The 127,370-nt window shown below is 43.0% G+C and overlaps 2 protein-coding genes across 2 annotated transcripts; one reads left to right on the top strand and one right to left on the bottom strand.

Moving 5' to 3' along the window:
* Positions 1-9,352: 9,352 nt before the first annotated feature.
* On the top strand, positions 9,353-103,148 carry LOC134578611 (DNA topoisomerase I, mitochondrial-like). The gene is made up of 19 exons (XM_063437589.1): positions 9,353-9,367; positions 30,437-30,665; positions 30,799-30,851; positions 31,693-31,800; positions 32,419-32,488; positions 37,974-38,101; positions 40,033-40,148; positions 42,430-42,551; positions 72,677-72,799; positions 76,710-76,897; positions 90,383-90,527; positions 93,601-93,744; positions 93,938-94,123; positions 94,851-94,919; positions 96,512-96,626; positions 97,443-97,570; positions 100,452-100,546; positions 101,953-102,102; positions 102,925-103,148. Exons 2-19 carry the CDS (start codon positions 30,447-30,449, stop codon positions 103,025-103,027), a joined length of 2,262 nt encoding a protein of 753 aa, XP_063293659.1. The 5' UTR covers positions 9,353-9,367; positions 30,437-30,446; the 3' UTR covers positions 103,028-103,148.
* A 6,054-nt stretch (positions 103,149-109,202) lies between these two features.
* Positions 109,203-119,971, bottom strand: HSBP1 (heat shock factor binding protein 1). Its single transcript, XM_063437590.1, has 4 exons — positions 119,836-119,971; positions 111,649-111,715; positions 110,133-110,227; positions 109,203-109,446 (listed from the first exon to the last, which is right to left on the bottom strand). The coding sequence occupies exons 1-4, from the start codon at positions 119,878-119,880 to the stop codon at positions 109,429-109,431; spliced, it is 225 nt and encodes a 74-aa protein (XP_063293660.1). The 5' UTR covers positions 119,881-119,971; the 3' UTR covers positions 109,203-109,428.
* Between the last annotated feature and the right edge of the window lie 7,399 nt (positions 119,972-127,370).

A 127,370-nucleotide genomic window follows, 5' to 3' on the forward strand; every position in this document is an offset into this window, starting at 1 on the left:
GTAGCTGGAATCTAAAGCAGGTACTGCTGGTATTATATATGGTAATTGTATCCCATATTTAATTGGTCTCCTGGTCTGTTAGACATTATTTGTTTTGAGATGGGGAAATGCATTATTTTCTTTTGTAATTGTATATAATCCATTCTTATCAGGTACTTATTGCTTTGCAACACAAGCGTTTCACTTATATTTCACTTATATTTCTTTAATTATACATATATTTTGTTATTTTTAAATATACATATATTTTATTATTTTTTTCACATATCCGATGGAGCGCTAAACAGGCAGAGTCCCTGGGCAAGTATAACATGACATATCGTGGATGTCCAGAACATGCTTTTTTTGAGGTGTAATCATTCAAATTTGTAAGAAGCTTGCCTTTTCCGTGAATATTTGAAGAACCCAATGAATGGTTATATGATCTCTGATAATTTATTTGTGCTTGTAATAAATGATAAAACGATGCGTAAGGATGTGTTAGCACTTCATTTTTACTTAGGAGATGTTAAGAATGATGAATGGGGTCATTAATGTTAAAAGATACAGTACGTCTTCCCATCTGCTTCAGGTTTTAAGGGCAAAATAATACAAATTTGACTGTAGGAAAATTTGTATTGGATTTCCACTCTTTCGAACACAGAGAAAGTCCATGGGGACACCAGTACTTTTTGTGAGTAATTCTTATCTTTTGTGTAAAATATTTAAGAGAATTGTGGGGAAAATGTAGCATTGTAATGTCACCGAAAAAAACCCATTTCACCCTAAATACTATGTTTTCTTCAAAAAGTGTGTCCGTGATTTTTGCGCATTTTGTGTGAACCGTGGGGCTGACTGCTTGGAAATGTCTGCGATTGCAAATAATATAACCTCTTTACATTTTATAGGCTATGTCCCTTTAAATGTATTTTGGCAATAAAATGATCATGCATTTATTACTAGTTAAATTGTTATCTTGTACCTATACCGATGTAGACATCAGTCTCATCATCCTGAAACCAGATGTTTTTTAGGAAAAAAAAACAAGTCTCTGCAATGCCCCCTGGCACAACCTATCTGGTTTTTATGCTCATTACCTGTTTGTGCAACATATAAAAGGGGGGATTGGAAAGATATTGACAACTTTATGACCTACATCAACAACAATAGATGGGGTCTTTCTTTCACGCATAAGAAACACAGGTCCACTATTGATTTTCTAGACCTAACTCTTACAGGCCTTGGGAACAGAATCATCACCAAAAGTTTCCAAAAGAGTGTGGATGTAAACGGTTATTTACACGCCAATAGCTGTCATCACCCCACATGGATTCATAACATCCCTCTGGGACAATTCATCAGAATCAAACGGAACTGTTCGTTTCTGTCTGATTATGAAAGAGAATCCTTTGTTTTATGTCAACGTTTCGTTGAAAAGTCCTATCCATCGCACAAAATACTGAATGCTTATTTGAAAGGGCTTAATTACGGTGATACCCCCACCCTTGGGAATCATGTTATGGATCTTCCCAGCTCTAGACAATCCCTCGTAAGTACATATCACGAGCAAAAATCACACACAGATGAGCATTATATGATTCTCCAACTTCTGGACAATGTTCAAGTCCCGAAATGTAAGGCAGCTAAGTTTAACATCAGCACCAAGGAAGTGGGTATGGGTACTACACCTATCTTTACAACTTCCTTTAGTAAAGCATATGATGACATCATCGAGATCTTTCATAAGTACTGGCCCATTTTGAGGAAAGATCCTTGGCTATCTTTTTGCATTTCGGATTCACCAAGAGTTACGTTCAGGAAGGCACCTAGCTTGAAGAACATCTTAGCACCTTCCAAATTGCCATGCCACAAAGAGAGGAAAACGACACTGACACAAAAAAAGGGCTTCACAAGTAAACGTTGTGGCCACACTAAATGTTTGACATGTGGCTACATCTGGCATTCTACTCCAAGTTTCAGCCCCTTTAACAGCTCTGAATATTTTTTTGTTCAATCGGATATCAGCTGTAACACCTCCTTTGTGGTATACTTGTTAATTTGTCCCTGTGATCGGCAGTATGTGGGCCAAACAATGAGACCCTTGAAATGCAGGTTCCGTGAACACAGAACGGCTATAATTCGTAACAACTGCAAATCTTCAGTAGCTCGACACTTTTCTACTTTTCACGATAAAAATCCTTCGGGCATTAGGTTATTGGGCCTAACACATATTCCCCCATCCCAAGATTTGGCTAAAAGGAAAAGGGAACTTATCAAATGCGAATCCATGTGGATTTTTAGGTTGAATACCATGACACCCAACGGCCTGAATGAGGAGTTAGATTTGTTTTAAGGGCTCTATTATTAGTTTTTCTTTGTTTATTCACATTTATATACCTTTATGTTGGTTCTGTGATTTTGGGCTTTGATTAGATGGTTTTGTGCAAATATCATGGGGTATGTACCATAAGCACTTGCGATTACAGATCGCGCTCTAAACCCCTATACATAACGAATGTTTGCCCCTATATATAACTAATATGGGTTCCATATTATAGTCATTTATTGCTGTAATGTTTGGCCCCCCCCCCCCCTTTTTTTGAAAAGGTAGTAACATCTTTTAGGGGCTTATACCTTCCTTCTGTGTCTTCTATGAAGAGTCAGATTTATATTAAGGTTTTTACCATCTGGTTCGTTTATTTATTTGTTTACACTTGCATATTTCCATGTCGGTTCTTTGGTATGGTATAGATATTTTTGTATAAACATCATGAGTTATATCACATACTATAAGTACTGGTGTTTCTAGATCGCTTTTGAAGCTTATTGTCATTTATATGCATGATCAGTATCTGTCCCTTTAAGTGATATGGGTTCTGTACTATAGGTGTCTATTGGTACATTTTTGCCTTTTATGTTGAAAAAATTTATGTATGTATATGGATGTTTTAGGGGTTTACCCCTTTTTCTTTTTTTGCTCTATGGGTAGCTTTATTTATTATTTTCGTCGTTATCTTCATTTATTCTGATTCAATTTTATTTGTTCACCTATCTATACTTAATGGCTAATTGATGGGTGTATTTAAGGCTCGAACTGTGGCTGTTTCTGCATCTTGAGAAAGTCCCGTGGGCGGGACGAAACGCGTCGATGAGCCACAGCTGCTAGCTTGATACCTCGATCAGCTGTTACAGGAAGAGGTCGGGTGCAGGAATCCCCGTGAGTATCTACTTGAGGCGTGTTCTGCTGCCGGCCGGTCTCCACACACCGCGGTCTTTTTTGAAGGCACCGACCGTGGTGCAACGCGTCCCCTGTTGGAGTGCCTTCTCTATTCACCGCGGTCTTTTTAGAAGACACCGACCGCGGTCCAGCACTACACTCCTCACACGTCGGACTTCGTCCTGCTCCCGAGCATTCCTCTGGTTTATACCTCGGTGGGGGCCCCCACCGAGGTTAGGTACTTTTATTGAGTTTTCTCATTTATATTTTTGCTTCATTTTTATATAATTGTGTGTTTTTTTTTTATATATCTAGATAGCTTTATTATGTCATTTGTCTAATATTATATTAACTTTATCAATTATAGATCTATTGAGCTATCTTTTTATTTATCATTGAATAATAAATACATTTATATTTGTATAAATTTTGATTATCCTTATAGTTTATTTAGGAGCGCACATGCATTCTATATCGTGAGCTTACACTCATATTTAGTCGCTTGTATATGTATGTTGCTGCCCATTTTTATTTTTTGATATTAACTACACCGTGTTCTTTGATCTGTTACTTTCAACATATAAAACAGGTTATAAGGAACCAATAAACAAGACGATTTCCCTGAGAGTTATATTCTGTAGTTCTTCCATATAACCGTCATCTCACGGAGCCGTTCTTGTTTCTTAGTCTTCGATTTCTTGTAAAATTCTTTATTTTTCCAAAAGTCTCTGAAACCGAGCCGCAGTTCCTTATAAAAATGGTCCGTTGGGCCCCCTTACCCATGTACTAGAACAAAGCTTTCCGTCTGGATGCTCCAGGATCCATTGTGAGTGTATAACGCTTTATATTGAGTCTATGGTTTCACCAGCATATCCTGTCCATCTCGTCAGCATAAAAGTCTTAGCAATATATAACCCATTTACAGTTTGTGTTTATAGCAGAGGAGAATTCTTTATAAAAATGTTGTTCTTGTTAATGTAAACTTTTTGTAAAAAAAGAATATTTATCTTATGACCCTACTTTTTAAAGGATCACAGCCAATACACAGTCAGACCATGGATTCACGTGCAGTATTGAGGCCCGCCTACACGTTTTCTTCCAAATCCCTGAGATTAAATTCATTAAACACAGAATTGTAGAGAAAGATGGATTCAACTATTTCTGTCTACATATTTTTAGGAAAGGCTTTCAATTTCCTGCCGTTTAGGTTTTCAGTGAATAAATGTCATGGTGTTCAGTATAAAAACAACTGCATTTAATGTAACAGCTGTGCTCGGTCAACATACATGTTTTACAATATGAAAAGAAAATGAAGTGTGAAATCGTAACCAGAAAAGGCCTCTTTATTTATACAATCATTTTACATGTAACACGTTTAGCAAACACTGAGAAAACATACAGCAACATTTTGATTAAAAAACATGACAGAGCGCACACAATGATTAACATTGTTTTACCGTTTCAATATATAATGAACAGATTCTTTTTCAATATACGGTAGTCATAAAATAACCCTGTATCATATATGGATATAAAAATACCTTAGTGTAATTTGTAAACATAAGAAGTATAATGTTAGAGTAAAATGGGGCACTCACAATTTACAGAGCCATTTTAAAGACTGACTCTGAACTATAGCTGCATTTCACATGCCATCGGGTAGCTGGACATTTTTGAAGAATTCTTGCTGTGACTAGAATGTATCCAGACGAAGTAGGAATCAAGTGGTGATAATGGTATTATTAATAGTTTATTCCATATATATATAGGTTAAAAAATAATTAAAGAACAAGCACAGCTCATTTCAACCCTATAGGTTTTCCTCAGGTAAAATCTAAAACAATACTGACAACATAATGGATTTATACCCCACAAGCTAATCACATTCAGTACAGGTGTGCTAATTACTTAAACACACCTTCTGTCCATACATGGTCCGAACTGGATTCAAATGGCCACCACTAAGATGGTGATACATTCAGTTTCGGCCATAACGCACTTCCAGATGCCTAAACCAAGATGGGCGTGCATCTGTATAAATGATGCGATTTCATTTCGTAGGTCACAATTACTGTCTGTCATGTGTATTAGGATGTTCCGCTCACTCCTGTGACGCGTTTCTGTCCATATGGAAACCAGTATACGCTGTAGTAATGCGCGTCTCCCATGACGCGAAGCCGGTCATTGTAAGTTACCAAAATGGCGGAGCGCACATTTCCTGTGATTTGCTTCTGCCAGCTCGACGGCCAATCAGCAGCTTGATCGCTCGTTTCTTGTAACAGATGGAGATTCACAGTTCTGCTTGCATTGAAGTCCAATTTGGATTACTCACATAATCAATATATGTCCAAAATCCACCATAATGAGTAAGGGAATAAAAGGAAAGTATAAAAGATAACATTAAAAAGCCCTTGTTGAATAGTACGACGAAAAGATAAAAGAGGGAACAGTAATATCACAAGTAGGAGTGTAATATTGTATAAAACTTTAAAACCTACAAATATTTTAAAAGGACTCTACATAAGGCACATACATGTCATAAGAATCGGGAAAAATTATAAAATGGAGTTCATCTATAAATCTATATTGAGACGTCTAGGTACTAAAGTTTGTATCTCAAATGTCCACTTTATTTCCTGCCTATTACGTTTTTCAGCCATATTTCCACCCTTCCGATGCGTATTAACCTTTTCTATAGCATGAAACCCCAAACTTTTAGGTCAGCAATACTTCCACCACTCTGGAGGTTGTATTTACAAACAGGCTGATTTACTAAAAGGAATTTCAAATTTAAAGAACTAAAGTCACCCGGGCTATGTTACCTTCGTGAAGTGGTCTGTGTGGTAATAATGGTATTACCACACAGGCGTCCTCTTCTTTTATTGCATTTAGAGAAAATAGTGGAGCGCTAGCGTAGTATAATACATAGACAATTCATATATACATATGCACTAGAAAACACTTAGCTTAATTCGTTATTGAGGAACTTCAATTCTGTGCGTGTTCCTTTAAATAGAGAAATAAACTACAATAGTGTAAACACATTAAAACCAATTACAAGATATATGAAAAAGCCAATTGCTCACTCACAATTTCCAGAGCTGTGTAACCTAACTCTGGTATGTATCACTTATTGGATATCTAAGTTTGTATTGGTTATCTAAGTTTGTCCTCTACGTTTAACCTTCTAATGTAAAACATTGCGGCTTTTAAAGAAACTGTAATGTTTGCACTTTAGGGTTAAGTTCTAAGCGCCTTAGTGTTTAACCCCTTAAGGACACATGACATGTGTGACATGTAATGATCCCCTTTTATTCCAGAAGTTTGGTCCTTAAGGGGTTAAAGGTCAAAAAGACAGAACCGGAAAATTATTTAAAGGGACACTATAGTCACCCAGACCACTTCAGCTCAATGAAGTGGTCTGGGTGCCAGGTCCCTCAGGTTTTAACCCTTAAGATGCAAACATAGCAGTTTCAAAGAAACCCGCTTTGTTTTCCTGACACTATAGTGATCCTTTAAACCAGCTATGCTTTGAGTTTGGCTACTAAGGCCTTAAACGTAAAATTCAGATTTAATTCACTTTGAATTCTCATTCTCATTTTAGTAAATAACCCTCAAAGAGTCTATTCAGGAAAGTGATGTAAACACAGAAAAGGGGTGGAGTCACCAATGCAATATGCCTGCTGGTTTCCATGGTGACTGACCCAATTGTACTACTTTACAGCCTTTTTCAGCACTCAATACTTTTTCTACATAACCCTTAGATGTGTCCTGGCCCCTCCCTTTCCTGTGAAGCTGCACTCCATGCTGTCCCCATAGGTTTCTAAATCTCAAACTATGAAACCAGGACAGGCGGGAGGCTAGTGCGCATGCACAGCAAAACACCACTCTGCGCCAATCAAATGGTCGATCCACCTGATCGAATAACCGAGTATAACTTGGCTATTAAGGTATAAGTGCCCCCAGTGGCCGTCAGGCAGACAGCCACTAGAGGCATATTAACCCTGCAATGTACAAATTGCTATTCCTACAAGACATGAATGTCTTATATTGCAGAGTTAAACAGATGAAGGGACATGGAGATTAAGTGGTCTGGGTGCATGTAGCACCCTTTTAATAACATCTGTGAACTGGACTTCTTGGGGACTTGGGGGGAAAAAAAAGGATAAAAAAGGAGGCTCAAACCTGGGTGAGGGGAAAGGCTGATAAATTAGGATTAAAAGACAGAAAATATTAGGGGTCGATTTCACATTTTGAGTAGAATTGGAGATCTGGATTGGCTGTAAAAATAAAAACAGAGACAAGGAACATGGGGGGACACTGGATGTATGCAGAGCTACCTGTTAATCTTTTCAGACCATTAGAGTACCAGATGCTTGCGTTATGCCAATAACAATATAATTTACAATCTGAACAAGGGATTAGCTGCATTTGTTGAACGTTAGCCCAAAGTCCCCACATCCAGAAGGTCGATTGTAAATCTAGTTGGAAAGATAGACTGGCAATCATGGCTTTAATTGTCATTGTAGCAGTAGAAAGGTTTTAAATAGCAATTTGTCAGCTCAGAAGAATATATTCGTTTTATTAATCTGTCTAATTTACTGGAGATTAGAATCGCACACAATTTAAATGATAATGCGTGTTGCAATCATCCCTAACAAGTATGAAATGGTAATGTATTTTACGATGCTCTAAACATAGGGGTCTGCCATTATCTGCTGTAGAATACACTACGAGACGTAGAATTTAACTTATAAACAAAACCATGCAAATGGGACGGAGCTGGACAGCTATTTCATGTCAAATAGACGCTCCTTCCCCCACTCACCATTTTCACATATAAACATTTTTCCAGAACATTAACCTTCTTAGTGATTTGTCTGCTGTTTTATCTAATTAGCGCAAGAGAATGTTTTGGGAAATTCTAGAAATCCTCTGGCTTAAAGGGACACTTCACCGCTCAAATACAACAACAATAAAAATCACTGTTTAGTAGATATATATATTTCATTATGCATTTTTTAGTCATTAGAACAGCTTACAAAAGTTGCACATTTCTTGTCTGAAGCCTTTGCAAGCAATCCCATTCTAACCCCGCCCAGACTTTCTGTGGCTGTCCAATCACAGAATCCCAGTACAGGTCAGTAAGAATTTTTTGCAAGGCAGGTGCAGGGTAGTTGCTCTGTCTTGAGTTTATCTCCACTGAGCTGAACAACCAGGAAGTAACAGGACCGGTTGTCTGATTGACAGCCAGGTGGGTGTAACAAGGTTAACTTATAAAAGTGTCAATTTCTATTGAAATCTGCATGTTTTGTAAAATGAAAAAAAGAGGATACACTCTTCACACATAAAGCACCTCTGGAAGCTAAACTGCTTTAGGGATATGGAATGTCCCTTTAAAGGCAAGCTACACCCAATGTTTAAAGGGATAGGGTATCAATTTTCATAGCTGCCTTTGGGAAAAGCAAATATGGGACTGATCAGCAATGCCTGCAGTCTTGATCTCAGAAAAACAGGAACAGAGTGTTTTTGTTAATAAGGAAATATGAAACAATCAGCCAACTATGAGCGATTTGAGTTTAAAAAATGAATGCAACAGATTGTGCTATTGAACGGTTGGCTGATATTTTTTCCTGAACTGCACATTGTTCATGTATTTATCAGCAAAGGAGATGCAGTCGCTCTCCAGCGCCATTACATTTACTAATCTGAGAAATGAGTGGACAAGTTCACGTGGGATTTGTTCTATTAGCTCACTATTAGTTCAATATTTCCTCACTATTAGCTCACTATTTTCTCACACCTGAGCCAGGTCTGAGCGTACCTGGCTCAGGTGAAACAAGGAATTTCTTTAAAAAAGGAGATATTTTTTCTCCTCGGATTAACCGAGGAGAAAAAATATCTCCTTTTTTAAAGAAATTCCTTGTAAAAATAAAGCAGCAGTCTAGGCACCATAACCACTATACACACTCTAGTTATGGTGTCTTGTCTGCCTCTTTAAGAACAAGTTATATAAGTTCAAATGTGTAATTTGTTTTTCTGCCACACGAGGCAGTGTGTTGTCCATTCAAGGTAGTTAAGCCTTTTTTGCTTTCCATTACAGGGAGAAGTGATAAATTGGGGCTCGTTGTTCAAGTCAGCCCAGTCGTACAAGCTGTGTTTGCGAGCTAGGTTAGTGTATTTTCTATTACGTCTTTCTCTCTCCGCACACCCACCATAAAATACTGACGTGGTTATTTATTAAAATGTTAATTATCATAAATTCAACTCCAAACTTTAATAATTCTCTAAGCCGGTTAATTATGTCTTCGGTTTTAATAATTTGGCCTAAACTATAAAATTCACTTTGAATTCCCAGCAGTATAACCAGTCCATTGAATAACCAGTCCATTCACTAAGATGAGAATTTATGAAAATTGCATATTTTAGGTCATTGCAGGTTAAATGGGAAAATAGGTGAATTAGATTTTTTAAACTTTTTTTTAATTTAGCTATTTTGGCCCATAGCCCGCAGCTGCAAGTTTACTGAGTAAATAATCACTTCTTTTTTATTTTTAGTTTTTTATTCACTAGACCTCAATTTGCAGCGCATTAAAAATGAATCTTAAAAAGTTGCAATATTAGGTGATTTGAAGAAAAATTCCAAACTGGCATTTTGTAACCTAAATTTCCAATTCACTTTTGAATTCACCACATTTCTGTATTTAGTGAATAAATCCCATGTATTCAGTTTTGTTTGTTTTGTTTTTTTTATAATTTTATCTTTTTTTTTTTTTTTTTTTTTTTATCTGAGAGCCCAGTATTCTGCCATAACTGTAAACAACACCTGCAATTAGATGAAAAAGCACAGATGCTTGCAATTAACTTTAAATAGGCCTCTGAGCAGTAGAATGCTTCGATGTGAATGTGTGTCTGAAACACGTATTGATAGGAGCGCGGCTTTGGTAAATTAACGTGAGTGCAAGGTATTGGCTGGAAGAGACACTCTAGTCTAGAATGCTTTATTCAAGCACAAGCTGCTGTGGACACTAATGCAGCAATTCTGTGTAGTATTTCTGAATTAACCATTTAGGCTCCCTGCATTTGTTTTTATTTCGCACAGTCGAACGCCGTGCAGCTAACGGTAGGATGTCACCATTTTACTTTAGGTCTTTTGCAGGTTTAAAGCCTTGTACTAGATATATTTTATTTTATTCTGTTACTGTCTTATAAAATTATTTTGATTAAATTATTTTATACTTTTTAATTTTTTTCTTGTACGCCCATAAGTGCAGGTTTGTACGTTTATTTAAACGATGGTTTCATGTAAATACTTGCCCTCCTATAGAGCATGTTCAGGATTAATCACTAAAGTGTGAAATGTTTGTTTTGTATATGTTGGTTTCACAGCATAAATTCCAATTCAAACGTATTTGTGTTTAAGCGGGTGAGTGCTGCGCAGAAGCGTAGCTATCAGAACACAGGTAAGTATGCAAATTGGTGCCTGCGCAGAGGCATAGTTATCAGTACATGGGTAAATAGGCAAGTTGTTGCCTGCGCAGAGGCGTAGTTATCAGTACATGAGTGTGTATGCAAGTTGTTGCCTGCGCTGAGGCGTAGTTATCAGTACATGAGTGTGTATGCAAGTTGTTGCCTGCGCTGGGGCGTAGTTATCTGTACTTGAGTGAGTGTGAAATGTTTGGCATTTATAGTTAATTGAACATTTTTGTCCTAAATAGACAAAGTAAAAACGTAGCTATATTGGCATATTTTTGGAATTTAGATGAAAAATGTGAAATTCACTTTAAATTCAATTTAACTTTTGGTCAATTCACAGTTTAGGGGTTTGTATAGCGTAAACTCTGAACTGCAGAGCATTGAAATCCGAATTGTAAAATTCAGGCTAAAACTGTCCAGTTGAGATTACGCCTGGGTGGGAGAACAGATATTTTAGTGTTAAATTTGACATTCAAATTTAAAATCCGTACAATTTTGAGTTGGGGGAATAACCGTGAAATGGGCAGATTTGTTTAATTTAAAGCCACAACAGAGAATTTGAAAATTGTTGTACTCAAGGAAGAAGCCCCCAACTTGCTAAAAATAATTGAAAATGGACAAGTACACTGGGAATATTTGTGCAAAACAACTGGAAAGATGATTCCCATTCTCTGTTTTGCCCTTCATTTTACAACCTTCTACAGTTTACGGTTTAATTAATTTCCTTGCAAGTTTCGTCGCCTTTCTCAAACTCTGCGTGTTTCCTTAGTTACACTAAATGTACGGAAGTTCTCTTTGTGTGAGTAGGTGGGTGTATCCTAGATTCCAATGTTCAGACGGAAATCTCTGAAGGCTTGGAGTTAAACATCTGGCCATGTACAGCTTGACTTGATGTCACTATTCACGCTTTGATGATCTTCTGTAAGTCTTCAAGGGGAATGTTGGCGACACAGTGGCTCTTGCAGTACTGAGTAATATTGCTGTAGAAATTAAATGACCTTAAAAGTTCTCAAATGTTTTATTTCATTTCTAACGTCAAGTAAGTTGAAAGACGTCTTCCAGGGATCAGTGTGCATAGCTAATCGCGCTAGTCATCGGGATTGCCCAAGCTTGTATGGCACGTTGCCACTCAAGGGGTTAAACCTAGGGGAAAATGGGGTTCATTCACTAAACAGCAAATGCAGGTGAGGTGAAAATAAAATTGCTAAATTTAGGTTAGAATCAGTGACAATAGCAAAATCGGAGACATTTTTTCAGTTTGATTTATTTTTTATTAAATTTTACATTTCTGTGTTCTATTCTCTGCAATTTGCTTTTTAGTGAATAAACTCTGACTTCTCACAAAGACATTTGTCGGGACCAAAGAACATCTATATCATGATGGTGTTTGTATCGTCTTGGTGAACAGACCCCCTATCACCTCCAATAAGTAAACAGGAATGTATCGTCTCTTCCCACATTGTCTGCGTGAAAACACAAGTTGTGATGGTGGTTATCCACTAAATAGTTAATTACCTTAATTGGCTAAATTTAGGCTCAGACTGCTGACTGGGAAACAATCTGCATAATTTTAGGTGGTTTTGAGCAAAGTTTATTAGACTTGTGAATAGCGAACATTTTTCAGGATGTCAAACACCCATATGTTTGTTCAGCTTGGCTGAATTTCAGAAATGAATCAAACAAAAAAAATAAGCAAAAATGGGCCAGTCGGTGTATTGTCAAATGTGTGTGTGTGTGTGTGTGTGTGTGTGTGTGTGTATATATATATATATATATATTTTTTTTTTTTTCATCCAGTACACTGATAGGAGCATTTTCCGACCACTTGGTTCACAGATCAAGTGAGGAAAAAGTAATCAATAGAGAAAAAACAGGTTTACTAAAAAAATAAAAATCAATATATTTTTTTTTTTTTTAAACCAACCAATCATCTTTTTTCTGTTGGTGCGGACGGCGGAATTTAAAATCACTAAGCAATGATGAACATGCTTGCCAAGATTCGGGTACATTTGGGCTCGGAGTTTGGGAATTCACCTGATCGGTGAACAGCCGAAATTCGGCCAAATTGCAGTTTGACCCAAAACGGATCACCAAGTCCAATGTTTATAATGATCTGTACCAATGGGAACGAATTCCCCGGTATAACGAGAGCGATGTGTTTAGACATTCTTTAAAAACAGAATATCATTTAAATTATTAATTGGCCCAGTATTGGAGAACGGCTTCTGTCATTCTTCCAATCTTCCTCTAAAGGTGCAATTATATTAATTGTATCGCTATCATCACAATCTTTTCAATTTATTAGTTATCTTCGTTTCAGATCTGCAGTAATTTATATTGTTAAATGAGTTCATATCTGTGCAAAGACTTTTTATGTAAATGGACCTTTATGCAAATTCAAATTATAGGTTTTAATTGGATACGGCTAATAATTTGTCCCCAGCTGAATGACCCTCCAATAATTACTGGAAATCAAGGTCCTCCATTCTAAATCATGTCCTGGAGTTAGGTTTCTGCCAAATCCTATCAGGGACCATTGTCACCAAATTCTCAGTGGTTGAATAGGATGTAATTTGCATATTTTTGGCTGCTTGGTGCTGCCTGAGGGTGATTTACACAAATCCAAGTGCTTGTGGTTCTGTTATCTGTAATCGCAGAGTATTCAGGGAAACTTGACACAATGACAAGTGTATGGAGTCACATTGACATGCGGGAGCGTGTAAGACGATTACTGGAATCTGTCAATGTTATGGGCAAGATCTATAATGTCACAGGAAGCTGATTATATAGTCTGTGTGACTCTGTGCAAGACTCTTAATTAAATAAATCAAAGTGTGCCTTATGCAGTAAAGACATGGTTGCTCTATATCAGGCTTCCTCAAACTCCGGCCGTCCAGATGTTGCTGAACTACAACTCCCATGATTCTCAGCCTATTTCATTTATAGAATCATGGGAGTTGAAGTTCAGCAACATCTGGAGGGCCGGAGTTTGGGGAAGCCTGCTCTATATTGTACACCATTTTATTTTTTAATTTTTTTTTAACTGTGCAAGAGACCGCAAAGTGATTTCCGATCTTTTCTGACTACAACGCAATAAACATCTCCTGATCAATAACACCTATGTGTACTTAAAATGGTATTTTGCAGTATGTTAAAAAGTTTGTTCTGCCAGCATTGCAGTATACAGTGTATATATCCTATAGACTCCTATGTCCAAGGACCTGGAGGTCTGACATGCATTAGGGTTTGGTGTAACCTTTTCCCCTGTTTGTTACTTTTTGTTTTGTGCCGATCAAATCTCCTGTGGATTTTGAGCACTTACAGTGGTGTTATTTCTATTTATTTTTTTGTTTGTTTTATCCTATACACTACCTGTGTGCTACAGGAGAGGCAAACATGCTCACTCATTGCAGTGTATTCTGGGAATAAACCGCAATGCATTGTGGGAGCACATAGGAAAATCTTAATATGAAGCTACAATGTTATTGTCTACATGGAATGTAGAGATGTGTCCAGTTTAAAAGGATTATCGAATGCAAGCAGCTAGCGAATGGATTGAAGTTATTTCATTAGAAATGATTTATCTTTGGTCCTACAATACCCACCTAGCTGTTGCTTGGCATTTAATGCAAACTCTGCCAATAAGACCACTAATAATATATGTTAGCATGGCTTGATGGCTACCTAAACAGGAACTCGCCTGTTAATGTGTGTGCAGATTATCGCAATGTATGGATGAAACGGGATTTAAACAGGCCCCATCCTTTTAATAGAATATAACTGTAACGGATCGACCGGCACCCCGACTGGGTACCTCCGTTGAAGGATGCTCCTAACGCTTCCTGAGGACTCCAAGCACTGCAGCAGACACCACAACCACCGAACCGGAGAAGCATACGAATGCTCTCAAGCATATGAATGCTTTAAACAGCTGAACAGGAAAAGCATACAATCCGCCTACACTCCTGGCAATCAGCATACAATCCAATTCCCCCAATAACAAGACGACAGTTCGTTTTGAGGTCAAGCAGAACTGACTGTACTGGCACATACAGCCTCTTTTATTCCCAATCCACTAACTTAGTACTGCCCACAGGGTTTTGAAATACAACCAATCAATCCGTACAATACACATAGACACTCCCACACAAAATCCTCCCCTCTGCCTGTGATATGATTAGTGAACACAATGGGTAATATAATTATCACTGGCAGAGAAATACAGTTTATGCAACATATTAATAACTTCCAAAATAGACATGCCACAAACATATTCATGCCACATATTCGAACTCGGCACACTTTAATTATAAACATAGTCAAAATTCAGCCAATTCCATCCAGGGGTTCAAAAGTAAGTCGGAAGTCCTTTATGACCGACCGCAAGCACATTTTCATGACCAAAACAGTTCCAAAGATTTGGGCTGTGCGGTTGGTCTATTTCAGGCTGAAAAAATGACTAAGTCCCATTCGAACGAGCGTTCGAATCTTCGAACGGGACTTAGTCTCTACGGCTGCAAAATCATTGTGGGAGAAGGTAAGGCTCAGCGGTGTTCGCGGAACTGTGTAGCCGATTTCAGTTCCATGAATTTGGCTCCACACACCGCTGGCCGCATTGATTGGAAAAAGATGGCCGCCGCCACGTGTTGGTTTGCAGGAACTGCGGCCACCCAGCGTTCAGCAATTTACCTACAGCAGGCTCCCAGCCTGGGAGGTAAATTGCCTGCACACTTCCAGTTCTGGGTGGTCCGCCTGTGCAGTGAATGGCTCGGTAAGCCCCAATTACCGAACCATAAGGGGAAAAGCCATTTAAAAGTTATTTCCAAAGTCTGGGGACACTGTCTTAAAGGAGCAGTATCCCAAACAAGTCTGGGCACACAGTCTTAAAGGGGCCTTGTCCCAAATAGGTCTGGGGACACAGATTTAAAGGGGCATTGTCCCAAATTTTCTCCATGCCCCAAAATGGTTCTCAAAGGGCTAGCAGCACCATACAAATCCAATATGCCCAAATATTGTACTTAAATGGCCATATCTTCCCGGGACCATAATCACTTGGCAAGAGGCTGGCAAGCAGTCCTCTCCAGGCACAAGTGGCGGGGCTGGTTCCGCCACAATAACCATCTATAAATTGGGCCAGTCTCTACCATGTGTTGATCATTTGAAATCCATTCAGCCGGTTTAAAAATAAATATCATTTCGAGCCGACCTCGGGTATACTGGGCACTGAGCCTTACCAGCGTTCAAAGGGAGACATTTTCACGCTGTTTTGCAAAGCACACAATCTGATTGCTTGCTGAAATCCCATGATCTCTGAAGCCTGGTTTTCAGTTTAGTAACTCTCGCTGATGACTTCTTTAAAGAGTGAATTGTTAGGAATTTTAGGTGAATTTAAATCTTAGGACAGATGAAAAAAAAAAAAACCTTCCTCTAGCGTACTTGGAGAATTTTTCTCATTTGACTATTTTAACCTAATATGTGAAATTCACGATTCATTTTATAGCAAATACTGAAATGTAGAAATTGTGATGTAATTGCACGACTGCCATCTCCAAACTGAAACCCCCGAAAAATCTTCAATTGGCTATATTTAAGTTAACCTAATATTGCCGGGTTATATCGAAAAATATTTTTCCCTTCGTATAGTGGCAGTACTTACAAGTGGGATGTTCCTTAGGATTCTGGACAAGAAGCTCCCCCTTCTTTAGAATTTAAATGCTGTGCTCCGCCTGCTGCCTCCATATAAGCTGTAACTCAGAGACACTCACCAGTTCTTCTTGTCCCGGCAACGGGACCGACAGATTCCCCCACAGTGCAGGTGGAGATTTGGTGCGTTCAGCACAGGTTGCTGACCGGGAGGTGAGTGCCCGATAGTTTCCCGGGCGGGAACTGAGCGGCAACAGTACTTCCGGGTTCGCGTTACGGAACGTGACTGGGTACTGTCTTTTGTGTTTTTTTCTGACGGAGTTCCCAGGCGGTCCTCCTTCATTGCTCATTACGCATGCGCACAGCGGTGGAACGCACGCCCGGGAGGCTTTGCGTTCCACCAAACACAGAATCGCGCTACTAAGCATGCGCAAAACGGTGTTTGGCGCCAAATTTAAGATTTGGATACATGGCTGTGCAGGACCTTCCTGACCCCAAGGGTGGGTGTACAGTTCTGGTTCTCCGTGTCACCTGCCCTCCTACACGGATCTTAGGTGATTTAAGGTGAGATTTAACTATTGAACTCTCCTTTTTTTCACCTTTCTTTATGCATGCTTCTCGAAAGTCCTATGTCTCCAGATAAGACAGATATAGACAAGATGTCAACTTCTGTTCCGAAAACCACAAGTAAATCTAAGCACTTATGTTGTCTGGAATGTGCGTTACCTCTACCTGACGGATGTCGCAAAAATACATGCAATCAGTGCGCAACGGATAGGCTAGAAAAAGCCGAGCAGACTGATATGGCATCCTTCCTGGGCTGGTTTCAGGAAAATTTGTCCCAGACATTTGAAGCTATTCGGGAGAAACTGCCCACACAGCGTAGGAGGAATAGATCTCCTTCTGTGTCTGACGTCTCTTCACCTTCGGATATTTCCAGCCTGGCTTCAAGTGTGGAGGAGGGGTTTCCACCAGAAGAGCTGAAATTTTTTTTAAAGAAGTGACGACGGCGGTACAAGAAACTGAACCTACCAAGGGTAAGGTTAAAGGTTTCCCAATGTCTCCTTAAATCTTCGATCTCCATCATAGAGAATGAAAGAATCCTGAAGACATACGTTCATTTCAAAACATTTTGAACTGCTGTTCAAGCTACAGTCTGGAGAAAAATGGGAAGATCTTCCTAAGTGGATGTTCAGATTGCCCAGCTATCAAAGAAAACCACTATACCCATTGGCGAAGTCTCAGGACTTAAAGACCCAATGGACGAACGGGCCGAAACTTCGTGTAGTAGAATATTCCAGGCCGCAGGATATCAGTGCTGAGCTGAATTTGCAGGTTCTGCGGTTCTCAGAGCTCAGAGCGTTTGGCTACAAGCCCTGGAGGATTCCCTTATGGGAAATCTGATACAGATCCTTCCCATCTCTTGTTCCTGCTGAAAGATGAGTTTTCTTCGTTTATCAGCGAGGATTATGGGTTTGTTGTCAGTAGCCAGAAGAGCTCTTTGGCTACCAACATGGACAGCTGACTCTGCGTCTAAGGCATCCTTATGTGAATTACCCTTTGAAAGGAACAAATTGGCACTCCTTTGGAAGACATTATTAGACAGATGTCTGATACGAAGAAAGCCCTGCCTCTGGAATCAAGAACCCAGGGATATTAAAGTTTTCAGTACAAGGGTCAGAGGTCCTTTCGTTACCAGGGCGGTTTTGCAGGTTTCAAAAGCATGATGGCCTCTGGCCATACCAGCCTGAAAATCCCTGATCTTGTCAGATCTCAGAAGCCATCCAGTCTCGGGCCTGGTTAGTACTTGTATGGGAGACCAACTAGGTACCTCAAATAAACAGCCAGTGGTCTAGTCAGGAATCCAACAGGCATGACAAAAGAGGACGTTTTTGACGCCATAAGAGTGGGAGGACGCCTTCGGTTCTTCGCCCAAGACTGGGAAAGAGTGCTTCATATAGGTGGATTACAAGGACCATTTCAGAAGGTTACAGAATAAAGTTGCATCGAAACCACGTCCATCCTTCCTACTGTCAAGCTATACATCAGGAGTAAAACAAATGCTCTTCTTCTTTAAGAAAGGTGGTAGAGTGGTACCCAAACGTTGGGAATTTCAGGGAGTTTACTCACGCCTTTTTTTCTGGTTCAAAAACCAGATGTATCTTTCCGGCTGATCCTAGACCTGAAACTAGTAAACACCTGCTTACCATGACAGAAGTTCCGTATGGAACGTATTTTTGTCTTTTGACACACATTTTACAAAGGGAGATTACATGGCAGAGTTGGTTTTTAAATATGCTTATTGTTGTGGATCAGAATGTTGATCTTTGTTATATTCAGAGGAAACCCAAATTGTTGTTACAAGTGCACTCGGAGAAGCAAGAATTAGACACCAGACACCTGTTGGTATTCAAAATAAGCCTCTGACGTTTTTTATTCATCAGCTGGGTTTTATACATTTAAAAAGTAAGTGCTTACGTGCAAATACTCTTAGAACAAAAATAGCAAGGGAATACAGATAAGACATAGGAATAGGACATAGGATAAGACATAGGAATGAGCGCCATGTATACATAACAAATACGTTTCTGGGTAAGAGAGAACAACAAGATTAGAGTAGAGACATCTTGGGTGGGGGCTCTCTGCTCCCGGGACTTAGACATATATGGTCTTAAGTGTTGTTCAAGCATCAAGCAATCAATCCTGATTCCAAGTTAGCCAATTTTAATACAGGATATCATTATATGACACCTATAAGCTTGAGCCTTGGAATCGAGATAAATTCTATCACAATCCCCTCTTTTGATCCAAGGGTCACCCAAATGTCCAAGGTATATCCAGGCCTGCTAGCCAAAGCCTGTGGGACTTTCATTTATTGCTTCACCACGGTTCCCTTGGACTGAGCGACCACCAGAATCAGCGGAGGAGAATTCCTTCATTTGTTAGGCGAGGTAACATCATAAAACCTTTCCGAGGTCGGAGCTGGAATGTAAGTTAAGGTACGACCAACAGTAGGTTTGCTTTTACATAGAGAGGTTAGTAGACATGAAAAAAATCTAAAGGTTAAAAAAATAGCCATAATGACAAATATAGCTAATAGCAAAAAGTACAAAATTTTCTTAATTAGTAAAGTCAACCATGTTCCTAGCCCAAATGTCCAATCCCAATCCTCAAAGAAGCCGTTATCTTGTTTGATATCCTGTACTAAGTCATGTAAATCTTTTATATGTTTATGGATCATAGTGCCATGGTCAGATAGGTTAAAACAGCACATACCTTCAATAGCTTCACATCCTAAGTCATGTTTCATTAGTAAGTAGTCAATGGCTGCTCTATTCTCAAGAATTGCCTTCTTATTTGCCTGGTTGTCCATAAGTAGCTCTTCTAGGGCCTGTGAAGTGGCATTTAAACCTTTTTGCAAGGGAACAGGCTACAGCATTAACTACTCGGGTATTATACAGTGCTAAGCCTGGGACTCCTACCAAGGTGTACGCTAGGGCAGAGTATTCGGCTTTGGATAAGAGAGTGATTTCAGAGTTACAATCAGAAGTAAGGGTGTTTTTAACATCTCTCCTGTCTCTCAGCAGTTTGTGTAGCTGGGTGGTTTTAGTGATCAGGTCAGATTTGGAAAACATGGTCATGGTTAGTCGAGAAATTGCACAGGGACCTCCTGTAATGTTACCTGGGACATAAGGCCTGTCACATTAATTGTCTTCAGGGATAGGGGGGGCATCCTACCAGTGGTTTGAAGGCATAAGAATATAGTTGTAGAGATTTATGGGGTCTATGGGTATGTAGGTACTTCCTCAACAGTGAGATTGGTGTGGGGACAGCTATAAGACAAGATTCTATGGCGTTTTCAGTACTAAGGAGAGGGTTGAGGCAAAAGGAGGTTAAATTGAAAGCCTTTGCTATCTGCAACCATATATTTTCCTGCCATGCATTATTTTTTTCTGGTCTCAAGTCAGAGTAGCATATCTGAACAGAGCATAATATGGTAAAGGATATGAACAGCTTCATGTTGGTGGATCAGTCGGAGTGACTTGTTTACAGTGACTGGCGTGTATCCACGTGGCTTTTCCTTCTAGTTTTACCGAGGTAGCCGTAGTCAAGAGCACTTGGAATGGACCGGCAAAGCGTGGTTCAAGTCCTTTCCTCACATGCCTCTTTATCACCACCCAATCACCAGGCTGCAGTTTGTGAGTTGCAGAGTCAGAGTCTGGATCTGGAATAGAATCAAAGACTTGTTTATGCACCTTGTCTAATCTTTGGTGTAGGGCCTGAACATAGGCAGTCATACTACCATGCTGCATCTGGAGGGTTTGGGGAAAATAGAGGCCTGTCTTTGGGGCACATCCAAACAGGATCTCAAAAGGGGATAGGCCATGTCTGGAATTGGGGGTGAATCTCATAGAAAAGAGTGCTAGGGGAAGGCATTCAGTCCAGGGCTTCCCTGTGTCTTGCATGGCTTTTGCAATCTTGTTCTTTAAGGTGCCATTTGCCCTTTCTACTTTCCCACTACTCTGGGGGTGATAAGGGGTGTGGAAGGCCTGACTGATCCCTAAGGCTTTCATAATTTCTTGCATTATTTCCCCAGTGAAATGGCTACCTCTGTCACTTTCAATCACTTCAGGTACTCCATATCTACATACCAGTTCCTTCAGAAGCTTACTCGCTGTTATCTTTGTTGTGGCTTTCGACACTGGGTAGGCCTCTGGCCAACCTGAAAAGAGATCAATGCACACCAACACATATTCATACACTCCTACCTTAGGTAGTTGAATATAGTCTATCTGCAGTCTTTGAAACGGGTAAAGTGGCCTTGGTGTGTGCTTACTCGGTGTTTTGACAGCCTGTCCTGGATTGTTTCTAGCACAAATCATGCAAGCTTGGGTGTGTTTAGCTGCTACAACAGTAAATCCGGGTGCTACCCAATGGGTGTTTACTAAGCTGTTCATGTGCATCTTGGATAGATGTGTAGGTCCATGGGCAATCTGGGCCATCATGGGGTACAATACTCGTGGCAAACACAGTCTTTTACCTTTTCTCCACATTTTGTCATCATCAGGTTCTGCATCTTGTTTCCTCCAGAGGTCATGTTCTTCCTTGCTTGCCTGTCTTTGTAAGCTCAACAGTATATTGTAGTCAACGGCGTCATCTGTAAGAACAACTTGTAGGAAGGTTTTACCTTTAGAGGGATGAACTTGAATTGCTGCTTGCTTGGCAGCTTCGTCTGCTCTGTGGTTTCCTCTTGAAATTTCATCTGTGATCTTCACGTGAGCTGCCACCTTGATGATGCCTACTTGAGTGGGTAACAGGATAGCGTCCATAAGTGCACTCACGGCTTCAGAATTCTTGATTGGAGTTCCTGCTGAGGTGAGAAAATCACGAGCCCGCCAAATAGGGCCAAAATCATGGGCTATACCAAAAGCATAGCGAGAGTCTGTAAAAATATTAGCAGTCTTACCAGAAGCCATTTTACACGCTCCAGCGAGTGCCTTCAGCTCTGCCTCCTGTGCAGAGCAGTGAGGAGCGAGTGGTTCAGCTTTTATTATCTCATGTGCAGAGACTACAGCATATCCAGTGGAAATTACCCTTCTCATCAGCATATCTGGAACCATCTACAAAAAACTCAAAATCTGCATTAGATAATGGAGAATCAGTTACATGCAAAAAACCTGCTGTTTCTTGTGCCATTAGTGCTGCACAATCATGGGGTACCTGGGCATCAGCTAACTCATCTGGTGAAAGTGAATTTACAAAAAGATCAGAAGTACAAGTACCATTCCCACTCCCCTCTTTTAAATCCAGGGGAAGTAATGTAGATGGATTTATTACCATACACCTTTTAAGAGTAACATTAGGTGGCATAAGCAAGGCACATTGCATTCTGAGATGCCTTGCAGTATGTATGTGTTTTGGTTGAACTTGTGACAGTATGCTGTTGATATCATGTGGTGTGTATATGGTCACCGGATTATCTAAAACAATATCAGTGGCTTTGTCCAGGAGGGCAGTAACAGCCGCCACTGCCCTAACACATGAGGGGGCACCCCTGGCAACAGGGTCCAATCTGGTGGAGTAGTAAGCTATTGGTCTTTGTTTACCACCATGGTCCTGTGTAAGGACAGATGTAGCATAACCTGATTGCTCAGTACAGAACAGGTTAAAATTCTTTCTGTAATCTGGGAGACCCAGTGCTGGAGCTGACGTTACCAGTATCTTAAGTGTATAGAAGGCATTTTCTGCCGCATGGTTTAATTTAAATGGTTTGTTTTCGTTGGCAAGACAATCATACAGTGGTTGCATGTAGATAGCTACTGAACGCAGCCAAGGACGACAGTAAGATATCAAACCGAGATACGTGCGAAGCTGGGCTAAGCTGCGGGGGGGTTTAATATTTTGAACTGCAGTCTTTCTACTCTCTGTGAGATGTTTTATGCCCTGGGAAATGCAATGTCCTAGGAAAATAACTTTCTCTACACAAGCTTGCAGTTTCGTTTTTGACGCTTTACAGCCTGCTTTTGCCAGGAATTTCAGCAAGGAGAGGGTGTTTACAATACAAGATTCCATATTATCGCAACACAGGAGTAGGTCATCGATATACTGCAATAAAATTACATTATTTGGCCTCTCCCATTCTTCAAGAATCTGGGCCATTGCCATGCTGTACATAGTGGGTGAGTTTTGTGCGCCCTGTGGCAATACTGTCCAAGTGTACTGTTTGTGTTTATGTGTAAATGCAAATAAAAACTGACTGTCGGGATCCAGGGGGACACTGAAAAATGCATTTGCCAAGTCAATAACAGTAAATACCTTAGAGGAAGGTGGTATTTGTGCCAACAAGGAGTGTGGGTTGGGAACATTAGGGGCAATCAGTTCAGTTACAGCATTAATTGCCCTCAAATCATGTACCATACGGTAAACCACAGGTTTACCTTTCTCTTGCTTTTTCTTAATTGGGTACAATGGTGTGTTACAAGGGGAGGTGGTCTGGACAACTACCCCTGCCTGCAGAAACTCTTGCACAGATTGCGAAATAGCATCTTCCTGTGCTGGGCTTAGGGGGTATTGTTTTTGGTATGGAGGTTTGGCTCCGGGCAGGAGATTCACCTTGACTGGGGGCACAGAGAGTCTGCCTGTATCTGTCTTCCCTGTAGCCCATAAGGAATCAGGGACTGAGGACAAGTCAATGGTAGGTTCTGGCACATGGCTGGGCATAGTGAGAGTTGCCAGAACATTTGAAAGAGATATCATTTGTTTGTCCTCTAAAGGCACAGACAATGTTACTTTTCCAGTGGGGCTATACTGGATATTTGCACTAAGAGCAGACAGTATATCACTGCCTAGTAGATTAACAGGGGCATTAGGGCTGACAAGTAGCCTTGTCACAAGGGCAGTAGAGTCGTGTAGCTTCAATTTCAGCTTGTGGGTAAGGGGAATGTCATTTTCGATACCATCCACCCCTACACATGATAATACATCATTAGATTTCTCATACGGGAACACATATTTTTCCTGTAACATCGATTTAGCAGCGCCAGTGTCCAACAGGAAAGGGACTATTCGGCCCCCAGGTAGTGTAACATCGAAAATGGATGAGGGTCCTGCAGAGTCAGGGATATTTATAATATGTAGGGACACTGGTTTGCCAATTTCCTATTGGGGAGGGGGAGGTGGTGGAGGTGGTTGGCTGTCTTGGGAGTTATCATTAGAATCCTGGGGTTTTCTATTTTTAGGAGGACACTTGCAGTTACGTTTAATGTGTCCTTTCCTGACACAATTCCAGCATTCTACCTGCCTTCTGTCTCCGTCAGCTCTAGGGACAGTTACAGCCATTAGAGGTGTGCTCCTCTTTCTAGTATTTAGATTAGCTTCCACTCCCCTAGCCACCTTCACCAGATCACCATAGGTTAAACTTCTCCACTCAGGTCTAGCATTTTGGAGACCAGTCCTTATGGGTATGTGGATACCATCCATGAAGCAGTTAATAAGCAGTCTGGTCGAAGTGGTTTCAATATCTGTGTAACCCAATGCCTCCCAAGCCATCTGTAGTCTGGTGAAAAATGTTTCTACAGGTTCATCTTTCCCTTGTAATATATCTCCTAATTTATGGGCTAGTTCCTCTGTCTTTACCTTAGCCCATTCTCTTATTGCAGTGACATAGCATGCTCCAGATGCAGACTTGGTTCTAAACCATTCATCTGTTTGCATGTTGCTTTTTCTGAGGTTATCTTCATGGGCATCAGTATATTTAGCAATTATTCTAGCCAAAATGGGACCAGCTTTTAGTGCCACAATCTGTTTTAAATCCATCCAAGTACACTGGTAAGTAGCTTGAATTGTGGACATTTAAAAAGTAAGTGCTTACGTGCAAATACTCTTAGAACAAAAATAGCAAGGGAATACAGATAAGACATAGGAATAGGACATAGGATAAGACATAGGAATGAGCGCCATGTATACATAACAAATACGTTTCTGGGTAAGAGAGAACAACAAGATTAGAGTAGAGACATCTTGGGTGGGGGCTCTCTGCTCCCGGGACTTAGACATATATGGTCTTAAGTGTTGTTCAAGCATCAAGCAATCAATCCTGATTCCAATTTAGCCAATTTTAATACAGGATATCATTATATGACACCTATAAGCTTGAGCCTTGGAATCGAGATAAATTCTATCACAATATCTCCATGTACCGGTTTCAGAATCTTCCTGGAAGTTTCTCAGGTTTGCGGTTCTAGCAAGAAAGCGAAGGATTCTCCATTTACAATTAAACTCTTCCCTTTGGCCTGTCCTCAGCTCTTCGAGCTTTTACGAAAATCTTGGCACCCATAGCGGCGGTTTTACGTCTGAAAGGTATCTCGATTGTTCCAGGCCTGGACGTTTGGTTCCTGAAGGCCCAATAAAGACAACTGCTGAATCTTCATCTCAAGATTACAATGAAGGTTTTAAGAGATCACGGTTGGATCCTGAACCTGGAAAAATCCAAGCTGACTGCGTCACGAAGTCTAGAGTTCTTGGGTCTTAGAGGAAATTTACAGTCCCCTCTCTCTTTTTCTACCATTAGTGAAACAAATGAGGAGTTTAAAAGCCGTATCAAAGCTGCATAAAAACCTAAGTTCAATCAGAGATGCTATGAGGTTCTAGGCCTCCTCGCTTCTGCAATCCCAGCAGTGGCCTGGGCAAAGGCAGAAGCAATACCATTGCAATGGGACTTCCTTTTCCAATGGACACGATAACAGGTAGATCTAGACTCTCCCTTCCACCTATCCAAAGGGGTGAAAGGACTCCTGAACTGGTGGAAACACAGAAGCAAAATCTCAAAGGGCCTATCGTTTGCTCAGAAACAATGGTTTATGATATCCACATATGCCTCCCAGATGGGTTGGGGCGCCCATCTAGCTTCTCAGTTCCGTCAGGGTCTTGGAACAGAGTGGAGGCAGGCGCTTCCTGGAGTTTCAGGGATTAAATGCGGTTTGGAAGGCACTGGTTTCCTTCCGTTCAGCCATCACCAATCAGGCAATGAGGATTCAGTCGGACGACGCCACTACAGTGTTTTTTTTGTATCGCCAGGGTGGCACGAAGGTAAAAGCTCTGCAAGAGCTCTGCTACCACATATGTCTTGGGCTCAAGCGAATCTTCTCGCTATATCAGCTACCCATATCAGAGGGTCTCTAATCGTTGTTTCAGACGGCCTCAGCCGTAGACTTTGGTCACAGGCAGACTGGGCACTGTCAAGCAAAGTTTTTTTTTTTTTTTTGTTTTTTTTTTTTTTTTGGAGCTGGGTTCACGCTTCGGCAGGTCGGAGATAGACCTGTTTGCCACAAGGAGAAACAGGAAAGTACAATGTTTTGCTTCTCTCCATTCAGGATTTACCCAGTTGTCCTAGACGGTCTATAGATTCCTTGGACCTTCGACATGGCTTATGTTTTCCCTCCTGTCGCTCTTATACCACGGATTGTTCATAGATAAGATTCTCCATTAATTGGCAGTAATTGGCAGTCCTGCCCTTCTGGCCGAACAGGAGTTGGTTTTCGGAAGTGGAAAACTTGACAATCTCGCGTTGGCATCTCCAGTCTCTTCTCAAGTATTGGAGAATGTGACTCTTCCCGTGGAAACTCTGGAGATTTTTCACCTGATGGCATGGTTGCTGCAAGGGTGATCCTTCAAGGCCATGGTCTCTCTGACCTTTATGTGATGTGTTGCTGTCTTCTGTCCGCTGGTCCACTTCGTAAATCTATTTCAGAGATTGGATGAAGTTCAGAACCTGGTGTTCACTTCGAGGTTGGATCCGGCCAAAGCCTCTATCCCGGAAAGTCTTTCTTGTTTGCAAGATGGGTTTGAAGCCGGCCTGGGAGTTTTTTACGCTCAAAGGCCAGATTTCAGCTCTAAATCACTTCCTGGTTTGTGACTTTGCCTCAAACCTGCTTTTTTTTCTAAGATTTCTTAAGTCCATAAGGCTTAAGAGGCCTCCTAAGTTAGTACCTTTCCCTACTTGGGATCTGTCTCTGGTGCTTCGAGCCCTTTGTGAACCACCATTTGAACATTTACTGGAGGTTCCTATCAAGTTTCTTACCTTCAAGACGGTTTTCCGGGTGCCTATCACCTCTGCTAGTTGAGTAGGTGTGATCCGAGCTCTCTCTTTCTCTCCGGAATTCACCTTTTTTTTTTTTTTCAAGACTAGGTGGTCCTGCACACCAAGCCTTCTTTTTTGCCTAAGGTTATTTCTAGTGCTGCAATTACCAACCTATTGTCCTACCGGGTTTTTGTCATTTTCCTACGTCGGATCTGGAAAGAATGTGACATCTCCTAGATGTTAGAAGATCCCTAAAAATCTGTCTTCAGAAGACTCAGGGATTAGATCCTTAGATCTATTTGTATTCTTTCATGGCACTAACAGGGGTTGTGCTGTCTCAGGACCCTCTTTGGCCAGTTGGCTAACGTATACAATCAGGTTGGCTTATCAATCCAAAGGGATTCCCCTTAGTTTCCCTTTAAAGGCTCGTGCCGCTAGAGCTATGACGACCTCCTGGGCTGAAAATGCAGCCGCCTCACCTGAAGACATCTGCAAAGCTGCTGCCTGGTCTTCCTTACATACTTTTATCAAGCATTGTAGGCTGGACGTATTCTCATCATCTGAAGCTGCTTTGGGCGTAAGGTGCTACAAGCTGTGGCCTGCTGAGTTCCCACCCTTTGTTGTATGCAGGGGTCTTGCTATATCCCACTTGTAAGTACTGCCACTATACGAAGGGAAAAACAGTAATTTTACTTACCGTAAATTCCTTTTTTCTTAGTATAGTGGCAGTACTGGCTTTCCCTCCGCTTTCAAATAGATTAAATTCTATGCATCATTCGGTCTCCGTTTTTGGTTCTTTTGTATTACTGGTGAGTGTCTCTGAGTTACAGCTTATATGGAGGCAGCAGGCGGAGCACAGCATTTAAATTCTAAAGAAGGGGGAGCTTCTTGTCCAGAATCCTAAGGAACATCCCACTTGTAAGTACTGCCACTATACTAAGAAAAAAGGAATTTACGGTAAGTAAAATTACTGTTATTTGAATTGTTTTTAACAGATTTCTGGAGAGCAATGAAGGTGACACTTTAAACATGATATTCGAGGCCTTTAGCTGATGGCACACTGTAGGCAAATCTACTTTTTCTCCCTTTTTCTCCCTTTTTCTTTGGAAAATGAGTTTGCAATAATAAACACAGACACAATAAAATAGTTGTTGAATAGAAACAATTCGTTCTAGAAAGTGTGTGAGCAGGGGGAAAAAAAGTATTTATCCAAAAACTGAAAGCTGGAACACACTGTGCCGCTTGAAATGTCACAATGAATCATATGTACGTGATGTCTTGGCAGATAGAGGGAGTTGAACCAACTTGTTTTCAGATTTAAGGGAAGAACATTTGACATTATCAGGTGTGTTCTTCAGATTCTATATAAGAAATATTCTCTGAAAGTGTTCCATTCTGCCGTGTGATAGAGCAGTCACTATGTTGCGATGAGTTTCAAAGAAAGTCTCAGTCAGTGTGACATAAATCAAATATCTCTGTATATTCCCATTGTTTTGTGTTGCCGATATTGGTACATATTTCTAACCGTGATGGCCGACTGATCCTCCTCCAACATGCCCTTGCCGCCCCCCCCCCTTTTTTCAAATAGCTTAGAAAAACATATCCGGTGTAGATCAAGGAATGCTGGTATAGGGGAATATATTTTGCAAGATATTGTTTCTTATCGTCCACCTTACTTTGTCTTATTATACCTCGTGACTGCTTTTGAATTTCAGTAAATTCCAACACAGTCAATGTGAGTATTTCATAAGGATGTTATTCTCATGAAATACTAGTTTTTTGTGGGGGGATGTGGGGGGATTGTGGCAGGGGATGTGGTGACAGAATTCTCATGTAGCCAGAACATCAGTGTACGCTGACATTTCTTCTGGCTCTGTGAGAAGAGTCCATGGTAGGGAGAAGGGCTTATCTATTGTCCATGTGACCACCATAGGGTGAAGACCCCAGTCAATCTGTTACCCCCTAATGAACCAATGCAATAATATGCAGCTGTTCTTGTGGTACACTGGAGGTAAGCAGAAACACTGACCTTTTTTGAACTTCCATGTGATCAATGTTCTCATCTGCTAGGGTGTGCATGCGCAGGCAATCATGACGCCTGTGTTTGCATTAGATGTTAACTTGTGCAAGTTCAAATTTTGTTTTTTAAATATTTCAATAATAGCATAACTAATGGGACAAGTTAAAATAGCTAATTAAATTACATCTGATATGACATGTTTTTTCTGCACATGTTCGTTACTAGAATGCAAAAAGATAGGGACAGCTTAGTTGTATCTAGAATTCTTTCATTATTTAAGGCCCAAATATACAAATACTGATTGGAAACACAAATTGACATTTCTTGAAAATTAGTGCCTCCCCCCCCCCCAACTGTGACTTTCTACCTGGTGCTTTATAAGATGAAGACATAACAAAGTCTTTCCTCTTAGTCTTTTCGTGATGGAGACATGACTTGCATTCAATGAGAATACATCATTTCATCACAGCAGAACAATAACGTGCTGTTTGATAACTTTATGGAAGCTGATTGCAAATGTGTTGTTCAATATGTATGAATTAGTCTCTTATTCAAAGAAAAGAGAAAACATAATGAGCGTTTCTTGGAGTCTACGAGAGCTGATGCGTAGAGCTGAGCCACGCAGATTAAAATCAAACATTGTGCTGTTTATCTAATGACTTAATAATTGTGCCCAAATGGAAACTAGTGTATAAAAATAACAGTATCTCGTAACCGTATTAATGGAAATCTTCATTCATCATTGGGATGCAGCAGGGATGTGCAAGAGAAAAAAAAATGATAAACTTCCTCTTTCTTACCGAGACAAAAACAGATTTGTGTGTCAAGAATTGCTGGGCTTTGATCTATGAAATACCACTGGGACAGGAGCTGGGAAAAAAGCCACGATTTGGAAGAAAATAATGAACATTCAGTTTAACAAGAGGTTGACAGAGGAACTGCACCGGGTTGGGAGATCGTGAAAAAGGCTGACAATTTAATTAAAGTGCTTATAGGAATGGTACAATTATGCAAATTGATTTTATGGTTATATTTTGCAAAACAAGCTTCTTAATCTCCTGATGGAGAAATAGTTTTTCTTTTTTGCCAGTGCGGACTGAACTTGGAAGTATTTGAGGTGTTTCACAGACATAATAAAGTTTTGGGGGACTTCTTAAATTTATTTTCTTTTTTTAATTTTAATTCCATCAGAAGCCAAAAGTGAATAAACACTTTAATTAATTATTTAGTTGATTGACGATGTTGGAAAAAAACAAGGAATAACAATGGGCTCCTCCAGTGGTATATTGTTGCACCAATCACATCTAATTCTGATAATTATTAACATTCATTTTGGACTTGCAGCTACTTCGCTCCTCACCCTAATTCTAAACTCTTTACTATGTTTAAGATCTAAAAGTTGAATTTCTAAGAATGTAAATAAGTTAAATGCCTTTTTATTGCAGATCATGTGTTGAGCAGGGCTGCGTTGTAAATCTAAGAAATAATCTAATATGTGCTTTTAAATTCTATTTTTAACCAGTCTCCCCAGAATGACTCAAGGCAATGTCGTATCAGAGGACTTTGATCCCTTCAAGGAAACTCCTGAGAAACCGAAAGAACAAAAGAGGAAGAATTCACTGGAGAACGCAAAAACACCCAGAAACGAAAACCCACGGGTTGGAGAAAATAGAAAGAACGAAAAAACCGCGAAAGAAGAGAGAAAAGACGAGGAAAATAAAGCAAAGAAAAAACATAAAAAGAAAAACAAGGTAACTCGTCCAATATTTAGATAAATCCAGTGATCGGTAAAGGCATTGTAAAAGTAGTTTGTTTTTTTGGAGGGGGTCAGGGGGCAGTTGGGATGTGTAGTAGATGTCTGCTGACTTGTCTTGTTGTTTTTAGGAGAAGCACCTTTTGGAGTTTGCTAATGATAACCAGGAAGCAGACTTGCCAAGGTAACACCCATGTACTCATTTCTTTCATACCTGTGTATAGGATCCCATAATATCAGGGCTCCAGGCTACTAAAAGGCTTACAGGTTACTGCTGCAATCCTGGGTGGTCTAGGGCTCTCCCACCATGGGGGGAATTTATACTCACCAGGGCTAAGTTCTTACTTGCTAGTAGGTGAGTGGAAATTGAGCCCTGATAAAACCATTGCGCTCTTTTATTTAATCCCCCCCTTAACACGGACTTAGACCACCGTATAGCTGTGACTGAATAGTTGTTGCAAGATTTCAATAAGATGCTAGTGGGGCAAAATTTTCTCTAATTGCATGTACCATAAGTACCGCAGAGAAGAGGAATCCAGGGAATTTAACTAAAAACCACAAATAAAAGTTGGTGGAAATTTGTAAAAATGTGTAATGCAAAAGGTCTTAAAATGTATTAAAAATGGTGTAATCGCCATGGGAAGCAGTTGAATGTTTCCACTGCAATTGACCCACTTTTACAACTTTGTGACACTGTGTGACAAATCTTTAAGTGCTGATGGGGTGAGCAAATGGTTATACATTTTACATATTGAAAATAACAGCCAGTATTACTGAATGTCAGTGCTGTCCGTATCCGGGGAACTATGCTGATTGAGGAAGCCACGTATTAGTGCGATTCTGTATCCGAAGGCGCCACTGAAAATCAAATCCCCAATACCGTGCTACTTATTTCCCGACACAGGGTGTGCGTTGAATGCTGTGTATTTCTGAATAGATTTTCTCCTTTAATCTGGTGAATTATTTAGCCATGTAGTTATAGTGAACAATACGAACGGTGCATCATAAATGTGTTGTGATTTCAGCCTCACATCTGTAAAAGTTGAGCCTGAAGACGAAGATTTCACCCCAAAGAAGAGCAAGAAGAAGAAACGAGCAAGGCAAGAGGAAACCGAAGAGGACGTTGCATTCAAGTAGGATTTAATTCAGCGCACTCGCATTTTACTTTAATTTTCCTTAGTTGCATTTATCCGTCTTACATAATGATTGGCCAATTTAGCTGGATGCCGCAAACATGCACCATTTTAACCATAATACACATCTCTTCTTACCCTACGTATAGCGTGACACACAAACTAGTCACAGGGGACTGAGTGCTGAGCACAATTAAAATTTTAGATTGGCATAAAAAAAATACCATCGACTGTAAAGGCTCTTGTTTTGATTGATGAATGGGACATGAAGACAAAAACCGTGCAGGCAGTAATGCTCTTTTAATGGCAAAACTAAAAAAAAAGTTAAGATTCTAGAAGAAAAGGAAAGCCGAGTCAGTCTAAAATATACAGCTAATCAATTTTAATTTAACTCGGCACTTCTGCTTTACTGAAACTGTCAGACGTCGGGAAATAGTTGGACGGAATTGAACCAGAACTCTGTGAGATTGCAAATGATCCGATACATTCATCTTTTTAATTTAACAATATTGCCCTACCGTTTCAACACACTCGCTACAGTCTGTTTGCGTGTTATTGAATTCCGGAAAACATTACGAGTTTACTGGTGATAATGGCTCATATTAAATTCCTTCGCAGATCAAAGAAAATAAAGATGGAAAATGATGAAGATACACCTAAAGAGAGTGTTAAAAAACCCAAAGAAGAGGTTTGTGCGTTTCTTTTTCACTTGAATTTTTTCTTCAGTTGTGTTTCTGCAGGTAATTAAAGGTACAGTTCAATTACAGTGGGCTTTGTATAGAACGTGTGCAATCTGGGGTTAAGGAAATGAATATATATATATATATATATATATATGTGTGTGTGTGTATATATCTATATATAATTTTTTTTTTCTGTAAATGGTTGTGCAGGATGAGTGCTGAATGTTAGGACTTTACAGATGGTGGTATGGCTAAATAAATATGGGTGGGCTGCACTTGGCTTGATAGTGGGCTAAGCAGGTATGAAGAATGGGTAACCAACACACACAGAGTGTAGGGAAACGGTAACCAGAATGAAAGAGAAGGTAGGTGGCCGGGTTAACGTGCGCCATAGATAGGCGAAAATACAGAGTCAAAATAGAAAGCCAAGGTCCAGGACACCAGAGATACTCAAATATGACCTATCAAACCGAAGCCAGGGACCCAGAAGATCAGAAAAGTCAAATACAAAGCCGGGTCAGAAAAAACAAATAACTCTCGGGCAGAATAAACCACGACAGGGCAATGATCTCCAGAAAAAGGGAAGTTTAAATAGAGAGAACAAAAATCTTTTTGGACAGCATCATCACCCTACACCAAATCACAGAAAGGAGTGTGATCTGTGAAGGGCAGATGTGTCCCAATAATGATCTGTCACTATATTGCTATAAAAAGCCTATACCTACAGGGTCCTGTTGTTTCCAAGGACTCTTGTAGGTGGCGCAAGGCTGCCAAAATGATCAGGAAGCCTTCTCAGAAGACAGATCGTGCAAGGCAGCTCTGCCTGAGGAGCAGCAAAACACCACACAGCGTTCACTGTGGCCGGGACGGCGTGGGACTGGAGACTTTGTGGCCCTGGAAGCCGCATGTGCCACGCAGCATACCGAGGTATGACTGCAGGTCTGCCATCAGAAGGGGGTACATGTTGCACACCTCTAAGGTGGAGTTAAAAAAAATAAAATAAATCATCTCCATCATTGTGCCTTTGAATGCTTTAACAGAGAGAGGGTGGCCCTGGAGGCTGTCCATATGCTTCTCCGCCAGGTCCTCTCCCGAACACTGGCCATTAGAGCATTCCCGCTGTTACCATGGCAACTCTGACACTGCACTCTGCCGGGGCTCACGATTACAGAATGGGCTCTCAACATGGACAGCCTCCAGACCACCAGGGAAAGCAAGGGGTGCCAGAGGGCTCAGGCTTTGGGCTATGTAAAGGACCCCAAATTTCTGATGGCATCCCTGGAGCCAAGTGCAGATGTTTAGGTTGTGACCAGGCCACTGTATGAGCTGAGGCACTGGCTGGAGATTGGGCTATAGTGGATGCAATTTTAAATGGCAAGTATATGGGGACCATATGTTCCTTATGTTCCTTTCAAATCTAGGAAATTTGGTTGTTTGGGATATTTTTGGTGCATAGTTCTAAATTCAAGCAATCACCTTGTAAAGCAATGGGAATCGTCCTGCCAATTGCCCGACAGCTGAGGCAATCGGCATGGAAACCAATGGAATGTTCCTGCTGATTGCTCTACAGCTGAGGCAATCACCATGGAAACCGATGGAATGTTCCTGCTGATTGCTCTACAGCTGAGGCAATCACCATAGAAACCGATGGAATGTTCCTGCTGATTGCTCTACAGCTGAGGCAATCACCATGGAAACCGATGGAATGTTCCTGCTGATTGCTCTACAGCTGAGGCAATCACCATGGAAACCGATGGAATGTTCCCGTTCATTTCTTGACTTTTAGAACTTTGTCCAGCTTTTTTTTTTTTTTTATGTCACATTTTCAAATTTCTGAGCTTACATCCTGCAGATTTTTCGAAGACTCAGTACGACCTACATTATACTTATTGCACTATAGACTGTACATTTCAAGGCTCTTTGGAAAATCATTTGTATGTTACATTAAGTAAATGCTCTGTACCGCATACTGTAAACCAATCCTGGTTGGGGTAGATTGTAAACTGCTTTAGGTTAATGAATCCGAACAATAGGGAGCAATGAAGATTCTGATTGAATTGCGCAGTATATTCAACTGGAACAAATAAAATTCTAAAAAGTAAAACAAACTAATGTGATCTGACTGTGCACGTAATACATACAGGTTGTAGCTCGCCTATAGTGTGCTCTTGTTTCACCTCCTCACATGGGGGGGGGAGGGGGGGGGAGGGAGGGGGTACAATGACTTGTGTTGTCCAGTTTACTTTATTACAGAAACATGGAGGTAATTGTCAAAGAACACTGAACGGCTCACCTAATTACTGTAAATTTGAATTGTACTTTCCACTTCATTTGGATCAAATCGACTTACACCTTTGATCCAAAAGCTCATGGTTTACTGTAAAAGTTAACCCATTAAGGAAATGGCTGATATAGTGTCATGGCACTTGAAGTTGATATTGAGAAAAGTAAATGAAGTATTTATAAATAAAATAACAGGGGAATCAAGGTCTGGATATACTTGATATGGGTGAAATGCGGTCCAGAATATTTGAATCCGTTACTCTTTGTAAGCCAGTTACTGTCGGCAATCGGAGAGCAGGTACAAGATGGTACTGTATAAATGTATCATATAATAAAATGCTTCATGAGCCGGTTTCTCATTATTGTGACTGCTGGACGCAGGTTGGGCACAGGTTGATGGCTAAAGTGAAAATGAGATATCTCAGAATCCGCTAACCCACTGTTGTGTTAACTTTATGTGTTAGAGACCAGAATAAAAAAAATGTGCTTGAAAAGGAGATTTTAGTCTCAAAATTAAAGGAGCAATGTATTCATTTTTTTTTTCAATGGAATGAAATCTGCATCCCTGGTGGTTTCTGTGAATTCCAATGTGATAAAAGTACATTCGTGGCCTGCCACCGATGGTGGGTCAGTTGGTGAACTTGTGACAGCAGGAGGCAGCCATGTTGAACTCTGCAAAGTGCTTCCAGCCCTATTTAGGGAAAGATGAGTTTGTTTCCCTCTGTAAACGAATACACGGTAGCAGTGTGCACATACATTTGTTGATATATGAAAATAGTTTCGGAATCTTGATTTGTTATTGGGGTTTGGAGATTGGGCAGAACATGAATTTGTCTGAATCAACATTCTCCTTATTGGGGAACTGAGAGGGATAATTCAAAAGTAAAAAAGACCCCTCTAAATTGGGCTGATAAAACAAGTAAAATGGATCTATTGTTATGTTATTGCCAGTTGGATAATGTATATACCCCTCTTCTTGTAAACTTAAAAATTGTCCTGCTGTTAGAAACATTCAATTAGCACATTAGGCACCATAACTAATTGGAATGCCATTGTTATATTGCCCGGAAGTCCTGAGGGCCGGCTTATCGTTTCCAATATCCACTGCCACATTGTTATGCCTCCTGTCCTTCCACTGTCCAAAATCATGAAAGAGGAAGCCTCGGCCAACGATAGCCACTGCCTGGCTGAGAGTGCTAGCCCCTCACCCACAAAACGACTTTAGAAACTTATATATTTTTTCTCAAATAATTTTGCATGGGGAGCAACTGATTGAGCAGTGTGGTTAAAGCACAAATGTTACATTTAGCCAAACTTTGTTGGATTTCCTACAAGCACTTGATAGATTGCCGAAGCCATCAATATTCTGCCTTTCATATCTCCTTAATTTAATAAATTCCTAAGAGTGTCCTTATTGACATCTACAAATGTACCCTTTCCTTTACGTCCTCTGGCATTTTCTCCGATCTTCATTTATTTTGACTGGTTTACGATCTTCCATTTCCTGATTCTAGATTGCATTTATTCCGATTTGTAAAATCTGCCGACATTGAGCTATATACATATTTTTTTTTATTATTTAAAGTTTTTGATCTTTTTCAAAACAAAAGAAGGGAGGAGGGGGTATAGAAACTAAAAAAAGGGGGCGGGGGGGAACCACAATTTTCAGCGATCCATTGACATTTCATTAGTAAAAGACAGATTATCAATGCTAGTAACATTTACAACATTTACCATCAGTTGCGCTCAGACTCTCCGGCTCACAGTATAACATTATTCCAGTATGTCTAACCTTTTTACAGGGGTTATCAATTGCCAACAAGAGACTATGCTCAACAGTGCTAGAAGCCATATATTTCTATAGTAACAATTATTTTCAAGGTTGTACTGATCCCCAGTTGCGCCACAGCTCCCAAACCTCAATGGCAGATGGTGTTAAGGGGGAAGACACTGCGGTAGCAGTTCTCGTATATCTGTTGCATGTCAAACTCTTGCAGGAGAGCTGCAACAGGTGGGGACTTAGTTGATTTCCAAGCTCTTGCTATTGAGAGCTGTGCTGTCAAGATAATATGGAATATTAGTTTCCTCGCTCCCTTGGGGATTTTGTTAGGGATGCTTAGCAGGAGCTAGGATAGTGGTTCAAATGACAGTGTAAAATTTTCATCAATTGGTGGACTGAATTCCAGAATTGGGTTAATTTGCTGGCAGTGCCACCATATGTGGAGTACAGTTTCCTCCTCTTCTCCACATATAGAGGACGATTGGGTGGAAAATGTTTGGCACCATGTACCATCCATATAGTATCTTTCTCTGTTTTGATTTGTGACATTTGATCAATTTCTTAGGTCAGGTTATGTTTTCCCATTGATTCCGGGAGATGGTACATTGTAGGTCATGAGATCATTGTTTAGCGGGTGTACATTCAGCAAAGTGCACCAGAGAAGCTGATGGCACCAGGAGATCGGTTTACAGTGGGGTGAGAGCGAGCCCTTGATAGCCATTTGTTCCCATACAGTAATCTTCCCTTGGGATTCATCACAGGAAGGTACCTTTTGTAGTGTTTGCGTAAGAATGACTTTAGTTGCGTAAAGGAGAACTGTGAGGCCAGGGATATCTGGGAGGTGGACCAAAGGGTTCTAAAGTCTAGTAATTTGTTTTGTTTAAAAAGGTGTTATAGATGAGTGATTCCCTTCGCTGGCATGAAATGTTAGTATACAGAAGATAATTGCCGTTATCGGGGTCACTATGGACAGAGGGGCGGAGCTCTTGAACTTTTTGCTATTCATTTCCCAAACCCTCACGGCCAAATGTATCTGTGCGGGTAGTATCGGAATGTGCAGTCTGAATTGTTCAGGTAGCCACGATAGGGTGGGGGGATCAAAGGGTTTTATAGCTTGATTCTCTAGTGTTACCCATTGCGGAGGATTTGTGGTAAGAAAGTGGGGTAAAATTGAGGCTAAAACCGTGGCCTGGTATTAAGCTTTAACATCAGGAAATGCTAGACCACCCTGTCGTGCCAGTGCTTGTAATAATTTACCCAACACCCTAGCCCTGCCACCTCCCCGTACAAACCGGGTCAGTTCTTTTTGTATTGCCTTGAAATAGGAGTGTGGCAAGCGGATAGGAAGTGTACAAAACAAATAATGGAGCCTCGGGAGAATGGAGCTATATTTTTTTAATAATTGTATTTGATTGTCTCTCGTTTAGAAAAAAAAGATAAAGGAAGAACAAAATGCAGACAGTAAGCCAAAAAAGAAAACCAAAGAAGAAAAGGATGCAGCGGCCTCTCTCAAAATAAAGAAGAAAGAGGAGGAAGAGCAAGCACGCTGGAGATGGTAACTACTAACCAATCCTTTGTTTAGACGCCATCTTTGCTGATGGCTGAATGGCTGTCTGTTCGGTTTATACATGTATGGTGTATGTATCACTTTCCGAACACTTTAACCTTGATCCCCCGTTTGGGCAAGACCCATGTTTGAGCCATGGTTTTGTGATGAGTCCTACCTTGAGAAGTCAAACATTTGGATTTAGATGTGTTGATCATATCCGGTTTCCAGATATGTTTAGAATTTCTGCTTTATCTATAGTGCTGCTGGAAATGAATATGTATGTTCTATGGTGAAACCTGAGCCAGTGGCTGGTATATCTGTACTCCTGCTACCAAACCAAATCAACCGAATCAAAACCTGCTATTTTGTCATAGATTCAAGTGCCTTTTTTTGGGGGTAACAAATATAAACTGTAGCAGTATATGGTATGCAAATGCTGCTGTGTTAATAAATTAAGCAGGACCATTCACAAGTCTCATCTTGTAAGCATAACCGTTTTTGAAGGGTCCTTTAAAAACAAAAACGGGGGTGGAGCAGAAAATTATTCTTTACCAAAGGCAGAAAAATCTTTGCACTGGATGTCCAGTCTGCCTGCTATCTGTGTAAAAAAAAAAAAAAAAAAAAAAAATAAAGTCTACCCCTATTCTGTCCCCAAAAAGTGTGTCTGGTTACATCTCGGCCCCTCTTCCAAGGACAGCGACCATCTTAACCATCATGCTGGTTTGTGTCAATGTATTGTTATCTGACTGTTGGTAAAACGCTACGGATATCCATAATACTGGCTAATCTACAGATCAATGAATTGTAACCTACTGTAATCAAAATGGTTAATGGGATTTTGGACAAACATTGCATAAACTGTTCCTTGTGGTAGAGAATGCACAATTTGACTTTCTTTGAAGCTCGCGGCCATTGTTTCTTGATTATGCTGCAAAAGGAATTATCTTTGCTGTTTTTATAGCAATACAGAGATAAAAGGCTTTCCTGCAGATTCAATATCAAGTCTGACAAGCTAGAATCCGATGAAATGGAGATCACAAGGGTTTGGAGATGGTTTTTAACCTTCAAATAGATTTTCTAATAGATACAAAGAACTGATTCACTAGACTTAGACTTAAACTTCTTCAGCAAAATCTTAAACGGAGTTGCAATAATGTTTCCAAGCAGAAACCGTTAAGATTTTAACATCCCTAAGGAAAAAAAAAAAGAAAAGCTAATTTGAAAAGAGCAGAAACTTAACATTTTGCATTTTCGGCATGATTGCATTTTTTCACCATTCATTTACTTAAATGGGTTGATTGCTGATTTTTATTTCTCCGGACTGTCCACTTAATGAGTCTTCTGAATGTGCAAAAACAGATTTACTTTGATGCTTTGTAGAAAACACTGCATGAATTACATTAATACATTTGTAACTTTTTTTCCTCCCTTTTTAAAAGAAAGGTTTTTAATACAGTTGCAGATTTTTCTTATTTTTTTTATATGTATTTAATCCATCATAAAACTGAAAATAAATGGTTGATCAAACTGGAGATGATTTTATTGTACGGTAAGCCTGGCGTTAAATCAAGGAAATCATGTTAGCTATACAGATATATTTTGACGGTGGAATCACTCTTGATTGTATCTGGCAGATGTGCCTGGGTGACGTTGGGGTTAATGGTACATTTCCGTTTTTGGATTCATTGTCTCACTGCTTGTGGGAATATTAAGGGTAGTATAGCCGGCACTGAACTCCTGCCACTAGCCACTTCTGAACCTGCCAACAATCTACCCAGGAATTGTAAAAATATCCAGCAGATGTATCTACGCTACGAATGCTTTAACTTTGCCCAGATTCATTATGTGTGTTTGAAAGAGGCCGTTTGTCTTGTCGATGTCTCTCAGCAGGTATCTGGGAAACGGGGGCTGCAATAATCTTTCATCCTTCATTGCAGGTGGGAAGAAGAAAAGTATGAGGATGGAATAAAGTGGAAATTTATGGAACATAAGGGCCCCATCTTCGCTCCACCCTATGAACCTTTGCCGCCGAATGTGAAGTTTTACTACGACGGTATCATTAATCTTCTGCTATGTCCTTAATCAGTGGCCGTAATGATCTGGCTGACTCCTGATTTGCCTAGAGTGTAGATTCTGGGGTCTGGTAACATTTTAGTCACTAGAATTTTATCTCATTTGAAATATAATTTTTTTTATTTAGTTTATATAATATTACTTTCTTTCCCCCATAGTAAAATGTTAAATTGGCAGTTAAGAAAAAAAAGAGAGAGAACCTGTGCGTCAGTGATGCAAATTGTGATTTATTTTTTTTCGCTGGCCATAGATTTTGAATTTTATTTAGTATGAGTGCGTCATGACTGTTTCATCGGTTCTGAGAGTGAGCTAATCGTGTACTGGGTTCAAAATCGGGTGAGGCCTTAACTGTTTGAGCTACTAAAAATTGCAGTAGCCCCCCCCCCCCTGCCTCCCCAATCCCTCTCTTAAATAAAACCTACTCTGTTACATGAAGCACTCTAGGTAAACCTCATTTTTCTTTACAGTAGATTTATCGATCTTGGAAATGCCAGTGTTGTAGACATTGGTAATCCATTTTTCTTAATGTCGTTGCTGATATTTAATTCTCTCTGAAAGACACTAGTGTCAAGGGAAGGGGATCAGCTCTCTGTTACAAATGAAAACTGAGCTTGAAGATTTGCTGCTTCTTTTTCCATAATTACTAGCCAGCGATCAGCGCAATTTAGAGCCTCATTAAACAGATTAATACAAATTGACGTCCAAAGGGAGGCACGTGGCAAGTTTATCATTTAAAATGCTGATTTATGCACTCTAGTTAACAATATAACATGCCAAGCTAGAGTAATGACACACCATAGACACCACAGTCTTGGGAGACAGGCTTTCAAGTTACCAACAATGCATTTATAGTTCCCTAATGCATATTATTTGTAGTTTATACAAACCACTCTCCTTGCAGATTTGATGGTTTATGTAAAATTACCTTTGTTCAAGTCTAAGACAATCAAAATATCTTGGGTAAAAATGAGAATCCATGCCATTTCCACCAGTGGACCCTATGTCGTACACCAAAGATGTGAATTATCTTATAACAACCTAGATGGTCTTTGGTCTTTAAATGGTTGTGTACCATCCAATATTGCGTAATTTTAGGATCAGTGATTAATCAGTATTGGTTGCTATTAGTTCTGTATGGTGAGAACAATTCTAAAGACCTTAAACTGGGAAAATATCTGATCTCTGCTACTCGGCTACTGGGGGAAAAACAAAACAAATGCCATTGATGTGATTAAATTTAAAGTCAAATAACGTTGGCCCAGTGTTCCAGCAAGCATTTTACTGATAGGCGAAGGTGCAATGGCGATATTTACATTTAGAATTCCATGACATTGTGTGCAAATGAAGTGATCATATCTTAACCTAATCATTTAACTATAAACACTTCGACATCCACCAACCATACAATGACTTGGTATCTGTCCTTCTTTATTTTTACAACTCAACTTCAGTTATGCATTTTTGGGTTCTGCAATCCTTTTATGTATGGCTCAAATCCATATTTAATGCAACACGTGCAATGTCTGAGGGTTATGTGGGTTAAGCTCAATGAATGCATAAAGATATTAATAAAATATATATACACATTTTAAATCAAAATTATTCAACCCCCATTGAAAATCTGGTTTATTGTCACAATATACACGCTTTCAGCTGTTTGCTGAACAAATCAAACAAAGCAATTGAAATCGCTCAACACAACGAATGCATCATGTGGCTTCCAAAAATTCAAGTTAAAATGCAACTTATATTGACTCCTCTGTAAATTTCGAAAAATAATAAACCTGATTTTTAATGGGGGGGGGGGGGGGATAATTTTGTGTGTATGTATAAGATGCCAATATACCAAAGTATTGCAATATGCAATGATACCTTTTTTTTATTGGACGAACACATGTACGTATATATACATTTTTAATTTTTTTCAATCTTTGCTATTTTATTCCCTTCTGTAACTTTTGTTTCCTTACCAGATTTTCGAAAGCGACTTTATTTCCCATGATCTATAATACTTACCTTTAGAACGTTACAGGCTATAGTCAGTATGTAAATCCCCATGGTACATCGTGATAATAGCTCTGCCTCAGTCACTGAGTATTTTAAACACTAGTTTGGATTTCAGAATTTTATATGGAAATGGCAGACACTAAAGAGATTTTGATGGCTATATTTAATTATCTTGATTCTGTTTTAATGGCTTATCCTATTTTAAAACTAGCTAGCGACTGCGTTCTTGATCGGATTCCTGTCTTTTGTTGCAGGGAAACCATTCCAATTGAGTTTAGAAGCAGAAGAAGTGGCCAGTTTCTTTGCCAAGATGTTGGACCACGACTATACCACCAGGGACGTCTTCCGCAATAACTTCTTTGGAGACTGGAGGAAGGTACCCAGAACCCACTAGTTAAACACTTTGTATATCTGTATTACAAGCCCTGCTTCATTTAGACCAGAGATATCCTATTAAGACATTACTAACTTTTGCTGGATTACAATTCCCATCAGTGGCAAGCATGGAATGCTTGTAATATAGTCCATGACTGGGAAAGAACTTTGGTGTTTTATTTTGGAAGGGAAGGGTTTTTTTTGGGGGGGGGGGGGTGGGGTAAGCCTTTTCTTAGGTTTCTTTCATAGGTTGTGGAAAAACTATTCTGGGTAGAGTGTAAGCAATATAATTTTAAACTTTTGCTTGACTCTGTTCATTTATAAAATTAAGATTTTACTATGTCTCTCCTAATATGTACCTACCTTGGACGCCATAACTTCGTGGCCTATGTTCCTTGTTTCTACAAAACAATAAAAATGAGTCAGTCAGTACAAAGCCAGGTGCATGCTGCTATGTTATATTTTTAAGTCTTTATTTTGCAGTTTGTTTATTAGATAAAACTGGAATATATGAAAGCATGTTGTATTTAAAAATAGCTAAATGACGCAAGCACTCATGTCTCGCTGAATCCCCATTCGGCCTGCTTGGGGCAGGCCGTATGGGTTCAGCGAGATATGACGTTTCCAAAAACTCGTACTTTCTTCTTTTAGAGAAGGTTTTTGTTTAACACGGGACATTGTAATCCAGAAACTCCTGCAGAACTGAAAAGGTCATAATACACTTCATCCACTTAGCCAGCTGCTGATTATGTTTACATTAAAAAAAAACAGAGGTTGTTTGCCAAATAGATGAAAAATGTGGCCAACCAGCTGTGCAATAAAGCCTTTTTTTTCTTTGACATTCTTTATTTTTGACTGGCATTAGCTTGGACATGAATAGGCATTGGCAAATGAGTTTTAAACATGAAACATGGTTATAGCAGTGTTTTGTCAAGATGTGCTGGCCTTTTTTTTTTTTTTTTGTAGTTAGGAAATTATAATATCAAACACGTGAGAAACTGACACAATGTGAACATAAAAAAGTAATTCTGATCCCAACACTTTCATGGACAGTCCCCCCGTCAGACGGACTATGGGAGAACTTAGCTTAAGCGTGTTTAGACTTTTGTCATATAGAAAGGAAAAAAAATTGCAAATAAATCAAACATATGAAGACTTGCAATAAAAGAACATTGACCGGCATAATGCCAGTCACGTGGGCGTATCGCAAGTCTGTAAGGAGGTCAGTCTCGGCACGAAGGGTCCACGGACCATAATGGTTGGTTCCTTGCTTGTATGGGCCCGTTTGGCAGCCCCATCTCTTGAAGCATAGGAGGTGCCTCGTAAGGGTGAGTAATATGATAGGTCTTGCCGTCTTTCTCCACCGAGAGCCTACAAGGGCCCCATTTGTATGGGATCTTGTGCTTCCGGAGCGGTTGAGTGGTCTGTTGGAGAGACTGCCGCCACCTGATGGTGTGTCTAGACAAATCCTTGTTGAACCCGAGTTGACATCCTTCAAAGGACACATATGGGCCTCCCTGGCTGCACCCATATGTGCCTTCCTATCAGCGTCCTGTACCAATTTGATCAGGACATCCTGTGTGGCATCTGGAGGTGCCTTTGGTAACCTATGGAGGTGGAAGCAGCCATCCCGGAAACCATCTTAGCTTGCTTATGCAGCAGGAGTGTAGATATGAGCCTTCTTATATTATGTGGTTGTTCCTCATTGGGGATGGTGTCTGGTACTCCCTGAACTATAAATTCCTTAGACCTATCCTCCATGTTTGCCATACGGTTGGTCAGGTCTGAGCAGCGGTTCTGTAGGGTATAAAAAGCTGCACCTGTGGCTGTTTGAGCAATTTTCCTAGCAGCCTGTGTCCGCAATGTCCCGATATCGTGGGACCCGGAGCCCAGATCGGCCCGGTGCTCGCTTGCTTTCTTTCCCATCTGTCTCAGAGATAGCTGGGTCGCGGATGGAATCACAGGTTAGCGATATCAGCTTTTAAAAAGCGCTGGTAGGTATAGTGCAGAGCGGAGCTCTGGCAGCACGCGTCCGTCTCGATCGGGTACTGGCTCCACCCCTGCAATAAAGCTTTTTAATCAGAAAGTCCTGATTTTTATTTGTTTTTATTCTTTAATTTTTTACATTTTTATAGTTTTATAGCTCTTTATTTTTGTTGTGCGAGCAATTACAACATGTAAAGCCACGACAGCTACAACAAGCCTAATAAGAATAATACAGAACACCAGCATGGCATATACAGTGATAGCACAACTTTTTTAAAATAAGTTCGGATCAGGCTATAACATCAAATTTGTAAAGTATGAGGAACGTAATTTCAAACTGCATAACTAGCATTGGCATAGTTATATTAAAACTATTGCCTTTATTTAGGTAGAGGTATGGAGTGCTTTAGCATATTACAGAGATTAATACCAAGTTAGAACAATGCCCCCTAAGAGGTAGTGTGGCGATAATAAAAATAAAAACAAAAACCGCATTGATGGGCCATGTGGGTGCTTGTGAGGCGGTGTAGTAGGTAGGGTCTAACACATAGCTTAGGCTACTGTAAGCTAAAAGCTGTACTGAGTTTACTGACATGGGACCTAGTGCAGAGTAGCTAACCGCTCCCTAATGATAACTAAAGTATGAAATGGCAGTATAGGAGCTGGGGGGTAGGTGATAATAGTGGAGCCAGGATATCCAGGTTATTCCCGGTATTAGCCAATGGAGGCCGCAGGGTAAGAGGTCGTGTTGTGAGAGGAAACTGGGGTTAAAACCTGTAACGGCACCCCGGGCATAAAAAGGGGTTAAAAGCTGTTTAGTATATCTTCCCTTCCAGAGACACCGGCACAGCTACTGTAGACACCAATACACCGAACCGGAGAAGCAAATGAATGCCTTCAAACATACGAATGCTGTAAACGGCAGAATAGGAAAAACCATACGAATAGGTTTACACTCCTAGCAGTCAAACTGGAACAGCATACAATAAATCCCCCCAAGAACGAGACAAGGCTCCATTTTGAGGGTCAAGCAGGAACAGACAGAGCTGTGGGTTTATTGTTCTTATATACACATTAGTACCACCCACAGGGTTTTGGAAAACAACCAATAAACACGTACAATACACTCACACACAAAATCCTCCCCTCTCCCTGTGATACAATTACCTTACACAGTTTCCCACATTATTCATTACTTTAAAAGTATGCATCACATTCACATAAAACTTACATTTTCAGAATCGGCATACTCCAAACATATGTCTAAATCATCCACGTTGGTCCATTGGTTCAAAAGATAGATCGAAGTCCTTTGTGACCAAAGGAAGCATGGCTTTTCTGCCCAAAGCCAGTTCCACAGAGTCTTCTATCCTGGAGATAATTGAGAAGTAATCCAATTATTTCCAAGGACAGAGGCAAAACTCCATTAAGCACATGGCAGTGAAAAGACAGTAAAATACAATAAAATACACAAGGTTACATTTATTACATAAAATACAGACATGCAACATATCCCCAGATAGCTTAGGTCTGAGCGCACCTTATTACTGAATGGCGCTCAGACCACGCACATATACAGTTCAATTGCCATGGAGCCAAAGTATTTTATTACACGAATAGGCTCCATGGCATAGCTATCTGGGCTAAATGAGTTAATTCAGTAAATCCGAGAATCTACCGAACGCCAGAGCAGAAATACATTAATAGACCTTTATGCATAGGAAAATAAAGTATTTAAATGCCGGTCCATAGTCAAAAGGCAGCAGGCAGGCAACCAGGCTCCTCCAATGCACAGTGGCGAGGTTGGTCTCGTCACAAAACCCAACACAAATAAGTATAAAAAGAAACATGAAAAACAAAGGCAGATGGTTCAGGTGGTCTTTAACAAATGGGACAATGTGGGCTGGGTCCCAGGCTGTGGTCATAGATGGAGTAATAAGTCCCCATAGCTGCCAGGACAGTGTCCATCTCAACGATGTCCGCCACATTGTAGTCGATGCCCTGGTGCTGTATGAGGTGTAAATGTGTTGATCCCCAAGAATATTTCACCACTTTGGCTGTTGGTGCCGAAGTTAGCGGTCGAAGGGACTTTCACCATTGTAGGGTAATGCGAGAAAGGTCGGAAGAAAATGACCGCTCCATGTCTTGAAATCAGTAGGGGTTCTTTCCCTTGGTGGCACTGATAAAGGCAGTCTTGTCTTGCCCGCTTTGAGACTTGACCAGTAGGTCACATGTAGCTGATCTGTGAGCAGAGGTGGCTTGGGTAGGCAAAACATTTCGTCAAGCTGTATCCCTTTCGCTTGCTTAGGAGGTAAGAGAGCTACAAGTTGTCTGCAAAGGAAATAGGGCTGTTCAGCTGGGGACACTCTGTCACGCCACTGATTTTTACATACTTCCACCGCCTCCTGTCCTCCATGGCAGCTAGTTGGTGGGTGAGGGTAGTGTGAGCTGAGGTAAGGTCACTGACCTGCTTCTGGAGCTCTATCACCTGTTCTGTGTGCAGTTGTGAGGTCTGCTCCATGGCTGTGAGATGAACGGTGAACCCCTTTACATCTTCCCTCTGGGAGATCTCTGCAGAAAGCATCTGGCGTAGGTCTGACCGGAGATTGGTAAGTATCTCCGTGGTGACTGGGAGGCCCATAGTTGGCTTAGCAGACCTGGCAGAGGCCCTTTATACCCCAGAGTCTCAGGACTGTGAAGTGGTATGTCGTCCAAGCTGTCAGCTTCCATGTGGCCTCTACAGCAGGTTGCCTATGTCCGCTGAATACCAGGGGGCGATCCGGATGAGGCTTTGTGGTTTTCCTCCCCATCGGTACAGGGGTGCCTACGGATAGTCTGTAGTGCATTAAGTCGCCATATGGGGATAAATTTGGTGCTGGTTAGGGCTCCAAACCTCTGAGAGCAGCAAGCATGCGACTGATCAGCTGGCCCCGCCCCATATGATTATTTTGTATTTATATACGTGTGTGTATATATATAAAAGATATATTTTTCAGAGCATAAAATCATTTTAAAATATACCTTTTGTAGGAGATTTTTAATCTTGGCAAACGATATTTTACATCTTTCTATTTATTTTTTGAAGTGCGAATCAATGCAACTGTTGATGTGTTGCTAATTGGCTCAGTATGTATGGGGATATTAATATATTTATTAGCAGTATGTTACCTGTTCTGTAACAGTAATTTTTGGTATTAAGAATTTATATTGGTTTCAAGCACAGTTTTCCTAAATTATGTTCTCCAAGGAATGTTTAACAGCTGCTATGATTTTACGATATAGGTTTGTTTTCTACAAAGATTGCTTTTTCTTTTTTTCAATCCTAGTTACAGGAATTGTTTTGGTCTCCTTTGGTTTTTCATTTTACAAAGTGCAGATTTCAATAGATATTGACACTTTTGGAAATTAACCTTATTACACCTCCCCTGGCTGTCAATCAGTCAACTGTCCCTGTTACTTCCTGGTTTTGGTTAGCTCAGTGGAGATAACCTCGACAGGCAGCAATTGGCCAGAACACGTACCTTGCAATTACTTCTCATTGAGCTGCATTGTAAAGTCTGTGACTGGACAGCCACAAAGTCTGGGCGGGGTTAGAAGGGGAGGACTTGCGAAGGCTGAAGACAAGAGATCTGCAGCTTTTGTAAACCGTTTTTAGATCTATCCCCAATGAACAAAATGCATAATTACATGCGCAGGCGTTTTCGTTGTCTTCAAAACAGGTTTCTTATTTTTTGTAAATAGTCTCCACATGCTAAGACCCTTGTGTAATTTAATTCATGCTGTGAAACAGGAGGGTTTTTTTTAGATACAAAATCTACAAGGTGAATCTGTATGGATAGTCACCCAGTGAAACGGTGCAGTCCCCATTATTGATGAAAATTAAACATGTACTGTTGTGCATCACCTGCACATCACAAGTCAGACTGTGCTAGAAGCCTGTTTTGGCAAAGAATGTGAGAAATCACGTTTCCACTTTTATAAATGTATCTTATAAACATACTATGCTTTTGACTATTTTGTTACATAATTTCTACAAAGTTTTAATAAAATAATTATAACTATAATTAATAATAATTATATTTTATAAAATAATAACAGTTTCTTGTAATTAGCCCCGGCACGCTTTGTGGTGCGTGTTATCTTCGCCTGTGCGGTTTCCAATACAGCTGAACGGCAGGATGGAGAAATCATTTAATTTCACAGCTTTATTGTAAAGCGGAGAATGGAATACGAGAATCATTGTGAAATCAGCTCATTTTCTGACAAAAGGGAACAGCCTTTGATCTAAGCATGAGGGAACTGAAGAAAATGGCACGCAGAAACACAGCTGTCCTGTGACAGGGGACAAGGTGGCATATTACTCTTTTCTCTCCTCGAGCCAAAGTGTTTCTTGGTCTGTAGTCTTTTGACCTGTGCGAGGCTGCTTGTCCTCACGGTTACTTTATAGCAGAATCTGCTGTCAGCGTGGAACTGAATCTCACAGCAAGCCCCTGGCCAGACATCTGCTTTCTTAAAACTTGTCTCATGAAAAATGCATGCAGTACTAAAAAAAAATGTATGCGCCTTCGCTTCCGTACTCGTATATATCTTCTACGGTGCCTCGATTCTTAAAGTATGGCACAGTTGCCAATTAGCTCCTCTGTCAGAGATCTATGAAATGATTCACCAAGGCAGCGGAAACAGCCAGGCCCCCATTTAATGGACTTGGCACACGGGTCATTTGACGCTTGCTGTATTGTACAGTTAATACCATTAATTGTTTGACATCCCAGAAAAAAATAATAATCTCTAAATAAACAGGTTTTTGGCCTATTTAGGTTTAACACTATTGGGGAAGGAGGTTTGGTAACGGAGACTAGAAAGTAAGGAGATGACAGTAAAATGATGCCCTTTTTTATCGAAACTTGGTACCAAATAAAGGTGGTAGCCACAAGGGGCAGCCAAACACTCTATAATGCCCTCACTGCAACAATGTTATAAGAGACTCCATAAATTAATGATCAACTATTCTTTTAAGTGATTCTGTAATGCTGGTCATTGCAAACTTCAATATTTTTCTTGGTACAAAGGGAGCATAAAACGAAAGGCCCAGCAGTGGCGAAATGTAGGTGGGTCAAAACCTTTTAGCACAGACACCTATTTTTTTTGTGGGAGAGAGGATTTGGCCAATATGTTGTGTAATCTGCTGTTAAATCAAAAACTTCTAAATTAAACCTTAGTGTTTTCTGGGTGATGTGGTATTGAAGTTACCAAAATTTGTATAAATGACTTGTTACTGAACATTGAACTACTGAACGATTTCAAACCTCAGCTGCAACGTGTATTGGAGCCTTTTTAGAGCAATACTGCTTAATTTATTGGAATTTTTAATATTCACTGGTTGTGGTTGTGGTGGTAAGGCTGGCTCATTTGCCAACGGTAGAGAAATATACTGCGCACTATGTAACAGGCACTAAAAGATGGCGATTCTGTGCATTTATGGAACAGATGCCTGCACTTATCCCTGTGTTTCCATGCAGTAAATAAAGCGCTGTGCTTGGGTTTTAAAACGTGAGGACATAATGAGTTGCTTGCTATCTGCCAGTAACGTAGGTGATGCGCCAAGGTCACTCCAGCTAGTCTGATCCTCTTCTGCTGAAATCTTATCTGCTTTTCGAGACCCTGCAGGGCGAATGCTCGGATACTGATATGGCAGCAAGGTGCGAATACAATTTATCTAAAATACTTCAGAACTTTCTGAAGCTTGCTCACTCACAAACATTCTCACAGGATATGTGTAGAAATGAGAGAGATATCCTGCTTGTTTTTTTGTTTTTTTTTGAGAAATGCTTTCCTATAGACAGTTTGAATGCGCGTGCGGCTCTTGCCGCGCATGCGCATTCCGCTCCACTCGGGAGCTGACGTCTGTAGGTTTTAACCCCTTCAGCGCCACGGGCGGGGGGACCCTGAGGGTAAGGGCACCCTCAGGGCACTATAGTGTCAGGAAAACCGCCCTGACACTATAGTGATCCTTTAATTTTAGTAGTGTTAGTGGCGGTGTGGCCAGGGGCGAGGTTGTTCTGGTTAAGGCGTGGCTGTTCTGGATGGTGTGTGGTTGTTCTCTGTGGGGGGAGTGGCCAGGGGCTGGCTGTTCAGAGAAAATTTTGGTGACTTAATAACAATTTTTTTTTTATTTTTTTTTTGACAATCTTTGTTTTTATTGAGGCCTATAGTAAAACAATACAGAAAGTAAAGCAAGGAGTTAGTGCACATAGATCACATGGTGTGTAAAACATAAAGATAGCAAGGTCACTGCTGGAACTCCTGCGAATAACAGCCTCTATTTTACAAGTTTCAACAGAGTATTATTAAAGGAACACTATAGTCACCTAAATTACTTTAGCTAAATAAAGCAGTTTTAGTGTATAGATCATTCCCCTGCAATTTCACTGCTCAATTAACTGTCATTTAGGAGTTAAATCACTTTGTTTCTGTTTGTGCAGCCCTAGCCACACCTCCCATGGCTATGAATGACAGAGCCCGCATGAAAAAAAACTGGTTTCACTTTCAAACAGATGTAATTTACCTTAAATAATTGTATCTCAATCTCTAAATTGAACTTTAATCACATACAGGAGGCTCTTGCAGGGTCTAGCAAGCTATTAACATAGCAGGGGATAAGAAAATCTTAATTAAACAGAACTTGCAATAAAGAAAGCCTAAATAGGGCTCTCTTTACAGGAAGTGTTTATGGAAGGCTGTGCAAGTCACATGCAGGGAGGTGTGACTAGGGTTCATAAACAAAGGGATTTAACTCCTAAATGGCAGAGGATTGAGCAGTGAGGCTGCAGGGGCATGTTCTATACACCAAAACTGCTTCATTAAGCTAAAGTTGTTCTGGTGACTATAGTGTCCCTTTAAGGTGTAAGCTCACTTGCCATGTCAAGGTAAGCCTCTTAGGTGGGTTCTACACTAACAATTCCCCTTGCTGTCTTTAGCTAATGGTAAATCTCGGAGACAAAGAGGGTTTTATTTTTTTTTCTAAACCCCTTATTAACCCTTAATAGGGAACAAATTGCATGGTCGGCAGCATTTAACATGGCTGTGTAATACAAAATCAAGCACTGCACTCAAACGCCCACTTCTCCTGGGCGGCAGCAATGACTATAGTACACATCAGCCCCAATACATACAATAACAACCAAAGAAAAAAGTTACCTGCGCTCTATGCCAAATCCCTGTGCATATTTAAATAACACCCATTGTACAGCACTGCGGAATCTGACACTATATAAATAAATGGAGGGTTTAATTTTTTTTTTGTATCATGCCAATGGCCGTTCAAGGGGGAGTTTGAGCGGAGGCCTTCATTTTGTATGTTTCCAGATGCACACGGTACGTATCTGCAAGTGAGCTGGCCAATCAAATGGAATAGGCAAAGGCCACAATATGGGTCCAAGCAACAAACATGCATATAGCAAAATATGGGGGGTGATTGGCAGGTTTATAAACGGTAGCCTTTACCCCCATGTCGTTTACTGAGCAACGCTTTAATGTTCTCACCAGCTCTCATTGACTTTGTGACACCATGCATAAACATGCAAACATGACAATTCAGCTCCTCGCCAAATATGTCCTGTCCTGCTGCTGATAGACTTCAGTTCTCATCAATTCAACGACTGATTGAGGATGATGAGGCTTTTATTCCTACAGTGTGTGCACTCATTGCATGCGCGAACCTTCTGTTTTTTAAAATTTATTTTTGAAAGTCCCCTTTTGGCTTGAATCCAGCGTGATTTCCAGGTGTTTGTAGCTTATTTATTACATGGGGCATTTCTTTTTACTAAAACATAACGATTTGAATAATCCGGAGCGACTCCTGGTGCAATGCACCACGCTAATGGACTGGCTTCTCTACAGAGTATAATTATTGGGAATCCCCAGTCCCTCAACAACCTTGTTTAGACAGATGTTCATCTTCGACATCTCGCTGTATATGGCTGCGCAGTTTGGATTCGGGAACCGTTTAATTTATATTTTATGATTTCTTCCACACTGTTTGTTTGCTGATTAAAAAATGCCAGACTTCTAAAGCAAAAAAAGCCTTAAATCATTTGTTCCCTTATGCTCAGGGTTTCTATAAATTATGACTAGTACAGCTTCATAATATTAACCCAATGATGCTGCTTTACCTGCAGCGATCAGGCGTGGGGCGAACCGTGCTTTACTATGTCGATATCTGCCCCCTCGTTAGCCTGCTTGACCCTCCAGCACTGCGTTATAGCAGGAGAAGATGGAAGTTTTAACAAGCTGTAAAGAGACATTTGGGATTATCTAATCGCAATTGTGGAGGAAATCTCCGTTCATGGAGCAATCACTATGGAAACTGAATGTTCCGGCAGACTGAATCACTTTTAGAACTTTGTTCGTCTAAAGCTTTGGAACTGTTGCAGCTAGAAGTGTTTGTCTGCTACCACACAACAGCTTATGTAAACAAATCTATCTATACATAAAATATAAAACAAAGTGCATATTTATGGTAAATCAATTGCACCAATACAGGATAGAAGAAGCAACGGTCTGTTTGTTTCTTTTTGTTTTTTCTCTTTTCCCAGACTACCCTTAATCCTACCCTGTGGGGTCCAGTGCCCCCCTCTTGGTTAAAAACACCAACAGTGCTAATAGAGAGAGAGAGAGCTCATTTTAATTACAGGGTACAACCAGCAAGCGGAGGAACATGAAAGGGGGTGTCACTGATTCATTAACTGTAAATATTTGCAGTATGATTCGTTAAGAATTTTTTTTATATTTTTATATATTTTTTGGGCAGTTTTTAAGTTTTAATAAACATAGAAACAGGTCTTGGTGATTTTTTTTTTTTTTTTTTTAAAGATAGAAAGTGGAATTATCTTATTGGGGGTAAAACAAGTGTATTTAACAAGAATTAATGATCTGTTTAAGAATTCTCTTTGGATAGCGATAGATTTAGTTAAGCTTGCAGATAGAATGGCAGTCAGGCATGTCGTTGGCTGGGCTCCTCGTACTGAGCACTGGGGACTCTCTACCTGTCACAAAGTGGCAGATGTTTTTGGCAGGGCATTGTAGAGGGCATCATGGATATAGAATCTAAAAAACAAACCTGGTCTAAGACAGGGATCACAGAAACTGCCGCATCGTAAGCGATGGACAAAAAAAGTCTTTAAACAAGATAAATGTATAAAATATATATATTAGTATTTTATTTATTTTTTGCGGGTGTTTTGGGCATTTTTTTATTTATTTTTTAGCTTTATGTTGATAAACGTGCCCAGCAGAGAAGCAGCAAATTCTAATAAAAAACAATTTCTACAATAACTACATATTTAGGGCAGCAGTAGTGTGTGATGTATTAAGCTAATTAGCATTTTATTACCCATGATGCCTAGCTTTTGGCGGTAATTGTGCTGTGTGGATGGTATTGGAATTCAGTTTATAGAATGTGACTCGCTAAAAGTATTTTTCCTTATAGGGTTTGAAGCGGTCCGTACAATGATTAGTTTCCTGCCACAGAGTGACCATGACAAATGACTGTATCTTTCACTGTGATTCCAACCAGTCAGCGCTGCGTGCGTTACTGTCTCACTGTGTTAGTCTCAAACCTCTGTTACAATTTAGCACTCCTGCCGGCATCTATCAACATGGGGCTAGCTACTGATTGATCAGGGATTATTGGGAAGACCTTACTACCATTTAAAGGGGCTCTGTGTGCATCACATCATTGCCTTGTTATAATCTACAAATTATTTTATCTGTGCACCAGGCTGGCTCTAAGCTAGTTTACACCACTCCCAGTATCCCCTCTGATATGTCCCTGAATGCTTTGGTTTTGGGACAGACTGGAGAACATGCCAAATGAGGCCGAACTGTACATGGTGCTTTTCTGTGCCATGATTTAGATTATTTTTTTTTTTACTTTTATTATATCTACTAAATGTATAAATGTGTTTGCTATTTTACTAGTAAAGACTATTCACTGCTGTCTACGGTTTTGGCTTCAGGACTCTGACAACACAGCGTCTCCCCACTGTGATAAGGTGTAAGACTTGTGCACAGCAAGAAAATTTGACCCAGCCAAACCATTTTTTGGGGGGCACCTGAATTTCGGCTTTTTGGCTTGGCAGAATTTCAGAGCCGAGATTCCGATTTGGGAAGCAAATCAGCAGAAAAAAAAATGGCATTTAAATTGGCAAATCGATAAACGTATAAGTTAAATACATAATATATTATGCATATATTTCCCAGTATAGTTATATTAGCATTTTCCCATTCTTTGGGAGTGAAAGAAACAAACAGAACGAAAACAGGAGAAGCCGTACATTTTTTAGGAAAAAATCTATATAGATTATGTATTTATCAACAATATATTATATAAATATTGATTAATTTATTGGTACAGCCCTCCCTTGCTCATTTCTGTGATGAATAGTCAAAACGTATTGACCGTTCCCTAGTTATCAATCATCTCTTGATTTCAGATAATCTTTAAAAATGGAATGGGGGTCGGAATCAGACCCTTGATTGAGATTTACCTGATATTTCTAACCTTGCTTGCAAAAAGAGGTTTGTTTCCTCAAACTCTTCATTTGATGATTTTTTTTTTTTTATTTTGTGACATTGCGGTCTTAAAATATTATTACACGTTTTGAAGAGTTTTGATGGAGGGAAACTCTGCTGCTAGGAGTTAGAATGTAGCACACAATTTAGATTTGTGTCCAAAATATTGGCTCCACCTGGTCGACCTCTATAGTGGCATCCAGCAGATACAATTAGATTTCTAATGTGTGGACAGCTGGGTTCTGGGGCATTTGATTACGTTCCAGTCTGCAGAGACCTCCGATGGACCTTTCATGGTAAAACATTCTTCCCGCTGGCATGTTTCTCCTGCCCAACAAAAATACACAAACTTTTTTCCTGCCAGTCACATAAACTCTTGTACCAAAGAGAAAGATTTGTAATTGTGTACCAGCTGCAGGCCTTTCCTTGGGAAATAATAAAATTGAAAGCACAATCTGATTTATACTGCCCATCTCAAAGGGCAGCCAGGGTGCTTATCTCTTCCAGGCTGCGGACATATATCTTGATGGTTTTTGTTCTTTAAGTAATTAAAGTTCCTGTTTGCTCGAAGAAATCATTTTTAATAAATGCTCTGAATGTGATGTTTTAAATCTTTGTAAGGGGTGATTTTATCCTTTTAAACCACAGGTTCCTAACCAGTGGTACATGTATCCCAGGGGGTATGCCAAAAGCTGGCCACCTTAGGGCCCCGGGAGGTGTCCGTCTGTGCATATATGCAGAGTAGGCATCTTACCCAGATGGCAGGAGCCTGCTCTGCCCGAATGTGCTGTGTCCAGAAAGGGGAATGAAGGGGGGGTGGCACTGCTCCCTCGTACGCCTTGCCATGATGCCGGGATGTCCCCTTGGCTCAGGCATCAATAAACAGGGCATGAGGGAGCAGGGTAGGAAGAGCACGAAGATTATACAAGCCCCAAAGGGGACCCCCAGAAAATGATCCCCACTAAACCCCAGGAAAAGATCCCATCCAGCTCTCCTAAAGGTATGGAGGCTGACTGGACTTTAATAAAAAATAATATATAAATAATCATTTGTTAGTGTGTTGGAGAATGTGTAAGTATCGGTCAGTGAATGTGTGACGACCTTTGTGTATCAAATCAGTGAGTATGTCAGTATCCTCTGTGTGTGAATGTCTGTCAGTGTGTATCAAATCAGTGAGTGTGTCAGTATCCTCTGTGTGTGAATGTGTCTGTCAGTGTGTGTCAAATCAGTGAGTGTCAGTGTTCATGTCCTGTGTGTGAATGTGTGTCCTCTTTGTGTAATTGTGTGTTTCAGTGTCCTCTGAGTGTAAATGTGTGCCAATGTTTGTAACGACTATGCGTGTAATATATGTTCATGTTCATATGTGCGTACATTAACAAGGTAGCCTGCATTGCCGCAAAGGCAGGCACAATATCAACAGAATATAACATAGGTATGGCATTGAGATTGCAGCACAATTTTTATATATAATAAGAATTACTGAAATGTATAGAGACAGAAGAAGACTTGGCACAGTTTATGCATTAAGATCTATGTGTCAGGAGAGGTGGACGAAAGGTAAAAAAGCAAGCAGTGTCTAAGCCTGACTCCTACTGCTTGGCAATGCCCTATTTTCTTTTGAGAGGTAATGTAAGAAAATAAGCTAGACACAACATATGAACAGAGTTTAACTAAAAATGCTAAGACTGTTTCAACAAGAAAAGATTTCGTTTGGGATCCAGAATCTCGGGATCGCCTGGCAGCCAAGCCTTTTCCTATGCTGGGCTAGCCGGGGGAGTCTGATGGTAGGTAGCTGCTCTTACTGGAGGTTTTCAGCCAGTATGGTCGACGTTTGAAGGTTGTACCTCAGGAGACTCTCAGTCTGTGATGGCGGTTTGTCGCTGGAGTGTGAGTAGAGGAATCTTTGCCCACAGTTGATTCCCCTTTCTTCAGCACATGTCGTTCCTATCCGCTGTTATGGGCTTTTGTTGTGGCCAATGTATTTAGGCCTGCAGTTTGGCCCAGAAGGCATTAAAGATTTCATCCAGGCACTGCACGCCTTACTCAATGTAACTGTGAGAGGTTGGCTGCATGAGGCCCATGCCCCGTGTGGCGAAACCAACCTCACCACTGTGAACTGGAGAAGCCTGGTTGTTAGCCTCCTGCCCTGTGACTATGGCCCTGCAGGTTAACCCTTTTATTTTCCCTGCAGAAAGGCATATTTGTGCGTTTCTGCCAGGGTGTTCGGAAGATTTGATCTACCGAACAAACTGACGAATGCGCGACCACCTGGGAGCTGGAGTGTGCCTTCAATTTACCTCCCTTAACCGCAGCTTAATGGACGAATCCAGGGTGGTCTTTGTTCGGTTGCCGACCACGAGGCGGCGGCCATTTTAATCGTGCAAAAGACCAGCGGTGTTCGGTGAGGATTCTATGGAACTAAAAACGGACACTTATTTGCACGAACACCACTGAGCCGTCCGTCGCCTGGTTCCTATTCGTACAAGTTTAACCGAACACCGGCATTCGGTATTTTGTATATGAGAATATGTGTTAACCCAGATAGCCATGCCATGGAGCCTATTCGTGGGATTAAAGACTTTGGCTCCAGGGCGATTAAACTGTATATGTGTGCTCTGAGTGCCATTCACCTAATAATGTGCACTCAGACCTGAGCTATCTGGGGATGTGTGACATGTCTGTGTTTTGTGTATTTTAAGGTGTTTCACTGTATTTTGTGTCCCATGTGTGTAATGGAGTTTTGCCTCTGTCCTGGGAGATAATCGAATTACTTCTCTAATTATCTCCAGGATAGAGGGAGGAGATCAAGATGCATTGTGGGAATGTTTTACTGCTGTGTGTCTGTAATTGGTTTATGTCTGTCCTTTGTTACAGTCTTCCATTTGGTCCCCTAGGGGAGTGTCCACCAGGTGGGAGACCTGCATAAATACTGAGCAGGTAGCCCTGAGTAAATGAGTTCCTGCTTAACCCTCCAAGTGAAGTGTTGTCTCATTCTTGGGGGGGATTTGGATTGTATGCCGACTGCCAGGAGTGTAAGCTGATTGTATGCTTTTCCTGTTCGGCTGATTCCAGAGTTCTTATGTCTGCTGTTCAAGAGTTAGTGAATACGTGCAGTTTGGAGTTCGGGAGGTTGGTGATTATAGTAGCTGCTGGTCTACGGAAAAGGGGATTATCACCTAAACGTTTTTTATCCCCTTCTGAGCGAAACGGTCCGCAACACCCCGTGTGTTGCAGATGGGGGGCTGTCACCATTTTAGGTGGTGAGCTTTTCAGCGGTGCTGAAGCAAAGTGCCAGGGTAGTGTGGCTGAATCCAAGTGTGGTCAGCGGGGACCTGGCTAACCTCTGCCGGCCCAGAGGGGGGGGGAGGACGCATTTCGAACTACCGCAGAGTCTGCTTGGTTCCCGACAGGGAGGTCGGCCGCAACTCACGGTCAGGTTCGGAAGGGCCGCATACTAGTCGGTTCATCGCCCTGTAATACTTATTTTAATAATGTTATTTACTTCCTTAAATCAGGTTTGTTCTCCAAATTGAGAATATTTATTTAAATATCAGTATAAATATAATTTCCTCTGGAAAGTGAATCAATAGAAATTACTTTCTCCTGACTTAACAATTGTTTTTTTAGACCTGCAAGGGTACTTCTCCATAAAAGGTCGAGAAACACTGCTTTGAATAAAGTATCAATATAGTTCTAATTCTGGTTCATTGGTTGGTCTTCGTTTGATTGACTGACTGCAGTCAGACGGTGCCCTAGCTAAACAGTTCAACGTAGCCTATGGGAGTGTTCCTTCAAATCTATCATAGACCGCTGCCAGGGCCGGACTGGGGATACAAAGCAGCCCTGGAAAAAAAAATCTATGCCAGCCCCATAAGTCATTGCGCCATATATTGTCGCTATACATATATATATATATATATATATATATATATATATATATATATTGCTTTTTCTAATATAATATATTGGTCCTTTCAGAGTAAAACATTTAATTATACAGTAAGCATACTCACATGCAGACACAGACAATCTCACTGACACACACAAGCTCATTGATACACAGCCTCATAGACAAACAATTTCACTAATATACATAAGCTCATTGACATAAAAACACAAGCTCACTCACTAGCAGGCACACACACACACACACACATACACATGCAAGCAAGCTCACTAGCAGGCGCACACACACACAGCTTAATGTAGTGGTTCTGGTGTCTATAGCCTGTCCCTGCAGGCTTTTGAATGTAAACACTGACTTTGCAGAGAAAAGGCAGTGTTTACATTGCTTCCTAGTGACACCTCTAGTGACAGACACTCAGACGGTCACTAGAGGCGCTTCCTGTGTCAGTGCGGATTGGCTGAGATCATCAAGCTTGATGATCTCAGTCATAGAGGCAGAGACCAGCACGACGTTGGAAAAAAAAAAAGGTGAGTAAAACACTATTTTTAAAAACACACACAGACACCACGACTGACACACACACACCACGACTGACACACACACACACACACACCATGACAGACAAAGACACACACACACACCATGACAGACACACACCATGATACAGACACACCGTGACACAGACAGACACACAGCATGACACATACAGACACACACACACAGCTTAACAGACAGACACACACACAGCGTAACACATACAGACACACACACAACGTAACACAGACACACACACAGCGTAACACAGACAGACACACAGCATGACACAGACAGACACACAGCATGACACAGACAGACACACAGCATGACACAGACAGACACACAGCATGACACAGACAGACACACAGCATGACACAGACAGACACACAGCATGACACAGACAGACACACAGCATGACACAGACAGACACACAGCATGACACAGACAGACACACAGCATGATACAGACACACCGTGACACAGACAGACACACAGCATGACACAGACAGACACACAGCATGATACAGACACACCGTGACACAGACACACAGCATGACACATACAGACACACACACACAGCGTAACACAGACAGACACACACACAGCGTAACACAGACAGACACACACACAACGTAACACAGACACACACACAGCATGACACAGACAGACACACAGCATGACACAGACAGACACACAGCATGACACAGACAGACACACAGCATGACACAGACAGACACACAGCATGACACAGACAGACACACACACACACTGCATGACACAGACAGACACACACACACTGCATGACACAGACAGATACACAGCATGACACAGACACACACACACCGCATGACACAGACAGACACACACCGCATGACACAGACACACACACAGCATGACACAGACACACACACACACACCATGACAGACACACACACACACCATGACAGACACACACACACACACAATGACAGACACACACCATGATACAGACACACAGCATGATACAGACACACACACACCGCATGACACAGACACACACAAACAGCATGACACAGACAGACACACACACACCATGACAGACATACACACACCATGATACAGACACAGCATGACACAGACAGACACACAGCATGACACAGACAGACACACAGCATGACACAGACAGATACACAGCATGACACAGACACACACACACAGCATGATACAGACACACACACACAGCATGACACAGACACACACACACAGCATGACGCAGACACACACACACAGCATGACGCAGACACACACAGCATGACACAGACAGACAGACACACACACACACAGCATGATCCAGACACACACACACACAGCATGACACAGACACATACACACACACCATGACAGACAGACACAAACACACACAGCATGACACAAACACACACTTCCACTGACATACATATTTTTTAGTACCTGTGGGCAGGGGCGTACCTAGAGCATTTGGCACCCGGGGCGGACCCTGAGTGTGGCAACTTCCCCCCCCCCCCCCCATAATAAAAATGTAAGAAAACACCCACATATTTTTTCGATGTTTTCAATAATATTTATTGCACAAATTTGTAAACTGCTTGTAAAATTTGTAAAATGCGCCAGTTTTGTAGAAGGGGGAAGACCAGTGCTTTTGTAGAAAGGGGCTGGTGAGAACCTTCTAGAAAACTCCTGCCCTGCCCCTTTCTACAAAGCCCCTTGTCTCGCCCTTCATATAAAAACCCTGCACCCCGATCACATAAATTTCAGACACTCCCTACACATAAAAACCCTGCACCCCGATCGCATAAATTTCATTCACTCCCTACACATAAAAATCCTGCACACCCCCTTAATAAAAAACCCTGCACACCCCCTTAATAAAAAACAAAAACGTGCACAACCCCTCTTAATAACAAAAAACCTGCACACCCCCTTAACAAAAACAAAAATCTGCAGTGCACATCCTCCCTTAATAAATAGAATACTGCAACACCCTTAATCAAAAAAAACCTGCACCCCCATTATGTAAACCTCCCCCTTTAATTCTTTAATTAACAGCCCCCTTTAATTAATCCACACACCCCTTAATTAATACACCCCCCTTAATAAATCCTCACCCCCCCCTTAATTAATACACCCCCTTAATTAATCCTCACTCCCCCTTAATTAATCAACACACCCCTTAATTAATACACCCCCCTTAATTAATACACCCCCCTTAATTAATCCACACACCCCTTAATTATTACACCCCCTTAATTAATCCTCACTCCCCCTTAATACACCCCCCTTAATTAATCCACACCCCCCTTAATTAATCCACACCCCCTTAATTAATACATCCCCCTTAATTAATCCACTCACCCCTTAATTAATCCACTCACCCCTTAATTAATCCTCACTCCCCCTTAATACACCACACTTAATTAATACTCACTCCCCCCTTAATTATTACACACCCCTTAATTAATCCACACACCCCTTAATTAATACACCCCCTTAATACAACCCCTTAATTAATCCACACCCCCCTTAATTAATACTCACTCCCGCCTTAATTAATCAATACACCCCCTTAATTAATACACCCCCTTAATTAATACACCCCCCTTAATTAATACACCCCCCTTAATTAATACACCCCCTTAATTAATACACCTCCCTTAATTAATACTCACTCCCCCCTTAATTAATACACCCCCTTAATTAATACACCCCCTTAATTAATACTCACTCCCCCTTAATTAATACACCCACTTAATGAATACACCCCCCTTAATTAACACACCCTTAATTAATACACCCCCTTAATTAATACTCACTCCCCCCGTAATTAATCCACCCCCCCCTTAATTAATACACCCCCCCCCTTTAATTAAACCTCCCTCCCCTTTAATTCTTTAATTAATCCATTATCCACCCCCCCCCCTTTAATTAATTTAGCCCCATCACATAAAATGACTACTTACATTTGTGGGTGTGTGGGTGGGCAGACTGGTAGCTGTGCTGGCGGCCGCAGGGAGAACTTGAAAGGCGGCCGCAGGGGAAGCTTTTCATGAGGCCGGGAGCAGGCTCTTCTGGGGGAGCAGGCTGTTCTGTCTCTGCTCCCCCTCCCTCGCGCGCTAGAAAGACCGGGGCCGGAATATGACGTCATATTCCGGCTCCGGTCTCATTAAGCTGCGCGCGAGGGAGGGGGAGCAGAGACAGAACAGCCTGCTCCCCCAGAAGAGCCTGCTCCCGGCCTCATGAAAAGCTTCCCCTGCGGCCGCCTTTCAAGTTCTCCCTGCGGCCGCAGGTCACCCCGGCCCCAGTTGCCGACGGCCCACCGGGAAATTTCCCGGTATCCCGGTGGGCCAGTCCGGCCCTGACCGCTGCCCATAAGCAGCAAGCTGATGGAACTAATCTAATTTTTTTTTTTAATTCTTTATTTTTGCACACGATAGGCAAGACAAGAATAATACAACTCGAAGACTTGCGCAGATGCCAAAATATAAAAGAACTCACATAGAAATATAATTATATCGATATTAGCAGATACGACAAGCCACTTTATGAATTCCGTACCACTTGCCCCCTATCGAGGATTTTCGTTTTTCTAGTTACATCATTTATATTCCTTGCTGTTGCTTACAAGAGGTATAGCGAGATCAGCTCAATGATGAAGCTTGTGCAGAAGTATACAATGTTATATAACATCCTCCAGAGCTCAAATTAAAACATTGACCCTATAGGTAATCCACCTCTGGAATTCTAGACTACCTTCCTCTCGTCAATGATGTTGTATTGCTAATCAGGCCTTGTACCCCAAACAGGAGCCCCAATTTTACCAAGATAGGGGTGAACTTTAGGCATCCCCAGCTCTCCGTCAGGACACACATGCCTGAGCGAGGAAAGAAAACAATGTCAATAAGGACTGAGACCATATCAGTAAGAAAAAGGTAAAATATGAGAAGGTACCCTCGTATACCAAGGGTTATGTAACAAGAAGAAGAACATTAAATAAGAGAGAAAGAGAAAAGTAAGATTGGAGAAGAGGAAGAAGGGGGAGGGGGGGAGAGAGACGAACGAGCCATGGAACTCCAGACCAACCCCGATCCGGCTGTATCGGATCCCGATTGAAATCATAAATCTATCCCATCAAGCATTCCCAGAGCCCAGTACACTATTGTCCCATGGTTCCCAAACCCTCTGGAAAGTCGCTATAGTTCCTCTCATTCTAGCAGTGAGATCTTCCATGATTCTGCTGTCCTTTATCCTAGAAATCACCCCCCCAAACTCCGGTCCTCCAGGTGCTAACCACGCCGTTGCTACAGCTCTGCGTGCACTTAAGGTTATTGTCTGCACTAATTTCTGCTCCCTTCTCGTCCATCCCTCTATAGTTCTATTTAAAAGGTAGATCCATGGGTCCAAGGCGAGGGGTTTGCCAAATGTCTGCCTCAATAGGTCTTCAACAGCCTTCCAAAAACCTTGGATTTTCGGGCATTCCCACCACATGTGGAGATGCGTACCTCGATCGTCAGAATAAATCTTGTGCTTTTTGTGCAAAGTTATCGGAGTAGTATACCACCTGAGCATGGTTTTCCATGCCTGTTCCTGCTGCGTGACACATATAGAAGCGCTCTTGGTTGCTTCCCAGATCTCCTGCCATTCGATTCCTTCTAGTTCCTCCCCTAGGTCCAGCTCCCATCTATAAATGTACGTCAATTTACCCCATTCTTTAGTTTCCGTGCTAAGGTGAGCATACAGAAGGGTGATCATCCCTTTGGGGGCAGATTCATCTCTACATAGTCTCTTGTAAAAAGTAAACTGTCCCTGGGCAGCTGCCCTTATTCAGGGTCTCCTAGCAAAGTCCCTTATCTGGACATATCTAAAATAATCTGCTGGAGACAGGTGGGTGTTTTGTTGGAGGTCTTGAAAAGGTATTACATCCCCTTCTCGATAGAGTTGGTAATACCGTTGTACCCCAGTCTTTTCTATATTGCGAAAGTTCCTAGGGGCCATACCAGGTGGGAACTCTCTATTTCTGAGTATCTGAGTCATAAGGGAAGGGGATGAAGTGAGTCCGAACTTGGTGCAGTTCATATCCCACAATCGGAGAGAATTAAGGATGGCCGGACAGGTCGCCCTTATCATGGGCCTGTGTTCTTTAGGGACCCACATCGTAAATTGGGGGACGTCGAGCCCTACCATCAAAGATTCTATTTCCCCCCATCTCCTTTCCCCGACAGGGGAATGCCACATAATCACTTGAGACAATTTGGCCGCCAAGTAGTAATAATACAAATTTGGAAGCCCCAATCCCCCTCTATCTTTGCACCTATACAGGATTTGTCTGGCTATTCTATGCCTCTTATTGTGCCACACAAAGTTACAAATCGCCCTTTGTAACGGTTGCAGTTGAGATTTCGTGATGCGGATAGGGAGAGCTTGAAAAAGGAAAAGTATGCGCGGGAGAATATTCATCTTGGCAGAGTGAATGCGACCCAGCCAAGAGATAGCTTTGTCAGACCAGTTTTCCAAATCCCTCATCAAAGTCCGTAGCATGGGATCGTAGTTGCTAGAGTACAGTCGGTTCGGATCTGCCGTCAAATGAACTCCCAGGTATTTGAGGGCATTCAGTTCCATCCTTAGGTGGTGCGTTTCCTGTATCAGAGCCACGTCTTTCGCCGACATACCTATCTGCATTGCGCTGGATTTCCGTATATTCGCCTTGTATCCGGACAGGTCCCCGTATTCTCGTATGACTCTCTGCAATGCTGTCATCGACTCAAGCGGGCTCGTTACCGTGAGGAGGACGTCGTCCGCGTAGGCAGATACAGTAAATTCTTCTCCCCCAACTGCTACCCCATGAATGTTCGGGTGCCTGCGAATTGCCTGAAGAAGAGGCTCTAGAGCCAGCACAAAAAGGAGGGGGGAGAGAGGACGTCCCTGCCTGGTTCCGTTGTGTAGGCTAAAAGGAGTTAGTGGGGCCCCCGCTACCTGTATCTGGGCCCTCACGTCATGGTACATTGCTCTTGTGACTTGCATGAATTCGTCCGGAAATCCAAGGTGCGACAGCACCGCAAATAAGAAATTCCACTTAACCCTATCGAAGGCCTTCTCAGCATCAATATATATTACCAGAGAAGGTGTTCCCGTTGCTACTTGTTTCCAGATCAAGTCGACAGTCCGTCTGGTATTTTCGAACAATTGCCGACCTTGTATGAACCCAACCTGATCAGCGTGAATAAGTGAAGTCAGGAGCGGGTTCAGTCTGTCCGCCTGTATCTTAGCCAAGATCTTTATATCGTGGTTGATCAGCGATATAGGCCTGTAGTTTTCAGGTAGGAGTACATCTTTATCTGGTTCGGGTAGCAGAACGATCGTAGCCAATTACATGTCGGGACCCAACCGCCCCCCCTGTCTTAAGGAGTTGAACAGCGTCACCAGTTGAGGCGCGAGCTCCTCCCTAAAGGCCTTGTAGTACGACCCATCATATCCGTCAGGGCCCGGTGCCTTGTTCCCCTTCAGGTTCGATATTGCCTTGTCCACTTCTTCAATATTGATTTCCGCCGCTAGGTTACCCGCTGTGACCCTCGATAATTTGGTCAAGCCCAAACCGTCTAGGTATTGTAACAAGCCAAGGTCTTCTTGTCCTTCCGTCAACTGTTCGATCGGTGTGTGATTATACAGGTGTTTGTAGTAATCTTTGCAATGTCCGTCGGTTTCGTTTTCGTCGTGCCATCCGGATGTCTGATGGCCGTAATGTGGGGCCGTTGTTGCCTGGGCCGTAGCGTTCTGGCCAGTAGCGTATCCATTTTGTTGGCCTTATCAAAATATGTCCGTTTGGACCACGTCATGGCCCTAGCTGTGTCGTCCAGCAGAAGGGTGCGTATGTCCCGTCTGACCGTTTCCAGTCGACCGAGCAGCTCATTGTCTGGGGTAGCTTGGTGTTTCTGCTCGAGGTTCTGTTGCCATTTAAGTAGGGTTTCCAGTTGAAGGTGCTTCAGCCTTTTCTTTCTCGTGGCCAGTTTGATCAAGTCCCCCCTTATGACCGCCTTATGTGCAGCCCAAACCGTGCTAATGCTCACGTCCGGGGTGGTGGTATCTAAAAAATAATCAGTAATAGCCTTCCGAATGCTGTCCAGAATCGACTCATCCCTCAGCAACGATGAATTCAGTCTCCAGGACCAAGGGCTCGCCGTACAGAGATTACCTAAGACTATAGAGACATCAGCATGGTCAGACCATGAAATATTCCCAACCTCTGAGCTCAAGAGCCTGGAGAGGCTTGTTGCGTTCACTAAGAATAAGTCTATTCTGGAATAGGTTCCATGGGGAGCAGAGTAAAATGTATAATCCCTGTCCACTGGATGTTGTGCCCTCCAAACATCCACTAAACCCGTATCCGCTATAAAAGTCTTAAGCAGACGGTCTTGCCCTCCACGTCTCTGCGATCTCGGGCCTCCATCTCTGGAGCTCCTATCCATCGCCGGACACGGTGCGGCATTAAAATCTCCTCCCATTAGAATCATGCCATGCGGTAGTGCGGCAACCTTACTACGCAACGCATTCCAGAAACCCGCGTCCGGTTGATTCGGGGCGTAAATATTAATTAGGTGTACAACATGGGAATGCAGAGTTCCGGTAACTATAATGTATCGTCCCCCCGGGTCTACATCCTGGTCCGACAACTGGAAGGGGCAAGAGCGTTTAATAACTATGGCAACTCCGTTTCGTTTACGATGTGATCTAGCTTCAAAGGAGCCCGTGTACACATGGTCGCGCAATCGGAAAGTAGCCTGTTTGGGGAGATGAGCCTCCTGTAAGTAAGCAATGTCCGAGTTCATCCTTTTCAGAGCCCTAAACATAAGACGTCTCTTTTTCGGGGCGTTAAGACCCTTAACGTTTAAAGTGGTAATCTTAATCGCCATTGAGTAATACGTTGCACACCGCTAAGACTCTGCTGCCTCTGTTTGTATTAGGAAGAACAACCCGGGCGACAGAGTCCCTCAACGGGATGTTCCACTCGTTCGCCACCCCCCAAGTACCAAAAAGGAGGGGAAGAGTCGGGAAGAGTAGGAACTAATCATTTTTAACTCTTTTTGCTTTCTTCCATCAAATCTAAGACTATCCATTTTTTTTCGCAACTTTCTTTTTTTTTTTTTTTTTTTTTCTGCTCCAGAAATGTTCACGTGTGCAGAGGCAAATGGTTTTCTCCGAATGTAAACTTTTTGAATGTTTTATTGACCCTTTTATTTTGTTTTTGTAAAATATATATTGTGCTCTATTTTATATTGTAATTTTTCTTTTCTTAAGACTGAATGAGATGTGCTAATTCACTACGTAGATTTCATAGTAATTGGATGCCCAAATTGTAGTTTAACAGTTAATCTTATTCTTCGAGTATTTTCTTTCGTCTTTTTCCTATTCGATGCGTTGATCGGTAACATAGAAATAAAATGCCATTCCTAGCCTTTCCATTTATTAATAATTTGGCACCAACAATATGCATTGACTTGGAATTATAATCTAATTTCCTTCGAGCCACGAGGAATAATTTGAAATAAATTAAATTGTGTGCTCTTTAAAGCTTTTATTGAGGACCAGACCTTTTGACTCAGATGGACTGCAGTAGGTTTATGGCCTTTTTAATTGGCGTTGGTTCCTTGTGCGCTCCGATTTTAATGCTGGTAATTTTTTTAGTCTTTGGGTAATTTATTTTGTCTATAATTATTAGCATTAATTTATAGGAGCCGGACAGCTTGAATTGCTTTACAATTTGCAATAATTGACAAAAATAACAGAGAAATGTATCTCTGACAAAGCATTATAAACTGGTAGTATTTTGAAGCCCCTTGAAGCAGACATTCTAAAGAATTGCTAATTTAAGATTATTAGTCACGTTGTCTATTTCTTTGGTTTACATGTGAGCTTATTTGTATAAAATGTATTTTTAGTGTGTGTATAAGATATATATTTTTTTTTTTTTTTTTTTTTATAAATCTCTTTTTTATTGAGGCATAAAGTATGTGGGTACAGAATGTAAGAAGGGAGACAATAAAGTTTCATACAAGTCGGGTGTTATACAATGCAGTGCATATCAACTCAAAATATTTACCAGCCTCATTATATGTTAAGAATAGTAAGGATACGTCAGGCGGTTATTCAATTGCAGAATATTTAAATACATGCTAGGAAGGCTGAGTAAAGTAAAAATACACAGGCTTAACGGTAACACATTACAACATCTCCTATGCAGGACTGCCTCATTTTATATTATTTAAACCAACAATAAGATTATAAACAGAATGGCTTATTTGTATTAATATAGCTAATCATAAGCAAAACATCAAGTGGGTCATGCCAAGTATATGTCAGGTGAAGCCACGTTAGTGCGTTTTGGATGTGGCAAGGCTGTAGTTCGCTACTGTATGCCTAACTGAGCATGTTTGGGACTGAGCCGGGTGCGTCTGGGGTAGCAGATATGTGTCTTGAGTGTGACGTGTCAGGCTAGGAATGTGAAAGCTACTCAGCGTAAAATAAAAAGTAATGCGAAATTAAGTAAGGTAAAACACTGCCCAGTACTATCATGCATGGTTATCAAGGCTATTCTATGGCTGTGTTTACAGCAGTGTAGGTGACATAAACACGCATCAAGTAGCATAAGTACCCATTACTGGTCGGTGTTTCAAACTAGGGCATAGTAGCTTTTCAGTTATCGGGTATTGAGTTCAGTCGTACAGCAGTCCATTTGCCTGGCAACAGGAGGGGTGCGTGGAAGGGCTTTGTCTGTTGCCTTCATCCAATCCCCAGTGCGTGCCACATCGGGTAGTCCATTCTCCGCTCCGGTGTATCGGTTCCCCCATCCGGCATGCGGGCGATCAGGCTGAGCTGCAGGCGTGGGATTATTGTTGTCAGCGTGTCGCAGCCTTGCATTTCCGAGGCCCTGGAGCTCCGGGTTGTGAGGGAGGCCCTTGCCCCTGGTCTGTAGGTCTTCTTTCTCCGGTCGGGGGGGTCATGGCTCTGTCTAGGCATTGCGGTGGTGGTCTTCCGGAGAGCTTGAGGTGAGGAGGGGGTGCATGTGCGGTGGGGAGTTTCTCCCCCGCTCCAGACCGTGCGTGGGGTCATCGCCATGTGGCCACAGGCTCGGTTACCTCTCGGGACCGGGTCTTTCCCTTTGTGGGCGCTGTGGAAGGTCCTGGTGGTAGTCCACCGCCGGCGGTGGGTGACCTTCCCGCGGTGTGGTTGGCGTTTTGGAGGTAGTCTCCTAGCGACCCCCAGTCTGGATAGGCATACTGCCTTCCGTGGTAAGACAGTTTTGCCCGGGATCCGCTCCGTCCGCCTCTGGCATACCTCCTCCTTGTGTCGAGTGGGGTTTTGTTGGGCCTCTCTGTACTCCAATTTTGCCCAGAATTGTCGGAGCAGGGTCTCCAGGCGCTCATGGAGGGGGCGGGAGGGTGCAGGGTCGGTCGCATGGCCCGAAGCCGCCATTTTGCCGGCGGCAGTTTGGTCGTTAGATGCTCGGTTCAGGCTGTTGTCGTCATTTGTAATCCAGTTAGGTTTGTGATACGTGCTGATTGGGACCGGGATAACCCCCACCGGTCCAAGGGGGGGGGGGGAAGTCCGATACTGCGGGTGCCGCTTGTTTTGGTGGGCTGGGAGAGCGGCCGTCTCTCCCCTGCCCTGTGCTGAGTAGGCCCCAAGCCTCTGTGCCGTGGATTCCGCCATCCTTCGGGCTTGCGAGGTGTCCCCCTGTTCCCCAGACTCTGTAGTGTATGGTGAGGCAAGTAGGGGTTCTGGGTCAGGTATTGTACCCCCGAAATTTGTCAAGAATCCGGTCTAGGCTCGGGAGCTCATAGAAAGCATGTCTGCTCAGCTCCCCGGTCAGGCTCCGCCCCCCGATATATTTTTTAATGTTATTGATATAATTAGAAACGGGAGAATCAGATGGACATTCTGGACTTAATCGAATATAACTCTAATTTTTAAAGTGTTTCGTTCTAATTATTTATAGTTACCGCTGACATTCCCTTGAGCTGTTGCAAGAACCAGTAAGTGGGCTCACTTATCTCAAACCAGTAAGTGGGCCTCTTACAGTATCCAGAGTTTGTTTGGCACACGCATTACAAATACCAACTGTGGCAAATCTGTCAGGCTATTGGTATCTGAATGTAGGGAGACCGGTATAGGTGGTCATCATGCCTGGAGTGTCCATATTAATATGAAAATAATTTGTTATAATGGCTGGAGAAACCAATCGGCCTGAGCATTTCACACTGAAAGGATGTTTAGCTCTGTATCTTGGAGACAAGTCTTAGTCGAGTGTGAGTGAGACAGATCTGACTGTTGAGGAAGTGACCTCATATGGAGTGTGAAGTGAGCCTGCTTTAAATGTTAGATATAATTTGTTGCCTTGAAGGTTTGTTGGAGTTGCATAGCATCATATAGACTCTACACGCAGTAATATGTAAATGGTTGCTACAGGCACCCGGGTTGTTTGTAGAGAATTTATATCCAAGCAGTGAGAAGTCCAATTGTTGCACAGAGTAAAAATTATCCATACAGTATAGCTGTGACCCATTTACCATGGATAGCTCTGTACATATTGTATAGCCTGGTTAACTCACCCCATCACATAATACTCTCATGGGGAACATTTTACTGCTTTATATGACACCCACTTGTTGGGTCTCATCAACTGATAGCAAATGTACTTGAGAATTAAAACTACCAGTTTGATTATTTTTTTGATGGATCTTTTTTACTTTCTTTATTTTTTGTGTGCGAAGTAAGATATGACAAAGCACTGCGTAACCATTTAAGCAGTAGCCATGTTGTAGGTACAGTTTGTGATCCCCTTATCCAATGCCTACGGTTGGCAAGTACCAGCTTTCATCTCAATCTGCCCCTCAAAGGAGGCCTCCCCATCCGGATCAGATCAGTTGGTAGCCCAGAATAGCTTGTCTCAGGGTGCAGATCAGGTCTCGTTTCCGCAGACCTACACACCCGGTGTCTTGGCTTGTAAACTGACAGATCAGGTAAGGTATGAAGCTTGTCTCGTCCTCATTGGAGCGTGCTGTGGACAACATGAGCATCCAAGTGAGGAGATACTACCTTCTGCTGCGATGGCCTCTTGCGCCTTCTCTCCCTCAGCTCCTCTCTGGGGACATGCTGAAGCCACATGTGGGAGTGAGGTCACCTCATTGTTTGGCTCTGCGGAGTCACAATCTGTTTGACGGGAGTGGAGGTGCATTGCCGAAAATAGTTGCGCCCAAAAGCTCTTGCATATAGTATCAAAGGTCATCAGTAGCTGATTCAGGCTAGTGTTCAGGCTTGGAAGGCTGCAGGCGCTAGCGTGGTGGCCATTTTAGTTAGTAGGCCTATATTCTTTGGTTGGAAGGGCAGCTGTAGGTTGTGACGGGATGATCACTGCGAATCACCAGTGGGGACTTGGATATCACCCACCAGCCTGGGTGGGATAGGACTCAGGAATTGCAGCCTTCAAGTCAAGGCTGGGGATCAGCCACCTCTCCACCCTTGACCAAAGCTGCAGGCCGCAGAAAGATCAATCATGGGCCATACACCTTGATTACAGGCTTACAGATGCCAACTTGTCGGTAGGATGTTCCTCTGTTATTAGAGCTAAATGTATCCAGCAAAAAGAACGATAAAGTCCATTTTGAGGCTGTAAAGGTAGTTTCTTCGGATGAGCTACTGCACCATGCGACCGTCGTGGTAAGCAGTCAATTCTGTGACACAAACCAAAATAAAAAGTTATAATGAACCTTTTTAGCAAACCCTTGCAGCATGCATGCCGAAAATCCAAACCTGACTTTCAAAGATTTCCAGCTCCAATAAAGCTATTCTACAGGGTCTGTTTCTAGAGGAAGGGTATTTAAATTTGCATGACCCCAGTTGGTTTTACATGTATTTTTTTCTTTAATAGAAAATGTTCTTTTTATTTATTTAGGCTGAGCGTACATACGTGCCATTTTGTATATTTAAAATATTTATTGCGTTTGGTTTGTTTTTCAATGTTTAATGGTTGTGCAGTTATTGGTCACCGTCAAGTAAAATTTACTTGTTTAAAAAAATAGATGTGTATTAATAAACTCATTGTTTTTGTCCATCCCTTAGGAAATGACATTGGAGGAGAAAATGTTTATAACAGACCTTGCCAAATGTGATTTTAGCGAAATGTTTGCCTATTACAAAGGGGTAATGGAGGAGAGGAAGAATCGAACAAAAGAGGAGAAACTGGTAAAAGATGATAATGTATAGCTATAAATTTGGGTTTACTTTGTTTGTCGTCTGTGGATTCCATTTCAAATAGTTTAGGAGGGACTGCAAATGATGTGCAGCTAATTACATTAACCTTTCGGGCAGAAGGACAATGTGATTGAATATTTGATTCTATAGAGAGGACGGTGGGTTAAAACATTAAAAGAAATAACAAAAGTGGCTGATTTCATAGCGAATGGCGCTTGTGAGCAAAATTTGGATTTTATTGAACACTGGGCGCTTCCAAATTACGACACATGCCCCTGGCAATAACTTGCAAAGAGTGGCACGGATTTCATGATTGTCTGCTAGGCCATTCCAAATGTGTGCTGGGTAATGCAACAAAACAAATAGAAAGGTATATTGTTTCTGCTCCCGAAGATAAATGAGGCCAGGAGTTTAAAGTTGCTGGAATTCGTGAATTTTGCAATGTATGATTAATTGCTCAGATCACATGAAGGATAGATAAAGGCTGGAACTGTGTGCTTGCTTTGCCAACGCTGCTAAATCCTGACCAGCCAGAACACCTGCCACTTAAATCCCGAACCTATTTACGGCGTTCTGTCCATGACTTTCTAATGTGTACAAATGTCAGTGAGCAGCTTCATCCAAACCTGCAAATGTAATGCGTATCCTGAGCACTGAAAATAGATCAGATAGACACGGTGTGACCAGATTATAAATGCATCTGGAGAGGAGATGAAACGTTTACACCCATGCGTGAAAAATACCGCCACAACTAGATTGGATTTCTTTGGGGAATAAAATAACAAATTTATTGTAAATCCAGGTGTTCCAATATTTTTTTTTCCTTTTAATTCTTTAATTTTGTTGTGCATTGACATTGTATTGATATACATGGCATCTTGTAGTAACGGGTAAAACAATATAAATCGAGTTAAAGTATGCCTAAGTATCAGCACAGTTTTTTTTATATATAGAAATAGGCAGAGATCAACGTGAAACTTAGCGAGTAATTCCCCATGGAGGTCTCCATAGCAGTGAGAGGAAGATAAAGGTAAATGATAAAAGATAAACCGGGCAAAGTAAGCCCAATTGCCACTGATGACACATGTAACTCCTCTCCAGTGGTTATGGTGAAGGGAAACATGAGCCCTCTACAACTCAGTCCGGAGGGTCGGTATTTTTCATGCAAGGTATTTACTGTGTTACTTGGCACCGGGTGTTTAAGGTGGAGGTTGGAGTGCAAAAGCTTGAATATATATGGTCTTGATAAAGACCTTCTGGGTCGAAACGTTGATCGTTCATTTCCTCACGAATATAATTTGAGAAAATCCATTGAGTGCTCTCTCCATTTATTTTTTGATATATATATATATATATTTTTTCTTCCAAAGTGTATAGGTTTTTGAGTATATATTTCAATATTTCAGTCTTGGCCATTTCTTTTTTTTTTTCAATACTTTATTTTTGTGTGAGTCTTGTTACATCAGTAGCTTACATTATTCGTTGTACATTGAATGTATGACATGAGTATTAACAGTATTCCTGGTTTATTACAGGTATGCCTTTGTCTACCAACTTTATCATGTCTATCCTATAACAGAGACATTTCACTTTTTGTATTTTTCGCATAACTTGAATATCGAACCAGCAGTATGTATCAATTGACAAACTATCTACGCCGATGAGGCTGTTGCGTAGTTAATGTCAAAATTCGGTTGGGGTTGTGTCACCAATCCCTACTGTTTCGGTCCTGGTCCGGCCAGGAGTTATGTTGGTGGTGCGCATGGATTAGGGGCCTTTCTCCCATTCTGATATTAGAAAATAGATGAAGAGGAAAAGAGAAGAGGTATAGTCTGAAAGTATATGAAGAGGAGGAATAGAGATATGGAAAAAGGGGGGGGGGGGGGGAGGGAGGGAAGTGCGTAATTCCCGGGTAGCGTGGGGGTGTCCGATGTCACACATTCCATTCCTAACTAATTTATGTCCTGGAAGAGTTTGCTACCTTTCCATAGTTCCCATATTTTTTTAAATCTAGACATGGAGCCTCTCACCCTGGCCGTCAAATTATCCATTAAATATACTTCTTTCAGGTTGGAGATCACCTTCCGTATGGGAGGTAAGTCCACCTTTAGCCACGACGGTGCGAGGGTTCTTCGTGCTGCCAATGTTACTTTGTGTATTACTTTTTGTTCACTGTTAGTCCAGTCGTCTAAAGCTCTATTCAATAAATATGTCCAAGGGTTTAGCTCGGGTGGCCTGTGGAAGATCTTTTTAAGTAAGTCGAAGATTTTCGACCAGTAGGTTTGTACCCGTGGGCATTCCCACCACATGTGGCTTGGCTATTTCTAATAACCCATTTACATATAAATGTTCCACCTCCAGCCTGCCCTTGATTCCTTTTCCCCCTCTAATATAGAGTCTTGGCATTATGAGTTTCACAGTAATTTGGAATCTAATATCTAAAGGTAAAGCTGTGCAGGCTTAGATACCATTAAATGGCAGATTCTTGGTAAACACATATTGTTGGAAACAGTGTAATAAATAGTGCTATAACGTTCTAATAAAAGGTTCTGTAATGTTAGAATACCTGAATGGTGTTATAATTAATGGTGCTACATTATTATGATAAGCAGCTCATAAGAGGAATATTTTATGTTCAAATGAATTTCTGTCAATGTTCCAATAAATGTAAGCCAATAGGAGCTTGTGGTCTCCATCGCAGTTCAGAAATCGCAGGGATGAATGCCGAGCCATTAGGAGGTGAAGATCAAGTGTACTTCAAACTGGAAATCCAGGGAGTGTTACCGTCTGTAGCGCACATCACACTGTGCGTTAATGAAGTGCACTCCTGCTCTTGTTAATACAACGCTTCGCTTGCTACTTTAGAAATTATAGTCATGACAACGAGCGATGGACATGTTCGGAAGAAGACGTGGGAGCTGGTATTCTCTAAATATAATAAATTGCACATTATTAAAAAGTGTTCCTTGCTTCACAATATTCAAACTCACAGAATGTTTGAAGAATTCAACGTAATAACCGGTATATGTTTTTAGTGGAGACTTGACCAAGGTTCCAAGGATTCTCATTTCTTACTTAGTTTGTAGCTGAAGCTTTAAGACCTGTATTCGATAAATATATAGGCATTGTAGGGGATTCAGCAGAGCAATACTATTATCACGGCTCAAAATTTCCACTTGCCATTGGCAAATACATTCCCACCTGGTGCTGCTATACATGCTATGACTTGCAGTGGCGAGTAACTTAAGATCTGGATAGTAGCATAGGATATCCGTTTTTAAACTCTGGATAGTAATAGTAAGCTTAATGCTATGTTTAAATTTGCAGTATTCGTTGGATAGTATATTTATAACTGAGGCTTAGTAAAGTAGGAGGACGTTAGATCCGTGCATACCAGGGCACTAAGGAGATGGATGTATTGAAACAACAAATTATGTCCAACAGCAGAGTGTATCAGTGTAGAGTAATAAAAATAAATAAAAAAAATAAACATTTTTCTTGCAACTGTGAGAACTGCTCTGTATACAAACATCAGTTGAAGACATGGGTTTTCAACAGAGCCTTCTTCTGTCTGTTTCCCTACCCATGTCTGTCTGTTTCTCCAGCCCAGGACTCTCTGTACCCCCCTTGTGTTGTTGCCTCCCACTAACCCAGGAGGAGATACTCCTGTTGTAACCGTTACATTCTGGATATGCTCCACCTGATACAGTCCCCATTGCTGTTCCTTACCTGGTATGTTGGATGAATGGGAAGTATATGATATTAAGGGTCCATTATATTAAATCTATAAAATTAAAGTCTGCCTGTCTCATTATTTCATGTTCTTTTCAGTATAACTATTATGTAGATAATAAACAAGACGAGTACAATGGATGTATTCTTACCATGCACTGTTTTTCAGAAACTGAAGGAAGAGAATGAGAAATTGCTGCAGGAGTATGGATTCTGTATCATGGACCATCACCGAGAAAAGATTGGGAACTTCAAGATTGAGCCCCCAGGATTGTTCCGTGGGAGAGGAGATCATCCCAAACAGGGGATGCTGAAAAAGCGAATCGTCCCAGAGGATATCATTATAAACTGCAGCAAGTAGGTGGCCTCCCAAACGGCACTGGGATAGATATCACTTATTGCCAGGTAGAAAAAGGGGAATTATTTAGAGATTATATGCTGTCTGAACCAACCCTTGATGGGCGCTTCCAAATGTCTGATTTATGCTTTCCATTCCTTCTGAACAAATATTACAAACCATCAGGGTCATAAGGGCCATTTTTGGGTAATATGGATCATCAAACATCTAAAAGTAGTAATCATTCTCCATGATTCAGACTAACACACAGTCAGGATTCACCTCCATTTAAGAAGAACATTTATTATTTTATTATGAACCACATAGATGTGTCCAGGTCCTATACATCACTCGGATGTGCATAATAAGGTCCGTAATAAATGTTGTCCTTTTTCTGTGGCATGTTGGATTATTGACTAGAGACCTCATGACACACCAGGAGAATAAAGGCCCTGTATACTGGAGTGTTAAATATCCTTTTGTATCACTTTTAAAAATTAAAAATCTGTGTACTGTTCCTTTAATCATAGCACAGCACTGGGATACATGGTCCTGGTCTGCCTGAGCTTGGTGGGATTTACTTTTACAGCCTCCGACCACTGTTTGAAGCTGACATCATTAATTCAGCCCTTATCCTGCCAATGATTTACCCAGAGAGGAACTGGGGAGACAGAATTTTGTGATTTATCTCCCCAGCTCCTTTGCTGCAGGGCCCTGTATTCCAATTGTAGCAGCTGCTGCCTGGAAGTTTAACTCCCACTGATCTCAGCCAGACATTTATGTCTGTCAAACTGTGCATTACAGAGAATAATGCTTGGATGACATCGCACGCCAGTAGTACAGGATTTAAAATTAGGATTTCCCAGTTTAAATGGTGAATCACGTAAACTATATATAGGGTATGAAAACTTCCCCCAATAATTTACTGATAATTTTGAACCTCTTTCACAGCAGTGATGTATCAAAGGTTTGAAGCCATCAGTATGCCTGGAACATTGTAAAGCGATTAATGCAGCGATATATCAGAGGCACTATTTCAGATGATAAATTGTTTGCCTGTATATCTCTTGCACTGAATCTGGGATTTTGCCAACCGAACGAATGCAGTGTCAAATGGGTGGTTGTAGAAAATTGTCTAAATATGATTAAATTTTCGCAGAAACCTAGCAGCCATGCTCGCAACACCTGAATGTATAGGAATTCATCTTCAAAATGCGAGACATTGCTTTACATTAACCTTTGTGTTCTGCCTTCATTAACGAGTGAAATCCCTACGTGGAATTCAATGTCATTTTTTTCTGAGATATTTTACTATTTCGTGTTTTTTCAGAGGTTTCCATGCAGTTGCTTGACAACATGGTAATATGTCTGTGCTGGAAACACATAGTGAAGATTTGACACATGGATACACCTGTACAATTGTGTCTCACAGCTCCAGGTTTAGAGGTTGGGGGGGGGAGCTGTCACTCAGTGCCATCGGCAGGAACAAACATTTGAATCAATTGCACAATTCACTGTCAAATTCTTATTCCCTGTAGAATGTCTGCACCAAGAGTTAATTGTCCGCAAGAGACCACCCCAGGCTATGAAGTATACAATTCCCCGCTTACTTAATGGTCTTTTGCAGACATGCCTTACATACTTTCTCCAATGCCATGCGTTGATGCTAGAGTGAGATATCAAGCTATAAATCTTAGTCATATTGTATCTGTTGGGAGATGCATGCGACATAACCATTTCCAATTCACCACCTGGTTGGAATGTTATCGTAGAAACGCACTTGTTGAGAGGTTGTTATAATGGAATCTGAAGCTGATGAGGGGAAACAGCATTTATATGGTGTGAACACATTCATTGGTGCTTTCCAATTATAGAATGTGAATACTGAACAGGTTATTGACAGACAATAATATTGACAAGAGGTGCAGAAGACCCTAGCTTCCAAGCTATGAGAATATGTGTGTAAATATGTGGATATATATTCAAGAAGATTTTGACAAGACCAAACTCAACAAGTCTCCCCACAGTACAATCAATATAATTCCCGTTGTGCATCATCTGTATGTGTGAAGTTGTACTTTGAGATGTCCTCCTTGGGTACAGAAACTCAAGAAATTATGTTTCCACACAGAGTACCGGCGCCATGCTGATGAGACCCACCGGGTCAAAACTGCAGTCCATGGCTGGTTTCTGCTCACTTATCTTTTCAAACATAGTCCATGAGTTGGTTTTAAAAATTAATAAATAAATAAAAACATATATTTAAAATATTGCTAAGGGCATCTGTAGAAATGCAGATCAAGTCTCAAAACACAATGTATGTCTGTGCTCATTTGCATGTCAAGCTGGACACTCTGGGAAAGTTGTTTATTGAGCTTCTATGCAAAGTGTAACTTGAGATATGGTGATGGTGCATAGTCGTAATCTATATATAATTTGTGTTATCTTTTTCCATTGAAAACAGACTGCTAAATTGTAAACTGTGCATCAATTAAATACCACACATATTCAACTGGAACCAATGGGAGAAGTAGGATAGTATTAGACCTCTGAACTATTTAATGGTCTCTGGAGAGCCCAGGGAGGGTTATACGGAGTAGCTCACCTCAAGCAATGGTGATCTCCAGTTTGTCAATACAATGAAAATCAAAGGGTCAATTTAACACTCAACTGTATATGGGTAAATATGGGAATCTGCTGTTTTGAGTGATTTTTAGACTATTTTGCTAATGCAAGCACATTGCTGGATGAATAATTGTAAAGTACAATGTGTCAAGTTACAAGGGCAAACATTTATCTTGCATTTCTGCTCAACTAAGAAAAGATCAAAAGGAAAATTCACGTAATCTACATTAGTTGAAGATAAATCAGGAATTGAATAATACATAAACAGGTTTTATCTCTGGGTAAAACTCTGGATTATAAATCTATGTATAAAGCTGTATCTATAATATATCTATATGGAATAAGAAATTCCCAAACACTCTTTATGTTTCATGAACAATAGGCTCTGGACAGGCAGATTAAAATCCACTGAGCAAAAAACATTTATTTTATTTAAAGACTTGTTCATTTTTCCAAGTTAAACATTGAATCTTTTCTGAATAGGTTTAATGCAAAGATTTAATGCCGAAATGTGCGACTCCATTGGACTCTGGGTTTACGCGCAGAGACAGATAGCAGGACCTGTAGCAGAGGAACAAATTAATCTCCAGTAAAACAAAAATAAATATAGAATGATGATTTGAAAACTGAAAATGTCTGCCTGGAAACACACAGTCGAACAGAAATAACTGATTCACAGCTCGCTGCTTTGACATGCCCCAGGTTGGACGGGCAGTTGTAACATAATAAGAGAAGTTACAATCCCTGCCTGCGTTTTGGGGAAATGCAGTAATGAGAGCTGTAGGGAGAGACAGGAGAAAGGGCTAAAGCAGTGTATTCATTGGCTTCTTAGTGCTAGGCCAATCAGAGCCTAACTCACGGTCAGAGATCGAAAAAACAAACATGGGAGATCCCACTCATGGCGGCCTAATGTCTCCTATATAAAATGCAGATTGTCTGCAACAATAAAAGTCCAAAATAAATATATTTTATATCTTTCAAACATCAACGTGAAGTCTTTTAAATGTGTTCTATATATATATATATATATATATATATATATATATATATATATATATATATATATATATATATATGTTGTATTTGTTTAGTTTAAGTTATTGGGCAATTGGATAAAATTCAGAACATACAATATATAAATCCAATTATTTGGAAAATTTCTCTTGCATGTTATTACAGAGAATTGACATACATGGTACGTATAGGGAAACTATAGTGCTAGGATTATAAAGCACTATACCTAGTACTATAGTGCCCCCCTTGCTCACAGCCCCTGCTCCCAGCGCAGAAATGGTGAAAAACCGTTCTGTCACTTACCTGAATCCAGCGCCGATGTCCCTTGGCACTAGGTCAGGCTTCGCCTCCACTTCTCAATGTTTCCTATGGGGTTTTAGCTGATGCTGGATGTCCTCCTACATAGTGTGAGGATGTCTAGCGTCGGTAAGGCGACAACCTGGAAGTGACTCTAGTGGCTGTCTGGAGTTAACCCTGCAATGTAATTAATATTTTTTTTTGTCAATAACTGCAATAATTTACATTGTAGGGTTAAGGTGGTAGGGACACTGCACCCAGACCACTTCATTGAGCTGAAGTGGTCTGGGTACCTATAGCGTCCCTTTAACCCCTTAAGGACACATGACATGCGTGACATATCATGATTCCCTTTTATTCCAGAAGTTTGGTCCTTAAGGGGTTAAAGACCAAAGATGGTGTATGCCATCACACAGAGAAGTGTTACGATCTTATGGGACCTTAGGTTAGAATCGTGCCTCCTCGCCCACCCCAGGCCCCATTTTTCTTCATAAATGATGGATAATAGGGCCAAACATATTAATGGTTACGGGGTCCCATCTAACTCACAGGTATAGAGTGCCTCATGGTTAATCATGCTCTGCTATCACAACACGTTTGCTGTTAAATGGAACTGCATTCAGTGTGCGCATTAGGGATGAGACTGTGATGGTGGCAAAGTATTACATGTGGACCTTAAAGAGTTAATGTTTTGCAGCATCCATAATGATAAAGTCTAGAGACACAACAAGCAGATCTACAGCAGAAGGCTAGGTACCATGGACAGCTCCGTACATTAATGAGATCATTGTACTACAGGAGGCATCAAATTCATACATTTAGAGTCTAGAGCAGGATTATCTAGATGTTGCTGAACTACAACTCCCATGACACTTTGAATTAGAGAGCCAGAGAATCATAGGAGTTGTAGTTCAGCAACATCTGGAGGGCCAGAGTTTGGGAAAATTGTTAATTTATACAACTTTCCCTCCCCTATTACAAACAGGATTATTTGGGGGATTTTCTGATATATTGCGGTGTTTTAGTGGCATACATTTTTAACACTGCTCTAGATATTCATATGTGAGGTATATTCAATAAGTCAAGAATTTTGGGCATATGACCAAGGAATTTCACATTAAAATAGATCTGGTAAAGTTGGAAGATATTCAGTTTTGAGCTAAAATGTAAAATTCCATCGACAATTCACCAACTAACTACCAGTTCGATGAAAAAAAAAAAAACCCTTGTATGTAAGTTTTTTACTAGGAAGATTGCGGTAATATTTTCTGTTTGCGTCTTTAAATGGTACTATTGCAATGCTCCATGAGGCTGGTTGTATTGACATTGGGAGCTTGAAAGGCTGCCGTGACCCTGCCAGGAATAGAACCTTCAGCACTGCAGTTTGAACAGGTTCTACACTTGGCTTTATAAGTGAGCTCTGTGAATTACAATGTAACGTGCTTTCGTTTTGGCGGCAGGACAGGTTAGGTGTTGTCATGCCCTTCGTGCGTGCGCACACTGCTGAGGATTGTCTTGGTCCAGATTACTGAGCTGCTCGCTTCCCTGACCTGGAGATGTCAAAACATCTTCTAACACAAAGTCCCTTGAAATCAGGAAGACTCGACCAAATGAGAGAGATTGTGTTAACTTGCAGAGAGCGGCACGATGGTTAATGGGAATAGGCAGACAGCGGGATTAGAGAAAAGGCATCTCTGTCGGTATAGCTTTAGCCGCTAGTATTATCAGTATGATGCCTTTAATCCAACGGAATGCTTTGAGGTGTTTTAACACTTTAAGGGGATGGAAACAATATTCCAATGCTGTATAGCCTATACATGAATGGACGGGTTGGCACGTTCTGTAGAACATTGAGTTAAATCCTGCGTCAGATCCTCAGATCCTATAAAGGTTGTTTTATTTAGGTTATTGCTTTCTGGGCTTCGTTGTTTAATAGGAAAGCATTGACTTTGATCACAATGTTGTAAATGCATTACCTGTACTTGGAAGGTCTAATGAGTGCTGATTGAGCTTTGAGGCTGAATTTTACAGCCACTGGGCCAATATTTTACAATGAAGAAAAGGGTGATCACAGTCAGTCCTCAAGATCACTCGAACTATATATAGGTTTCCGAAACCCTTTGCAGGATTAAAAAAAAAAAAAAAAAAACCTCAGTTAAAGAAACACTTTAGTGTCAGGAATACAAAGCTAAAAACTCATTCTTTCACTTACCAGATTCCAGTGCCGATATCCCTCGGCGTTGGGTCGCACTCCTCGTCGGCCGATGGGGGGAACATAATGTGCATACGCCATGTGTACATTAGGCCTTCCTCAAAGGAAAGCATTGACTTGTGTTTTGCTATGGGGTTTTTCTTGACGTTGGATGCAAAGCACGATGATGTCCCCCGTCGTTTCATGGAGTCAGATTCCGTGAAACTACTGGAAGTGTGTCTAGTGGCTGTCTGGTAGACAGCCACCCGAGGCAGTATTAACTCTGCAATTTAAACATTACTGTTTCTATAAAGCTACGATTTTTACTTTGCTGGGTTAAGGGGACAAGTGCACTGCACTCAGACCAGGGCAATGGGATGAGGTCTGGGTGCCCGTAGTGTCCCCTTTAAAGTATTTTTCATTTTTTTCCTGACATTTAAATGTCCGGTCAGGAATTCTCCTCTCCTCCCTTTACATCTCAGGTTAGGAATACTTTTTTTTGCTGTACAGTTCACATTGGGATTAATTCTTGTCCTTGTTCTATGAATCGGTCATGAATATTCATTTTATTTTTCATACACACCGTGAGCATTTTTGAAACGAGTTGACCTTGCAGATAGAACATGATGATACATTTGTATTTAATCTGATAAATGATGTGAAGAACATGAAGCTCACTCTGATCTTTTATAGACAGAAAGCAGGGATATCTCCATGGGTGGCGTGTAATTATAGTGTACATGGCAATAGCAGCTGTGCTTAGCCTGCCAATCTCCTAGCAGGAGAGATGCATTCATACCCTAATAGGCATTCTGCCATTTACTGTACACACAGAGAGACTCGATACTCATAGGGATCCAGGAAATGGACAACCACTATCTCTACCCGGGATATTAAGGATGTAACGCTAGCAGACTGGATACATTGCTCAATAAACCAGCTTTGTGAAAGTCTTTGTAACCTGCAGCACAAGACCTGCTCCCCATAAAGGGGAAATTATTCCAAGTTTCAAAGCCAATGGAATCCTCTCTCCCAGCACCCCACGTCCTCCGAGCGCCCCACATTCTGTTTAAACATTCAGTGTTTGAGTGTTTATAGTCAATGTTAGCATTACAGAATGGAAACATTGTATGAGTTAGTGCATATCCAATTGTAAAATAAATCAACAAGTATTGGGATACAGAGCATAATGAGAATTCCATGGTTATTCATGCAATTAACACGTCCCACCTTCAATCTATGTCAAGGTATTTAGAGCGCTTTCTGTCTGGCTCAGGGTTTTATTGGTTGGTGTTTCCAGCCTAATGTTTCCCAGTCTGTGAGTTGGGCTGTATGGCCCAGGTCTCTATGAATGTTTCCCAGTCTGTGAGTTGGGCTGTATGGCCCAGGTCTATATGAATGTTTCCCAGTCTGTGAGGTCGGCTGTATGGCCCAGGTCTATATGAATGTTTCCCAGTCTGTGAGTTGGGCTGTATGGCCCAGGTCTCTATGAATGTTTCCCAGTCTGTGAGTTGGGCTGTATGGCCCAGGTCTATGTGAATGTCTCCCAGTCTGTGAGTTGGGCTGTATGGCCCAGGTCTATATGAATGTTTCCCAGTCTGTGAGTTGGGCTGTATGGCCCAGGTATCTATGAATGTTTCCCAGTCTGTGAGTTGGGCTGTATGGCCCAGGTCTATATGAATGTTTCCCAGTCTGTGAGTTGGGCTGTATGGCCCAAGTCTATATGAATGTTTCCCAGTCTGTGAGTTGGGCTGTATGGCCCAGGTCTATATGAATGTTTCCCAGTCTGTGAGTTGGGCTGTATGGCCCAGGTCTATATGAATGTTTCCCAGTCTGTGAGTTAGGCTGTATGGCCCAGGTCTATATGAATGTTTCCCAGTCTGTGAGTTGGGCTGTATGGCCCAGGTCTATATGAATGTTTCCCAGTCTGTGAGTTGGGCTGTATGGCCCAGGTCTATATGAATGTTTCCCAGTCTGTGAGTTGGGCTGTATGGCCCAGGTCTCTATGAATGTTTCCCAGTCTGTGAGTTGGGCTGTATGGCCCAGGTCTATATGAATGTTTCCCAGTCTGTGAGTTGGGCTGTATGGCCCAGGTCTATATGAATGTTTCCCAGTCTGTGAGTTGGGCTGTATGGCCCAGGTCTATATGAATGTTTCCCAGTCTGTGAGTTGGGCTGTATGGCCCAGGTCTATATGAATGTTTCCCAGTCTGTGAGTTGGGCTGTATGGCCCAGGTCTCTATGAATGTTTCCCAGTCTGTGAGTTGGGCTGTATGGCCCAGGTCTATATGAATGTTTCCCAGTCTGTGAGTTGGGCTGTATGGCCCAGGTCTATATGAATGTTTCCCAGTCTGTGAGTTGGGCTGTATGGCCCAGGTCTATGTGAATGTCTCCCAGTCTGTGAGTTGGGCTGTATGGCCCAGGTCTATATGAATGTTTCCCAGTCTGTGAGTTGGGCTGTATGGCCCAGGTCTATATGAATGTTTCCCAGTCTGTGAGTTGGGCTGTATGGCCCAGGTCTATATGAATGTTTCCCAGTCTGTGAGTTGGGCTGTATGGCCCAGGTCTATATGAATGTTTCCCAGTCTGTGAGTTGGGCTGTATGGCCCAGGTCTATATGAATGTTTCCCAGTCTGTGAGTTGGGCTGTATGGCCCAGGTCTCTATGAATGTTTCCCAGTCTGTGAGTTGGGCTGTATGGCCCAGGTCTATATGAATGTTTCCCAGTCTGTGAGTTGGGCTGTATGGCCCAGGTCTCTATGAATGTTTCCCAGTCTGTGAGTTGGGCTGTATGGCCCAGGTCTATGTGAATGTCTCCCAGTCTGTGAGTTGGGCTGTATGGCCCAGGTCTATATGAATGTTTCCCAGTCTGTGAGTTGGGCTGTATGGCCCAGGTATCTATGAATGTTTCCCAGTCTGTGAGTTGGGCTGTATGGCCCAGGTCTATATGAATGTTTCCCAGTCTGTGAGTTGGGCTGTATGGCCCAGGTCTATATGAATGTTTCCCAGTCTGTGAGTTGGGCTGTATGGCCCAGGTCTATATGAATGTTTCCCAGTCTGTGAGTTGGGCTGTATGGCCCAGGTCTATATGAATGTTTCCCAGTCTGTGAGTTAGGCTGTATGGCCCAGGTCTATATGAATGTTTCCCAGTCTGTGAGTTGGGCTGTATGGCCCAGGTCTATATGAATGTTTCCCAGTCTGTGAGTTGGGCTGTATGGCCCAGGTCTATATGAATGTTTCCCAGTCTGTGAGTTGGGCTGTATGGCCCAGGTCTCTATGAATGTTTCCCAGTCTGTGAGTTGGGCTGTATGGCCCAGGTCTATATGAATGTTTCCCAGTCTGTGAGTTGGGCTGTATGGCCCAGGTCTATATGAATGTTTCCCAGTCTGTGAGTTGGGCTGTATGGCCCAGGTCTATATGAATGTTTCCCAGTCTGTGAGTTGGGCTGTATGGCCCAGGTCTCTATGAATGTTTCCCAGTCTGTGAGTTGGGCTGTATGGCCCAGGTCTATATGAATGTTTCCCAGTCTGTGAGTTGGGCTGTATGGCCCAGGTCTATATGAATGTTTCCCAGTCTGTGAGTTGGGCTGTATGGCCCAGGTCTATATGAATGTTTCCCAGTCTGTGAGTTGGGCTGTATGGCCCAGGTCTATATGAATGTTTCCCAGTCTGTGAGTTGGGCTGTATGGCCCAGGTCTATATGAATGTTTCCCAGTCTGTGAGTTGGGCTGTATGGCCCAGGTCTATATGAATGTTTCCCAGTCTGTGAGTTAGGCTGTATGGCCCAGGTCTATATGAATGTTTCCCAGTCTGTGAGTTGGGCTGTATGGCCCAGGTCTATATGAATGTTTCCCAGTCTGTGAGTTGGGCTGTATGGCCCAGGTCTATATGAATGTTTCCCAGTCTGTGAGTTGGGCTGTATGGCCCAGGTCTATATGAATGTTTCCCAGTCTGTGAGTTGGGCTGTATGGCCCAGGTCTATATGAATGTTTCCCAGTCTGTGAGTTGGGCTGTATGGCCCAGGTCTATATGAATGTTTCCCAGTCTGTGAGTTGGGCTGTGTGGTCCAGGTCTATATGAATGTTTCCCAGTCTGTGAGTTGGGCTGTATGGCCCAGGTCTATATGAATGTCTCCCAGTCTGTGAGTTGGGCTGTATGGCCCAGGTCTATATGAATGTTTCCCAGTCTGTGAGTTGGGCTGTATGGCCCAGGTCTATATGAATGTTTCCCAGTCTGTGAGTTGGGCTGTATGGCCCAGGTCTCTATGAATGTTTCCCAGTCTGTGAGTTGGGCTGTATGGCCCAGGTCTATATGAATGTTTCCCAGTCTGTGAGTTGGGCTGTATGGCCCAGGTCTATATGAATGTTTCCCAGTCTGTGAGTTGGGCTGTATGGCCCAGGTCTCTATGAATGTTTCCCAGTCTGTGAGTTGGGCTGTATGGCCCAGGTCTATATGAATGTTTCCCAGTCTGTGAGTTGGGCTGTATGGCCCAGGTCTATATGAATGTTTCCCAGTCTGTGAGTTGGGCTGTATGGCCCAGGTCTCTATGAATGTTTCCCAGTCTGTGAGTTGGGCTGTATGGCCCAGGTCTCTATGAATGTTTCCCAGTCTGTGAGTTGGGCTGTATGGCCCAGGTCTATATGAATGTTTCCCAGTCTGTGAGTTGGGCTGTATGGCCCAGGTCTATATGAATGTTTCCCAGTCTGTGAGTTGGGCTGTATGGCCCAGGTCTATATGAATGTTTCCCAGTCTGTGAGTTGGGCTGTATGGCCCAGGTCTATATGAATGTTTCCCAGTCTGTGAGTTGGGCTGTATGGCCCAGGTCTCTATGAATGTTTCCCAGTCTGTGAGTTGGGCTGTATGGCCCAGGTCTATATGAATGTTTAATGGTTACTATTTTGATTGATTGAAGATTGTAAGAACTTTAAATACATCCAGCGTGGAGTTCAGATATTTTGTTTTCATAACCCGCAATGTTTTCCCTTCTTTGTATCTGTAATAGTTATATAATTTACAGCAAGTCTAAAATGGTATTGAATAATCTTATTACAGGAAGGCAGGAAAATCATGTCATTTTACATGCAATATCGCCATCTGCAGGTTGAATGTTTGCAGCAAATTTTAACGCATAAAATAAGAGCCCAGACTTTCTATAAAGAAAATCGTGTTTCTGTGACTCATTTCTCATGTTTCCATCAGGATCACAAACCCCTGACCCCTCCGTAAATTCTCGTGTCGCTCTGAGCGTCCGAGTCAGCGATCAGAGATTCAAGGTCACCTTTGTGTGAAAGTACACGTTTCCTTCAATTCCAGATTTAATAACCTGCGGTATCAGGAAAGGGAATGCATTACACATCGGGAAACATTTGGCTTTTTTAATCTAGCATTAAATATTGAATTGTGAATTTGTGCCTTGCTCACACCCCGGGTACATATCTAGCTTTGTATGGGAATATCGCAGTTTGTATATACGTAATGTGTATTATTATTATTATTGCCATTTATATAGCGCCAACAGATTCCGTAGCGCTTTACAATATTATGAGAAGGGATTTAACTATAAATAGGACAATTACAAATAAACTTACAGGAACAATAGGTTGAAGAGGACCCTGCTCGATCGAGCTTACATTCTATAGGAGGTGGGGTGTAAAACACATTAGGACAGGAATTTACAATCAAATAAGGTGGGCTGCCCTTTAGGAGAGGGCAAGAGACAGGTATGTGAGGTAAGGGTTAGTCTTGGAGGCCATAAGCTTTCCTAAAGAGATGGGTTTTAAGGCACTTCTTAAAAGATGCAAGACTAGGGGAGAGTCTGATGGCGGTAGGCAGGCTATTCCATAGGAAGGGAGCCGCCCGCGAGAAGTCCTGCAAGCGCGAGTTGGCCGTACGGGTGCAGACAACGGACAGGAGGTGGTCACGGGCAGAGCGGAGAGACCGAGAAGGAACATACCTATGGATCTGTGAGGAGATATAAGAGGGGCTAGAGTTGTTCAGTGCTTTATAGGTGTGAGTTAGTACCTTGAATTGACTCCTATAGCATACAGGAAGCCAATGTAAGGACTGGCAGAGGGGTGAGGTGTGAGAGAAACGACTAGAGAGGAAAATCAGTCTAGTAGCAGCGTTCATTACGGACTGTAGGGGTGCAGAATGGCTATTGGGAAGACCAATCAGGAGAGGGTTACAATAATCCATGCGGGAAATTACTAGAGCATGGTCAAGCTCCTTGGTAGTATCTGGTGCAAGAAAGGGGCGGATGCGGGCTATGTTTTTAAGATGGAATCTACAGGATTTGGCAACATGCTGGATGTGAGGCTCAAAGGTGAGACCAGAGTCAAGTATGACGCCAAGACAGCGCGCTTGCAAGGATGGACTGATGTTGGTACCGCAAACTTGAAGGGAGAGCGAAAGACGAGGATCAGTATTAGGAGGAGGAAAGACAAGGAGCTCAGTTTTTGAGAGATTGAGTTTCAGAAAGCGGGAGGACATCCAGTCAGAGATGGAAGAAAGGCAAGCAGTGACACGTTGCAGGACGGCAGGGGAGAGGTCCAGGGAGGAGAGATATAGCTGTGTGTCATCGGCGTACAGGTGGTATATCTATGTATATGTGTGTGTGTATATGTGTATATATATATATATATATATATATATATGTGTGTGTGTGTATATAGTGACTGGAAGATGCATTCTAAATAGAAACAAAAAAGATTCTGATTTACTCACTGTACAAGCGGAATCTTTCTAATTGGAACCATTTCCTCTAGATTGTAAGCTCCTTTGACCAGGGCCCTGCTCAATACTTCCGATTTGAATTCATTTGTTTGTCATAACTTACTATTCCATTTTTGTTCTGTTTGCCTGATATGAATTATATGACTAGTAATATGACTACGATGATGAAATCACATATTTAATCATCGTAGTCATATTATAGATCTGTAATATCTAAATGTTAATTCCTTAAACCTTGAACCCTTGGGAAGGTGAGTGTGCTCCCCTGTTTTTTTTAATGTAATGTAATATTTTTTTTTTGTATTGTTTGTAACTTGAAGGCACATATAACTTAATACGTCCTCCATTTCATTATGTGTATATATTAATGAATATACATTCATTGATTCCACCTTCCCTAAATTAAGGAAAGCTTTTAATAAATTTGGTTTCATTTTTCTTGACACTTTCCCATTGTGTTGCCATACATCTCAATATCGTGCTGTGTGCAAAGTAAATCGGGATCTGCCAATAGGTATTGGGCCCCCGGCTACTGAACTGCAACTCCCAAAAGGCTTTGCACGCTCCGGTCTGTCTTCTGCTTTTATTAGCTGTCACTTTGTAGATTTCAGAGAAGCCGTCCTGCTCACTAATCTGTTAATAATTTCAGGGAAGGTAAAATCCCCGTACCCCCAGAGGGCCACAAGTGGAAAGAGGTCCGCCATGATAACACGGTTTCTTGGCTTGTTTCCTGGACAGAAAACGTGCAGGGAATGGTGAAATACATCATGCTGAACGCAAACTCTAAGCTGAAGGTAAACACGTTGTGCGTTATTTATTGTACTTCATTCCCGTACGTAAGATGAAATTGTCTTTTAATTCTCCTTCTATCACACGTGCGGAGGAATGAAGGTTCTACAGAAAGAATGTTGTGTTTCTATATTGGCTGCTGACATGACGGACAACTTCATTCTACTCTCTATGACCTGACCCGAGGTGCTCGTGGCTCTTGGGCAGATACATCAAGCAGTCCATTCCTAAAACTGCTGGTCCACAATTTCCACAATGCAGTTTTACCAAGCAGAGAGCTGCAGGAGTTGTAATTGCTGTTGAATAGTTCTGAATAAGTTAAGGAGATTATTCAGTATTTGTTTAATCAGTGTTGGACGTTGGCGTAATGCAAGGTTAGCCGTCTGCCACATGCACACATTACAGCTCAGTTCAAGGTCGCGGTTACGAGCTATAAGATGTATAGCCCAGAAACTGCTGCTGGTATAATTTCCTATAGTAGAGGGAGATCAGATAGACTGCAGTTTCACATCTCACAGCAGAGCTTTCATCTCTCTCCAGTTACTCAGTGTGTTCATTACTGGGCCTATAGGGATCCATATAGTGCGAATGGAACCATATATCCAAGTAGCAGTCAAACACTAACATTTACCGAGCAGAGTGCAAACGCTCCCCTGACAAAAACCGAGTACTACTCGATACCCATTCCTAACAGAACCCAGGGGAAGATACAGGACTTTCCATAGCATTCTGTCACCGGCCTGGTCTCAGTCGGATAATCCCCCGACGTGTGCCTTTAACTGACCTGGTTTTCATAGACAATCATAACGTGGACAAGATCTGTCCCCGTTAATTACAATGTACATTAATCTCCGCATGACATAAAACGGTCCACGGCTTCCTAACATTGTTACCTTGCTTCAGCGGGTTGTAAAATATTCTTAATAAAACACTTTAGCCTTGGCGTAATCTGTCTCTTAGACGGGGAAATATCTCCCACAATGCATCTGTCCATCTTTCCCTGATTGGGTTCATCTATTCTACCTATGTATCGTTCTATCTATGTATCGTTCTATCTATTGTTCTATCTATCGTTCGTTCTATCTATCGTTCGTTCTATCTATCGTTCGTTCTATCTATCGTTCGTTCTATCTATGTATCGTTCTATCTATGTATCGTTCTATCGTTCTATCTATCCATCGTTTATCTATCTCATTCATCCTGCTGCTAAAGTATTTTCCTTTTTCTTTTTTTGGATTCATAAAATCATAGTAAACTCCACTAGCCTGGTGGGATTAGTCTAGTTGTATAAACGCAGAGGATATTTAGCCCAATATTCTTTCAGAATGAACAAGGTTTGAGAGATCCCTTGGTAATTACATCCATGATAACAGTTCATTACTCATTATATTTTAATCTGTATCGCTGGAAGAGTAAAATCTATATGTATCATGCAGGGAGAGAGACGTGCTGTGCCATGAACAGTTTGTATTTACGTATTCCATTTTATACACTTCCATTAACCAAGCCTATTCCCGACTCCCGTGTCCGGTCTCATCTGCACAACTGGCTCCTGGGCACCAAGTATTGGCACCCAGCAATCCCGGGCTCCCTCCATGCTGCATATTTGATGAATGACCGCGAAACCAACCTCTGGATGTGGGCGCAGGTGCGGCGCTTTGGCTAAGCTGCCGCCATAGGTCTATATCGCTGCATGGACGCCATACAGCCCATCCCATCACTTGCAGACAGATGAGAAACATCTTCCATTTTTATGGCCGCTCGTGAATGCTTAACATTCGTAGCCGGGGTAAATCTCAGCAGGCGCGGAGCATTGATTTCAGTTTGTGGATACGCACAATGAGCTGTTGTCTCTGGCAACCTTGATTATTCGCCGGTTAGTCTCATTGCCACAGGTAATTAAATACAATTTTTATTCCCTGCATTCTCAAGAGGGTCCAAAATATCTTTCAAATAACATTAAATAGCAGCAGCTGTTGACAAAAAAAAACCCAAAAAACACTTGTGCTAGACAGGTGCTGACAGGCGGCGAGAGAGAGCTTTTCAGATTATGTACACGAAAGACGGAACACTGCGTATGTTATTTAACCCTTTCAGGGGAATTCAAACAATTATTTGCTCCTCTGGCAGTGAAAGGTTGTGAATTTAAAGCTCTGTTGTATTTTAGAATCAAAAGGAAAAACTGCTCAGACACTAGTTATTCGTAGCTTCCTTGAGTTCTGTTTTAGACTGTTCTAATAATCATTCTGAACCACACATGGAAGATGTCAATCATTTGGAGTGACAGCTCTTATTTTGGGTCCAAGATAACATTTTCCTTCCTTAATATCCCAGCCTTTTTCCAGGAGCTCTGTTTTAGTGTGCCTGAGAGTATAACAGAGGTTCACAGCAATAAAGTAAATCGGAAACAGAGTTTCTATTTTTCAAATTAACCTTTTTTTAAGAAAACCTCTAGATTCTGTTAAAGGACCACTAACGGCACTCAGACCATTTTATCTCAATTAACTGGTCTGGGTGCGTTGGATTGGCCATCGGTTCGAGTGCCAGATGATGTCTCAGGAGGTGGAGCAGCTGGAAGCACCAAGGGACTTTGAATGATGGAGTAAAGGTAAGTTAAAAACGTTTCAGGTTCTTACATGAAACTGGGGGACCTAAAACAAACCTACAAATATGCAACTATATCGTTGGCAATACAAACCTGCATTCCAATCACTATCGTGTTCTTTTTAATGTAACAAAACACTCATTCAGAATACGTTGGTAAATTTGAACACCCAATGTGTATCGCAGAACACATGATTTTTTTGAAGTTGTACATGTAAATTAGATACTTTAGGTGTGTTCGAAATTACAATTATGGCTACATAAATTATTTTATTACCTCTGCCCCTGGCCACACCTCCAATTGCACCTTATCAATGAAAATGGCTCTGTAACCACATGCTGAGCGCATCTTCCCTGGTAACACTCTCACTGTGTTTAAATCCATTTATCATCTAGACATTAATCGTGACAGTCTGTTTGAACTCTCCTGAACCATATTTCTTTTGTCTTTTTTTTTTTAAATTCAATTTTTAGGGTGAAAAAGACTGGGACAAATATGAAGTCGCCAGGAAACTGAAATGTCACATTCACAGAATAAGGACAACGTACCACGAAAATTTCAAGTCGAAGGAAATGAAAGTGCGCCAGAGAGCGGTGGCCCTATACTTCATAGATAAAGTATGATTTCCCACCATGACATTCTAGGAAGATTATGTTAAAAATTTATAGAATTAATATGAATGTGTACTGTAAACGCCACCTATCTAAGTGTATGGTCCATTGTCCGTATAGGCTAACTTGTCTCGTTGCCTGTTATTGGGTGTTTACCAGACCTGTCGGTTTCACTGTGTATTCCGCTCTCCTCCCCTAGCTAGCTCTGAGAGCAGGTAACGAGAAGGAAGAAGGGGAGACTGCGGACACTGTGGGTTGCTGCTCCTTACGCGTGGAGCACATTAAACTTTACCCAGAACTCGATGGACAAAACCATGTGGTCGAGTTTGATTTCCTGGGTAAAGATTGCATCCGATACTACAACAAAGTCCCCGTGGAAAAACAGGTAAGGAATCGAATTATTACCATATTTACCATAGTGAAAGAGGTGCTAATTTAAAAGGTGGAAAGGTTGTTTGGGTAGGGCCCTCTCCAGCTACTGTTCCAGTATGTCCTTCACGTTTTGTTAGAACGGAGCGTTTGTCCAGTTTTCCCATTGTACAGCGCTACAGAAAATGTTGGTGCTATATAATTAATTGTAAATGTAAACAGTTTTTAACTATTCCAAATAATGATTTTCAATGTCTGTTATCACTGTGCATTAATCTTGGCAGTTGGCACCCCAGTATTTTAGAGCTAAATATGTCTGGCTGAAGTTAATGTGGAAACAAAGTGTGTAAACCTCTACGTGACCAATTGAATTTAAGCAGGACAGTTCTGATTGTTGTTGGGTCCTGTCCCTCCATCCCATTAGGTAACAGAATAATGGCGTTAAAGACCCCCATACAATATGCTATATTCTATATATAATACCATAAACCATTAATATGACGAGGAAGGTACATATGAGACTATAGTGGGAATGCAGAATTTAATGTGTGATTTTACCTGTATCCATTTTGTGGGAAGTTTACCACTCCAAAATGGCCTTTTCTGTGCAGCATGTTTCCCTTCGGCAATTTCTGAAAGATTTTTATAAAAAAAAAAAAAAAATTGTTTAAAAACTCGAAAAAAGAGAGAGGGAAAAAAGGAAGGAAGTTGAATGTCAATTGATTATTTGTTTCTTTTGCGAGGTGTTTAAAAACCTGAAGATGTTTATGGAGAACAAGCAGGAGGGAGACGATCTGTTTGACAGACTCAATGTGAGTATGAGCGTCACGCGACCCATGTCGGAAGCCTTGATTAACACAGATGTATTGAAAGTGGCAGTTCTTGGCCCGTACCATGTGCCAGCAGCTGGTACAAACTCTCTGATGAGAGCGGAACGATCTGCATCTGGTGCTTTGTGATCATCTAATACGTGTAAAGTGTTAGGACAGGCGTGGTAGCTCCCTAGATAAAACACTGCCATCCACAGTATCCACCGGATGATAAGGGTTGTCCTAGAACCGCTGAGATCTGTGCCATAGCCGGGTGATCTCTAACTCGGCACTGTGGGAGTGTTGAACCTTGTCTGGTGTGCCAAACGTCCCGCAGTGGGACATCTTACCATTTACCCTGCACGCTGCGGACACCGTAAAACCTTAATTAACAGCCAAAGACCACATTGCTTTTCTTACACAAGACAGATAAGCACTTGTGGCCTGCTTCAACAGTAAAGCAAATTTGCTATTAATTAGGCCTTTTTGTTTCTGGTCCAAGTCATCGTCAGACTGGCACAAGGAATAGAAATGCACTTAAGAAAATGTAGCTGCGGTTGCCACCTCTGTTGTGCCATCTGGGCGTTCCCTGCGTGCTGCCATCGTACCACTCGGAGATGTTCATTTTAATATGGGGGACCCCTTCATTTAGACACTGTTGTAAAACGTTGCAAAAGACCAAAACAAAAATGTGGTCATCACATTTTCACTTTTTGGGGTTTTTCTTTGAAAGTTTATTACATTTAATGACACCAATATAGATTTTTTTTTAATGATGCATATTGAATATTACTTTATCTGTCTGAGCAGCCATGTTGGGATGAACTTTACTGTTATCTAACTGGCGCTCAATCTAACCTGCTGCTGCTGTGATCACTCTGTGTGAAGCGGCAGCAGCCGGCAAGTTAGGTTGAGCGGCAGTTGGTCAGATAACCGTAAAGTTCATCCCAAAATGGCTGCTCAGAAAAACAAAAAAAGTGACTTTTACTAAAAAAAAAAACAAAAAAACACAATATACATAATTTAAAATAAAGTCTCTTTCAATGAATAACCCTTTAAGAAAGTGAATATTTGATGACACTTGCCCTTTAACCGCAAGGCGTTGGTGGGATCCACTTCATATTTATCACAAGATTTCACTGTCCCATTGATTGTTTTCCCCACGTGATGTGTAACAGAGCAGGAACAGCTAGTTAACATGGTCATTTCCAAAAGAATTGAAATAATATGGCCCTTTATATTTTTTTTTTATATGTATAAATAGACCGGGATTACAATACATACAGTAACATTGCTCTTTTTTTTTTTTTTTTTTTTTTAAATAAAATGGCTATCAAATAAAAAGAATTGCGATATGGCTATGTGAGAATAAAGTAAAGGAGAGCACTCCATCTGGTATGATAAATATGTGTATAACCAGTGTTTTCATGTAAACAAATGTTTGGCCAGATATGATTGGCAATCATTTATATCTGTGTTTCTGCCAGTAATTTTTCTCAATGTAAATATTGTATATTCAGTCGTGATCATATGGATTGCGTTTCGTGCCCTCACATACAGCGAGTGTTTTTTTTTTTTTTTGGCTTTCGTTGTAGGCTTCAGTGCTGAACAAACATCTCCAATTGCTGATGGATGGACTGACGGCCAAGGTTTTCAGGACCTACAACGCCTCTGTTACATTGCAACAACAGCTTGAAGAGCTCACAGACCGTAAGAAACCCCAGGTTTAATTAATCTCGGCAGCCGTCACCTGGCTGTAACATACGGAGTTGGTTTGAATGGGTGGAGAATGGCTGCGTACATGTATACACACACAGGTTGATGGTCAAAGCCACAAATAATCAGAGATGGCACAGCCTAGCGTGGGAGAAGACTCCACATTGCCCCAGATGGCCAGGAGGAAGTGGTCATAGTTATAGTACTATAAGACTCAACTCCATCATGTTAGCCTTTTACACTTTATTGAAAAACAGAACATAAAATTGGATTCAGTTTATAACTTTGCCACAAAAAGAAGGGGGGGAAAAAGCAATCTTGACTCTAAAATGACAGATTTCAGCTTGGATCAAATATGATCTATTCTATCCTTGCATGTTCTGTTTGGTCAGATGTTGCCACAGAATCTGATAAAACAACCTATTCAGACACAGAATTCCAAATCCTTATTGTTTTTTACTCTAAAGAACAAATTCTTGTGTGGTCCAAGGTGACAGGAGTGGGGATTGCCCATTTATAGAGAGGGAATCCATGGTTCAGTGCGCAGCCACACAAAAATGCAGTGACAAATGCAATGCTGTAAATGTACGAAAACAGTGCAAGATTTACTGCCGCATACCCACAAAATCATTTGACGTTTATAATTTAAGTTTAACTGCTTGTGTGCCAGAGTCTAAATGACATATTGCTCTGAGGTCGGTTTATAAAGGTGTCTGTAAATGGACGCTGCAGGGTTTTCACATTAACAGACTGTACCAGGAGCTTTTCTTATTCCAGCCAAGTCTAACATGATAATTATCTTCTCTCCAGCCAATGAGAGTGTCCCTGCCAAGATTCTGTCCTATAACCGGGCCAACAGAGCGGTTGCAGTTCTGTGCAACCATCAGAGGGCACCACCAAAAACCTTTGAGCAATCCATGGCAAATATTATGACAAAGGTAAGACTATGGTGTGTATGTTTATTAGAAATCTCTATACCAAAACCAGACCCTCACCCTGCCATCCTATAGCATTGAAAAGATCATGCCAGGCACCATAACCACGTTAGCTTATTGCACAACACTTGGGAATGTTATGGTCATAGAAAGATACGGGTACCATCTGTCCATCGTTTGTTAAATCATTCAAAAGGTCCACCAGTCTTCCACATCAGTTTGAGGTTTTACAATGACACGTCACTCCGTGAGTCGTCCAAATATTTATAATCTGTGTCTGATGGTACACAAATGGTTAGCAGTGGGGACGAAAAATGGAGACCCTATACCCATAGCCTTCTAACACTATATTCACTACAACAAGCTGTAGTGTTTGTACTTTTAATATCCATTTAATAAATCAAGATATAAAAATTCTAACTAAATCTCAAGCAACAATCCAGCAAATCTTTTTTTTTTTTTTTGTCATTCTTTCTTTTATTGAGGCACATGTTAAATGGGATACAGAATAGAATGAAGGGAATGCACATTCTTCATACAGTTAGGGATCATGCTAACATAATGCAACCTCTCCTATGAGTGTCTGCCTCCTTTTATATTATTGTAACGTTCTAGAATATTACCAACAAGTTTAGCGTACTAACAGTAAAGTACCGTAGTTAAAAGTAAAGTAGTTGAACACAAACGATTCATCAGGTGGGTTATAGCATTTAAGTAACATGAGAAGCAATGCACGTTTTTTATATAAGTGTGGCCGGACCGTCGCTATCAGTCAAGTGGGCGTTATTTGTATGGCCTAGCTTGTTGGGCGAGCTTTGCATATGGTAGAGCTAGTCGCTCTTAAGGTTACAGGAGTGTGGTTTGTATGTAGTATGCCATACTTAAGAGTATTCTAGTAGCGTAGAGTATGATACGGTAGAGTAGGGTACAGCACTGCCTATGGGCTTGGTACAGTGTAGAAAACAAAAGTAAAAATGTACCGGCATTGTATTACCGTGGTGGCTGGAAATCAGGTGTATGGCTCGTTGGGGGCCTATGTGTCTGAGTGCGAGTAGTTAGGCTCGTGTTGTTCCCCTAACCATGGGGGAAGCAGGGGGGGGAGGGAGGTAAAACCCCACTCTTGCGGTTCCTGGTTCATGACCACCCTGGTTTTAGGCTGGCCTAGGTAAGCAGAACAGATTGAAGTAATAACTCTTAACAGTAGTATTGGGGCTAAAGTAGTGTGGATGCGGCCCTTGGTTGTGTGTGTGGGCCTTGACTGGCAGTCTTTCAAGTCCCATTTCGTGGTTCCTGTTGGCGTCTCGGGGTGAAAGGGACTACAGTCGCCGGGTCCCAAGTGTGGCTGCTTGCTAGGTCGTCAGGCGGTGCGGATAGTCCCATTTTCCTGAATAGAGCTGGGGCTTCTTCTGTTGAAGATAAGGTGTGTGCGTTCCCATTGTGGAGCACTCTGAGTAGTCTTGGTGACGTCCATTGGTACGCTATTCCGGCGTTTCTGAGTCGGCTTGTCACTGGAGTCATTGTGCGCCTCCACTGTAGGGATACTGCCACTCCTCGAGGCCGAGGCCTGGGGGTAGGTGGTAGGCTGCAAGCCTCTTTTTCACCCGTTTCAGCCCGGATTTCTGGAAAAACGGCATGTACCGGCTCCTTGTGTCGTGCTGGTGTCGATCCGCAGGTCGGATGGTCGGGTCTGCCCCTGATTTAAGGTGGATTGTGCCGTTTGTCTCGGGAGCTGTGAGTAATGGCGTCCGCTCCGACCCGCGGTTAAGCCCCGCCCCTCCCAGCAAATCTTTTCATTCCTTTTTCTTCAAAATTGTAACTCCCCCCCCAACTTGGGTTTGCTAACTCAAGTCACCCTGTCTCGGGACCTTCCAATTTCATGGCTCACCCAATCTTGTCCTGAATAGCAAAGATACCTACATCGTGGCATGTAACAGTATTAATTGGCCACTTACCATGTGCTTTCTGAAACAGAGATACTTTGGCCAAACGCTTCCCAAATTCTTCCCTTTTCCACCAAAAACTTCTCTTCCTCTATAAACCAGATCATTAAACAACATTGATCCAAAAGCCTATCATTGTCCCCATTGCCGCCGTCCCCTGACTTACTAATGTGGAAAGACTACTCGCCAAGACGCACTCTCTGCCCTGCGTGTCTTCTGTCATTCTAAACAGATTATATTTTGAGTCGAGAATATATTCTGAAATAGAATTCACTCTAGTTTGTACTTGAACATACAATCTTATGTAATAGTATTCATAAAACATATATTTAACATATAAAACTTTTACAGCTTAAAAATAACTCTTTTTATACGTAGGTAAAAGATTTGTTTCATCTATATTTTCCTCAAATCCTTGGAGATTAGCTTTCAAGTAAGGACAGAGACGCCTGCGGCGTAATTGTGTTTTTATTAGTGATTTTCAGACAAATAAAAACTTTAAACATTAAACTGACAATTAAGTTTAAAATGAAAATGGATGATTTCACACTTTAACCCCTTAAGGACCAAACTTCTGGAATAAAAGGGAATCATGACATGTCACACATGTCATGTGTCCTTAAGGGGTTAAACGAACAAACTAAAATCTTCCCGATTTGATTTTCTTCCTTTTTTAGGATCTCCTTTAATTTGCGTCCTCTCCTTGGCGCGTGTTCCGGAGAACTTGCTGTTAGGTTTCACTTTAACACGGTTGTCTTTTGTCAAGAGTGACAGCGTAATCCTTTATTGGTACAACGTGCATTCGATGCCTGTAAATGGCTTCAGCCAACAACATAGCATATTACTTTACAATCTAATTTAGTGATATTGTTTCACATAAAACATGGCTAGCCTCGTCTAATGGCTGGTGAGTGATATTCAGGTGTCATGTTCCTTCCTTTTAGATTGATGCCAAGAAAGAACAGATTTTACTGGCAAAGAAAGAACTCAAGGAAGCCAAGAAGGAAGCTAAAGAGAAAGACAGTGAGAAACTGCAAAAGTGAGTATAACGGCCAGAATGATTGCTGGTGTGTGTTTTGTAGGCTGAATGATCGTGGACGCTCTCCAATTTATGGCCTCTTGTAGTTCTTCAAGGGGTTGCTTGGTATTTTACTTAGGAAGATGATTTAAAGGGACAGTCCAGGCTGGAGCTGTACAATACATTAGTCGTTGCAGTTGCTGTAAATCTCTAGGTTTTACATCTTCAGCATTGCTTACCGCCTAGGCCAGGAAGGGACTCTGCTAATCGTGATAATGCTTTGATATTTTATAGCAGTGCTGAGTTTATCCAATAACTCAATCCACACCAGGGTTTTGGGGACACAACAGGGTTGTCTTTTCTGGGAGTTTTTTCTAGATGTGAGCCGTGTGGCTTCCCAGAATAATGTGTCTATTAAACACTACAGGGACAGAAATAGAAACATGTATTCCTGACATCATTTTAAAAACACTGTTTAGGTGTTCACCCCCTACGTTACAAAAGTGTTAAATTCCCCTTATTTCTAGCGCCACGTGGGTACTGTCTCCTTGGCTGAGATCATCAAATTTGTCAAGGTCAGCCAATTTAATACTTCCTCATAGGAAAGCAAGGGAGGCAATTGTACATGCGCAGCAAAACGCCATGCTGCATCAATCAGCATCTCCCCATAGAAATGCAACTAATCAATGCATCTCTAGGGAGAACGTTCCATGGATCGTGACTGCCACTAGAAGTGGTCCTTGGCAGTAATGCAAACACTGCCTTTTCTCTCAAAAGGCAGTTTTTACATAAAAAATCCTACAGGTACAGACGGACACCAGAACAACGATATTAAGCTGTAATTGTTCTGGTGACTATAGTGTCCCTTTAAGTGAATACATTCTATACAGCTGTATTATTGGAGCTTTATGGGAACAGAACGTGTTTCAGGGAGCTTGTTTAATTGGAAATGTTCTACTGTAGAAATGTAGCAGGTGACCTACAACACCCAGAATGCCATCACACCATGTCTTGCTGTATTTTAGAATGAAAGGGTAGGCTATCGGGGAAAAAAAAACAACTAAAACAAATTCACTAAACTAAATTTAAAAAAAACCTCTTTCCGTGTAGCAAACTATACCCTGTAAAACACATTCTAGAGCATTATGCGTTCTAGAGCAGGGGTGCTCAAAAGGTAGATCCCCAGATGTTTTAAAACTACAGCTACCATGATGCTTTGTCATTCTAAATCCAATTTAAAGGAATGCGAAGCATCAAGGGAGTTGCAGTTCTACAACACCTGGGGATCTACCGATTGGACCACCCATGTTCTAATCTAGAGCATTCTAATTAGTTCTTCCAGTACTGTGAGATATGGTCATTCCAGCCAGGCTAACAAAGTGTGGTTAGGTGATATTTATATTCTGAATATAAATGTATGAACACAGGGTGGTGGAGCGCAAGAAACGAGCGGTTCAGAGATCGGAGGAGCAGCTGATGAGATTGGAGGTGAACGCAACTGACCGAGAGGAAAATAAGCAGATTGCCCTGAGCACCTCCAAGTTAAACTATCTGGACCCCAGAATTTCTGTAGCCTGGTGAGTGACTCTTTATTTTATTTTTTTGGTTGGTTCTTGTGTGCTTTCCATGGCCGTTTCAGTGTTGGACAGCCTAAAAAAGATACTGAGAGGGAACAATTGTTCACAGGGAGAGCTGTGAAAGACAGGCTTTTGTTTGGCCGAAAAATCTACATTTTGTTATTAAAAATGAAATAACAATTAAACCATTAAAATAAAAAACAAACACACCCTGCTTACATTTTCATTGCGTCTGCTCTTTCCTCTACGGCGATATAACGCAAAAAAGTTTGCATCTGAAATCAGCAAAATTACTAGCTAAAATCACCCCGGGGAGTGAGGGCCGCTGTTAGAAGCGCTAATCAGAGCTGTATTTATCTCCCGGCTACTTGGTAACTTTCAGGCTGCAGATAGGAGCTATTTGCTGATTTTCACAGCAGACGCAAGCTTCATTTTAGTTTGGCCTTCTGCTATCTGGGAAGTTAATGGTAACAAGAGGTCGGTCTGGTGATGAGAAGAACGTGGAGTTCTTTGTAAACGGCTATAACTGCTTTCTATGTGCTCAGCCCAACTTGCAGCAAGTTTAAAATGACAAAAATAAGAGTCCTGTGTTTTTCCATTCATATTCCGTATGTCCCTTAAAGTGACCCTAACAAATTCAGGATGGAACAAAGCAAACTTTTAGCCATCATCTCATACAGGACGCCTTTAGCTCTGGGTGCAGAAGGACTGGAAAAGACCACTGCCTTTAAATGCCCCCTTACTTTAACCCAGTATCTCTTTTAACGCGGTGTGTGCCTCTCGGTAACGCAGTGTGCATTAATCAGTCTTTTGTTCTTTTAGGTGTAAGAAGTGGAATGTAAGTCTGGAAAAAATCTACAACAAGACACTGAGAGACAAGTTTGCATGGGCAATCGATATGGCAGACACAGACTTTACTTTCTGACCCAACCCTGATCACTAAGTCTTATTTATTTTAACATTAACATTGATATTTTAACAGTTCTGTATCTGATCTGTAACTACAACGTTGTCATTTGCGGGCTCAGGAATTTAACGTATGTGTTGTGTGGTTCTTTTAACTTTTTATCAATGTTTTGTACTTTGTTAGACTATAATAATAAACATGTTTTAATGAATAGACTCTTCTCAGTTTAAAGAAAAGTGTTCCTATGTTCCTGTCCTATGTGGTCCTTTTTTACTTGCCTGATTTTTTTTTTTTTTTTATATATACTATTAATACAAATTAGATTTATTTTTTGTTTTACATTTTCTCTATCAATTTAAGCAAAGAAGGGAGACACATGCCTGCTTGTCGTACAGCGATCTGGGGGAGAAGCTGCTGGGAGATGCACTATAAAGGATCATTTAAGCACTATAGCATTTAGTATGCCGTAAATAGTCAACCCATTGAGTGCTGGATGTACCTGCAGGGATCTTCCGTTGGATCTCCAGAGCAGCTGATTGCTCTCCCCCAAAGAGATAAGTCTGCCGGGCTTAACTCATATCAGAATGGACAATCTCAGCCAATTCAATTGACTGACTGAGATTGTCAGTTCTGATTACCTCTGCCAAACAGGCGGGGCGGAGTCAAACACTGCCCTAGCCAATCAGCATCTCCTCATAGAGATGTATTAAATCATTGAAGTTCAGCGTCTTCATACTAAGCGTGAAGACGCTGAATGCCGCAATAAACTAGGAAGCACCTCTAGTGGCCTCCTGAGTGACTGTCACTAGAGGTGTTCTTAGGCAGTAATGTAAACACTGACTTTTAGAACAACATTATGCTGTAGTTGTTGTGGTGACTACAGTGCCCCTTTAAATGGACCTTCCCATGGTGCAAGCCACAATCCATCTTTCTTCTGGCATCCCTCTTCACTTCCTGGAGCTTTATCTGCCAGGTGCCGTATCATTATCTTACACTCAGACATGCGCAAGAGTACAACAGAGGTCTACCGACAATCCCACAAGCCTACCAAATCATCATAAGAAGTTCTAATGCATTGCAAGAGAAGTAGTCTATGGATGGCTGTGGATAAAGACCAAATCTTACTTTGTTTGTGGGCAGAAGGAGTCTAGAGACCAAACCGGGATGACTGTATGGTCTTGCTCATCTAAATGGTCCAATGATTGGATGTGGTAACAAATTAAATTTGCAAGAATGTTGACACATACTAAAGAGAGGAAAAGGGGGCAGAGTTTCTCCATAGCAGCAATGTAATTGAAACGGGTAATTGCCTTTAAAATACACGGGTCTCTCTTTCTGCATTGCCCAATTACTCAACTTTATTAAAATGACATCGTAATTTCTAACCCGCTTCTTACACACCAATCTAATTCTGTTCCGCAGCTGCAGGAAACCCCCGCAGTTGTCCTTTTTATTAAAGGTCCTATCAATTTGTCATTTTCACTTGGCAGTGACCTGCTCTGCTGATTTCCCTGCCCGTGTTGGTACGGAAGCCAAATATAATGTGGCAGCAGATCTGCAGGAGAGAAATGAGATGCACATATGTTAAATCACTGACATTTTAAAGCTGTGACTTCACCTGCACCAACAGGGCATTTATTAAACTACCGGTAACTATGGAATTTCAGATTGGTTGCCCACACCCTAACCATAAAGGATTTATTTATAGGTTTTAATTTAAGGGGATGGTTAATTCTACCCGGTAGATGTGACTGGCTGAAACTGGAAAGAAAATAAAACCATTTATGTATCGGAATAAAGCACTTAAAATGATTGAAAATGGTTCTTATGACAGCCAGACGTAGGGCTGTGGCTAGGTGATTGAGGAGAAATATGCTCTCCTGTGGCTTGACGGTGGATTCCAAGAACAGAACAGTAGAACACTGCTAAAGCAGGGCCTAGGTGGAACAGCACCCCCTAATGCTCTAGATCTGTTATATTCAGAAAGTGGAACAATTCTTTTATTTCCTTTACAATCTTCCAGTGCAAGTGGTGAAGGTGAATGAGTATTGTGGGGTGAGAGGGTTAAAAGGAGCTGGGTATCTTACTCAAAACATAATTGTGTCTTAAAACCCAGCAGGCTTCCATGCTCTTGACAGTTGCCACAATGATCTAGACCAGTGATGACTGGTCCCTACTGCTATGTTCAGAGAAGGAGCACAGGAATGCAAATACTGGATGTCTACTTTCAGAATTCAATACTCCTGGGTGTTTGAAAAAAAAAAAAAAAACTGATTACAGGAACACACTGACCTTTACTGCTAACTTCTAAATGGTCAGTTTTGTAATATTAAAATGATTATGTTCTGCATGTCTGTCTTGGGGAAATCTATGTAGTAACGCATCCAAGGAGAGCAGAAGAAACCATTCTGGTTTTAATAGATTATATAATAAATGGCTCATGTAGCTTGCCTTACCACGTGAACAGATTTCTGACAATGATATAATTAGTAAAGAGTATAAAATATCTTACACAATACCCACACCTCATCCCACCTTTTCTCTCCTATGTATACTTTATTTCTGGCTCTGCATTTATCCCGTTGTGATTAACATGTTTCTATGACACTCCAGAACATGGGTGGGGAACCTTCAGCCCTCCAGATGTTTTGTTTTAAATGATTTTTATTTGCCTCGTAATGTAAAAGCAGTTAAAAAACAGGTTACTATATAGAGCATAAGGTTGCCTACGCAGAGGCATAGATGTCAAAAGAGGTGAACATAACCGGTACAGCCATATTAATTAAGCAGGTGTGCACTTTGCGTATTTAAAAACATATCGTCGGGGGCAGGTAGCGCATGGTTCGGTATGTCTAGACAGGTACGTATATCTTCCTGTTTCCCTAGCTGCGATTGTGTAATTAAGCAAACTGTTTGATCAAAGTCATAACAATATACAGTTTTCCCACGCAGGGGACAGTGCTAAAATAGTGCATATCAAATGAGAGAACTGATATGGTGTCATATGTTTGCTACCTCTGTCTCACATCCTGTCTTCAGTGTTGTCTGTGTTGGCATTTTGATTTAAATGTTTTTTTTGTTAATTATGCAAGTATCCAGCAAGTTACGGTATATGGCACATGGTCACCTGCGCAGGGGTTTACATTTCTGACCAGATGAACATAACCGGAACAATTAGTTAAGTTGGTTTGTATTTTGAAGACGTAAAGACAAGATGTCAGGGGCAGGCAGATCATGATTTATTTTGTCTAGATAGGTATATAGGCATTCCTGTTTTCCCTGCCTCGATCATTAGATTTAGCGAAACTTTCAATGAAAAACATAACTTTTCTTAGTTTTCCTGCGCTGGGGATGGTGCTAATATACTGCATATCCTCTAGATCAGGGATGTCAAACCTGCGGCCCCCCAGATGTTGCTGAACTACAACTCCCATGATTCCTTCAATGAAACAGCCAGGGAAGCATGGGAGTTGTAGTTCAGCAACATCTGGGGGGCCGCAGGTTTGACATCACTGCTCTAGATGGACAGACACAGTGCCATATGGTCGCTACCTTCTCCCCCTGTCCTGCCTGTAATAGTGTCTGGTTTGCGATAAATCGTGTTGTTTCAGGTGCAATCCCGTAGGCGAACATAGGTAGTTGTATGGTACAACCTATGCATAGGTTTAGCTCGATTGTGTATGGTATAACTTGATGTGTGTGTGGTACAACGGTTTTGATCCGAGTTACGTGATGGCGTTGGTGGCATTCTAGATGAGGCATCGTGCCCACGCAGGGGCCGTTATATGGATGTGGGGTTTGTACATCAGATTTCTTGTGATTGTAGTCAGCGTAGATGCTGTGTGGTGGTGATCTCCGTTAAAGCTGAGACCGGTGTTTCCTACGTGGTATCCTGTTCGGGGTGGGGTTCACCTACTTGGTAGTCAGGTGTGTATGGGTGGCGTCCGTTGTTGGAAGAGTTGCTTGTTGGGATACATGTGGAGTGTTCAGCTTTTGAGTGGGTGGATGTGTAGTTGAGTGGCGTGTATGTGTGGTGTCATGGGGTTAAGGCGCGTGGTCGACAGTTGTCCTTGGCTCTGTCTTTTACGGCTGAAAGTAGGTATTTGTAGGGAAGGTCAGCTGTCGGTCTATGTCAGGGAGAGTGGTAAGTGGGAGAGGGAGGGGAAAGAGGGTTGTACTGGGGTGGGGGGGAGGAGGAATGAAGGTGAGGAAGGGAGGTGTGAACGTGTTGCCTCTCCGGCGTGTGCGGTTTCCCCAGTCACCGCCCCAGTTCCCTCCGCCCCGAGAGCTCGTCCAGTAGCAGCTGCCCGTGCGCTCCGTATCAGGTGTTCAGGTTGTGGTTAACTGGTTCACAAACTCGGTTGAGGTGATATGTCTCAGCCAGTAGAACCAGCGCTTTGTGTGTTTTTCGTTTGCGCGCACTGTGGTTGCCTTCAGGTCTTCGAATTTCCTGGTATCCTCCACCTCCTCTACCCATCTTTTAATTGGGGGAGTGCACGGTTGTCTCCAATAGATGGGGATGATAGCTATCGCCACCCTCCAGATGTTTTGGACTACATCTCCCTTGATGCTTTGCGAGCATTATGAGAAATGTAGTGCAAACCATCTAAAGGACCGAAGGTTCCCCATCCCTTACGGTGCAAACTTATCCAGATGAATAATCTTATCGAGTCCTGTGTTACTCACGTTTGTCAATGCATGCACCATCATTAAGAATTATGTGTTAAAGAGTGTCATGTTTTACCTGCAAAATAACATCCAGATAACTGGGAAAAACACAAAGCGATAATTCTGTAGTGTGAATATATTCCACTTAAAGGAACACTATAGTATTAGGAATTCAAAACTGTATTCCTAACATCAGTGTCCCCCCAGTAAAAAAAAAGAGTTAAAGCCGCCCTGATTGCAGCAACAATGTCTATCTGTGCTCATTACCTTCCCCATAACAAAGCACAACAACTCAATGCTTTCCTATGGGGTTGTGCTTGACGTGCATATCTTGAGGACGCCCAGAGTCGTTTAACAGAGTCAAACTCTATTAAACAGCTAGAGGCAGTGTTCGCACTGCAATGTAAACATTAAAGGACACAGGAACAGTGCACCCAGGTGACTTCAATGAGATGATGTGTCCCTTTAATAAAAGGTAAAAAAATTACCACTGCACCATGATAAAGTCTGTATTCAGCTTTATTATACATATTACGGTAGCAGCAGGTGATAATCAGAGCACAGACCTATTGTAGGCCAACACAAAATGCTGCCTTCTCGTATCTTCCTGCATTTACACAACTATAGATCTTTACAAATAATAAATTCCAAGTTGGCCCTAAAACTAGGTCTCTGTAAGGTTAGTCTTCCACCAGGGGGCAGTGTAATCAAAAGAAGTTGATTCAAGCCTTGGTAATGGTAACACTGCACTGAGTTTATTATATCACGAACAGCTATTATTCAAGATCTTTTTACTCTTGAAAAGATGCACAATATGATTTAATAAAAGGTGTTTCGCTGAAAAATATGGCTTGTTACACAAAGAATTATCAGAAAAGTGAGAAAAGAAGAAGTTAGGTGAGTTTGATGCAAAAATAACAATGCTAATGGATGAAAGTTTCATGGGTTAGGATTACAAAGGGAATGACCAACCCCAGGCGTTACGCTGGTTATCTGGATCCAGCAGTGTTCTATAGTAATAGAGTTTTGCCAATAGTCGATAGAAGGTTTGGGATCTGTGCTCTTACTGTCCCCGAGTGGCTGATGCACGTGGGATGTGTCAATCCTTTCTACTACCCAGAAAGCCAACTAAGATAAGGGTGGAAACTCTATGCAAACGTTCTTTCAGACTCGTTTCTAAAGTAACTTTCCATATATTTCCAGATAACATCACATAGGTCCAATCACATGTATTTTAAAGAATGCGATGAAACAGCGAACCAATTGCACAGATAATAGCAGGTCAGAGAAAGGCAGACATTAATCTAACACAGGAAGTGATGGAGGAGAAGCCTGCTACCTCATGGAAACTGAACAGATTATTTAAATAAAATTGGTGGCTTTTAAACAGGAATGGCTTCCATAATTAGATAGTCATCAGATAAACAGTAAAATGGATAAAAAATTACCGGTGTTTTCTACGGAATGAAAGGACACAGGACTAGGTCACTGCACACATTAAAATAAATCAAACAAGCCACATCGGATATTTTTAAATATGATAGTTACGTTTTTTTTTTTCCATGAGTTTTACTGCACATGTAAAAAAACAAATATGAAGTCACAAATAATCAAAATACAAAACAATCTAAATATACAATAGGAAATGAAACCTCTATCACAACGGTTAATACAAAAGGGCTTTGCAGTCATCTCTGTTGGGAAGGAAAGGATCCTCTTCCTTTGAAGATGGTATAAAATTGTATTCATTCTCATTGTTTGGGAACCTGCTACAAGGACAACAAAACAAAAAGCAATCAGCAAACTATTTATAGCAATTAAATCGGAGGGGAGGGGGGGGGGGGTTAGTGAACTAAAACTAACAATACGCTGCACACACCTGGAACACAACTGGTTAAAGGATTACTCCAAGCACTAGGATCACTTTGCTGATTTGAAGTGGTGATGGTGTTTCATGTCTGTATGTGCAGCCTTTCAGTTTGAAACTCTACACTTACAGGTTTAAAGGCCTTTGCTGTCTGCGGTGTAACTATCTTCGGATGCATCATTTGCAGACTATAACAAGCATTCCAGGCAGTTTAATATGAATTCTGTGCATATTGGGTGTGTGTCCAGCATGCTAGGTGTGCTGACGACAGACAAACAATATTTAATCCTCAGGTCTACTGTAATTTTATGTAAAGCAAACAAAACACACAGTACATAGTATTACTGTTCATTTGCTGGTTCCCCAGATCAGCTCAAGTAAAAGCATAGCAACTTCTCTCAGCAATAACACGTTTTATATCAGAAAGATCAATAAATAACTGTTTGGCACAGATACCCCCAATAAAAGAGGACACAGTCTTCACACACACAAAGCACATCCACAAGCTAAACTGCTTTAGGGGTCTTGAGTGACTCTTGAATCATTATTTATAAAATGTCTTTAAAAGCACAGAGCTGTTCTACATACCTTGTTTGCCCCTTCTTCCTCCTCTACACCGGCCTGTGTCATCAGATCGGCAATGTTCTTCTCTAGATCATCGATTCGGGTGCTCATATCATCAAGTGGATTCAGTTAAAGAACTTTTGCAAAACAAATACAGTTAGTATTACTGTAACTGCCCTATCACATCCTACCAGCAAGCACAGGCAAGACAGCTCTAAAAACAAAGTTTATTATTTTTCCAAGATGTATAAAATGTTAACAAACGCTTTGATGCTGTATATATTTATATCTGTTACGTCATAAAGCTGTAGTGTCTAATAAAAGATATTGAGGTTTTTATTCCCCCTCCATATTGTCAGTGAGAGTGTATCAGTGTCCTTTTATAAGCAGTCTATTCACTAAAGTAAGAATTGTGTCGAAGTCAAAGTGAATTTAAAATTTAAGGACAAAGTAGCCAAACAGAAAGCATAGTTGACTTGGAGAATCTTTCCAGTTCGGCTACTTTCCCCTTGAATTTGAAATTCACTGAGAATTCCTCACAATTCCTACTTTAGGAAATAACCCTATTAGGAGGACAGGCTGCTGTCTGTAGAATATGCACGGAACACGGCAGCTCACGGTGGCATGGGGGGGGGCAATAACCCCCCCCCCCCATATCTTTTATACTAAAGGGATATGGATATTACAATGTAACTGCTGTCTGTAGAATACTCAGGGAACACAGCAACTCAAAATGAAGGGGGCAATTATCCAAACCACAATATATTTTACACTAAAGGGATCTGGACATTGCAATGTAACCCAGGGAACACAGCAGAATTCACACTGGAGGGAGGACAATTAACAACAAAAACAAGAAATAACTATGTTATACTATAGGCACTCAGATTACTTCATCTCATTGAAGGGCTGTGGGTGCATTGTTCCCGTCCCCATAACCCTGCAATGTATAACATCGCTGCTTCTGAGAAATTGCAATAATTACATTGTGGGATTAACTCCACCTCTAATGTCTGTCTATCAAACAGCGACTAGAGGTGCTTCACGGAATTTAACTCCATGAAATGACATTGAATGTTCTAACGCTTTGCATGAAGACATCCAGAATTTTCAAATCCACTATAGGAAAGCATTGATTGATACTTGCTCGGTGCCCCCTATCGGCAGGATGTCAGAGGATGAGCAAGTGACGAGGGAGCTCGGCAAAGGAAGAACCAAATGTTTAAAGTTTTTTTTAACCCTTTCAACCATGAAAGAACGAGAGGCGTTGAGCTATGGGCAGAAGGACACTATAGTGTTAGGAATAGTTTTGTGTTCCTAAAAGGGCTGTGAGTCAGTCGTACAATATGTAAAATGTTACTTTTATCATGAATGTTCTCCCTAAACTATTAATTAGCCACAGTGTGTAAAAAAAAAAAAATTAAAATAAAACATTGCGTGACAGAGTAGCAGCAATATGTAAAACTACACGAGTTCTGCAACTTGTATACAAGTCAATAGTTTCTCCTGAACATATTGGCAAAGTCTTGTAAAAGGATATTTCTCCCAATAATCTGATCGGACATAGTCTGGAACTTGTCCTGCATTTGTTGAAGCAAGTTTTGAACCTGTAATTAGAAAAAGAATAGAATTCAACATTACTTTTAGAGCGGCGTTAACTCTTTGTTGCATTAACAACAAGTTCCCTTTAGCAACAAACCTATTAAGACATACTAATCATTTTCCTTTTTTGAAATTTGTTTAAGGGACACCGGCCCTGCTCAGGAGAGATAAAAGAAGCTCTTTAGTAGAGCTCTTTGTTGTTTAGTAGTAGAGACAAGGAGTGGCATGCCCAAGATAAGCAGTCAATGGAGGAGGGGGGTGGCAGGGCTATCCTGGCACCATAACCACTACAGCATACTGTAGTGAATATTTCCTCACCAGAACAGCACCTCGGAAGTCAACACACTATGCTAAGAAAGGTTCCAAAACAGACACTTCTTTTCAGAAAGTGTGTATAGGCAGTAGTGGTGTGGCTAGGCATGCATGACTTAATGACACTAGAGTGGATTTGGTGAGGTTCTGATGCTCAGACTGACCCTTTAAATATCCATTATTACTGGATTAAGAATGTCCACGTGATTGACTAGGCAAACTTAAAGGAGAGTGAATGTGTCATATTTAACCCCTTAAGGACCAAACTTCTGGAATAAAAGGGAATCATGACATGTCACATGTCATGTGTCCTTAAGGGGTTAATAACCTATGTTCTGAAAAGACTATCATATACAGATGTTGCCATGGTAACTAGTAATTCCTTACGGCAACCTAGACATTGATCAGACGACTTACTGTTTTGATCCACAGGCAGTCCTTAGGTCATCCAGACAGCAACATATAAATATAAACACATTATATAAACATATAAATAAAAAATACCCTCCCCTCCTGTGCCGCCCGAAGCAATCTCTTTAATCACTAGGAAGTATACTAGACACTATGTAACAAATGTACAGATATCTTCTTCGAACTCAGACCTGAGGACTTTATTTTTTTTTTAAAGCTAGGAGCTGAGTGCAGACACCTCAATTTCAGTGCTACAGAAACAGGGAATATAATCCATAACAGTTACATGGCCAAAGGATAGCCACCACTGGGGCTTAGGATGAGGTCACGGGGTGCGCTGGGGGCCCTCAGGATGAGGTCACGGGGTGCGCTGGGGGCCCTCAGGATGAGGTCACGGGGTGCGCTGGGGGCCCTCAGGATGAGGTCACGGGGTGCGCTGGGGGCCCTCAGGATGAGGTCACGGGGTGCGCTGGGGGCCCTCAGGATGAGGTCACGGGGTGCGCTGGGGGCCCTCAGGATGAGGTCACGGGGTGCGCTGGGGGCCCTCAGGATGAGGTCACGGGGTGCGCTGGGGGCCCTCAGGATGAGGTCACGGGGTGCGCTGGGGGCCCTCAGGATGAGGTCACGGGGTGCGCTGGGGGCCCTCAGGATGAGGTCACGGGGTGCGCTGGGGGCCCTCAGGATGAGGTCACGGGGTGCGCTGGGGGCCCTCAGGATGAGGTCACGGGGTGCGCTGGGGGCCCTCAGGATGAGGTCACGGGGTGCGCTGGGGGCCCTCAGGATGAGGTCACGGGGTGCGCTGGGGGCCCTCAGGATGAGGTCACGGGGTGCGCTGGGGGCCCTCAGGATGAGGTCACGGGGTGCGCTGGGGGCCCTCAGGATGAGGTCACGGGGTGCGCTGGGGGCCCTCAGGATGAGGTCACGGGGTGCGCTGGGGGCCCTCAGGATGAGGTCACGGGGTGCGCTGGGGGCCCTCAGGATGAGGTCACGGGGTGCGCTGGGGGCCCTCAGGATGAGGTCACGGGGTGCGCTGGGGGCCCTCAGGATGAGGTCACGGGGTGCGCTGGGGGCCCTCAGGATGAGGTCACGGGGTGCGCTGGGGGCCCTCAGGATGAGGTCACGGGGTGCGCTGGGGGCCCTCAGGATGAGGTCACGGGGTGCGCTGGGGGCCCTCAGGATGAGGTCACGGGGTGCGCTGGGGGCCCTCAGGATGAGGTCACGGGGTGCGCTGGGGGCCCTCAGGATGAGGTCACGGGGTGCGCTGGGGGCCCTCAGGATGAGGTCACGGGGTGCGCTGGGGGCCCTCAGGATGAGGTCACGGGGTGCGCTGGGGGCCCTCAGGATGAGGTCACGGGGTGCGCTGGGGGCCCTCAGGATGAGGTCACGGGGTGCGCTGGGGGCCCTCAGGATGAGGTCACGGGGTGCGCTGGGGGCCCTCAGGATGAGGTCACGGGGTGCGCTGGGGGCCCTCAGGATGAGGTCACGGGGTGCGCTGGGGGCCCTCAGGATGAGGTCACGGGGTGCGCTGGGGGCCCTCAGGATGAGGTCACGGGGTGCGCTGGGGGCCCTCAGGATGAGGTCACGGGGTGCGCTGGGGGCCCTCAGGATGAGGTCACGGGGTGCGCTGGGGGCCCTCAGGATGAGGTCACGGGGTGCGCTGGGGGCCCTCAGGATGAGGTCACGGGGTGCGCTGGGGGCCCTCAGGATGAGGTCACGGGGTGCGCTGGGGGCCCTCAGGATGAGGTCACGGGGTGCGCTGGGGGCCCTCAGGATGAGGTCACGGGGTGCGCTGGGGGCCCTCAGGATGAGGTCACGGGGTGCGCTGGGGGCCCTCAGGATGAGGTCACGGGGTGCGCTGGGGGCCCTCAGGATGAGGTCACGGGGTGCGCTGGGGGCCCTCAGGATGAGGTCACGGGGTGCGCTGGGGGCCCTCAGGATGAGGTCACGGGGTGCGCTGGGGGCCCTCAGGATGAGGTCACGGGGTGCGCTGGGGGCCCTCAGGATGAGGTCACGGGGTGCGCTGGGGGCCCTCAGGATGAGGTCACGGGGTGCGCTGGGGGCCCTCAGGATGAGGTCACGGGGTGCGCTGGGGGCCCTCAGGATGAGGTCACGGGGTGCGCTGGGGGCCCTCAGGATGAGGTCACGGGGTGCGCTGGGGGCCCTCAGGATGAGGTCACGGGGTGCGCTGGGGGCCCTCAGGATGAGGTCACGGGGTGCGCTGGGGGCCCTCAGGATGAGGTCACGGGGTGCGCTGGGGGCCCTCAGGATGAGGTCACGGGGTGCGCTGGGGGCCCTCAGGATGAGGTCACGGGGTGCGCTGGGGGCCCTCAGGATGAGGTCACGGGGTGCGCTGGGGGCCCTCAGGATGAGGTCACGGGGTGCGCTGGGGGCCCTCAGGATGAGGTCACGGGGTGCGCTGGGGGCCCTCAGGATGAGGTCACGGGGTGCGCTGGGGGCCCTCAGGATGAGGTCACGGGGTGCGCTGGGGGCCCTCAGGATGAGGTCACGGGGTGCGCTGGGGGCCCTCAGGATGAGGTCACGGGGTGCGCTGGGGGCCCTCAGGATGAGGTCACGGGGTGCGCTGGGGGCCCTCAGGATGAGGTCACGGGGTGCGCTGGGGGCCCTCAGGATGAGGTCACGGGGTGCGCTGGGGGCCCTCAGGATGAGGTCACGGGGTGCGCTGGGGGCCCTCAGGATGAGGTCACGGGGTGCGCTGGGGGCCCTCAGGATGAGGTCACGGGGTGCGCTGGGGGCCCTCAGGATGGGGTCACGGGGTGCGCTGGGGGCCCTCAGTATGGGGTCACGGGGTGCGCTGGGGGCCCTCAGGATGGGGTCACGGGGTGCGCTGGGGGCCCTCAGGATGGGGTCACGGGGTGCGCTGGGGGCCCTCAGTATGGGGTCACGGGGTGCGCTGGGGGCCCTCAGTATGGGGTCACGGGGTGCGCTGGGGGCCCTCAGTATGGGGTCACGGGGTGCGCTGGGGGCCCTCAGTATGGGGTCACGGGGTGCGCTGGGGGCCCTCAGTATGGGGTCACGGGGTGCGCTGGGGGCCCTCAGTATGGGGTCACGGGGTGCGCTGGGGGCCCTCAGTATGGGGTCACGGGGTGCGCTGGGGGCCCTCAGTATGGGGTCACGGGGTGCGCTGGGGGCCCTCAGGATGGGGTCACGGGGTGCGCTGGGGGCCCTCAGTATGGGGTCACGGGGTGCGCTGGGGGCCCTCAGTATGGGGTCACGGGGTGCGCTGGGGGCCCTCAGGATGGGGTCACGGGGTGCGCTGGGGGCCCTCAGGATGGGGTCACGGGGTGCGCTGGGGGCCCTCAGGATGGGGTCACGGGGTGCGCTGGGGGCCCTCAGTATGGGGTCACGGGGTGCGCTGGGGGCCCTCAGGATGGGGTCACGGGGTGCGCTGGGGGCCCTCAGTATGGGGTCACGGGGTGCGCTGGGGGCCCTCAGGATGAGGTCACGGGGTGCGCTGGGGGCCCTCAGGATGAGGTCACGGGGTGCGCTGGGGGCCCTCAGGATGAGGTCACGGGGTGCGCTGGGGGCCCTCAGGATGAGGTCACGGGGTGCGCTGGGGGCCCTCAGGATGAGGTCACGGGGTGCGCTGGGGGCCCTCAGGATGAGGTCACGGGGTGCGCTGGGGGCCCTTAGGATGAGCTCACGGGGTGCGCTGGGGGCCCTTAGGATGAGGTCACGGGGTGCGCTGGGGGCCCTTAGTATGAGGTCACGGGGTGCGCTGGGGGCCCTTAGTATGAGGTCATGGGGTGCGCTGGGGGCCCTTAGTATGAGGTCATGGGGTGCGCTGGGGGCCCTTAGTATGAGGTCATGGGGTGCGCTGGGGGCCCTTAGTATGAGGTCATGGGGTGCGCTGGGGGCCCTTAGTATGAGGTCATGGGGTGCGCTGGGGGCCCTTAGTATGAGGTCATGGGGTGCGCTGGGGGCCCTTAGTATGAGGTCATGGGGTGCGCTGGGGGCCCTTAGTATGAGGTCATGGGGTGCGCTGGGGGCCCTTAGTATGAGGTCATGGGGTGCGCTGGGGGCCCTTAGTATGAGGTCATGGGGTGCGCTGGGGGCCCTTAGTATGAGGTCATGGGGTGCGCTGGGGGCCCTTAGTATGAGGTCATGGGGTGCGCTGGGGGCCCTTAGTATGAGGTCATGGGGTGCGCTGGGGGCCCTTAGTATGAGGTCATGGGGTGCGCTGGGGGCCCTTAGTATGAGGTCATGGGGTGCGCTGGGGGCCCTTAGTATGAGGTCATGGGGTGCGCTGGGGGCCCTTAGTATGAGGTCATGGGGTGCGCTGGGGGCCCTTAGTATGAGGTCATGGGGTGCGCTGGGGGCCCTTAGTATGAGGTCATGGGGTGCGCTGGGGGCCCTTAGTATGAGGTCATGGGGTGCGCTGGGGGCCCTTAGTATGAGGTCATGGGGTGCGCTGGGGGCCCTTAGTATGAGGTCATGGGGTGCGCTGGGGGCCCTTAGTATGAGGTCATGGGGTGCGCTGGGGGCCCTTAGTATGAGGTCATGGGGTGCGCTGGGGGCCCTTAGTATGAGGTCATGGGGTGCGCTGGGGGCCCTTAGTATGAGGTCATGGGGTGCGCTGGGGGCCCTTAGTATGAGGTCATGGGGTGCGCTGGGGGCCCTTAGTATGAGGTCATGGGGTGCGCTGGGGGCCCTTAGTATGAGGTCATGGGGTGCGCTGGGGGCCCTTAGTATGAGGTCATGGGGTGCGCTGGGGGCCCTTAGTATGAGGTCATGGGGTGCGCTGGGGGCCCTTAGTATGAGGTCATGGGGTGCGCTGGGGGCCCTTAGTATGAGGTCATGGGGTGCGCTGGGGGCCCTTAGTATGAGGTCATGGGGTGCGCTGGGGGCCCTTAGTATGAGGTCATGGGGTGCGCTGGGGGCCCTTAGTATGAGGTCATGGGGTGCGCTGGGGGCCCTTAGTATGAGGTCATGGGGTGCGCTGGGGGCCCTTAGTATGAGGTCATGGGGTGCGCTGGGGGCCCTTAGTATGAGGTCATGGGGTGCGCTGGGGGCCCTTAGTATGAGGTCATGGGGTGCGCTGGGGGCCCTTAGTATGAGGTCATGGGGTGCGCTGGGGGCCCTTAGTATGAGGTCATGGGGTGCGCTGGGGGCCCTTAGTATGAGGTCATGGGGTGCGCTGGGGGCCCTTAGTATGAGGTCATGGGGTGCGCTGGGGGCCCTTAGTATGAGGTCATGGGGTGCGCTGGGGGCCCTTAGTATGAGGTCATGGGGTGCGCTGGGGGCCCTTAGTATGAGGTCATGGGGTGCGCTGGGGGCCCTTAGTATGAGGTCATGGGGTGCGCTGGGGGCCCTTAGTATGAGGTCATGGGGTGCGCTGGGGGCCCTTAGTATGAGGTCATGGGGTGCGCTGGGGGCCCTTAGTATGAGGTCATGGGGTGCGCTGGGGGCCCTTAGTATGAGGTCATGGGGTGCACTGGGGGCCCTTAGTATGAGGTCATGGGGTGCACTGGGGGCCCTTAGTATGAGGTCATGGGGTGCACTGGGGGCCCTTAGTATGAGGTCATGGGGTGCACTGGGGGCCCTTAGTATGAGGTCATGGGGTGCACTGGGGGCCCTTAGTATGAGGTCATGGGGTGCACTGGGGGCCCTTAGTATGAGGTCATGGGGTGCACTGGGGGCCCTTAGTATGAGGTCATGGGGTGCACTGGGGGCCCTTAGTATGAGGTCATGGGGTGCACTGGGGGCCCTTAGTATGAGGTCATGGGGTGCACTGGGGGCCCTTAGTATGAGGTCATGGGGTGCACTGGGGGCCCTTAGTATGAGGTCATGGGGTGCACTGGGGGCCCTTAGTATGAGGTCATGGGGTGCACTGGGGGCCCTTAGTATGAGGTCATGGGGTGCACTGGGGGCCCTTAGTATGAGGTCATGGGGTGCACTGGGGGCCCTTAGTATGAGGTCATGGGGTGCACTGGGGGCCCTTAGTATGAGGTCATGGGGTGCACTGGGGGCCCTTAGTATGAGGTCATGGGGTGCACTGGGGACCCTTAGTATGAGGTCATGGGGTGCACTGGGGGCCCTTAGTATGAGGTCATGGGGTGCACTGGGGACCCTTAGTATGAGGTCATGGGGTGCACTGGGGACCCTTAGTATGAGGTCATGGGGTGCACTGGGGGCCCTTAGTATGAGGTCATGGGGTGCACTGGGGGCCCTTAGTATGAGGTTATGGGGTGCACTGGGGGCCCTTAGTATGAGGTTATGGGGTGCACTGGGGGCCCTTAGTATGAGGTTATGGGGTGCACTGGGGGCCCTTAGTATGAGGTTATGGGGTGCACTGGGGGCCCTTAGTATGAGGTTATGGGGTGCACTGGGGGCCCTTAGTATGAGGTTATGGGGTGCACTAGGGGCCCTTAGTATGAGGTTATGGGGTGCACTGGGGGCCCTTAGAATTAGGTTATGGGGTGCACTGGGGGCCCTTAGAATGAGGTTATGGGGTGCACTGTGGGCCCTTAGTATGAGGTTATGGGGTGCACTGAGGGCCCTTAGTATGAGGTTATGGGGTGCACTGGGGGCTCTTAGTATGAGGTTATGGGGTGCACTGGGGGCCCTTAGTATGAGGTTATGGGGTGCACTGGGGGCCCTTAGTATGAGGTTATGGGGTGCACTGGGGGCCCTTAGTATGAGGTTATGGGGTGCACTGGGGGCCCTTAGTATGAGGTTATGGGGTGCACTGGGGGCCCTTAGTATGAGGTTATGGGGTGCACTGGGGGCCCTTAGTATGAGGTTATGGGGTGCACTGGGGGCCCTTAGTATGAGGTTATGGGGTGCACTGGGGGCCCTTAGTATGAGGTTATGGGGTGCACTGGGGGCCCTTAGTATGAGGTTATGGGGTGCACTGGGGGCCCTTAGTATGAGGTTATGGGGTGCACTGGGGGCCCTTAGTATGAGGTTATGGGGTGCACTGGGGGCCCTTAGTATGAGGTTATGGGGTGCACTGGGGGCCCTTAGTATGAGGTTATGGGGTGCACTGGGGGCCCTTAGTATGAGGTCATGGGGTGCACTGGGGGCCCTTAGTATGAGGTCATGGGGTGCACTGGGGGCCCTTAGTATGAGGTCATGGGGTGCACTGGGGGCCCTTAGTATGAGGTCATGGGGTGCACTGGGGGCCCTTAGAATGAGGTTATGGGGTGCACTAGGGGCCCTTAGTATGAGGTCATGGGGTGCACTGGGGGCCCTTAGAATGAGGTTATGGGGTGCACTGGGGGCCCTTAGAATGAGGTTATGGGGTGCACTAGGGGTCCTTAGTATGAGGTCATGGGGTGCACTGGGGGCCCTTAGAATTAGGTTATGGGGTGCACTGAGGGCCCTTAGAATGGGGTTATGGGGTGCACTGGGGGCCCTTGGATCCCACGGCCGCCCCTCTCACCACCACAGTGAGGTCCTGCACGGTCTTAGGGTCAGTGTCCGCCATCCCGAGATCTGTCAAACCAGCTTCCGCAACGTCCGCTCAGCACAGCCGGCCAAACAACGCGATACTCAGCACAGGACTCTCCCCAGCTGCGGCAGCCTATCAGAGCGAGGGAAACAGCCAGAATGAGGCGTGGAACGCAGAGCGCGCTTCCGGCCTGTCAACGGACATCTGTTGCTAAGGAGACAGAGCGTGACGATGACGTCATCCACAGACATTACACTTGTTAGGTTGCTATGGAGATTTGTTCTTGCTGTGGATGGTTTAACTAAATGTTTTAAAAGTGTAAAAGTCTTCTCACATACTTAAACTATGCAAGGGACATATAAAGGTTTCATATATAATAATATATATTGGTTTTACATATTATATAAAGATTTTACACATTCTATAATAGTGTTCAGATATAAAGCTATTTTTTTTAATAAACATTTTTATTGAGGTAAATGCAATCATACAAAGCAGACATTGCTAACTAGAGAGCGAGCCATAGAAGGTCCATAATGATAACAAGTATTGCAGATGATTTGGGATGATGTCATTTTCACATATAGTGATCTTTTACCTTTATCTAAAAACCTGGGGGGGCACCACTGGAGTACAAGCCATTGCAGTTGACACACAACAGTCTCACGCACTTAAAGTTTGTTTTTGTATAAAACTGCTCGTTTATTTAACTTGTGCGCTCTTGGATATATATTCAGGTCTTTGTGTCTAACTATGTTGTTATATTTGTATTCACTATAGTGTCAGGAAAGCAAACTCGTTTTCCAGACACGATATAACCCTCAGGGCCCCCCTCCCGCTGGGCAGAAGGAGTTAAAAACCCTTCAGCAATCGGCGCCACAGAATCTCCCGAAACATATTATACAGACATAGACAGAGAGGAGGATTAGGGCTCCCACACTTTTATTTCTACTACCTAGCGGCGCAACTAGCACAGGTGGCCATGTGGCATGCACCGCTAGAAGTAAGGAGATGGGTGGACCTGGAGTCCCACCTCACTGGCCCTGATCTACCACAATACCACATGTGGGTGCCCAGAGAAGATAGACCCATCCTCAGAACCACATGCCCAGCAATATTAAACTCACTGAGAATTTGGGACGCATCGGCATCCAAATATAAATTGGCAAGCTCCCCTTCCCCTCTACTACCACTATTAAGAAACAAGGCCTTCCCTCTGGGAATGGAGGCCAGGGAATTCGCAAACCTAGAAAGAGCAGGCTTACAGAGGGCTTGCCACATGTATGAAAGCGCAGGCATAGTCACATTCGAACGACTGAAACAGGAGACACATCTCACTCCCAGGGATTTTTTTCGGTACATACAGCTTAAAGACTTCGCACGACGCCCACTCGTACAACATGCAGGGAAAACCCCATTGACATTTTATGAAAAAATGTGCTTAAACGAATCCACGCCAACAGGACTTATCACGACAATATACGCACACATATGCTCGGAAACAGCAGAATGGGGAACACTCACATACACTGAGACATGGGAGAGAGAATTGGGGGAAGTCCTGGAGGGAACAGAATGGAGAGAAATATGGGAAGCGAACAATGCAGTATCCATAAGTGTATCCCTCCAGGAACAATCCTTTAAAACCATGTTTCGGTGGTACACCACCCCGGTAAAACTATTTCATATGCACCAAACACCATCCGACGACTGCTGGCGGGGATGTGGCCTCAGGGGCCCATATCTACACATGTGGTGGGAATGTCCTCAGGTACAAACTTACTGGTCGAAAATATACGACTTACTTAGACAGATCTTCCACAGGGCGCCCGAGCTGAACCCCTGGACGTACCTGCTAAATAGATCCCTAGATGACTGGACTAACAGGGAACAAAAATTAGTACATAAAGTAACACTGGCAGCACGAAGAACACTAGCACAGTCATGGCTACAGGTAAAATTACCTTCCATTCGGAAGGTGATTTCCAATTTGAAGGAAGTATATCTCATGGATAATTTGACAGCCAAGGTGCGCGGCTCCATGGCTAGATTCGAAAAGATCTGGGAACCATGGACAAGTAGCGAACTATTCCGTGAATGACGTAACCTATGACGCATAATTTCACGACCTTTTGGGCGAGGCATGCACTTAAAAGAGACACCTTCAATAGATAAGCATAAAAGGAGGGGCATCGGACACTCCCGGCTCCCACCGACCTGACGCACACCTCCCCTTCATCTCCACTATTCCTATATTACTCCTCCTCCCCCCCCTTTTTTCTATTCTCTCTTCTCGTCTCTTTCATTACTTAACTCCTTCTTATCCCAATCTCGGAAAAGGGTTTAGTGCCAAATCCCTAAGCAACATAGGTATCACACAACCTGGCTGGACCAGGATAGCACCAAGAGGGAAAGGTGACACAAACCACTACCGAAATTCAGGATTTAATTTGGTTAAAAGGATCACAATAGCGTAGATAGTTTATCAATCCAGGAACACCGATAGTTAGATATCCAAGTTTTGAGTATATCATAAAATGTGAAATGTCATTGTTATATAACATGCTTGATACTAGGAGCAGACACAGAACTACCGACAATACGTATGGAATATTGTAATTGAACATGTCTTATACCTAATGTACACCAACCATTGTATGCTGTTATTGTAACAAGACTTTTACACAAAAATAAAGTACTAAAAAAAACAACAACCCTTCAGCAGCTTACCTTAATCCAGCGCTGGGCTCCCTCGGCGTTGGTGACCTCTCCTCCCCCTCCGACGTCAGCTCCCGAATGGAGCCGATTGCGCATGCGCGGTCAGAGCCGTGCGTGCATTCAAACAGTCCATAGGAAATGCATTTCTCAATGCTTTCCTATGGACGTTCTGCACGCTGGATGCGGTTTTCGCATTGAGCGTCGCGGAAGCTCCTCTAGCGGCGGGCAGGTAGACAGCCACTAGAGGCTGGATTAACCCTAGTGTAAACATAGCAGTTTCTCTTAAACTGCTATGTTTACAGCTGCAGGGTTAAAACTAGATGGACCTGGCACCCAGACCACTTCACTGAGCTGAAGTGGTCTGGGTGACTATAGTGGTCCTTTAATAAATAAGAATGTGATAAATACATAGATTGACAATGCTAAAATAACCACCAACACACATAATAAAAACATAAAATAAGATGTACCAATGAACCCCCTCTACCAACGTACATAATAAGAACATAAAATAAGATGTACCCATGAACGCCTGGCTGTAGGGGCCTCCTCCACCCACAGTCATTCTGTATAAAATATATTAAGGTTTTACACATATAGTAGAAAAAAGGCTTTAACGTTATTAAAGTTTTACATGTATAAGGGATTCTGGGAATAAAGACAGACACGGAAACTGCATGAGAGACAGTGATAATAAATTATTTTAATTCCTTATAAAACCAATATATTCGTCAGTAGCATTGCTGGCCAAGCATTTCTACTTCATGGCTAGCCGGGTATAGAGAGGGCATTATCCACTATACTGGATTAAGAAGGGAGTTAAAAACTGTAGGCCAAAACTGGAAACAAGTCTCCTGCAATTATAATGAACAAAAAACGTCTATCGTCTCAGTCTGTGCTGCTGTTATGGTCAATTTGGCAAAACCTTGAAAAGAAAAAAAACATGGCAGCTACTGAACATTAAAATACTCAGTATGGGGTGACCCCAGAGAGGGGGGTTGTATTGCCAACACGGCTTATTTTCCTTGGCTTACTTTAAGTCCCTGCACCTCTCTAGGCTATAGACAGACAGCAAAGAGGCCAGGCTATGGGTGTCAAGCTGCTACATAATGGTTGTAGTATGTGTCTAGGTTTAGATCCACTTTGTTGTTTTGTATTCTATGTTTTGATTGGTTGTAGCTGTGAGGGAGTGTTTGTGAAGCTTCTATCACGTGTTTTATTGTTAGTACAGTGTCACGTTTTCACAACATTGATTCACAGTATAGATCTAGGTTTAATCCATACCCCATCGAAGCATAATTGAGTAATACCTAAATAACGTAAAAAGGGTTTACTACACGTATCTAAAAAAGTAAAACAAATTTAACAAAAAATATACTGCATGGGGGGATGGAGCCTAGCTTCCAGGCTGAAGGAACGTGAAACTCTGCACAATTCGGGGCAAAAACCTCCATCTGGAGAGGGACAGACAGGTCAGGGACACCTGGGTGAATGAATTGATCCCAAGCTTGAACCTGAAACTGACCGGGAACCCGCATTTATACTATGAGGTCTACTTGCGATCCTGCCGTGGAGAGGCGGGCGGCCTCTCTTCTCGTGGGTAACCTTGTATATGGACTCCCCAGCTAACTCACCTCCTAACCTCTCGCCACCCTGGACTGGTGGGGGATATCCCGGTCCTCACTGTGTGCCTGGAGCAGTCAGCCCGGATCAATCTCTGCAGCAGTGACAAGGCAGTGTTGTCCTCCACATGGCACACCTAAGATGGCGGCTAACAGCACACCAGTCATGCAGAATCTGCTCTCAAACCAAAAACTCAACCATGACTGTGGCGGAACCAACCTCGCCACTGTGAACTGGAGAAGCCTGGTTGCTAGCCTCCTGCCCTGCGACTATGGCCCTGGGGTGTATTAACCCTTTAAGAAGTGTATTTGGGCACAATGGATTTTTGTATGCTGTTCCTGGCCCTTTAAATACTTGGGAGCAGTGTTACAACTTTTAAACTGGCACTTCGAATGCAGTCGAAGTGCCGAAGTCGTCGAAGTGTCCGCCATTCGACAAACGAACACGTGGCGGCGGCCATTTTAACTTATTCGAACGCGGTCAGCGGTGTGTGCAGCCAAATCTATGGAACTGTTTGCGGCTACCCAAATGCACGAACACCGCTGACCCGTACCTTCTTCGACACGGCGGCTGGAGACTAAGTCCCGTTCGAATATTCGAACGCTCGTTCGAATGGGACTTAGTCGTTTTCACGGTGTAAAATAAATGTGCCTGCGGTTGGTCAAAAGTGACTTTTACCTATCTCCCAAACGGCTGAACGGATTCGTATGATTTTTGGGTATGTTTGTATTTGGAATGTGCTGATTAATAATATGTAACTGTTATTAATATTGGATGGGTTTAGAGTTATGAAAGTTGGGTAAAAAGTATGTTTAAATTGTACGTATAATTGGGTTACCTCTCAGGCTAAGGGGAGGGAATCTGGATGTAACCATTGTGTGATTGGATAATGTATAATTGTATGTGGGCGTCTCCCTTGCAGGGGAGAATCGCATAAAAGCAGAGTGTGTGTCATTAAACCTGAGTTCTACTTTACCCTCAATTTGGAGTGTCGTCTCTTATTGGGGGAATCTGCTACAAGGGATTGCTATGCTTGCCATACTCCCTTGCTAAATCACTGCTAAGTTCTTGTAAGCGCTGGTTCCTGTTTTGCTCTCTGGAGGAGTCTACGGTGGTTATGGTGCAGTGCTTGAAGTCCTCAGGAAACGCTAGGAGCATCCTTCAACGGAGATACCCAGTCGGGGTGCCAGGTGATCCGTTACAATGACACCATGCAGCGCCTGGAAATATTTCACTGCTTCTGGGACAATCTATGGGAACAACAGCCAGCAGCACAGACGGCACAAGAACCCCACTGACAATGGGTGAACGGAGCTGCCAGCAGCAGAGGTTTAGGGACACACCCTTGGGCACGGCGCTAGAACACTCACCTTCCCCCAAACTCCAGAGCCTACCCGGGCTGAAGGCCAAAAGGGTGAAGACTTGGAAGCATCACCCACACCCACAGAGGCTCAAACACCGCAAGCGGCCAAAGTTCATCAGGTCCTCCGTCACTCCCACATGTGGAGGAAACTCAGGCTTCAGAAGTTGCAGAGTTTGTGACCCTGAGATGCAGGCCTACGCACCAGCCTGGGGCAGGGGGGATACCCTCACTAACACCTATGCGGCTGCGGCCTCCTGCGGCCCACCAGTGGGCTCCTGCTGCTTCCCAACAGTGGGCATTGGTTGACAGGTCATTTTTGAGGTGGGTGTTTAAATTGAAATCGTTGTTCCCTAGGGGTCTAAATGGAGAATTTGAAATTTGTCATTTTTTGTAAATAAATTGTAATGTCATTTTTTGTAAACAAATTATAATGGCTGTTTTTTTCCAACCTCTCCCCCCTTTTTTCAATCAGCAGGCACTCTGCAATAATGTCAGCCTGTATTTAGTATAAGAACTGTATACTTTAGAAATAAGCATAATATATCTGCACTGTCTACCTTAAGGGATATGGGAAAAGTCAAGGCTTTTCCTGCTATCTAGAATTGATCTTTGTTGTATTGTTTGTATAGAATTTTTATCAATTACCCTCGTATAATATCCATTGTGTATACTTAAAAATATAATTTAATGAAGTAAGAAGATGTCTCTTTGATAAATCATTATGTAGAATAATTTAGATATGGTCTATATATGCATTAGAAATAATTGGGATTAACATCACTTGGATGATTCCATTTTTTATGTGACACTGAATATAACCATTTTAGTGTGGGTGCTGGAAGGGGTTAAGTCTATGAAGCTTATTAGTGTGTAATTGAATGATTGAAAAAGATCGTGTGAAACCACGCCCCCCGACCAATGAGGCGAGAGAAGGGCGGCACTATGGACTTAAAAGGAAGGCTGAAACCCCATGACGTTGTCGGAAGAAGCCTGTGGAGGCGGGCGAAACGCGTCACACGGACGTCATTGGAGGGCGGACCCGGAAGCGATCACGTGACCGGACCATAACCAGGAAGCGTTTTTCGAGTACATGTGTTTTATGCTTTTATGTGGGTGACTCTGCGAGTTTGTACCCACCACATCCAAAGTAAGGGTTTTTAACCTTTTTTATACAATAAAACGAATTGTGATACTATTCAATTGGAGGTCCTGCCCTTCTTTCCTTTTACATACAGCACAACGGAATCATCAGTGGACATATCCTCCTGACTATCCTGCAGTGTGGGAATATCCCCTCTCCCAAGGAGCATTTCAAACCCAGAGCCAGGGGTGATAGGGCTCTGGGACATGTGAGTTTATTACATATAACACCTTTTCCCCATATTATTATTACCAGATGGTCTGCACCATTATTTGTTTCTTTATATTTACAGATTATTTTAGCGCGTTCTTTTTGGTAACTATTGTTTTGCTTTTCACAATCTCTTGTGCATTGTATTTGTGAACGCTGCCATATTATCTGCATGGGATTTTAGCGCTCACACATTGGTTATTGTCTCACATCCAGCATGTTGTCAAATCCTGTAGATTCCATCTTAAAAACATAGCCCGCATCCGCCCCTTTCTTACACAAGATGCTATCAAGGAGCTTGTCCAGGCTCTAGTAATTTCCCACATGGATTATTGTAACTCTCTCCTGATTGGTCTTCCCAATAGCCGTACTGCACCCCTACAGTCCGTAATGAACGCTGCTGCTAGATTGATTTTCCTCTCTAGTCGTTTCTCTCACACCTCACCCCTCTGCCAGTCCTTACATTGGCTT

Source organism: Pelobates fuscus, chromosome 12 (assembly GCF_036172605.1).
Source record: "Pelobates fuscus isolate aPelFus1 chromosome 12, aPelFus1.pri, whole genome shotgun sequence".
In the NCBI taxonomy this organism is placed as follows: domain Eukaryota; kingdom Metazoa; phylum Chordata; class Amphibia; order Anura; family Pelobatidae; genus Pelobates; species Pelobates fuscus.

Coding starts and splice junctions, on each gene's coding strand:
- LOC134578611 (XM_063437589.1), top strand. CDS start 30,447: ATGACTCAAGGCAATGTCGTATCAGAGGACTTTGATCCCTTCAAGGAA. Junction 30,666..30,798: donor AACATAAAAAGAAAAACAAG/GTAACTCGTCCA, acceptor TGTTGTTTTTAG/GAGAAGCACCTTTTGGAGTT. Junction 90,528..93,600: donor ACGCAAACTCTAAGCTGAAG/GTAAACACGTTG, acceptor TTCAATTTTTAG/GGTGAAAAAGACTGGGACAA.
- HSBP1 (XM_063437590.1), bottom strand. CDS start 119,880: ATGGCGGACACTGACCCTAAGACCGTGCAGGACCTCACTGTGGTG. Junction 111,716..119,835: donor TGCAGGACCTCACTGTGGTG/GTGAGAGGGGCG, acceptor TTCTAATTACAG/GTTCAAAACTTGCTTCAACA. Junction 110,228..111,648: donor CGATCAGATTATTGGGAGAA/ATATCCTTTTAC, acceptor AACTGAATCCAC/TTGATGATATGAGCACCCGA.